This window comes from Scyliorhinus torazame, chromosome 6, assembly GCF_047496885.1.
Source record: "Scyliorhinus torazame isolate Kashiwa2021f chromosome 6, sScyTor2.1, whole genome shotgun sequence".
NCBI classification, from domain to species: domain Eukaryota; kingdom Metazoa; phylum Chordata; class Chondrichthyes; order Carcharhiniformes; family Scyliorhinidae; genus Scyliorhinus; species Scyliorhinus torazame.
This window is the reverse complement of record NC_092712.1, coordinates 200,319,376-200,463,554: the sequence shown is the minus strand read 5'-3', so window position 1 is coordinate 200,463,554 and position 144,179 is coordinate 200,319,376.

The following is a 144,179-nucleotide window of genomic DNA, read 5'->3' as shown; positions in this document are numbered from 1 at the left end:
TCATCTAATCAATAATATATAATCTGAATATCTGGGGTACTATAACTGGGCGTCATTCTCCGCCGGCGGGAGTCTCCGTTCTGCCGGCACCGGGGGGTTTCCCGACGGCGTGGGGCTGCCCCACAATGGGAAACCCCATTGACCGGCTGGTGTTACGGAGACTCCCCGCCGGCCGGTCGACGCAGAAATGTGGCGGGGCGGGTAGGAGAATTTCGCCCAGGATCTCTGCGGTACCCTATTAATCACTACCCCTAATCCCATGTGCTTTAAATTTACACACTAAACTGTTATGTGGGACTTCTGATCGTCCAAATAAACCACATCCACTGGTTCTCCTTCATCAACTCTATTAGTTACATCCTCTAAGATTTCCAGCAGGTTTGTCAGGCTTGATTTCCCTTTCATAAACCCATACTGAATCTGTCCAATCCTGCCAGTGTTTTCCAAGTGCTCAGCTATAAAATCTTTGATAATGGACTCTAGCATTTTCCCCACTACCGGTATGTCTATAATTCCTTGTTTTCTCTCTTCTTCCATTTTAAAATAGTGGTGTTACATTAATTTCCCTACAATCCATTGGAACTATTCTAGAGCCTATAGAATCTTGTAAGATGACCACCAATGCATCCACTATTTCTAGGGCCACTTCCTTAAGCACTCTGGATATAGATTTTCAGGCCCTGGAGATTTATCGGCCCTCGATCCCATCAATTGCCCCAAAACTATTTCCCTACCAATACTGATTTCCTTCAGTTCCTTCCTCTCACTTATCCCTGTATTCCCCAACATATCTGGAATGTTATTTGTGTCCTCCTTTGTGAAGACAGAACCAAAGCATGTATTTATTTGGTCAGCCATTTATTTTTGTAAATTCCTCTGTTTCTGACTGTAAGGGACCAATCCTTTCACATGCCTGCAGAAGATTATGTTCACCGCAAGCTTACAATCTTATTCTATTTTTTCTTTCTTAATCAATCCCTGCGTCCCTCCTTTGTTGAATTCTAAACTGAACGGTTGCCATTGCCTATCTGTCATTGTCCCTTTAAATAACATGCCCAAATCCATCATAGCCATCGCGTGCCTCATACCATCGTAGTTTCCTTTAGTTAGATTAGGATCCTCATCTCAGAATCAACTATCTCACCCTCCACCTTGACGAAGAATTCTATCATATTATGGTCAGAGGGGCCTGCAAGGGGCCTTGCACAGCTAGATTGACAATTATTCCTTTCTCATCACACAACACCCAGCCCAGGACAGCCTCTTCTCTAGTTGGCTCCTCAACATATTGATCCAGAAAATCATCCTGGCTACACTACAGGAGTTCCTCCTCTGCAGCATTGTTACTATTTTGATTTGTTCAATCTATATCCAGATGAATGTCATCCATATTTACAGATGTTCCTTCATTGCATGCCTCTATAATTTCCTGTTTAATGTCATTCCCAACATCCCCGCTACAGTTTTGGGGGTCTATGTACGACGCTCACTAATGTTTCTTCCCCCTTGGTGTTTCTCAGGTCGACCCATACAGATTACACACCCTCAGAGCTAATATCCTTCCTAACTGTGGCGTTAATTTCTTCTTTAACGAGCAGTGCAACCCCACTACCTATTCGTTTTTGTCTGTCCTTCCTAAATACTGGATACCCCTGTATGTTCAATTCCCATCCTTGGTCACCCATGTCGCCGTAATCCCAACTATATCATACCCATTTACATCTATTTTGGCGATTAATTCATCCATTTTATTTGAATGTGCCACACAGTAAGGCACAAAACATAAAGATTTGTCTTGTTAACATTCCTTGCCAGTTTCCATTATTTTTCACTGCAGCCCTGTTTGATTCTGGCCTTCATTTCTTTGCCGATCACTTTTCTTATTCCCTTTTCCGTCTTTTGTTGTTGTCCATGTTTCCTCCTCCTCTGACTCCTTCCACAGGTTCCCATCCTTCTGCCATTTTAGTTAAACCTTCACCAACCACTCTAGCAAACACTCCTCCCAGGACATCAGTCCCGGTCTTGCCCAGATGTCCAGTCAGTACTGGTCCCACCTTCCTCTGTATTGGTTCCAATGTCCCAGGAATCTGAAACCCTCCCTCTCGCACCATCTCTTCAGTAATTTATTAATCTGATATATCAGAGCTATTTCTGGTCTGACTAGCATGTGGCACTGGTAGTAATCCTGAGATCACTACATTTGAACTTTCTCAACTTACTTCCTAACTCTCGATATTCTGCTTCCAGGACATCATCCTTTTTAAAAATAGAAACTGTTCCATTTCAAATACAGTTGCAGTGGTCACCAGGTCAGCTTGCAAGTCTTGTTCCTGCATTTGCTCACAGCAATGTCCAGGGGTGCCAATCCCGGGAGACTCCTAGACAATCAGGAAACATTGGAAACCCTGGGCAGGATTCTCTCACCCCAGGGCCGGGACGGGTGCAAATCGTGCCACGCCACCCCGACGCCGGTCCGCCGATTCTCCAGACAGCGGAAAATCGGCGCCACTGGCACGGCACCGGTCGGGGGGCCACTCTACAGGGCCCCCCTCAGCGATTGTCCGCCCGGGATGGGCCGAGCGGCCACGCAAAAAAAAAAAAAGCCAAGTCCACCCGGCCCCGTTTACACCTGCTCTTACCCGGCGGCATCACAGTGTGGATGCAACCGGGGGCAGCCTGCTGGGGGGGGGGGGGGGGGTCCGACCCTGGGGAGTACCTCCGCTGTGTCCTGGTCCACGATCGGGGCCTACCAATCGGCAGGCCGGCCTCTCGTGCTGGGGGCCTCTTCTGTTCCACGCCGGCCTCTATAGCCCTACGCCATGTTGCGTCGGGGCCCGCGCGGAGAAGGGAGCCACTGCGCATTCGCGCATTGGCGCAGGTCCCACTGCGCATGCGCAGACCCGCGACGCCCATCTGACACTGGGGATCGGCAGCTGGAGCGGCGTGGGTCGCTCCAGTGCCGTGTTGGCCCCCTGTAGAAATCAGACTGGCTGCTCCTGAGGCCATGTTGACGCTGTCGAGAAACGCGACAGCGTTTACAATGGCGTAACATTTTGCCTCAGGATCAGAGAATCCCGCCCCCTATGTCAGCAGCATGCCAATGCTACCTTCTGGTCTTGCACAAGTGACAGTCGACACGTTCTCTGACAGCACAGAAGTTACATAACTATCATCATGGCTCTACATGGGTCTCATCCCCACAACGCAAAGATGTACAAGGTAGATGGATTGGCCACACTAAATTGTCCCTCAATAAAAAAAATTATCAGCATGGTAACATCAAAACTAATCTAAACGTGATCACTTTAGACAGGTTTAAAATGAAGCTTCTGGCTTTTAAGTCTGTCAAAAGATGCAGGAGCAACAGGGGCCGGGATTCTCCGAAATCCCGGCCAAGTGTTGCGCCAGTGTAAACACCGGAGTAGTGTACGCCGGCATCAACAGGACTCCTGGCCCAGCAATTCACCGGTGTTCAGGGGGCTAGCACGGCGCCGGAGTGCTGCGCGCTGCTCCAGCGCCGAAAGGCGGCCCTGCACGGCCGGCGCAGATACACACATGCACGCAGTGGCCGTTTCTGCGCGAGCGCATGCGTGTGGTTGCCGTCTCCGTACCGGCGCATGCGCAGGTGGCAGTAAAAAACAACCACATGACACTGCTACCTCGGGGAGTCTGGAGATAGTCGTCATAGTGGATAGTTGCATTTGTAGTGGTTCTTAAATAATTTTATAGTAGTAATCTTAGGTAGTAGATCCTAGTAGTTTTCATATTGTTATCTGACCCACATTATTGATTGACAATAAATATTCAACTAGTAATGAACTAGACGTTCTCTAGTGCACTAATTCCATTTGGCCAAGCACCAGAATGTAATAGGGAACACTTCCAAATCCTCATCAAAGAGGGGCATCCTCTACCCCAACACAGGATTAATAGGTCTCTCTCCCCCACCCCCAATACCGTGCAAATGGTTAGAAAAGTGGAAGTGAAAGTACTTAACATTTTTGAAGTGGCTAGCAACTATCAATCAGAACAAGGATGTTTATAAATATTGCAGTTAGGATCACTGGGGGAAACTTCAGATGGACTCGAGTGAAGGGAAAGATAAATAAACATACCTCCAGCCTGCTGCTGTGTTTAAGCCATTCAGCTGGAAATCAAAGGCTGGTTAAAGGTACAGCACTGTGAAATTGAATGGATGCTAAGCATTTCAAAGGATCTCACAAGATTTCAAGACTGTTCAAGTGTTGTGGGCTTCCTAGGAAGGCTCAGACACTTCAAAAAGCAACAGTTTTAAAATGCGCAGGGCTGAGGGAGCAGATGTGAGGAAAGGGAAAGCCCTCCCGCCTTGCATCTTCAATAAACTGTCTGCTCCACTCATCAGCTGTCAGGCAGAATAGTTCAGAGTGAGAAGGCCACTTCAAAATTTAAACAGGTCAGACAAGGATGATGATTTTGAACAGAGGGCTGCCTGAGATCACTGTGCCAACAGTGGTTGCCCAGGGGTGGAAGGGGCAATCCAGACACGGGACCCTCATCCTGGGGACGGGTCTGCTGCCCGGCACCAATATCGTTTTTGGACCGTTGTGATATTCACCGCCTGATCGGGATTCGAGAACATAGCAGCGGGGAGTGGAGAACTCCACCCATAGAATCATGCAGCTCAGAAGGAGGCCATGAGCCCCATCATGCCCATGCCACCTCTTTGAATGACCTGTCCATTAGTCCCACTCTTCTGTTCTTTCTCTAGCTGTTTTGTACCCTACATTTTCAGGTCATGCATCCTAGATCACAACAATTCCCCATGTAAAAATACATTTTCTTCATCTCTCCACTAGTTCTTTTGCTAATTATCTTAAATTGGTGTCCTCTGGTTGTTAATTCTACTGTGGGTGAAAACCATTTCACCTTTCTTCGCTCGAAGAAAACCATTCATAATTTTAAACATCTTTATTAAGTATCCGTTTATTCGGGAAGTTCACAAAAAATCTCAGCTTCAATCAGGGATATAAACGGGTTGAATGAAGAAGCAAGAATATGGTAGATTGAGCATAATGTGGGAAAGTGGAAGGTGACCCACTTTGGAAAGACAAATAGAAAACTGGAATATGTTTTTAAATGGTGAGGGACTGGGAAATGTTGTTATTCAGGGAGACCTGGGTGTCCTTGTGTACATGAATCATGGTCAAAGTGAGTGACAGCCCTCCATCTTGTACAATGATGGTTGGCGTCACGGTGGCCAACTCTGTGTAACCATCACCTGGTGTGGCTCAGGAATGTCAGTCTCTGCTGTATTGGCTGCAGAGGGGGACAATGGGGCTGAGAAGCTGCTAATTGGATGGTGATTTTCTCCATGCTCTCTTCTCAGCCAGATTTACATTTCCGCTCGCTTCTTCCAAAGCAATTTAATATAATAATATAACATAATAATCTTTTGAATTCATTTAAGGCAGTAGGAGACAGAGTTTTGATAGACAAGTGAGTCAATCGTTATGATGGAGGCAGATGGCAGAGTGGAGTTGAGACCACAACCAGATTGGCTCTAGTTGTTTTGTATTTCGGCAATGAGCTGCAATGAGGTCGTGCGCATGTATTGAATTGATATTCATGTCATTTTGAAGATCGTTGGCTGTAATGACCATTAGGTCTCTACGGAAGGTAAGCTGACCATTCAGGTCGACCTAGATTTTGCAGGCAATGGCAAACAAATGGTGCCAGCCTTTCGTTACACTTTACATTTGCCCACAAATTTACCGTAAGCTTTTTCACTGCGACGTACAGTGATGAGAAATCCAAACCGATGCAGCAGCATTTACAAAGGATGTGTACAAACAGAGCAAGCAATGGTGTGTCTGCTTAACCGATCAGATTGAAGACTCCTTACTGAGATACACCAAAGATCAACCGAATAAGACCTGGAAGTTAGTGCAAGGATCACTGTGTCTGCTTACCCTGTGCCTATTCATTATGTTGAAGGCAGTACAATAACTTTATGTTTTAATTAGTTTCAGCTAGGGCTACCCATTCATTTACTCCCAGGGGCTGTTTAGCACAGGGCTAAATCGTTGGCTTTGAAAGCAGACCAAGGCAGGCCAGCAGCACGGTTCAATTCCTGTAACAGCCTCCCCGAACAGGCAGCCGGAATGTGGCGACTAGGGGCTTTTCACAGTAACTTCATTTGATGCCTACTTGTGACAATAAGCGATTTTCATTTCATTTCATTTCAGTGGGGATTGTGAGTAGCTAGTTCTCACTCAAGTCAGCCGACATTTCTTAAAGGGGAAATGCATTGCAGCTGTAAGAAGTGCTGGGAGTCATTTGTGAGCTGAACCAGTGATCAGATACTTCCAGCAGTTGCTGATGAGTGTACAGCAAGATTTCCAGACAGTGGTCCAGATGGAAGAGCTGGTAAAGAGGAATGGCGCCATCTATCTACAGGGGGCAGAAGGCCCTCCAGCCAGATTACCAGGAGGCAGTCAGAGGTCAATTCCAAGAACATGGATGCAATGCAGGAACATTTTTAGCAATTTCACATTTGTTGTCAAAGTCAGTGAATTAATCTTCAAATGGCATTTCCTATTAACTGCATCACTAGCTTCAACGACTGTTCAATTCATTATTGACCATGTTGAAGATTAGATCTGACTGTGGAATGTATTTGAAAAGATATTACATTTGTAAAGCCAGTAAATATAGAAACTCTTGCAGGTGAAATTTCTCCTTAACTCTGCATCTGGTTAAAATGGCTAATGTTAAAGGTAAATTTCCAGGTTTGCTAAGTTTCCAGTATGATGAAAAGAAGTTCTATTATTTGGTTAATCAATTAATTAATCAATTATTAATTAATATAGCCTAATCAATATAATATTGTAATAATGCTGCAAAGTTCAAGATAGTTAATTTCAGTTTCAGTACATTGTTGTCTTTACTTTTCAGCATAAAACCCGAGAAAGCTGGATAAACTCAACAGGTCAGCCAGCAACTGTGGAAAGAGGGCGCAATTTAAAGGAAACAATTTTAAGTGTCACTTTGGGCACGATTGGCAGAGTGTTTCTCGACGGCCACGTTAGCGAGATCATGGCCCATTTTAACGGCCGAAAATGAATCCCCACGAACGTCTCACCATTACTGGCTGCCTGCCGTGTGATTCGCCAGACCCGTGCCTCAGCTTCTCGCCGCTAACAAGGGGGGCTGTTTTTAAATGGTCCCTCACTCCCGGTCAACACATAAGCATGGCAGAGCACAGACCTGTTCCTGGCTTTGGGGATGATGACCTGGCCAGGCTTCTCAACGCTGTGAATAAGAGACTGGGCTTCCTGGTCCCCAAGGGAGTGGAAGACCAGCAGCAGGACCACCAATACAGCCTGGGAGGCAGGGGCAGCATGATAAGGAGGACCAGTGTTCAATGTTGGATGAAGACCAACACCCTCCACTGAACTGCAAGGGTACGTTACCCCCTCTCTCCTGCGATCAGTTCCTCCTGCCACCCCTCAAATTCCCCCCCCGTCCAAAATCACTGGCTGACACCTCTCACCTACACACACAACCTGCTACAGACTTCCCTGATCCATTAAGCGCGCGGCTCACAATGCCCTGTCTTTGCCCACGCAGAAGGTAGACTGTAAAAAGTGGGAAAGGGCTAAGATGAGGGACAAAGTACCAGCGATCCGAGTCGTCAGCCTCTCTGAGGAACAGGTCCTGGAAATTGCGCGGCTGACCGAGGAGAGAGCAGTCACTGACAGTGAGGTTGGCCTGTGCCACGGAGGTGAGGAGCCACTGCCCCTTCACCCAGATGACCAGTCTCAAGTGAGTTGTTCATGTCGGAAAAAATGATCCATCCCTATCACTGACCACATGTCCATTCTCCCACAGGATTACCATTTAATGGGCCATGCAATTCGGCGGCGGCCCACCCACCACCAAGAGACCACCTTGGAGGAGAGCTCTGAGGCAACCACCATTGAGGCATCACAGCTATCACCCCCACCTTTCACCAGCGCAGAGACACTCACCTTGGTGGGTGACATTCGTGACCAGTCTTCTGGAGCACAGTCTAGTGAACATCACATAGTTGCTGATGCACATCAGGTGAAGGCAGGAACATCCAAGGGAGCCAGCAGTCAGAGGTCTGCTGGATCCCAGGACTCAGCTGAATCCCAGTCAGATGCCGAGCCTCTGGACAAGGTTCTCCCAGAGCCCAGCCAGGTGCTAGGATGTGGCTGTGAGATTCAGGAGGGGAAGTTAGAAGCATTCCAGCAAATGCATAACCGATTGGAGGTGTCCCAAAGCCTTTGGGCACAGGAGACGGTACCGACAATGCATGGCACCAAGGCCAACACTGCTAGGGTGACAACCTCAGTGGAAAGCCTGGAGCACGAGGTCAGCATCTTGAGTTGTGGTGTCCAAGGCATGGCTCAGTCTGTGACGACCATAGCTGAGGGCCTTGACATCATGTCCCAGTTGCTGAGAGATGTGGTCCAGATGCAGATGGATATTACTGGAGCGCTGCAGTCCATGGCCCAGACACTGAGGAGCATCGCTCAACGTATTAAAATAATGATGTAGATAACGGTGAGGTGCCAGGACTGGCAGAGCCAGATGATGAAGAGACCTCTGCAGCTCACTCCAGCTGTTCCCCCATGCCATGGAGACCTCCAGTTGAAAGGAATTCAGGACCGGCATGTTCCTGTGAGGAAGAAGGATAAATACGGCAATTTTCGGGAACCTTGGATAACGAGAGATATTGTAGGCCTCGTCAAAAAGAAAAAGGAGGCATTTGTCAGGGCTAAAAGGCTGGGAACAGACGAAGCCTGCGTGGAATATAAGGAAAGTAGGAAGGAACTTAAGCAAGGAGTCAGGAGGGCTAGAAGGGGTCACGAAAAGTCATTGGCAAATAGGGTTAAGGAAAATCCCAAGGCTTTTTACACGTACATAAAAAGCAAGAGGGTAGCCAGGGAAAGGGTTGGCCCACTGAAGGATAAGCAAGGGAATCTATGTGTGGAGCCAGAGGAAATGGGCGAGGTACTAAATGAATACTTTGCATCAGTATTCACCAAAGAGAAGAAATTGGTAGATGTTGAGTCTGGAGAAGGGTGTGTAGATAGCCTGGGTCACATTGAGATCCAAAAAGACGAGGTGTTGGGTGTCTTAAAAAATATTAAGGTAGATAAGTCCCCAGGGCCTGATGGGATCTACCCCAGAATACTGAAGGAGGCTGGAGAGGAAATTGCTGAGGCCTTGACAGAAATCTTTGGATCCTCACTGTCTTCAGGGGATGTCCCGGAGGACTGGAGAATAGCCAATGTTGTTCCTCTGTTTAAGAAGGGTAGCAAGGATAATCCAGGGAACTACAGGCCGGTGAGCCTTACTTCAGTGGTAGGGAAATTACTGGAGAGAATTCTTCGAGACAGGATCTACTCCCATTTGGAAGCAAATGGACGTATTAGTGAGAGGCAGCATGGCTTTGTGAAGGGGAGGTCGTGTCTCACTAACTTGATAGAGTTTTTTGAGGAGGTCACAAAGATGATTGATGCAGGTAGGGCAGTGGATGTTGTCTATATGGACTTCAGTAAGGCCTTTGACAAGGTCCCTCATGGTAGACTAGTACAAAAGGTGAAGTCACACGGGATCAGGGGTGAGCTGGCAAGGTGGATACAGAACTGGCTAGGTCATAGAAGGCAGAGAGTAGCAATGGAAAGATGCTTTTCTAATTGGAGGGCTGTGACCAGTGGTGTTCCACAGGGATCAGTGCTGGGACCTTTGCTCTTTGTAGTATATATAAATGATTTGGAGGAAAATGTAACTGGTCTGATTAGTAAGTTTGCAGACGACACAAAGGTTGGTAGAATTGCGGATAGTGATGAGGACTGTCAGAGGACACAGCAGGATTTAGATTGTTTGGAGACTTGGGCGGAGAGATGGTAGATGGAGTTTAATCCGGACAAATGTGAGGTAATGCATTTTGGAAGGTCTAATGCAGGTAGGGAATATACAGTGAATGGTAGAACCCTCAAGAGTATTGAAAGTCAAAGAGATCTAGGAGTACAGGTCCACAGGTCATTGAAAGGGGCAACACAGGTGGAGAAGGTAGTCAAGAAGGCATACGGCATGCTTGCCTTCATTGGCCGGGGCATTGAGTATAAGAATTGGCAAGTCATGTTGCAGCTGTATAGAACCTTAGTTAGGCCACACTTGGAGTATAGTGTTCAATTCTGGTCGCCACACTACCAGAAGGATGTGGAGTCTTTAGAGAGGGTGCAGAAGAGATTTACCAGAATGCTGCCTGGTATGGAGGGCATTAGCTATGAGGAGCGGTTGAATAAATTTGGTTTGTTCTCACTGGAACGAAGGAGGTTGAGGGGAGACCTGATAGAGGTCTACAAGATTATGAGGGGCATAGACAGAGTGGATAGTCAGAGGCTTGTCCCCAGGGTAGAGGGGTCAATTACTAGGGGGCATAGGTTTAAGGTGAGAGGGGCAAGGTTTAGAGTAGATGTACGAGGCAAGTTTTTTACGCAGAGGGTAGTGGGTGCCTGGAACTCGCTACCGGAGGAGGTGGTGGAAGCAGGGACGATAGTGACATTTAAGGGGCATCTTGACAAATACATGAATAGGATGGGAATAGAGGGATACGGACCCAGGAAGTGTAGAAGATTGTAGTTTAGTCAGGCAGCATGGTCGGCACGGGCTTGGAGGGCCGAAGGGCCTGTTCCTGTGCTGTACATTTCTTTGTTCTTTGTTCTTTGTTGTCCAGGGCCGTCTGGCCAACATCAGGGAGCAGGAAGCGCTGGAGGACAATCTGGGGCTGCCACCAAGGAGACGATGGCAGTCTCCAGTTTTCCAAATCCCCCCCTAGTGACACCGGCACATCTCAAGGGCAATGGGCAGAACAGGGTGGCATGGTAAAGCCAGTCACACCAGTATGTCAGTGGGGCTTCCGCTTCCAGGCACTCCAGAGGTCATCCGTCAAGGGCATCATACAAACATACATAGAAAATAGAAGCAGCAAGAGGCTGTTTGCCCCTTCAAGCTGCTCCACCATTCATTATGATCATGGCAGATCATCGCGTTCAATACCCTGATCCTGCCTCCCCCCCTCCCCATGTCTCTTAATTCCTTCTTGAAACTACACAACATTTTGACCTCAACTACTTTCTGTGGCAGTGACCTCCACAGATTCACCACTCTGGGTGAAGAAATTTCTCCTCACCTCAGTCATAAAAGGTTTACCCCTTATCCTCAAACTATTTTGCCTTGTTCTGGACTTCCCCACCATTGGGAAATACATTTCTGAATCTACCCTGTCTAATCCTGTTAAGATTTTATACGTTTCTATGGGACCCGCTTTCACTCTTCTATACTTCAATGAATATAATCCGAAGCAAGTTAGTCTCTCCTCATATGACAGTCCTGCCATCCTGGGAATCAACCTGGTAAACCGTTGCTGCACTGCATCCATAGCATCCTTCCCCAATAAGGACACCAAAATTGCGCGCATTAATCCAGGTGTGACTTCATCAATGCCCTGTACAATTGCAGTAAAACATCCCTATTCCTATACTCAAGTCCTCTTGCTATGAAGGCCAACATACCATTTGCCTTCTTTACTGCCTGCTGTACCTTACTTTCTGCAACTGATGCACGAGAACACCAAGTTCTTGCCTAGTTTCTACCTCTCTCAATTTACACCCATTCAAATAATAATCTGCCTTCCTATTTTTGCTACCAAAGTGGACAACCTCATATTTATCCACATTATAATGCTTCTGCCATGCATATGCCCACTCACTCAGCCTATCCAAATCACGCTGAAGCATCTCTGCATCCTCCTCACAGCTCACCCTCACCCACCTTTGTATCATCTGCAAATTTGGAGAGAATACATTGAGTTCACTCGTCCAAATCATTAATATATAATGTGAACAGTTGGGCTCCTAGCACAGGTCCCCACTAGTCACTGCTTGACAATTGTAAAGAGACCTATTTATTCCAAATTTTTGCTTCCTGTGTTCTAACCAGCTTTCTATCCATCTCAAGACACTACCCACAATCCCATGCGCTTTAACTTTACATAGTAATTTTCTATGTGAGACTTTGTCGAAAGTCTAAATCAACCACATGAGACCACCGATTCTCCCTGGTGAACTCTACTCGTTACATCTTCAAAGAATTCCAATAGATTTGTCAAGCATGATTTCCCTTTTGTAAATCATGCTGATTTTGTCTGATTATGCCACTGCTTTCCTAATGCTATGCTATGAAATCCTTGATAATGGACTCATTCGGCTCACTGGGCTATAGTTCCCTGTTTTCTCTCTACTTCCCCTTTTGAATAGTTATATTAGCTACCCTCCAATCTGTAGGAACCATACCAGAGTCCAAAGAATTTTGGAAAAAGTCTACCAATGGATCTATTATTTCTAGGGCCATTCCCTTACATACCCTGAGATGAAGATTATCAGACCCTGGAGATTTATCCACCTTCAATCCCATTAATTTCCCCAAAACCATTTCTGTACTAATACTAATTTCCTTCAGCTACTCACTAAAACTTGTGTTTCTCACAACTTCCGATACATTATTCATGTCTTCCTTTGTGAAGATAGAAGTGAAGTACAAATTTAGTTTCTCAGCCATTTCCTTGTTCCCTGTTATGAATTCCCCCATTTTTGACTGTGAGAGGCCTACATTCATTTGTATCGATCTTTTTCTCTTTTCATACCTATAGAATATTTTACAGTCAGGTTTTGTGTTCCCCGCTAGCTTACTTTCAAATTGTATTTTTCCTTCTTAATCAATCTCTTGGTCCACCTTTGCTGAATTTTAAACCGCTCCCAATCCTCAGGTCTATTGCTTTTTCTTGCAAATTTGTGTGCCTCTTCTTTCAATATAATATGATGTCTAATTATCCTTGTAAGCCATCATTTGTAATTCCCCTTGTAAGCACAGTTCCCTTTCTACTCTTGCGCCAAATAGGAATAAACAACTTTTGGAGTTCACCTATTCGTTCCTTGAATGCCTGTTATTTCCTGTCCACTGTCCTTTCTTTTAGTAATGTTTCCCAGTCCGTCATAGCCAGCTCATGCTTCATACCATCATAGTTACCTTTATTGAGGTTCAGGACCCTGGTTTCAGAATCAACTATCCCACTATCCACCTTGTTAAAGAATTCTATCATATTAAGATCACTCATCCCCAAGGGTTCTCTCACAACTAGATTGCCAATGAATCATTTTTTCTTGCGCAATACCCAGTCAAAGATGGCCTGTTGCCATTTTGGGCTCCTCAACATATTGGTCTAAAAAACCATCCCATTTACACTCCAGAAATTCCTGTGAAAAATTTGACTCACCCAATCTATATGCAGATTAAAGTTATCCATAAACACAGATGTTCTTTATTACTGCATCTCTGATTTCCTGTCTAATGTTATTCCCAACATTACCACTGCAGTTTGGTGGTCTGTATACCACCCCTGTGAATGTTTTATTGCTCCTTTGTGTTTCTTTACTCAACCCACACAGGTTCCACATCATCTGTGCTCATATCCTTCCTCAATATTGTATCAATATCGTCTTTAATTAACAATGCAACAGCAGCACCTTTTCCCTTCTGTCTGTCCTTCCTAAAAACTGAATGGCCCTCAATGTTCAGTTCCCATCCTTGGTCACCTTGGAGCCATGTCTCCGTAATCCCAACTACATCATACCTCTTCACATCTAACTGCACAGCCAATTCATCCATTTTATTTTGAATGCTGTGTGTGTTCAGGTACAAAACCTTAAGGCTGGTCCTTTTAACTTTCCTTGTCCCATCCCTACTATTTTTCACAGTGTCATTATCTGATACAGGCCCTTGATTTCTCTGCCGCTCACTTTTCTTATTCTCCTTTCTGCCTTTTTCACTTGTTCTTGATTCCCCCCCCCTCTGAATCCTTACATAAGTTCCCATCCCCTGCCATATTAGTGTTAACTCTCCCCAACCACTCAAGCAAGTAACACCCCCCCCCCCACGCAAGGACATCAGTCCTGATCCTGCCCAGGTGTAATCCATCCAGTTTGTACAGGTCTTACCTCCCCAAGAACTGGTCCCAATGCCCCAGGAATCTGAAACCCTCCCCCTCACACCATCTCTTCAGCCAGGTATTCAGCCAATATATCCTCCTATTTGTACTCTGATTAGCATGTGGCACTGGTAGTAATCCTCAGATTACTACCTTTGAGGTCCGACTTCTCAACTTTCTTCCTAACTCCCTATATTCTGCATTTAGGACCTCATCCCTTTTTTTAACCTGTGTAATTTGTACCAATGTGTACCACGACCACTGTCTGTTCACTCTCCCCCCTCCAGAATATCCTGTAACCGCTCTGAGACATCCGTGACCCTAGCACCAAGGAGGCAACATACCATCCTGGAGTCTTATTTGAGGCCACAGAAATGCCTAGCTATTCCCTTTACAATTGAATCCCCTATAATTATAGCATTCCCACACTTTTTACTCCTCCCCTCTGCAGCAAAGCCAACCGTTGTGCAGTGGATTTGGCTGTTGCTTCTTTCCCCTGAGAGGACATTCCCCTCAACAGCATTCAAAGGCAACAGGGCATGAAAATCAGCAGGCTGCCTTCTGATGTGTATTCTGGGGACAGGCCTACATGTAGCAGTAGGACACGTAAATTCAAGAAGATTGAGGATCACTATGTGGACTGTGGGAGGCACAGACATTATTTATAGATAGGTGTCGTGTTGGGTGTTCTGGTTCACAAACAAGCCAACAATGCTGGAAGTGGTGGAATACTATTTCATTAACTGTTCAACTATGCTAACATACTGTAAACGTGGGTATAACTGTGGACCCTTTCCTATCACTAACTATGGTGAGGCACTCAGCACATGGTGAATGTCTGTGATGCAGGCTGTGAGCTCTGTGCTCTGAGCTGGCTGCTGCTTGAATGAGCGGGAACTCTCCTGTCCCCTGTCTTTATAGTGCTTGTGCTCTCACTGGTGATTGGCTGCGGTGTTGTGTCTGCTGGTTGGTCCTACTGCATGTCCATCAGTGTGTGTATGTGATTGCACCATAATGTACTGATGTATATTATGACATCCCCCTTTTTTACAAAGAACATGTGCCTATGTGAGAATAAATAACGTGCAATGAGTGTATCTGACCATGTGTGTGCAGTATTTACATAACTATCTACATGAGGCTAGTCTATATACACGGGAAGGTGCCTGGTGCAGAGAAAAGAAAAACAAGGTGTTACACCAACAACAAAATAATAACGAATGCTATAAACAAACTAGTAAAATGCTGAAACAGGATGAAAGAACAAAGCATTGAGTCCAATATTGTAAGTCTCATAAATCAAGTCTCTGAGGTGGGCGACGAATTCGGTTGACCGCCTCAAGGGTGGGTCAGGAGTCACCGGCTGAGGATCAGGCTGGGCCATGGCCAAGGGAGGAGGATGCAGAGTATCCGGAAGCTCTACAAAGTCCAGGTCAGAGACAACAGGAGGGCGTGGCACCGGTGGAGGATCGCGTAGCGAGCGTGGAACCAGACGAAGGGCACGCCGATTGCGGCGGCGAATGGAGCCATCCGGCAGATGAACCAGGAATGAGCGGGAAGCCACCAGCTGAAGAACCACAGCAGTCACAGACCAGCCAACCTCCGGAAGATGGATTCGGACGTTGTCACCAGGCGCCAGAGCAGGAAGATCAGTCGCTCTAGCGTCATGCGCCGCCTTGTGCTGCGCGCGAGACTGTTGCATCCGCTGAAGGACCGGAGCATGGTCGAGGTCTGGGACGTGAATGGACGGTTCAGTGGTCCTGAGGGTGCAACCCATCAGCAGCTGGGCTGGTGACAGGCCCGTGGACAGTGGAGCCGAGCGATAGGCCAGCATGGCGAGGCAGAAGTCGGATCCTGCATCAGCAGCCTTGCAGAGGAGCCGCTTTACGATGTGGACGCCCTTTTCTGCTTTGCCATTTGACTGGGGGTGCAGGGGACTGGACGTCACGTGTACAAAGTTGTACCTGCTGGCGAAGTTAGACCATTTCTGGCTTGCGAAGCAGGGGCCATTGTTCGACATCACAGTGAGTGCGATGCCGTGACGAGCAAAGGTCTCTTTGCAGGCACGGATAACAGCCAATGACGTGATGTCGTGCAGGCGTACAAACTCGGGATAGCTGGAAAAATAATCAACTATGAGAACATAGTCCCTGCCGAGCACATGGAACAGGTCCACGCCTACCTTAGACCAAGGGGACGTGACCAACTCATGGGGCTGAAGGGTCTCCCGCGGTTGGGCCGGCTGGAACCGTTGACAGGTGGGGCAATTGAGCACAGGGTTGGCAATGTCCTCATTTATGCTAGGCAAGTAGACAGCCTCTCGGGCCCTCCATCGGCACTTCTCTACCCCGAGATGGCCCTCATGCAGCTGCTCTAAAACCAGGTGATGCATGCTGTGTGGGATCACGATGCGGTCCCGCTTCAGGAGGACGCCATCAATGACTGCCAGATCGTCTCGAATATTATAGAACTGTGGGCATTGTCCCTTGAGCCATCCGTCAGTCATGTGGCACATCACACGTTGTAGCAGGGGGTCAGCCGCAGTCTCACGGTGAATGTGGGTTTGGTGTTCATCCGTGGCCGGCAGATTGGCGGCCGTGAAGGCCACATGGGCGTCGACTTGGCAAACGAACCCCTCTGGGTCGGACGGAGTGGTGACTGCCCTGGACAGAGCGTCGGCTATGATCAGGTCCTTACCCGGTGTGTACACGAGCTGGAAATCGTATCTCCGGAGCTTGAGCAGAATGCGTTGTAGGCGAGGGGTCATGTCATTGAGGTCTTTTTGGATGATGCCGACCAGCGGGCGATGGTCGGTCTCCACAGTGAACTGGGGAAGGCCATACACGTAGTCATGGAACTTGTCGACACCGGTCAACAGGCCTAGGCATTCCTTCTCGATTTGCGCAGAGCGCTGCTCTGTGGGGGTCATGGCCCGTGACGCATAGGCAACAGGGCCCATGACGAGGCGTCATCTCGTTGCAGGAGCACCGCCCCTATGCCAGATTGGCTAGCGTCCGTTGATATTTTCGTCTCCCTTGCAGGATCGAAAAACGCCAATACCAGAGCGGTGGTCAGCCTGACCTTGAGCTCCTCCCATTCACGCTGGTGGGCGGGAAGCCACTTGAAGTCCATCGTCTTCCTAACTAGGTTGCGGAGAGCCGTGGTGTGGGAAGCGAGGTCAGGGATGAACCTTCCTAGGAAGTTGACCATTCCTAAGAACCAGAGCACCGCCTTCTTTTCCGCCGGCTTCTGCATGGCCGTGATGGCTGCCACCTTGTCCGCATCTGGCCGCACACCCAACCGGGAGATGTGGTCTCCTAAAAACTTGAGTTCGGTCTGGCCGAAAGAACATTTGGCTCTGTTAAGGCGCAGGCCTTGGTCCCGTATTCGCTTAAAAACACGTTGGAGGCGAATGATATGCTCCTGCGGGGTGGTGGGCCAGATGATGATGTCGTCCACATAGACGCACACACCCTCGATACCCTCCATCATCTGCTCCATGATGCGGTGGAACACTTCAGATGCTGATATGATTCCAAATGGCATTCTATTGTAGCAGTACCTGCCAAATGGGGTGTTGAAAGTACACAGCTTTCTGCTGGACTTGTCAAATTGAATCTGCCAGAAGCCCTTTGATGCATCCAGCTTGGTGAATATGTCGGCTCGAGCCATCTCGCACGTGATCTCCTCACGCTTGGGGATAGGGTAATGCTCCCGCATGATGTTGCGATTTAAATCCTTCGGGTTGATACTGATCCGGAGCTCGCCGGAAGGCTTCTTGACGCACACCATGGAACTGACCCAGTCGGTTGGTTCCGTCACTCTGGAAAGCACTCCTTGGTCCTGGAGGTCCTGCAGTTGCTGCTTGAGGCGGTCCTTGAGGGGTGCTGGGACTCTGCGAGGTGCATGAACCACAGGCGTGGCGTCCTGTTTGAGCAGGATTTTGTATGTGTAGGGAAGTGTGCCCATGCCTTCGAAGACATCTCGGTGATTGAGTGATAATGGCACTTAGTTGCGCCCTGAAGTCTGCATCTTGGAAGTCAGACGTGTCCTCTGGAGAGAGGGAATGTACGCGCTGCACGAGGTTGAGGAGCTTGCACGCCTGTGCGCCTAGCAGGGAGTCCTCTGAGGAGCCCGTGATCTCGAAGGGTTGGGTGACATTTCGCGAGTTGTGCCTCACCTCAAGTTGGCATGACCCGGTGGCGGGGATGACGTTACCATTATAGTCGACCAGTTGGCAATTGGATGGAAGAATTGTTGGTTTGACCCCCAGGGTTTGAAATGCTGACCATGCGAGGAGATTGGCGGAAGCACCAGTGTCCAGACGGAATGTGATCTGGGATCGGTTGACCATCAGGGTGGCACACCACTCGTCGTCCGGATCAATGCTGTGCACCAACAGCAGCTGGTGCTTTCGATTCGGGGACAGCCTGTTCTTGGTTATGACAGCGACTCGGAAAGGCTCCCTGTCCTCGGTGTCACTGGTCTGCAGGAAGTCAGGATCGGACTCAGTGAAGGTGGGTTGGATTGCCCGAACATTCCTGCGGGGCTGGTTAAATCATTGCTAGTTGGCAGGCTGGGCTGCTCGACAGCAGGCAGCATAGTGGCCAAGCCTGCCACAGCGTAGGCACTGTCGCGATTTTGCAGGGCATCGCCGCTTTAAGTGGGTGGAGCCACAGTTGCCGCACATCATGACATCAGTGCGTTCGTTGCGCCACCGCACATGCGCGGACGGTCTTGCTTTGTGTGGGCCTGTGCATCGTGTTCCTCCACATCACCGTCCCCTCGTTTGGCACGTACAAGCGCGGGACGCCTCACAAAGTGCGCAAAATGGCTGCCCTCCTCCAGACTGCGCCCGGGAGGTGATCGATCATTTGGACCCATTCTGCCTCATGGGGCCCTTGCCGCGACGTTTCAGCTGCCTGTATGTAGGAATACCGGCTGGTGGCATTCTCATGCAGGACACAGGTCTCGATGGCAGTCGCTAGGGTTAGTTGCTTAACTTTAAGGAGCTGCTGACGCAGGGTGTCCGACATGACCCCAAAAACAATCTGGTCGCGTATCATGGAGCCGGACGTGGGCCCGTAGCCGCAGGCTTGCGCAACGATGTGGAGGTGTGTTAAATAGGATTGGAAAGGCTCGTCCTTACCCTCCAAGCGCTGCTGGAACAGGTACCTTTCGAAGCTTTTGTTGACTTCAACACTGAAGTGTGTGTCGAATTTGAGGAGCACCATCTCGTACTTGGTCTTGTCCTCGTCGTCCGCGAATGTCAGGGAGTTAAAGATGTGGATGGCATGTTGCCCTGCCGTGGAGAGAAGAAGGGCTATCTTCCTGGTGTCCGATGCATTCTCCCTGTCCGCGGCCTCGAGGAAGAGCTGGAAGCGCTGTTTAAATATCTTCCAATTTACCCCGAGATTGCCAGCGATGCGGAGCGGCGGTGGCGGGTTGATGTTCTCCATGCTGTAGGAGGCCAGAATGCTGAGAAGTTGCAGGTAGGTCTCACAATTGCTAGATTGCGGCCACTCCTGGTACCATGTCGTGTTGGGTGTTCTGGTTCACAAACAAGCCAACAATGCTGGAAGTGGTGTAACGCTATTTTATTAACTGTTCAACTATGCTAACCTACTGTAAACGTGGGTAAAAGCAATACCAGCTGAACTGTGGACCCTTTCCTATCACTAGCTATGGTGAGGCACTCAGCACATGGTGAATGTCTGTGATGCAGGCTGTGAGCTCTGTGCTCTGAGCTGGCTGCTGCTCAAATGAGCGGGAACTCTCCTGTCCCCTGTCTTTATAGTGATTGTGCTCTCACTGGTGATTGGCTGCGGTGTTATGTATGCTGGTTGGTCCTGCTGCATGTCCATCAGTGTGTGTATGTGATTGCACCATAATGTACTGATGTATATTAAGACAGTCAGCTGCCCGGGCGTACAGGGCATCCATAACTTTACGGATGCACTTGTGGCCTGTAATTTGTGAAGTGTTAAAAGCAACACCCCCTTGTTAGCGGGGAGACGCTGAGGCATGTGACTGACGAATCAGATGGTGAGACAGCCAGTAATGGCTTGTACCTCATGGAGGCTCATTTCTGGCACTAAGTGCCATTAAATATGAACCACAATCTTGCCCATGTCGCCATCAAGAAACATTCTGCCAATTGTACCTAAAATGACACGTATACATTTTTCTGTTAAATCAAACCACGAATGAATGTTTGGACAAGCAACATGGAATAAACGTGCTACTTGTAGTGAAGCAATAAACACATCTATAAATAATTATATTACATTTCGCTACACCTAAAGTACAGAAGTCCTTGGAGAATTAACTCTTATGTGGAAACTGCAAGTTGACAAAAATGCTCAAGCCTGCTTGTGTCCAACTGTAATTACTTGTTTCATTAACAAAGACCATTTTGTTCACAGAGGCAAAATCGAGGTTTGTCATTGCTGATGGAAAGTCATCATAAATTTATAACACTGTTTGAAAGATGTCAATCAATGATAAATATGCTGCAGCCTTTGTTTCAGGTAATTTCATTATTTAGCTATTCAAAAATAAATATTAATTCAGTAATGTTGAAAATGCATAAAAGTATTACAAATCCAGTGTACTATTCTAAATGACATGAAACACAAGTGGAAGCATTCGATAATAGAAAGGCTAATGGCCTATCAAGACCAATAGCATTAATTTCTTATGACACCAACCATATGTGCTCTAAACATAAAACATAGAACACAAAACATACAGTGCAGAAGGAGGCCATTCGGCCCATCGAGTCTGCACTGACCCACTTAAGCCCTCACTTCCCCCCTATCCCCGGAACCCAACAACCCCTCCTAACCTTTTTGGTCACTGAGGGCAATTTATTATGGCCAATCCTCCTAACCTGCACGTCTTTGGACTGTGGGAGGAAACCGGAGCACCTGGAGGAAACCCACACAGACACGGGGAGAACGTGCAGACTCCGCACAGACAGTGACCCAGCGGGGAATCGAACCTGGGTCCCTGGCGCTGTGAAGCTGTGAAGCCACAGTGCTATTCACTTGTGTTACCGTGTTGCCAGATAGTTAAAAACTAAAGGCTGGAGTTCTCCGGCCAATGGGATTCTCTTTTCCTGCTGGCAGCGATCCCCCTACCCGTGGGTTTCCTGATGGCGTGGGGTGACTTCAATGGGAAATTCTATTGACAAACGGCAGGAGTAGAGATTCCCTCCGCCAGCAAACAGCGTGCTGCCGAGAAACACATGGCTAGGGGACTGGAGAATCACACCCAATATGTCTCATGGTAAAATAAACATTTACTTGGAACAGGGGTTTGATTCTTCGTCCCGCCGCACCACATTTTGGTTTCAGCCCGCCGGCGGATGCTCTATTACACCGGCTGGTCAATGGGGTTTCCCATTATGGGGCAGCCCCACACCGTCGGGAAACCCCTGGGCTGCCGGCAAAAAGGAGCATCCCACCGGCGGAGAATCCTGCCCCTGGTTCCTGGCTGCCGCAGCATGTAATAGGCACATACATATTCTTGTTCCATTCCTAGGGGATGATGCAGTGGGACATATTTGGCTTAATATTGCAGCTTACAGAGTAATATGGAAAGAAGAATTAATTACCTTGCACTTGGATTGGATTGGATTTTGTTTATTGTCACGTGTACCGAGGTACAGTGAAAAGTATTTTTCTGCGAGCAGCTCAACAGATCATTAAGTACATGAGAAGAAAAGGGAATAAAAGAAAATACATAATAGGGCAACACAACATATACAATGTAAATCAGCATATTATTGATTTCTTGGAGAACTATATAGGCTCTTCGAGGGTGAGATCCAGATTGCGATGTTTTGTGAGATCTCGTTAAATCGCGTGAGGCTTTCCAAGCGTCGCAAATCTCACGTGAGGTTAACGGCCTTGTCGTGTCACTGAGTCAGGTGCGACGAGGCCATTAGATTGCTCGCCACATGTCACAATATCATTTTGGATCTGCTGAGGTCATGAACTGCAATCTCTACGTTAAAAAACAGTCCCTGCTGAGGCTGTATGCAAGGTCATCAACCTGCTCATTTGAAACATAAATTGATTAAAATAAAACACAGTTCTGGGCTATTTTGTTACTTTTGAGAAACTGTCCTCTATACTGACACCATGAATAGTATCTTCTTTCTGATCTAAGAATTAGATCAACCAGAGTTGGAAAACATACACAAATGTTATCTTAAAGCAAAAATGGGATTACATAGTTGTGAACACAGGATAAGGGAAATTTTCTGAAGGAAATCCTTTGGTGTGCATGAGGAAAATGTCACGGAGGGTAACTGTTATCCTATTGCTATCCAATGACCCTTGCTGAAAGTGACTGGATGTAGATGTCAGGTATGGCCTGCATCGAGCTCAAAATGATATGTATAGGAGTCTACCTCAGTGAGGAGTCAATGCCCTCAGCATTGGGAAAGAGGAGAAAATCAGAGAGAGAAGAAAGAAGCAAAGACTTTGCCAGAGCTTGAAACAGGCTGCTGATTCACCATTGCTGATTTCACAATATCACCCAAAAAGAATTTATACCCGATTGAGTTTTAACCATGTGCAGTGAGTATGGAAGGACTATCCAAACTGGATTTGGAAAATACTTCCTCAAAATCAATGCTTAATGAATCACCCCAATAAGGAAATGGCAAAAATGTTGTGGGTAGGAGTGAGTGTTGTGAAGACTTAGAAATCAATAATTGGCAACTGGTATTGACTGCTAGCTCTGTAATCTTGATTTTTTTTTCCAAGTATTTGAAAGGTTAATGTAACCCTAATGTGATAACTGTGGGGAATTAAATATCTGTTGCTAGTTCAAGGATAACTGGAGGTGACAGTATTATTCCTCAAGCAACATCAGGGAAACAGATAATCTGGTTATTATTACATTACGTTTTATGGGAGCTTGCTGTCGACAAATTAGCTGCCACATTTCCTACATTCCAGCAAAGACCACACATCAAACGTATTTCATTGGCTGTAAAACACTTTGGGATATTCTGGTGTCATGGAAGGTGCTTTGCAAACACACACCTATCTTTCTTTGTAAACTCTTCCACAGTTGTGATAAATAATTACTTCTTAAAGCAGTATTTAAAAAAACAGAGAACAAATTAGAAACTGTACTATCCATCTAGTATCTCTCTTCCTTCCTGTTGTCACGTAACACTTTTTGATGTCAACATTAGCAGCCCTCCATGCAGTTGTTGACAGCCAGAGGTTTAAATGTTTCCACATGTCATATCCTTGCCGTTGTTGGTACTCTGAAAATCTTGTCTGGTCCTCAAAACTGTTGTGATTTATTTCCATTCTTCTCTCCAGGTCCATTGAAAATTGGTCACCCTGTTGGATTCCCCACTGCCAGATTCCAAGCTTCACACTGGCACTTTGTCAAAATAATAAAAATGGGTCTCAGCCACAAAAACGGTCCATGTCAACTCCTTCGGGAAAGCATAGTAAACACAGAACAAACTCCTCCCGCCTGCCTTTCAAAGCGAGCGGATGAATGGCAGTGAACTTCAGATCAGACATGATCTCACTGAATAACCTGCAGCAGAATAGGCTTGAGGGAATGTATGGCCTAGTCTTACTGCACCATTTTCAAGATGGCTTTGGAAAGATTTTTTTTACATCAAAGATATTAAAGCATGAGGGTCCCATATGTGGCTTTTCCTCACACTATTTAAAGTCAGCAATAAGGCAGCAGAGGCTGTGCATTTGATCTTTAATGTCTGGCTTCCCCGATAGCATTACTTCATTTGTTTTAGAAAGAGAGATTACCTCCCCCTCTTTCCACCCCTGCCACCACCACCCCAGACACCCTGCTACCATACAGCACTATTGGACAATGGATTATATGATTAGTCCCATCAGGATCAAAGACAAAGGGAAACTCTCACCACAGGAAACAGACTCACTGAACTACTGGATCAAAGAGCTATTTTTGATGAATTTATGAGTAAGAATTTATGAGTTTGCTTTATGGTAAGAGTCTGTTTAGATTGCTCAGCAGGTATGAACTAACAGTTAACAAAGAAAATGTTGTAAAATTTATCATAACATTAAGACACCAATAATTCTTGATCTATCCAATAAAAGACAACTGGAGTGAAGAGAAGGGTTTATGACCACAACATGTTTTCTCTAACTGCCAAGCGCATAAGAAGCCTTGGCTGCAACTTGTAGATGGTATAAATTGCAGCAATGGTACTCTGGTGGAGAGGTGCAGGTTTATGTTAGTGGGTGAGTTGTTGTTTAATGTTCTTACATCATTCTCAGATATCTAAATATATGTCACTGATATGGATGATTTGTCCCGATTTGTGTACTTTTAGGGAGAAGTAACTTGGTTAGAAATTACTGTAGTGTAGAAGAAGTATCAAGGGCTATAATAATAATAATCTTTATTGTCACAAGTAGGCCTACGTTAACACTGTAATGAAGTTACTGTGAAAGTAAAGGAGTAACATGGACCCCAACTAGTGCCACCCACATGATCATGTAAGAAGGCACATGATCTGGAGGTAGGGCCATCCAGAGATGAGTAGCAATGTGTAAGGACCTAGTATGGCATCCTCTCCATACCCACTGTAAATATGTACATAGAGGAGGAAGTGGCATAGTGGTATTGTCACTGGACTAGTAATCCAGAGATCCAGAGTATTGTTCTGGGGCCCAGGTTCCAATCCCGTCAGGGCAGTTGGTGAAATTTGAATTTTATAAAAATCTGGAATTATAAGTCTAATGATGACCATGAAACCATTGTCGATCGTTGTAAAAAAAAGCTATTTGGTTCACTAATGTCCTTTCAGGAAGGAAATCTGCCACCCTTACCTCTTTTGGCCCACATGTGACTCCAGACCCAGAGCAATGTGGTTCCCTCTTAACTGCCCCTCAAAGGGAAATTAGGGATGGGCAACAAATGTTGTCCCAGTCACTGAAGTCCATGTCCCATGAATGAATAAATAAAAAAGTTCAGTATTGTTAACAGAGACTTCCTTGTAACTTATACAAGATGGCGTCATGGGGCAGGAATATTTCCCCCCCCCCCCCCCCCCCCGGTGGCATAGGTGGCTCACCATTGGCCACCAGCGAGAACCTCCAGTCCTGCTGTTGTAGACGCTCTTTTTTGTGGCTCACCCATCCCACCGTCTGGAAATCCATCAATCCCATCAGCGAGAAGGGCCAGAAAATCCTGCCCATGGTGTCCAAGAAGTATCCTTCAAGCATAGCGATAACAAAACATATCATGGGAACAGCAATAGAATCCATCAAGTACACTTGACAGACCTTCACAAAATATCCTCAGAAATCAGATGGGGGTGGCTGTGTGGGGGAAGGATCCTATTTCTTGGAAGATAGTTATGTCTTCATAATCAGCTGTAAATATTGCCTGCTACAACAAACGATGGTCAAGCAGTTGGTTTTCACCCAAATCCAGACAGGTTCCTGATGTAATGCACACTGAACCTGCCTGAAGGTAACAATGACAGGACCACATGAAAGTTATCTACTGGTCTCATTTGTTAATTACCAACAATTGAAGTCACTGCCCCAGGAGATACAAAGGCCCAGATGTGCACTCCCATGTCCAGCGCGCAGAGTAAGGAGAATTCCCAGCTCCGCAAACATGACCTTTAAAAATGGATGCCTGGGCGTCTGTTTTTTGTTCCTCCTGTGGGTGGCGGTGGACTAGAATAGGAGAATGGATGGGTGACCCTGGAAGAAGCAATCGAGAAGTTGGCAAGTGGTGGCTGGCGGCTGAGTGCAAATTTAATATGGAGCATTCCTGTCTCTCCCATCAGGAAAATGAAAAAAATCAAAACTTGCCATTCTGGTGGTGGCCTTCCATGATCTCTTTAAGGAACATGGACTTGACTGCTAAAGTGTTGGGGAATACTCAGTTGTCCAGCATGGAGCATGCTGTCGTTTGCAAAATCCAATTGTACAAAGGGACCATCTTGCAGGTGCCATCAAACCAGTGTGAGGCCCCATTTTTTGCTAATGATAGGGCCTTAATGCCTGTTTTAGGTTTGCTTTACCAATATACCAGTGTATATTTCCAGTTATATAGCCAGATGAAAATTAAATGCCATATATCCGACCTACAGATGTGTTAATGGAGGCCGGACATCAGTATGATTCTAAATTACATGAGTTGCTGCAATATTTGGTAAGGCCTGAAAACGAGTGCAGGAATCATGATGCACGATGCTCTGTTCCTTCTAATGCAAGCAGCATACAAATTTCACACTGGTTATTTATTACGGTGACTGTAATGCAGCAAACACTAAACTCGCTGCTTCCTTGAGTAGGGGCTTATAAAAGCATGAGAATATAGTACCACTTGAAGCCGGCCTGCACCCCTTAAAGGGGAGAAGCATTTTGACCAGAGCAACTGGAATGTCTGGGACTGAATGTCCGGGCAGAAAGGACACTATAAAATGGTGCTGCAGGGCAGAAAGTGTTCTGTTACTGGAGGCAGACAGGAGGAGAGAAGCATTCTCCAGAACAATTAGCCCTCCAGACAGACAATACGTAGGCTGTGGGAGTAGATAGCCAAGGAGCTGAAAATAGCCCTGCATGATACTCTATGACCTCCCACAAGTGGTTAAATATATCTTTAAATTCTATATGCCTTCAAAGGGTCCATTAGAGCCCATACTGCTCCTTTCACCGCACCCCCATAACTCACCTAACAACAATCTTACAACCACAGCGCATACCTCACATTCATAGCTTCACCTCACCCTTCCCTTACGCACTTAATACTGCTGCAGACCCACACCCACATCTCACAGTGTGCACACATTGTCTGCTATTCAACCATGACAACCATATCAGCCAAACCCATTACACCACACTCACTGACAGATTTCTATCTCTCTTGCTGAACAAGATGACACACATTCCCAACTAGCAGCACCTAGTCGCCGGGGATTATTCAGAGCTGTGTGTCCTTAACTCTGATGGATGAGATGATGCGCCTCATTATTGGAGTGACCATGCTGAAAGCTGTGACCAGCAATAGGGCTGACGATTCAGAAAATTATAGCATGCCCATTTCTAATCCTTCTCCTCACATTCCACTTTTCCCTTCATACCAAAATCTCTTTGGATTTAAAAACTGCAGATGGTCTAAGCACGCATCTCCTACTTTCTCCTTGAACCTTGCCATTAATTTGTCCTTGTGTCTTTCTTCCTTCAGATACCCAAGATCTGTGACGTGGTTCAGCAGTCGTGCCGGAGCAAGAGGTGGCCAAGGAAAAAAAGACCAAATTTGAAAAAACAGTAATTGAGTCTCACACTTGAAGCCACCAGCTCAGATACTGACAATGCATGTTCTTGGAGGATTGCACTGAGCAGGGCAAGGCAAAAGAGCAGTGTAGGTGCCAGCTCATTGGAGGATGAGGTCGCACACAAAGTCTGTGGCGAAAGACTTATCGAGAACAATGGGTCTACGGAAAAAGACCAATGGATATCCACACAGAAATGCTTGATGCACTGGAAAGCCTGTTATTTGCTGTCTCCTCCAGTGAAAGCCAGCAGCCTTCCACCAACCACTCTTAAGGCACTAGGGTAACACTGCACAGGAGAACTAGGACAGTGAAAGGCACCTTGGAGATAGGCTCTACAAAATGCAGATGTGAGACCCATTGATTTCTGGATAGAATATTGGGTGCTTTGGTGGATAAAATTGATTTGGAATTTTATTTTTTGAATGCTTTTATTTCAGCATTGTGGCCAAAATGACACTGTGATTATCAGTGAAAGTGGAAAGGTAAATAGTGGGACTGTTGTTGAGTGAGGAATTGGTGTTGTGTCACTGGCACCAAAGTTTTATGAGAAAATCCTGAATAATCTGACCAGAAAAGGGATGCACTTGCTGCCTCCTCCATTCTTCAACCTCCTTCTCCCCCTCAGCTGATTTCTCTACCCCTGGTGGCAAAAACTAGTCCTCATCAAGGCAAGGTTATGCAGAATACAGCAGACTACGACAAATTATGACACGTATCCTGGAGAGTATGCAGGGTTATAGAACATAGAACAATACAGCGCAGTACAGGCCCTTCGGCCCACGATGTTGCACCGAAACAAAAGCCATCTAACCTACACTATGCCATTATCATCCATATGTTTATCCAATAAGCTTTTAAATGCCCTCAATGTTGGCGAGTTCACTACTGTAGCAGGTAGGGCATTCCATGGCCTCACCACTCTTTGCGTAAAGAACCTACCTCTGACCTCTGTCCTATATCTATTACCCCTCAGTTTAAAGTTATGTCCCCTCGTGCCAGCCATATCCATCCGCGGGAGAAGGCTCTCACTGTCCACCCTATCCAACCCCCTGATCATTTTGTATGCCTCTATTAAGTCTCCTCTTAACCTTCTTCTCTCCAACGAAAACAACCTCAAGTCCATCAGCCTTTCCTCATAAGATTTTCCCTCCATACCAGGCAACATCCTGGTAAATCTCCTCTGCACCCGCTCCAAAGCCTCCACGTCCTTCCTATAATGCGGTGACCAGAACTGTACGCAATACTCCAAATGCGGCCGTACCAGAGTTCTGTACAGCTGCAACATGACCTCCCGACTCCGGAACTCAATCCCTCTACCAATAAAGGCCAACACTCCATAGGCCTTCTTCACAACCCTATCAACCTGGGTGGCAACTTTCAGGGATCTATGTACATGGACACCTAGATCCCTCTGCTCATCCACACTTTCAAGAACTTTACCATTAGCCAAATATTCCGCATTCCTGTTATTCCTTCCAAATTGAATCACCTCACACTTCTCGACATTAAACTCCATTTGCCACCTCTCAGCCCAGCTCTGCAGCTTATCTATATCCCTCTGTAACCTGCTACATCCTTCCACACTATCGACAACACCACCGACTTTAGTATCGTCTGCAAATTTACTCACCCACCCTTCTGCGCCTTCCTCTAGGTCATTGATAAAAATGACAAACAGCAACGGCCCCAGAACAGATCCTTGTGGTACTCCACTTGTGACTGTACTCCATTCTGAACATATCCCATCAACCACCACCCTCTGTCTTCTTTCAGCTAGCCAATTTCTGATCCACATCTCTAAATCACCCTCAATCTCCAGCCTCCGTATTTTTTGCAATAGCCTACCGTGGGGAACCTTATCAAACGCTTTGCTGAAATCCATATACACCACATCAACTGCTCTACCATCGTCTACCTGTTCAGTCACCTTCTCAAAGAACTCAATAAGGTTTGTGAGGCATGACCTACCCTTCACAAAGCCATGCTGACTATCCCTGATCATATTATCCCTATCTAGATGATTATAAATCTTGTCTCTTATAATCCCCTCCAAGACTTTACCCACTACAGACGTGAGGCTCACCGGTCTATAGTTGCCGGGGTTGTCTCTGCTCCCCTTTTTGAACAAAGGGACCACATTTGCTGTCCTCCAGTCCTCTGGCACTATTCCTGTAGCCAATGATGACATAAAAATCAAAGCCAAAAGTCCAGCAATCTCTTCCCTGGCCTCCCAGAGAATCCTAGGATAAATCCCATCAGGTCCCGGGGACTTATCTATTTTCAGCCTGTCCAGAATTGCCAACACCTCTTCCCTACGTACCTCAATGCCATCTATTCTATTAGCCTGGGGCTCAGCATTCTCCTCCACAACATTATCTTTTTCCTGAGTGAATACTGACAAAAAATATTCATTTAGTATCTCGCCTATCTCTTCAGACTCCACACACAATTTCCCATCCCTGTCCTTGACTGGTCCTACTCTTTCCCTAGTCATTCGCTTATTCCTGACATACCTATAGAAAGCTTTTGGGTTTTCCTTGATCCTTCCTGCCAAATACTTCACATGTCCCCTCCTTGCTCGTCTTAGCTCTCTCTTTAGATCCTTCCTCGCTACCTTGTAACTATCCATCGCCCCAACCGAAACTTCACACTTCATCTTCACATAGGCCTCCTTCTTCCTCTTAACAAGAGATTCCACTTCCTTGGTAAACCACGGTTCCCTCGCTCGACGCCTTCCTCCCTGTCTGACCGGTACATACTTATCAAGAACACGCAGTAGCTGATCCTTGAACAAGCCCCACTTATCCAGTGTGCCCAACACTTGCAGCCTCCTTCTCCATCTTATCCCCCCCAAGTCACGTCTAATGGCACCATAATTGCCCTTCCCCCAGCTATAACTCTTGCCCTGCTGTGTATACTTATCCCTTTCCATCATTAACGTAAACGTCACCGAATTGTGGTCACTGTCCCCAAAGTGCTCTCCTATCTCCAAATCCAACACCTGGCCTGGTTCATTACCCAAAACCAAATCCAACGTGGCCTCGCCTCTTGTTGGCCTGTCAACATATTGTTTCAGGAAACCCTCCTGCACACACTGTACAAAAAACGACCCATCTATTGTACTCGAACTATATCTTTTCCAGTCAATATTTGGAAAGTTAAAGTCTCCCATAATAACTACCCTGTTACTTTCGCTCATATCCAGAATCATCTTCGCCATCCTTTCCTCTACATCCCTAGAACTATTAGGAGGCCTATAAAAAACTCCCAACAGGGTGACCTCTCCTTTCCTGTTTCTAACTTCAGCCCATACTACCTCGGAAGAAGAGTCCCCATCTAGCATCCTCTCCGCCACCGTAATATTGCTCTTGACTAGCAGCGCCACACCTCCCCCTCTTTTGCCTCCTTCTCTGAGCTTACTAAAACACCTAAACCCCGGAACCTGCAACATCCATTCCTGTCCCTGCTCTATCCATGTCTCCGAAATGGCCACAACATCGAAGTCCCAGGTACCAACCCATGCTGCCAGTTCCCCTACCTTGTTTCGTATACTCCTGGCATTGAAGTAGACACACTTCAAACCACCTACCTGAACACTGGCCCCCTCTTGCGACGTCAAATCTGTGCTCCTGACCTCTATACTCTCATTCTCCCTTACCCTAAAACTACAATCCAGGTTCCCATGCCCCTGCTGCATTAGTTTAAACCCCCCCAAAGAGCACTAACAAATCTCCCCCCAGGATATTTGTGCCCCTCAGGTTCAGTTGTAGACCATCCTGTCTGTAGAGGTCCCACCTTCCCCAGAAAGAGCCCCAGTTATCCAAAAATCTGAATCCCTCCCGCCTGCACCATCCCTGTAGCCATGTGTTTAAATGCTCTCTCTCCCTATTCCTCATCTCACTATCACGTGGCACGGGCAACAACCCAGAGATAACAACTCTGTTTGTTCTAGTTCTGAGCTTCCATCCTAGCTCCCTGAAAGCCTGCCTGACATCCTTGTCCCCTTTCCTACCTATGTCGTTAGTGCCAATGTGGACCACGACTTGGGGCTGCTCCCCCTCCCCCCGAAGGACCCGGAAAACACGATCCGAGACATCACGTACCCTTGCACCTGGGAGGCAACATACCAAACGCGAGTCTCTCGCGCTCCCACAAAATCTCCTATCTGTGCCCCTGACTATAGAGTCCCCAATTACTAATGCTCTGCTCCTCTCCCCCATTCCCTTCTGAGCAACAGGGACAGACTCCGTGCCAGAGGCCCGTACCCCATAGCTTACCCCTGGTAAGTCGTCCCCCCCACAAGTATCCAAAGCGGTATACTTGTTTCTCAGGGGAACGACCGCAGGGGATCCCTGCACTGACTGCTTTTTCCCAGTCCCTCTTACAGTTACCCACCTATCTCCAATCTTTGGTGTAACTAATTCCCTGAAGCTGCTATCTATGACCCCTTCTGCCTCCCGAATGATCCGAAGTTCTTCCAACTCCAGCTCCAGTTCCCTAACTCGGTCTTGGAGGAGCTGGAGATGGCAGCACTTCCTGCAGGTAAAATCAGCAGGGACACTAACTGCATCCCTCACCTCAAACATCCTGCAGGAGGAACATTGCACTCCCTTCCCTGCCATTCCTCTAACTTTCTACCAAGATCTGGCTAACAACTAAATTAAATTTTTATAAAAAATAATAATAATATAATAAAATATGGTACTTACCTCAGACCAATGGATTTTATTATTAGGTTAGATGAGGAGGGCGGGTGGGAGACACTACACGTGTAGTGTCTCGGGTTTCCTCTCCACCAGAATTTATTGGTGAGGGTCTTCCCAGACGTCCGCGGGTCGACTTCCTGTTCCCGCCTAAAAAACTAATTTTTAAAAAAAAAGAAGAAAAATTCTCAGCTCCTGCTGAAATTGACTAACCAGCCAGCTCCACTCCCGCCGAAATCGACTGGCCTGCCCCTGCAAAGACAAGTGCTTTTAAAGGTTGACTTACCTCCCAGGAACCTCCTTCCGCAATGCTCCCGCTGAAACTGACTCACCAGCTGTTCTCACGCCGAAATCGACTGGCCTGCCCCTGCAAAGACAAGTGCTTTTAAAGGTTGACTTACCTCCCAGCAACCTCCTTCCGCAATGCTCCCGCTGAAACTGACTCACCAGCTGTTCTCACGCCGAAATCGACTGGCCTGCCCCTGCAAAGACAAGTGCTTTTAAAGGTTGACTTACCTCCCAGCAACCTCCTTCCGCAATGCTCCCGCTGAAACTGACTCACCAGCTGTTCTCACGCCGAAATCGACTGGCCTGCCCCTGCAAAGACTAGTGCTTTTAAAGGTTGACTTACCTCCCAGCAACCTCCTTCCGCAATGCTCCCGCTGAAACTGACTCACCAGCTGTTCTCACGCCGAAATCGACTGGTCTGCCCCTGCAAAGACAAGTGCTTTTAAAGGTTGACTTACCTCCCAGCAACCTCCTTCCGCAATGCTCCCGCTGAAACTGACTCACCAGCTGTTCTCACGCCGAAATCGACTCTTACCCAGGAAGGTTCCAGGCAGCCAACATGTTACTTGTGTACGCCTATGGTCTACTCAATGACGTTCCATGTGGCAGCATGGCTTTCATTACATGCATACTGCCTGTGTGTGTGTGTGTGTGTGAGTGGGTTGTGCACGAAGCTGCGAGCCAGCTTTCCAGTGGAACAACCTTGTTGTCCAGTAAAATGCTGGTGGTGTAGTGGATTGACAAAGAAATAAGTCATTGACCTGCATGACGCATTGAACATTGTCACATTCCAGCTGGACATTGCGGGAGTAGAATCATTTGCAGTTGTAAAACATCTCAGAATTTATATGTGGTGCCTGCAGGGTGATGTGTGTGCAGTCAATACCACCCGGCACCATGAAGAAGCTACTATCCTCACAGCGTTATATACTCCCTCTGCCTGCTTCTCTCAGGAAATAGAGAAATCACTGTATTCCCCTCTCTATGCATGTAGATGGTCAGTGACCACACACAACAGTGAATGGTAAACTGTGCGATGATGGAAATGTTGCTTGCTCCAGCCTATCTGGAATCAGATGCGATGGCTATCTTGGCCATAGTTATCTCTACAGCCAGTGCAATGCTATCCTCACATTGCTCTGAGGAAGCAGATCTGTCTGCAACTGGTGACAGATTTCAGTGTGCACCTTTTTAGTTGGTGTTTCACATTGTTCCTCATTCAGGCTGAGATCAGAAAATTGCTCCCTGAAGACTCTGGGTGGATCCGGCCTCCAATTGAGAGCATTTCTTATCCCGCTCCTCCTCCCTCTTCAAGCACCTTGTCCTCCATTGAGTCACCTACTTTCATTAACCCTGTCATGCTGCAGACCAAGGGGTATGGAAACTAAAGCTTCCTGACTAAATGTAAGTGATCTGAGTGGAACTCTTAAAGGGTGAATCAAGGCCTTCACCATGTTTCATACCAATCCTTGTTGACTTTAGCAAGATTAAGTAGCAATACAAACCAATAAACATTTCTACTGTTATGGGTCAGGGTTTAGAGAATCCCAAAGTGTATCATGGAGTTCACCTGACCCACAACTTTGAATAGATTGTGGTATGGGGAGCATACGGCTCACTCTACACATATGGTACAGCAGAAATGGATGAGTATTTTTAAAAACAAAACAATGTTTATTCTATGAACTCAAGTTAACCTTTCTAAAACAAACAGTGAACATCTTAGCAACCAGTAAATCCAATACACCCCACAAAGAATACAACATTAAGTAATCTGTATGCTGTTCTTTTAACATCCAAAAGACTTAACAAACCTCCAAACAGGAGCACATCAGGGTTTACATTCAAGACTGAAAACATTTATACTTCTTCTGAATTCACCAAATGATCCATAGATAGTTGAGGGGAGATAGATATAAGACAGATGTCCGCGGTGGGTTCTTTACTCAGAGAGTAGTAAGGGCATGGAATGCCCTGCCTGCAACAGTAGTGGACTCGCCAACACTAAGGGCATTCAAATGGTCATTGGATAGACATATGGACGATAAGGGAATAGTGTAGATGGACTTTAGAGTGGTTTCACAGGTCGGCGCAACATCGAGGGCCGAAGGGCCTGTACTGCGCTGTAATGTTCTATATGTTCTATATCTTTCTGTTGTAACTCCGCCAATTTTCCTGAACTAAAAATATCCGCCTCATCCTCCACCTTTTCTTGTTCTTTTTCAACCACCTGATCAAAAATCATTTCTGATAATTGCACTTCAACTTCATCTTCACTCTTTGATTTCTCCTCTTGTCTTAACCTGTGACTTTGCTACCTTGTTACGACACAATCCAGAAAAATCCCAGGATATTCGCCCTTCAACACTTCAGTTGTTTGATTTTCCACTGGTTTATCAACCACAGTAGGCATCACTCCCACCTGCGATCAGCGATATCATGACCCAAGATAAACTGTATTCCTGGACAAGATAGTTTCTCTATTACTCCTACTACCACTTGACCACTCTTCACTGGACTTTCCAGCCTTACCTTATATAATTGAACACGACTCCTCTCACCCTGAATTCCACATATCACCACCTTTTCTGGCAACATTCTTCCCAAACTACATAACTCCTCATCTCTCACCATTAAAGATTGACTAGCTCCCGTATCTCTTAAAATTGTGACTTCTTTATCTGCTCCTCCTGATACACATGAGTAAACTTTACCCACACAAGTAAATTCTTTAAAGACATCTGGCACCTTCTTATCAATCACCTCTTGATCATTCTGGACAATCTTTTGCACGTCCTTCACCTCCCTTGGGCTTTCCTTTACCACTCTAACAAACCCCACTGTCTTATCCTGTTTTACCACATCAGCCTTCCCAGTGCTTTTCTTCAACCACCAACACTGTGACTTTACATGGTCTAGTTTATTACAGTGAAAACATTTGAAAGTTTTCATGTCGCTTCCACACTCCTGGATTTTGTTTTTAATCTGAGGTACACTCTCCTTATTATCTCCCATCAGATCATCTTTACCTTTACCACTTGAGTATTTCTCATGTCCCCAGTTTCTATCCCTCACAGGCTGATGTCGGAAACCAAGCTTTGATTTATGAACATCTTATCAGTGAACATCTTAGCAACCAGTAATCCAATACACCCCACAAAGAATACAACATTAAGTAATCTGTATGCTGTTCTTTTAACATCCAAAAGACTTAACAAACCTCCAAACAGGAGCACATCAGGGTTTACATTCAAGACTGAAAACATTTATACTTCTTCTGAATTCACCAAATGATCCATAGATAGTTTTTCGATGGCAGCGATCAACAGCAGTGCAGCTCACAGACACACCCAAGCTTTTCTCAAACTGAAACTAAAAAGCAGAAGTGGAGCTCAGCTCCACCCATACTCTGACATCACTCCAGTAGCATGAGCAGCTCCATTTCTTAAAGGTACATTTCTTTAACACCCATTTCTTAAAGGGTACTCTCACATGACACTACCAACACAGCAGCAGCCAGTAGAAATCAGTCAACAGCTATCATGAAAATGGTTGATGATCGCTTTAAATAATGCTGGTGCTTCCTGCTGTTGATTGCATGTTCAGCTGTGCAAGGCTAAGACGAGGCATTACCTGGAGTAGAAGTCAAAAATGTATTTCTAGAGCTAAATCAACATTATACATTGAATGACAACACAATCGACTTATTCTGCATACTTCTGATGCAAGCTCCAAGCACTCACACTAATAACCTTCCCAAAATGCTCTCAGTTACAGCTCATACTGAAAGTGTGCATGTGTGGAGTTGATGCCATTTTGAACCCAAAATAACACCCTTAGCATTGAAAGTAGGGCTGCTACATAAACACATTTTACAGCAAGACTGTCTCTTATGAAAGGTGGTGTGAATACAAAATACCTTGAACATTCTTGGACTGCAATCCAGCAGAACACCTGAATGAGCAAAGCATCTGAAATGGATGTTGAAGATGCCAGCACTCCTATTGTACTGCACTAAACAAGTAGATCAAAGTGATTACAAATATGTTCTACTGGTGTTTTTGTGTTTTAGAATTGATTTCTTAAATCTTCAGGCCACATCCACTGCGCACGAGAAAGAATAATTTCAAAACAGCCTCCTTGGAGAGTAAGCCAATCAAGCCAATGTCAATGTCATCAAACTATTTCTGTACACGTAGAATGAGCTCAAATATATGCCATCACAACATTCGATGCCAGATTGACAATGCCACTGCTGATCCTTTACTTGTCATCACATTGTCTCTCAAAATAAAAACAACTTCATTTCCTGAAAGCACATTGAAGGATCTTTGTGAACAGACAATTACTCTTCATGCATCAAATATTTTCCAGGGCATGAAAAGCATATTTATTTTCCTTTGACTGGGACCGTATATTTACCAGTTGTCTGATTCTCTGTTGTCTAGCTAGCAGATTTAGATGGAAAAGAAGCAGCTAAAGGCTAAGAATATGATCCGGAGAAAGTTAAAGTAATCATGAACTTGACAATGCCTGGCTTCTGCTTGTAGGGATCTTCAGATTCTGTGTTTGATATCTTATGCACCTGCAGCTGTTTGTTTAGCAAGACAATATTGATACAAAACCTCTGTCCCCGTGAAGTAAGAGATATCACCTTGGGATAAAAAGTACACCCTCTGGCAAAGAACTCATCTTCTGGATCCACTCTAACAGTAACTTCAGGGTCGAAGCGCTGACAATTAATTACATGTATGTGCACAGTCATGTCCTTTGTGCAGACAGAAAATTGCAAGTGAACTAAATATGAGGAAAGATATTTTAAAATATTGCAAACGCATCATTTGCGCAGGAATAACTACTGACATAGCAACAACAAAACTGGGGCGGCATTCTGCGTCCCGCTGCACCCGTTTTCTGGTGCGGTGTGTCCATGCCAGCAGTGACATCCTCCATCCCAACAGCCAGCCAATGGTGTTTCCCATTGTGGGCATCCCCACGCTGTCAAGAAATCAACGGGCGTGAGTGCGCTGCTGACGAAGCAGAGGACCCCGATAACGGAGAATCCAGCTGCTCGTAATTATATAGTGCCAAAAATGTCATGAAACATCCCAAGGTGCTTCCAAGCAGCATTATAAAAGAGAATTTGATGTCAAATCATATAAGATGATACTCGGGCAGATGGCCAGAATCTTGGCCTACAATGTAAACTTTAAGAACTTCTTAATGAAGGAAAGAGAGACAGAATGTTATGGAGAGGGAATTCCAGAGCTTTGGGCCTTGGCCGGTGATGGCACAGCTGCCAATGGTGGATCGATTAAAATCAGGGATTCTCAACCAACAGGAATTAGATAAGTGCAGATGTCTCGGAGGGTTTTGAGGTTGGAATTACAGAGATAGGGAGGGGGAAGACCTTGGAGGACATTTGAAAACAAGGATGAAAATGTTAAAATCAAGGCAATGCTTAATAAAGAGCCAATTGCGGTCAACACCACAGGGGTGAGAGGTCTTGTGATACTCATTTAAATGGGTGTGCTTATGTTTTCTGTATACATAGAGGGGAAATGATGCAATGTACCATGTGATTCAGACTCAGCCTTATTTGGGAAGCCAAACAGATCAGGCATATGATTAAGTTATCCAAATTTGTAATATTGTTACCAACTTTTCAACTCCTCAGTGGTTGAACCTAGATATTTGTATGTTAAGCGATCCCTTATGTATGGTTGGCATCTTTGATGTTTATTTGTTAGTAAGCACAAGGAGAAGAAAATCACAAGAGGGAATGAATAGGGCTTCATCGGTGCAAGTTAGGACATAGAGAGCTGATGTGTGGACACCTCAACTTCAAAGGGGTAGAATCCTGGAGGTTAAACAGAAGTGCAGTGGAATAGTCAGGTCAAGAGGTAACAATGGAAGGATGAGAGCTTCAGCAGTAGATGGGCAGAGGGCAGGAAGGGAGTCAGGAAGTGGAAAAAGTCAGACTTGTTGATTGAGTGAAGCTCATTGAAGGATCAAATATGTGTCATAATATACACCAGTATATTATGGTGCAGACACACACACACACACACACACACACTGATGGACATGCAGAACCCAACTTTGCCTCCCATACCACAGCTCTCCGGAACCTGGTCAGGAAGATGACAGACTTCCAATGGCTTCCCGCCCACGAGCGCGAATGGGAGGAGCATAAGACCAAGCTTACCACGGCCCCGGTATTGGCATTTTTTGATCCCACGAAGAAAACAAAAATTTCAACGGATGCTAGCCAATCCGGCATTGGGGCGGTGCTCCTGCAACGCGATGAGGCCTCATCATGGGCCCCCGTTGCATACGCATCACGTGCTATGACGCCCATGGAACAGCACTACGCGCAGATCGAAAAGGAGTGCCTGGGCCTGTTGACTGGGGTCGACAAATTTCATGTTTACGTGTACGGCCTCCCCCAATTCACTGTCAAGACTGACCATCGCCTGCTGGTCAACATTATATAAAAAGACCTGAATGATATGACCCCTCGCCTCCAGCGCATTCTGCTTAAACTCCAGTGGTACGATTTCCAGCTCCTATACACCCCGGGCAAGGACCTGATCATAGTCGACGCTCTGTCCAGGGCAGTCAACACCCCATGTGACCCAGAGGGGTTCGTCTGCCAGGTTGACGCCCATGTGGCCTTCACGGCCTCCAATCTGCCGGCCACGGATGAACGCCTTATCCACATTCGCTGCGAGACTGCGACTGACCCCCGACTACAGCGTGTCATGCGTCACATGATGGACGGGTGACTCAAGGGCCAATGCCCACAGTTCTACAATATCAGGGATGATCTGGCAGTAGTCAATGGTGTCGACTACTGCCAGATCATTTTGGAACAGCTACACAAGGGCCATCTTGGCATGGAGAAGTGCCAACGGAAGGCCCGAGAGGCTGTGTACTGGCCCGGCATCAATGAGGACATCGCCAACACAGTGCTCAACTGCCCCACCTGTCAGCACGTGACACTGTTACCTCAGGGAGTTGGGAGAGGTCTTTGTAGTGGATAGTCACAATTTGACGTAGCTCGTAATTAATTTATTATATTTAGTAGTTTTTGATAATGTTCTTTTAATTATCGAATTCATGCAATTCTTCAACAATAAAACTTTAATTAGTCTAGAACTAGATGTTCTTTAGTGCATTTCTTCCAACCGGCCAAGCACCAGAACGTAATATGGTACCAGGATGTAAGATCTAACAAAAAAATAAGATTCTTTGAAGATCCAAACAGCTAAAGATAACTGTGAGAAGACCAAAAACATTTTCTACTAACTTCGTGAACCAATGATATATTTTACTAAATGCACTGCTGGTCTTCGAAATCCAGGATGGAAGGTCTGAAGGCACCACACCAGCTTCGAGTCACTGGTAATGTAGATGAGAATTGGCACATTTTTAAACAGCAATTCACTCTCTACATTGCAGCCATTGGTCTGCAGGCACAGCCTGATGATAGGCGCATAGCGTTGCTGCTCATTGTAGTAGGTCCACAAGTGATAGAAATATTTAATGTTTGTTTTTGATAGCGAAGCGGATCGCAAAAACTTTGATGAAGTTGTAAAGCAATTCGATCGGCATTGCACACCGAAGAAAAATGAGACGTTAGAGCGCGATATTTTTCACACACGCACCCAGAAGTTAGGTGAATCATTTGATAGTTTTTTGACCGACTTGCGATTGAAGGCTCAGTTATGTAATTTTTCTACCTTGCAAGTGTCGATGATACGTGATCAAATCGTGTTTAGGATTTGTAACAACAAGGTACGAGAGAGACTGTAAGGGAAAATTATCTTCAGTTTGATGATGCTATTAAGATTCGCCATGCCAGCGAGCGAGCTAGCTGTGCAGCAGATTAGCACTCTAAACATGAAGAATTTTGGCACGAAGCTCAGAGAGGCAGCTGATGCCATTAATGGTATGACGCACATGAAGGCAAAACATGGCCCCAACAGCCGCGGCCATTTTAAGCGAGGAAACAAAACCACCATTTTATGCAAGCGATGCGGCAACAAACATTTGCCGAGACAATATCCAGCATATGGAAAGATCTGTTCCAGGTGCAAAGGCAAAAATCACTTTGCCAATGTTTTTCTAATAAAAAATCAGAAATACCAAAGTCAATCAACGTGATTGATGAAATAAAGCTTGAAGACAATTTTTTCATAGATATGGGGCAGGATGCTCCATCCCGCTGCACCACATTTCTGCCCCACCACGCCGGCGGGATGCTCCATTACGCCGGCCAGTCAATGGGGATTCCCATTGTGGGGCATCCCCATGCCGTGGGAAAACCTAGGCGCTGGCAAAATGGAGCATCCCGCCACTGGAGAATCCTACCTCTGATATCTAGTGAAAATACGCATTGTGACAGCATGCAAGTTAAACAGGCATCAAAGCAAATTTGCAGTTACAGAAATGCAGATGTAAGTGTTCAAAGAGATAACTGGACAGTTCTCTGTTGATTAATAGAACATTAATCAACATCAAACTTGACACGGGAGTGAGAGCCAATTTAATCAGTTTATCTGATTTACAAGAAATGAAGATTAAGCCACACATTTTAAATACCACAACACTATTAAAAGATTAGAATGGCAAAAGAATTAATACTCTGGTGGTCTGTGAACTAGAGATCTGTGTAAAGAACAAAGTGCACTCAGTAAAGTTCTCAATCATAGATGCTGAGCGCGAATCTTTATTGGGTGTGGAGGCATGTGAAGCACCCGAGCTAGTGAAAAGAGTCTACACTGCAGACTGTAATATAACTACACAACAGACATCAATGGATGCAATTCCTGAAATCTTTCAAGGATTTCCCTGCATTGAAGAACCAACAGATTGAGTGAACTCCATGGTCTGCATGAAGAAACGTAATAATGACCTACGTATCTGAATGGATCCAAAGGATCTCAGTTTAAACATTAAAAGAGAGCACTATTCCGAAAAGAGAAGAAATCAGATGTGAGATGTTCGGAGCGACATGTTTTACCAAACAAGGTGCATCTCTAGTTAAATGAGGAGAGCACAAATTTGTGCACCTTCAATCCTCCACTGGGGCGATACTGTTTTCTCAGAATGCCATTTGGTATTATTGTAGCACTTGACATTTTCCATCGGGCAATGGAACACACCGTAGAAGGCTTTCCAGGCGTCAGAGTAGATGTTGACGACATTATTGTATGGGGCTCAACAAGAGAAGAGCACAACTAAAGATGAAATCTTGCAGGGCATAATAAAATATCTCACAGAGAGATGGCCGAAAGGATCCTGCTCTAACTATAAGACCATAAGACCATAAGACATAGGAGCGGAAGTAAGGTCATTCGGCCCATCGAGTCCACTCCACCATTCAATCATGGCTGATTTCAACTCCATTTGCCCACTCTCTCTCCATAGCCCTTAATTCCTCGAGAAATCAAGAATTTATCAACTTCTGTCTTAAAGACACTCAACGTCCCGGCCTCCACCGCCCTCTGTGGCAATGAATTCCACAGACCCACCACTCTCTGGCTGAAGAAATTTCTCCTCATCTCTGTTCTAAAGTGACTCCCTTTTATTCTAAGGCTGTGCCCCCGGGTCCTAGTCTCCCCATCTAATGGAAACAACTTCCCTATGTCCACCCTATCTAAGCCATTCATTATCTTGTAAGTTTCTATTAGATCTCCCTTCAACCTCCTAAAGTCCGATGAATATAATCCCAGGAACCACAGACGTTCATCGTATGTTAGGCCTACCATTCCTGGGATCAGCCGTGTGAATCTCCGCTGGACCCTCTCCAGTGCCAGTATGTCCTTCCTGAGGTGTGGGGCCCAAAATTGCTCACAGTATTCTAGATGGGGCCTAACTAATGCTTTATAAAGCTTCAGAAGTACATCCCTGCTTTTATATTCCAAGCCTCTTGAGATAAATGACAACATTACATTTGCTTTCTTAATTACGGACTCAACCTGCAAGTTTACCTTTAGAGAATCCTGGACTAGGACTCCCAAGTCCCTTTGCACTTCAGCATTATGAATTTTGTCACTGTTTAGAAAATAGTCCATGCCTCTATTGTTTTTTCCAAAGTGCAAGCCCTCGCACTTGCCCACGTTGGATTTCATCAGCCATTTCTTGGACCACTCTCCTAAACTGTCTAAATCTTTCTGCAGCCTCCCCACCTCCTCCATACTACCTGCCCCTCCACCTATCTTTGTATCATCGGCAAACTTAGCCAGAATGCCCCCAGTCCCGTCATCTAGATCGTTAATATATAAAGAGAACAGCTGTGGCCCCAACACTGAACCCTGCGGGACACCACTCGTCACCGGTTGCCATTCCGAAAAAGAACCTTTTATCCCAACTCTCTGCCTTCTGCCTGACAGCCAATCGTCAATCCATGTTAGTACCTTGCCTCGAATATCATGGGCCCTTATTTTACTCAGCAGTCTCCCGTGAGGCACCTTATCAAAGGCCTTTTGGAAGTCAAGATAGATAACATCCATTGGCTCTCCTTGGTCTAACCTATTTGTTATCTCTTCAAAGAACTCTAACAGGTTTGTCAGGCACGACCCCCCCTTACTAAATTCATGCTGACTTGTCCTAATCCGACCCTGCACTTCCAAAAATTTAGAAATCTCATTCTTAACAATGGATTCTAGAATCTTGCCAACAACCGAGGTTAGGCTAATTGGCCTATAATTTTCCATCTTTTTCCTTGTTCCCTTCTTGAACAGGGGGGTTACAACTGCGATTTTTCAATCCTCTGGGACTTTCCCTGACTCAAGTGACTTTTGAAAGATCATATCTAACGCCTCCACTATTTCTTCAGCTATCTCCTTTAGAACTCTAGGATGTAGTCCATCTGGGCCCGGAGATTTATCAATTTTTAGACCTCTTAGTTTCTCTAGCACTGTCTCCTTTGTGATGGCTACCATATTCAACCTTGCCCCCTGACTCTCCTGAATTGTTGGGATATTACTCATGTCTTCTACTGTGAAGATTGACGGAAAGTACTTATTTAGTTCCTCGGCTATTTCCTTGTCTCCCATCACTAGATTACCAGCGTCATTTTGGAGCGGCCCAATGTCTACTTTTGCCTCCCGTTTGTTTTTAATGTATTTAAAGAAACTTTAACTATCATTCCTAATGTTACTGGCTAGCCTACCTTCATATTTGATCCTCTCTTTCCTTATTTCTCTCTTTGTTATCCTCTGTTTGTTTTTGTAGCCTTCCCAATCTTCTGACTTCCCACTACTCTTTGCCACATTACAGGCTTTCTCTTTTGCTTTGATGCATTCCCTAACTTCCTTTGTCAGCCATGGCTGCCTAATCCCCCCTCTGATAACCTTTCTTTTCTTTGGGATGAACCTCTGTACTGTGTTCTCAATTACTCCCAGAAACTCCTCCATTGCTGTTCTACTGTCTTTCCCACTAGGCTCTACTCCCAGTCAATTTTAGTCAGTTCCTCCCTCATGCCCCTGTAGTTACCTTTATTTAACTGTAACACCTTTACATCTGATTCTACCTTCTTTCTTTCAAATTGGAGATTGAATTCTACCATATTATGATCACTGCCTCCTAAGTGCTCCCTTACTTTAAGATCTTTAATCAAGTCTGGCTCATTACATAACACTAAGTTCAGAATGGCCTGTCCCCTCGTGGGCTCCATCACAAGCTGTTCCAAAAAGCCCTCCTGTAAACATTCAATGAATTCCCTTTCCTTGGGTCCACTGGCAGCATTATTTACCCAGTCCACCTGCATATTGAAGTCCCCCATGATCACTGTGACCTTGCCTTTCTGACATGCACTTTCTATTTCATGGTGCATTTTGTGCCCCTGGTCCTGACCACTGTTAGGAGGCCTGTACATAACTCCCATTATGTTTTTTTTGCCTTTGCGGTTCCTCAACTCTATCCACACAGACTCCACATCATCTGACCCTATGTCGTTTAGTGCTATTGATTTAATTTCATTCTTAATTAACAAGGCAACCCGCCCCCTCTGCCCACCTCTCTGTCTTTTCGATAGGTTGTGAATCCCTGGATGTTTAAATGCCAGTCCTGAACCCCCTGCAACCACGTCTCTGTGATGCCTACTACATCACACCTGCCAGTCACAATCTGGGCCATAAGCTCATCTACCTTGTTCCGTACACTGCAGGCATTTAAATATAGCACCTTTAATTCTCTATTGACCATCCCTTTTTGTTTTCTTAGTGTGGTGGACCTTGGTTTACTGAGCCTTTCCATACACTGTGTCATATTTTGTGGGATGGGAACTATCGTAACCTCTCCTGAGTTCTGTCTTTTCGTGCTTTTTTGTATTCCTAAGCATCTATGCTTCCCACTGATTACTTCACCTCTTGGTTCCCTGACTTTCCCTTCCCCCCCAATCTCTAGTTTAAAGTCCTATTGACCACCCTATTTACTCTTTTCGCCAGAACACTGGTCCCAGCTCGGTTCAGGTGGAGACCATCCCAACGGTATAGGTCCCCCCTGTCCCAAAACTGATGCCAGTGTCCCATGAAAAGGAACCCCTCTTTCCCACACCACTCTTTCAGCCACGTGTTAACTTCCCTTATTCTTGCCTCCCTATGCAAATTTGCACGTGGCTCGGGCAGTAATCCAGAGATTATGACCCTTGAGGACCTGTTTTTTAATTTGAATCCTAGCTCTTTATAATCTCTAAACAGGTCCTCTTTTCTAGACTTGCCTATGTTGTTGGTACCGACATGGACCACAACAACTGGATCCTCCCCCTCCCTCTCCAGTATCCTTTCAAGCCGGTCAGAGATGTCCCGCACCCTAGCACCGGGCAGGCAACATACCATGCGGGACTCTTTATCCTGCTCATAAAGGATACTATCTATCCCCCTGATAATAGAATCCCCTACAACTACAACGTGCCTATTTACTCCCTCCCCTTGAATGGCCTGCTGAACCATGGTGCCTTGGTCAGCTGACTCATCCTTCCTGCAGCCCTGCAACTACTATAATATTAGAGCAGAGCTAAGTGCAGCTAATGTTTTTTTGCTGAAGCAAAATAGAATAGTAATTCCAAAATCGTTACGACCAATGACTCTGAAAAAGATTCATGAAGGACACTTAGGCATAGAAAAATGTAAAAGACAACATAGGGAGACAGTATACTGGCCAGGTATTAATCAAGGTATTCTAGTCATGAGCGAAAATTGTGCAACCTGTCAAAAATTTCAATGTAGACAGCTTAGAACAAACTTACCATGCATTCCATTGGAACAAACACAATCAAAAACATGTGAAGAAGCTCACATTTCAAAAAAGGAGGCAGAACAGGTATTATGACAAAACAACAAGATTGTTGCAACCACTAGAAAAAGATGGGATAGTCAGGGTAGAAGATCCTGATGGAAATGGATGATTGAAGTGTGCTAAGGTACTACAATCATCAGATTCTCAATCATCATTACTGAAGACGGGCAGGTTCTAAGATGAAACAGAGAGCCTTGCTGAAGGGCAGCAAGGTAGCACAAGTGGATAGCACTGTGGCTTCACAGCGCCAGGGTCCCAGGTTCGATTCCCCACTGGGTCACTGTCTGTGCGGAGTCTGCATGTTCTCCCATGTCTGTGTGGGTTTCCTCCAGGTGCTCCGGTTTCCTCCCACAGTCCAAAGACGTGCAGGTTAGGAGGATTGGCCATGCTAAATTGCCCTTAGTGTCCAAAAAGGTTAGGAGGGGTTATTGGGTGACGGGGATAGGGTGGAAGTGAGGGCTTAAGGGGGTCGGTGCTGACTCAATGGGCCAAATGGCCTCCTTCTGCACTGTACGTTCTATGTTCATCAACCTTTTGTTATGGAACCACAAGGTGGTATTGTAAACAACTCAAGGACAACAGAACTAGAGATACCTCAGCATACAGAACCAGAACAAGATCAAAATGTATAAAGCCAAGAAAGACAGCAAGAATCATCTTCAACAATAAGTGAAAATCAAGTAAACTCGCACGTTCAACCAGTACTCAGGTGGTCGACAAGTCACAGGAGAAAGCCGGGCAGATTGAACTTGTGATGAGCTGTAAATATGTAAATAATGAATACTTTATGCATATCGTGCATATTATATAGTAAATTGAGATAATATACGTAAAACATTACATTTCCAAAGGAAAGGAGATATGATGATATGCATAAACAGTCATGTATATAGTGATAGACAAGACCTCCAACCAGCAGATAGCAGTAGAGAACAATCATGTGACACTGTTACCTCACAGAGTTGGGAGAGGGTCTTCGTAGTGGATAGTCACAATTTGTAGTAGCTTGTAATTAATTTATTATAGTTAGTAGTTTTTGATAATATTCTTACAGTTAACTAACCCACACAATTGCTCCAGAATAATACTTTAATTAGTCTCGAACTAAACATTCTTTATTCCAACCGGCCAAGCATCAGAATGCAACAGATGGGACCTTTGATAGTGGTGTAGCATCCAGGAACAAAACCGATTTGATAACACTGTGCGCTGTGACAGTGCTTTGTCCATGTCTACCAGCTTTCTGATCAGGAGATGAACAGAAACACTGAATATTCAATCTGTGGGGGTGGAAGATTGAGAGTGCTTGACCTGGCAAAACAAAGTACTGCGAACTACTGCCAGCCCAAACTTACCCTGCCTCAGCACCATATCCCCTCCTCACCCTCTGCTCTAAATTCCCGGTGCACCTACCTGTGAGTTCTGCGATTAGCACAGCAAACTTTTATTGGCTGCGTCAACACGTCTGGAGCCTAAATCATATTCAATTGAGGCCCGAGCCTCAAAATCTCAAAGGTATTTTCACTGCTGGAACATACAATCTTCTTAACACTCTACTGGCCAGTCAGCCAACAATGAAAATCTACCAAGGGTGCGGAATTTGCGTAGTCTGCTCTCATCAGCAAAACAAGCTATATAATTCATTGTTTTCTATTATGTGTTCTTTTACATTGCACAAGTGAGTCGTTTATTTTTGCTTCTATAGTTCCAGTAGGAATTGTTACAAATACAGGGGCACATTAATTCTATAATTGTTACATTGAGCTGCACCTTACCTCCAGAAATGCCAAATCGCTATTCTGAAAATCCCCTTTTGGGAAGTGTTCTTAAATTGTTCCATTGGAATGTATGGTAGGGTTGTTCCCATCCTTAATTACTACTGTTTTATTTTTGTTTTCTTCTCCCCTGTTCATTTAGGCAAAGGATGCCCTGGTGGGATATTTTCCACTTTTAGCACCAATAAAACAAGCTCAATTCAGATGCAGCTCAGATACAGTATGATATTCCTTTTATTTTGTGTTGATAACCAGATTGTTACGAGCCCCTGGGCCAGTGCGTGGTCAATTCCAGCATCACTTGAGGAAGAGTCAAGTGGAGTCACAACACAAGTGAGTTAACCAATATTTCATCGAAAAATACCTGAAGTCTTTGGCCCTTGGCTGCCCAATAAATACAGTCACCAGGTTTGTAACTTTAAACACAATGACGTTTTATTTATAACTAAAACTATAATGAAATATGTAGCAAATGCAATGGATTAACTATCAACTAATTCCTAATCCCCCACTTTAACTTGCCCCCACCCTATACACACACACACAAGACAAACAAACTGTGGGGGAAGAGAGGGGTGAATAATAAGTGAAAGAAAAGAAAGAGTCTTTGTTTCAGATGGTTCAAACTCCTTCAAACCAGGCTTTCCGGTTGTTATTTCTGATTTCTGGCCTGTAATGGTTTTCACTGTAGATTCATTCAGGTCTCTGCAGTTTCAGAATTGCAGTAACTCACAGTATTTCTGGCGAAACACGAGATAGAGAGCAGGTTATTTTCTCTGTGTCTCCAGGTCTCAACTCTGCTTTCCTTAGGTCTCTGGAGATCATTGCACTCAGGCAGGGTCCAATCACAATCTGTTGCCAAGCAGAATACTGACTTTTGGCCAATTCATTGGGCACTAGCCTACCAATCGAGCCAAGTCCCATCCCATGTTTTCGGTGCCAAAATGTCTGTCCAAAGCTAGCAACACCATACATTATGTTGCAACTGGGCAGCACGGTAGCATTGTGGATAACACAATTGCTTCACAGCTCCAGGGTCCCAGGTTCGATTCCGGCTTGGGTCACTGTCTGTGCGGAGTCTGCACATCCTCCCCGTATGTGCGTGGGTTTCCTCCGGGTGCTCCGGTTTCCTCCCACAGTCCAAAGATATGCAGGTTAGGTGGATTGGCCATGATAAATTGCCCTCAGTGTCCAAAATTGCCCTTAGTGTTGGGTGTGGTTACTGGGTTATGGGGGATAGGGTGGAGGTGTTGATCTTGGGTAGGGTGCTCTTTCCAAGAGCCGGTGCAGACTCGATGGGCCAAATGGCCTCCTTCTGCACTGTAAATTCTATCAAAACTGCTTGAATTTCTCATTCTCTCTGCTGCTTTAAAGATACTGCTTCATTAAGCATCCATGGATCAAAAATAATATCTGAAAAAATAAAGAAAATGGAAATAAGGGAATCAAAAGAAAGGACCCTTACATTGTTCTCACTGGGGGTTAAGGATTGGAAGGGCAATGAGTTTGACATTGGTCTTTCTGGGGCCTGGGTTCAAATTAAGCATTGACTAAAGGCTAGACTACCAATTGCCTTTGCAGAATAGCCTCAAACAGCTGGAGTCTAGCATAAAATCACCCTCGAATATTTATCCATGGTGTCATACCGTGAAAGTATGTATTGACTAACACAGCTTATCAGAAAGTAGAGTTTCCACTTGAGGTGCAACCCAAGTAGAAATTCATAGTTTTTTTTGTTCAGATTTAGAACCCTAGTATCAGGATGGCTACAATTATTTATTATTATTTATTATGGTCACTATTTTCCAATGGTTCATTTACAGCAAGTTTATTGATTCGCCTTTGCTCATCACATAGGGACAGCACTCTAATCTTGCACTTACACCAAGGCACAGGTATACTCTGCCAATCAGTGCACTGATAATTGTTTAATTTCCAATCTTATCTACAGCATGGTTCGTTATTAAATCATCATCCAAAAGCATGATTTGCTATCTCCTCAACATTCAATGGGGGTGATTTTGAGTCCCCACTAGCTGTCTGTCGGAACTGGGGACATGGGCAGAAAATCCCACAGGAATCGCGAAATGTGATTCTCATCAGAACGATCTATTTTCCCCATTTTGCCCGCCTCTCACCGATAACATTACGAGATTAGTGGCCACAAAGAATGTGAACCTCATTTTAATACATCAGCATTGATATAAATATTGAGGTTTACAATAGGGTTGGCCAGCATTGAGGCAATCGAGGGGATCCCATCTGGGGCAGGGAGGAAAGTATAGCACGCGGGGATTTGAGGGACATGCCTGGCACTGCCCCAGCATAGGTTGGTATTGCCAGGTTGGCACAGTGCTAATCTAGTGGAAAGCCCATGGGGAGGGTTGCATTGATGCATGGTCCAGGGTGAGTGCTGGCGCTACTTCCACAGTGTGTGTGGAGGGATTCAGGTCGGCGGTAGGTGTGACGGGGGTGGGGGGGGGGGGGGGGTGCGAGGGGAAGCGGAATGCTCGCAAGGATTGTGGGGGAGGGGGAAACAGAGCCCCGATACCTCTGTGATGGTGGCAGGGAGCTGTTTGGCAGCAGTTCTGATTGGGGTACCCTTTAAAGATGGTGCCCCGATCTCTTTGGAGTCGGTTGCTGGCTCTGAGGCCCCGCCCTGCCAGGGTGATGTCATAAACTGCACCTACTCATTTTGTTTTTGACTAAGAGGCTTAACAATTGGCAAGAAAACTGGTCTGTGTAACTGGCTAGTTCCACCCAAGTTTCCTGTCTGGGCCTGGCACTTTGCTAAATTCTGGTAAGATTCCACTCCATGTCTGTCCTTCTAACAGTAAACATCCAAAGCCTTGCTGGAGAGTTCTTGCTGATCTTGGGTACTTGATGGTGTGTACGTTCATCAGGCAACTTATGCTACTGACATGGAACTTTAGGATGTGTAAAGTTCACTGGGATATAAGCATTTGATTAGGCCGCGCATGTGATTTTACTAAATCTATTTATTTCCCCAGCTATTTGGTCTACCTGTTTAAAAGAAAACAAAGAACACAAGATCCATTCGGCTCGGAGGCAAATAAGTTAATTTGCTTTAGATATATTTGTCAATTTAAATATAAAAATTCATAAACTCCTATACATACATTTCCATTCAGCAAACTAGATGTATGGTGAGCTAAGCTGTGAAGTGGAAACTGTTAAACCTCCTTCAAAGTGGCAGAACAATAGTTTCCAATTGGGTACAACTGAAATCACCACCTCACCTTTTTTCAAAAAGCTAAGATCAAAGATAATGCTCGATCAATAACTCCTGAGACGAGATTGGAGACAATTGAAGGCTTTATTGCCTTCCCCCAGCAGCGCAGGTACAGAATGCAGCTGCTGGGGAGACACAGGCTCTTATACTCCGCCTTACTGGGCGGAACCAGCAGACAGGCTTCACCAATGAAAATAGCAGTCTCAGGTACCTCCCACACCAATGGTCTTACAGCATTATTCAGGGTACCGTAATACCCCTATTACCGACTACCACATTCACTCCCTGTTAAAAAAAAGAGTCCGGTGTGGGTGGTGGTCTCGCGTTATACAGTGGTAGTGGTGCAGGTTATGGTAGTACCCGGTATACATTAGCACAGTGTTTTGCCTCGTTACATGTCGCAACTATTAACAGTAATTATTTACAGTCAGAGTGAAGCAATTAGTCGATTGGGGGCCCTGGTCGTCCTCTGCGATCGTCGTAGCTTTGGTGGTGATTCAGGTGCCGGCTCGGGCATCCGTGGCTCCGGGAGCATGGCTTCGGCTTCTTCCGCAGCTTCATCACCCCTAGATGGGACCAGTGGAAGGACCGATCCACCTGGGAAGGAGGCGGCTGTGGGGTACGCCGGTGGGAGGGAAGATGGGGTCGGTAGTGGATGTCATAAGATACACCAATATATCATGGTGCAGCCACACACTGATGGACACACAGTGGGACCAATCGACACACACAATCACGAGTTAGAGCACACGCACTATAAAGACAGGGGGGCATCAGAGTTCCCACTCATTCGAGCTGCAGCTAGCTAGTAGGACAGAGCTCACAGCCTGCAGCACAGATCCAGACGATGAGTGGTGTGCCACCCTGATGGTCAACCGGTCCCAAATACGATTCCACCTGGACACTGGTGCCTCCACCAATCTCATTGCGCGGTCTGACCTCCAAAGCCTTTGTGTCAAACCAGCCATCCTTCCATCAACCTGCCAGCTATTGGATTACTATGGCAATGCCATTGCTGCCAGTGGCTCGTGCCAACTTGAAGTGACGCACAGGTCACGCAAAGCCATTCTTCCTTTTGAATTCGTGGGCTCCTCGAAAGCCTCCCTGCTTGGCGCAAGCTGTTGAACCTAGTTCAGAGAGTTCACTCTTTCTCTCCTGATGACACGTCTGCATTTCAGGACACTGACTTCAGGGCGCAACTCAATGCCATCATCAACCAGCACCACAACGTCTTCGGAGGCATGGGCACGCTCCCATATACCTACAAGATCTTATTGAAACAGAATGCCACGCCTGTGGTGCACGCACCTCGCACGGTCCCAGCACCCCTTAAGGACCGCCTCAAGCAGCAGCTGCAGGACCTCCAGGACAAAGGAGTGATCTCCAGAGTCACGGAACCAACCGACTGGGTCAGTTCCATGGCATGTGTAAAAAAACCTTCCGGCAAATTGAGAATTTGCATTGATCCGAAGGATCTAAATCGCAATATCATGAGGGAGCATTATCCAATTCACAAGCGCGAAGAGATCACATGCGAGATGGCTCGCACCAAGCTCTTCACCAAGCTCGACGTCTCAAAAGGATTCTGGCAAATCCAGCTCGACAAATCCAGCAGGAAACTGTGTAAATTCAATACCCCCTTTGGCAGATATTGTTACAACAGGCTGCCGTTTGGGATCATATCTGCTTCAGAAGTGTTCCATAGGATTATGGAACAAATGATGGAAGGCATTGTAGGTGTTCGCGTCTATGTCGACGACATAATTATCATAGAATTTACAGTGCAGAAGGAGGCCATTTGGCCCATCGAGTCTGCACCGGCTCTTGGAAAGAGCACCCTACCCAAGGTCAACACCTCCACCCTATCCCCATAACCCATAAACCCCACCCAACACTGAGGGCAATTTTGGACACTAAGAGCAATTTATCATGGCCAATCCACCTAACCTGCACATCTTTGAACTGTGGGAGGAAACCGGAGCACCCGGAGGAAACCCACGCACACACGGGGAGGATGTGCAGACTCCGGACACAGACAGTGACCCAAGCTGGAATTGAACCTGGGACCCTGGAGCTGTGAAGCAATTGTGCTATCCACAATGCCACCGTGCTGCCTAATCATTTGGTCCACCACCCTGCAGGAGCTGTGAAGCAATTGTGCTATCCACAATGCTACCATGCTGCCTAATCATTTGGTCCACCACCCTGCAGGAGCATGTCAGTCGCCTCCAGCGCGTATTCAGACACATACGTGAGCAGGGACTACGCCTCAATAGGGCCAAATACTCTTTTGGTCAGACGGAACTGAAGTTCCTCGTGGACCACATCTCCCAGTTGGGTGTGTGGCCGGATGCAGACAAGATGGCTGCTATCACAGCCATGAAAACGCCAGAGGACAAGAAGGCAGTTCTCCAATTTCTGGGAATGGCCAACTTTTTAGGGAAGTTGATCCCTAACCTTGCCTCTCATACCACGGCTCTCAGGAACCTGGTCAGGAAGACGACAGACTTCCAATGGCTCCCTGCCCACGAGCGCGAATGGAGAGAACTCAAAACCAAACTCACCACGGCCCCGGTCTTAGCTTTCTTTGATCCAGCAAAAGAGACCAAAATTTCGACCGATGCCAGCCAATCCGGCATTAGGGAGAGCTCCTGCAACGCGATGAGGCCTCATCATGGGCCCCCGTTGCATATGCGTCACGCGCCATGACCCCCACGGAACAGCGCTATGCGCAGATAGAAAAGGAGTGCCTGGGCCTTCTGACCAGTGTGGTTAAGTTTCACGATTATGTGTACGGACTTCCTCAATTCACCGTTGAGACAGACCATCGCCCGCTGGTCAATGTAATACAGAAAGACTTGAACGACATGACACCTCGCCTCCAGCATATTCTTTTCAAGCTCCGGCGATACGACTTCCAGCTGGTGTACACCCCAGGCAATGACCTCATCATTGTCGACGCTCTCTCCAGGGCAGTCAACACTCCGTGTGACTCAGCAGGATTCGTCTACCTGCCACGGATGAACGCCTCGTCCAAATTCACCGCGAGACGGCGGCTGACACTTTGCTACACCGTGTCATGCACCACCTAACAGACGGGTGGCTCAAGGCCCAATGCCCTCAGTTCTATAACTTCAGAGATGATCTGGCAGTAGTAGACGGGGTTCTTCTGAAACTGGATCTGCATTGTCATTCCACATAGCATGCGCCAGCTCGTCCTGGAACAGCTACACGAGGGCCATCTTGGCGTGGAAAAGTGCCGCCGACGGGCCCGAGAGGCAGTGTACTGGCCCGGCATTAATGACGACATAGCCAACACAGTGCTCAACTGCCCCACTTGTCAGCGTTTCCAGCCGGCCCAACCACGTGAGACCCTGCAGCCCCATGTGTTGGTCACGTCACCATGGACCAAGGTGGGCATCGACCTGTTCCACACGCTGGGTAGAGACTATGTCCTGATTGTGGAGTACTTTTCAAATTACCCGGAGGTGATACGGTTGCACGATATCACATCGTCTGCAGTCATCCCTGCCTGTAAGGACACCTTTGCTCGACACGGCATCCCGCTCACGGTTATGGCGGACAATGGCCCCTGCTTCGCAAGCCAGGAATGGTCCAACTTTGCCAGGCGGTACAATTCTACACATGTGACATCCTGTCCCCTGTACCCCCAATCCAACGGCAAAGCGGAGAAGGGCGCCCACATAGTCAAACGGCTCCTCTGCAAGGCTGCCGATGCTGGGTCCGATTTCTACCTCGCCTTGCTGGCCTATCGCTCCGCCCCTCTGTCCCTGGCCTGTCGCCAGCCCAGTTGCTCATGGGTCGCACCCTGAGGACGATGGTGCCGTCCATTCATGTTCCAGACCTCGACCACGTTCCGGTCCTTCGACGGATCCAGCTGTCTCGTGCACAGCACAAGGCGGCTCATGACTCCCGTGCAGCTGATCTCCCTGCTCTGGCTCCAGGTGACAATGTCCGCATCCATTTTCCGGATGGTGGCTGGTCTGCAACCGCTGTGGTCCTTCGGCAGGTGGCCCCCCGCTCGTTCCTGGTTCATCTACCGGATGGTTCCATTCTACGCAGCAATCGACGGGCCCTTCGCCTCGTTCTGCGCTCACTCCATGATCCTCCACTGTTGCCTCTCCCTCCTGCCGACCCTGCCACGGACTATGCAGAAATCCCAGTCACTCTGCATCATCCTCACTCTGACGCAGTCCAGCCCACTCCTCAGCTGGCGACTCCCGACCCACCCTTGAGGTGATCAACCAGAATTCGTCACCCACCTCAGAGACTTAATTTGTGAACTTTGTGAACTTATGGACTTTCTGATTTGTTCTGTTCTTCCGTTTGATCGTTTACATGGTTTGTATATAGTGTTCATCTCGTTATTCTTGTGACATCCTGTTTTTCTGCACCAGGCACCTTCCCATGTAAATCGCTTAGTTCTCATGTACATAGTCCTGTAAATATTTCCCACACACATAGTCAGGGACATTCTCACCTTACACTATTTATTGCCACACAACAACATTCTTTTATAAAAGGGGGGATGTCATAATATACACCAGTATATCATGGTGCAGACTCACACTGATAGACACACAGTGGGACCAATCTCCACACACAACACCGCAGCCAATCACCAGTTAGAGCACACGCACTATAAAGACAGGGACATCAGAGTTCCCGCTCATTTGAGCTGCAGCTAGCTAGTAGGACAGAGCTCACAGCCTGCAGCACAGACATTCACCATGTGCTAAGTGCATCGACTGGTTAGGACAAGGCAAAGGTCTTTAGTTAAAGCTAGTATCGTGTTAACCCACAGTTAGAGTATGTTAAACAGTTAATGGTTCAATAAAATAGTGTTGCACTATTTCAAGTGTTGGTGACCTGTATGTGTTCCACAGATCCAGAGCGCCCAACACAACAGTGGAGGTGTGGGTGGGGAACAAGCGGGCGCCAGGTCCCGTAGGGAGACCGTATCCTGTCGGCCGTCGGGGTACGCCACGTAGGCGTATTGGGGGTTAGCATGCAGGAGGTGGACCCTCTCGACCAATGGGTCCGACTTTGTGCGCCCGCACGTGTTTGCGGAGCAAGATGGGTCCAGGAGCTGCCAGCCAGGTTGGGAGCGAGGTCCCGGAGGAGGACTTCCTAGGGAAGACAAGGAGATGTTCGTGAGGGGTTTGGTTGGTCGTGGTATACAGCAGTGATCGGATGGAGTGGAGAGCATCCGGGAGGACCTCCTGCCAGCGGGAGACTGGGAGATTCCTGGACCGTAGGGCCAGTAGGACGGTCTTCCAGACCGTTCCATTCTCCCTCTCCACTGCCCATTTCCCCGGGGGTTCTAACTGGTCGTCCTGCTCGAGGCAATGCTCTTGCTGAACAGGAATTGATGCAGTTCGTCGCTCGTGAAGGAGGACCCCCTATCACTGTGCATGTAGGCGGGGAAACCAAACAGTGTGAAGATACTGTGGAGGGCTTTTATGACGGTGGCTGCGGTCATGTCGGGGCAGGGGATGGCGAATGGCAACCGGGAGTACTCGTCAATTACGTTCAGGAAGTACGTGTTGCGGTCGGTGGAGGGGAGGGGCCCTTTGAAGTCCATACTGAGATGTTCAAAGGGACTGGAAGCCTTTATCAGGTGCGCTTTCTCTGGCCTGTAGAAGTACGGCTTGCACTCCGCGCAGATTTGGCAATTCCTGGTGGCGGTCCTGATCTCCTCGATGGAGTAGGGCAGGTTACGGGTCTTAATGAAATGGAAGAATCGAGTGACCCCCGGGTGGCAGAGGTCCTCGTGGAGGGCCCAGAGGCGGTCCACTTGTGCGTTGGCACATGTGCCGCGGGATACAGCATCAGGAGGCTCGTTTAGGTTCCCGGGACGATACAAGATCTCATAGTTGTAGGTGGAGAGCTCGATCGTCCACCGTAAGTTCTTATCGTTCTTTATCTTGCCCCGCTGTGCATTATCGAACATGAAACCAACCGACCGTTGGTCAGTGAGGAGAGTGAATCTCCTGCCGGCCAGGTAATGCCTCCAGTGCCGCACAGCTTCTACTATGGCCTGGGCCTCCTTTTCAACTGAGGAATGGCAAATTTCTGAAGCATGGAGGGTGCGTGAGAAGAAGGCCACGGGTCTGCCTGCTTGGTTGAAGGTGGCCGCCAGAGCAATGTCGGATGCGTCGCTCTCGACTTGGAAGGGGAGGGATTAGGCGGTTGCGTGGTATCGTGGCCTTTGCGATGTCCGCTTTGATGCGGCTGAAGTCCTGGCGGGTCTCTGCCGATGGGAAAAACCGTGGATTGAATTAGTGGCGGGCCTTGTCTGCATAGTTGGGGACCCACTGGGCATAATACGAAAAAAATCCCAGGCAGCGTTTCAGGCCCTTGGAGCAGTGGGGGAGGGGGAACTCCGTGAGGGGGCGCATACGTTCGGGATCTGGGCCTATAACTCCATCATCCACTATGTAGCCGAGGATGGCTAGACAGTCGGTGCTGAACACACATTTGTCCTTGTTATATATTAGATTAAGGATCCTTGCAGTGTGGAGGAATTTTCGGAGGTTGGTGTCATGGTCCTGCTGGTTGTGGCCGCAGATGGTGACGTTGTCGAAGTACGGAAACGTGGCCCGCAAACCATACCAGTCAACCATTCGGTCCATCTCCCGTTGGAAGACCAAGACTCCATTTGTGACACCGAAGGGACGCCTTAGGAAGTGGTAGAGCCGCCCATCTGCTTCCAATGCAGTGTATTTGCGGTCGCTAGGGCGGATGGGGAGCTGGTGGTAGGCGGATTTTAGATCCACCGTGGAAAAGACCTTGTATTGTGCAATCTGATTGACCAGATCAGATATGCGGGGGAGAGGTTACGCATCGAGCTGCGTATAGCTGTTGATGGTCTGACTATAATCGATGACCATCCTACGCTTCTCCCCGGTCTTTACAACCACTACTTGAGCTCTCCAGGGACTGTTGCTAGCCTCAATAATACCTTCCTTCAGCAACTGCTGGACTTCCGATCTAATGAAGGTCCGGTCCTGGGCACTGTACCGTCTGATCCTGGTGACGATGGGTTTGCAATCCGGGGTGAGGTTCGCAAACAGGGAAGGCGGATCGACTTTGAGGGTCGCGAGTCTACAGCCAGTGAGGGGGGGTATAGGGCCGCCAAATTTAAAAGTTAAGCTCTGGAGGTTACATTGGAAGTCCAACCCCAGGAGCGTGGCAGCGCAGAGGTGAGGAAAGACGTAGAGCTGGTAATTTTTAAACTCCCTTCCCTGGACCGTGAGGTTCGCTACGCAGAACCCCTTGATCTCTACACAGTGAGACCCAGAGGCCAGGGAGATTTTTTGGTTAACTGGGTGGATGGGAAGAGAACAGCCCCTTACCGTGTTGGGGTGTATGAAGCTCTCTGTACTCCCGGAGTCGATCAGGCAGGATGTTTTATGCCTGTTGATGAGCACGGTCGTCGTCGCAGGCGAGAGTGTTCCGGCCCGAGACTGGTCCAGGGTCACCGAGGCAAGTCATGGCAGAATTTGGATGTTTTCCTCGGACGGTGTTTGGTCACCCGAGTCAGGGTCCTGAGAGTCCAGCCAAGATGGCGGCGCCCACTGGTCGCACATGGCTGGAGGTGTACAAGATGGCAGCGCACATCCGTCGCGCGTGGTCCCGGGGGACAAGATGGCGGCGCCCGGAGGCCGCACGTGGCCCTGGAGAAGGAAGATGGCGGTGCCCGCTGGCCGCACATGGCTCGTGGTGAGAGTTGTGGTGGTGGTCTCTGTTCGCCCCCAGAGACCGCGGCGACCGCCCGGGCCTGGCATACTGCCACGAAATAGCCCTTTTTGCTGCACCCTTTCCAGATGGATGAGTGAGCCGGGCAGCGCTGCCGGGGGTGCTTGGCTTGCCCGCAAATATAGCAGCGGGGCCCCCCGGGTTTGCCTGGCAGTCTCACAGCATGAGCTTGTGGAGGGATGGGGGATGCATCGGAGTCAGCTGCGGGGGAGGGGGTTCCACGCTGCCCAAGGGGCTGCCGCGCGGTTAGGGACGTAAGCGCGGGGGTTTCATTAGGCCACATCATAGTAAGGGCTAGTAAGGGCCCGTGCCTCCTTGAGGCCTAGTGTCTCTTTCTCCAGCAATCGCTGGCGGATTTGGGAGGACAGCATACCTGCAACGAAAGCGTCCCGGATCAAATGTTCTGTGTGGTCGCTGGCCGAAACGTGCGGGCAGTCACAGTTGCTCCATGACACCAGGAGCGCACGGTAGAACTCCTCCAGCGATTCCCCAGGGATTTGTCGCCTCATCGCTAGCAGATGTTGGGTGTAGACCTGGTTTACAGGGCGAATATAATGTCCTTTCAGCAGGGTCATTGTGGCCTTGAAATCGTCCGCATCCTCGATGAGGGTGTAGATCTCTGGGCTCACCCTCGAGTGGAGAACATGTAGCTTCTGGTCCTCTTTATGTTCAGTCGTGGCCATCCTGAGGTACTCTTTGAAGCACACCAGCCAGTGTTTGAAAGTTGCTGCTGCGTTTGCCACATGGGGCTGAGTTGCAGACACTCCGGCTTGATTCGGAGCTCCATTCTTTAAAATCTAGTGCAATAAATTGATGCTATATCAATAACTCCTGAGACGAGATTGGAGACAATTGAAGGCTTTATTGCACTAGATGTTTCCCCCAGCAACGCAGGTACGGAATGCGGCTGCTGGGTAGACACAGGCTCTTATACTCCGCCTTACTGGGCAGAACCAGCAGGCAGGCTTCACCAATAAAAATAGCAGTCTCAGGTACCTCCCACACCAATGGTCTTACAGCATTATTCAGGGTACCGCAAGACCCCTAATACCGACTACCACAAAAGAACCATATGGTTACTCTTTAATCAAAGAAACACTTTAAACTGCTCTTCCAAATTCCAAGCTTTTTGTTGACAGTCTGAACTAAGAGTACCCGGGATTATCCCAAGTACAAACTGTCTATTTTCAGAGTGCAATTTATATTTTCTGATCTTAAAAATGTCACTTTTTCTTTGCGCTTTATCTTCAATGTAAAGTTCCAAAATGGTGATAAATATATATACTCGAGCAGTGATTGTGACCAGCAACCGTGGTTTAAGATTAGATTATTTAAAACATTTACCATTATCTTTTTTAACTCGGTGTCAAAAACTACGATCAAAGAAAAATCACAATTCAGAAAAAAATAAAACCTGAAACATGCAAACAAAAATCCACACAAATTCTTTATTACACACACACAGACACACACAATTACTTTAACAACTTAAACACCCATTCTCTATCACTTTACCATAACTTATCCTTCTCACTTTAACTAATTTAAGAGACAATTACAGACACATTAAACAATCAACAACTTTAAAACAGCTAACAGAACCAGACCACATTGGGTTAACTAATTTAATTCATTTTCTTTAACCCTAAATTTTCTTTTATAAATTTCACCTTCTCAATGTACATAAAAAATAATTACAGTTGAACAACTGATCAGTTTAGACGCTTGGTCGACCTTTAACTGTTTTTGCTCTACTCTGCTGTGAATGAATGCCAAAACACCCTCAGACAGAACTCTCACCTTGGAGTCTGAACAGATAATACATACACTCAGTAATTCCTTGATTCATTCAAATTTACACATTCTGTCCAGATTTTCCAGCCGGGATTTTGCGCCCGCATTTGGTATGGGGGAAAATGGTGACGTTGGTGTAAAATTACACAAGACTGTAAAAATCCGAATCTCACCGGCAAGATCCCATGGCGTGATTGTCCCCCCCCCCCCCGCCCCCCCCCCCCCCCCCCACTCCGCCTCACCCCATTCATGGACATAATGCGCTTCACAACTAAAATTACTGGAACCTCATTTAAATAAACAAGATTTTTTTTCCTAATTAAGGGGCAATTTAGCGTGCCCAATTCACCTACCCTGCACTTCTTTCGGTTGTAGGGTGAGACCCACGCAGACACAGGGAGAATGTGCAAACTCCACACAGACATAGACCCGGGGCCAGGATCGAATGTGGATCCTCAGTGCTTTGAGGCAGCAGTGCTAACCACTGTGCCACCGTGCCGCCCTAAATGAACAATAATAACATTAAAGCGCTTCCCTGTTATATTGTCTTACCACATTGAATCATCATAGAATCCGTACAGTGCAGAAGGAGGCCAATCGCGTCTGCACCAGCCCTTGCTCCGATAGAGCACCCTATCTAGGCCCAATCCCCCGCTCGTTTCCCCATAACCCCACCAAACATTTTGGGCAATATTAGCTTAGCCAGGTAACCTAACCTGAACATCTCTGTACTGGGGATCTCCCCCCTTGCCGAACTGACGTCATGTCGGCGTGGTTTACAATACGTTTTCTAAAAACGGGAACTAGGCAAAGGAAACCCGCCGGGGGTGCACAGGTAAGTTCAGCCCCCAGGGGGAGAGGAGCATGCCTGCTCCTGGCACTACCCCGGAACCCTGGCATTGCATCCCGGCACTACACACTGGTAAGGGTAATGTCAGGAGGCAGTGGCAAAGTGACAAGAGGCATTGCCAGGGGGTTCTTTGGGGAGACCCATGGGGGAGGGGGTGTCTATTTTGTTTTGGGTCGGTTGCTGGATTATCTGGCGAGAATGGTGGTTGTGCTGCCGATGAGCTGGAACCTGTCTATATCCTTCTGCAGTCTCTTCACATCCTCCTCAATATTTACTTTTCTAACTTTACATCATCAGCTGCCTTGGAGATGTTACACGCAGTCCCCTCATCAAAGACACTAATGGAGATTGTAAAATGCTGATCCTTGCAATGCCCAACTCCAGTCAGCCTACTCAAAAATGTCACATTAATTCCTACTCTCTGTCATCTGTTAATTTACCAACCCTCAAACCATTCCAACATATTATTCCCAATCCCATGAGTCCTGATTTTGTGTAATATCGTCATGGGTGATACCTTACCAAATGCTTTTTGAAAATCCAAATGCAAAACCTTCACTGCCCATGGTATTAGGTACATCCTCAAAACCTAACACAGATTTGTCAAATATGATATCCCTTTCGTAAATCTGTGTTGACTCTGCTTAATCATATTTTCAAAGTTTCCAGTTATCATCTCCTTAAAAATAGATTATAGCATTTTGCCAACGACTGATGTTTGGTGAACAGGCCAATAGTTTCCTATTTTCTCTCTTGCTTGCTAGTGGACACGCTGTCAGGGGTTCATCTGCATCAGCTGACATTAAAATACATTTTGTCTTTCTTATGCATTTGAAATGTCTTAAACAGGGCAATAGTTGACCTACATAACAGGCCCAACAGGAAATATCAGGAAAAGGGAAGTAACTAAGCAACAAAACAAAATGAACAAAGTCGTTGAAATTTCTCATTTAAACTAACATGGCCCACAGATATAACAATATGTGGACTGGTGGTAAAATTAATTCAATTCAATTTAATTCAATTTCACTTTATTGTCCAGACCAAAATTAATTCCAGGTGCATTTCTCGCTCATTAAAAAAATATATAAAAGAATTATAACAGTAAAAGAAATAAAATTATTCTATCACAAAAGTCTAACTTTAATTGAAAATTGTGATGATGATGTGGTGATGATGTGATGAGGGCAGCACGGTAGCACAAGTGGATAGCACTGTGGCTTCACAGCGCCAGGGTCCCAGGTTCAATTCCCTGCTGGGTCACTGTCTGTGTGGAGTCTGCACGTTCTCCCCGTGTGTGCGTGGGTTTCCTCCGGGTACTCCGGTTTCCTCCCACTGTCCAAAGACGTGCAGGTTAGGTGGATTGGCCATGATAAATTGCCCTTAGTGATCAAAACGGTTAGGAAGGGTTGTTGCGTTACGGGGATAGGGTGGAAGTGAGGGCTTAAGTGGGTCGGTGCAGACTCGATGGGCCGAATGGCCTCCTTCTGCACTGTATGTTCTATGTTCTATGTTCTATGTGACTTGTGCATTACTGATATTAATCTGTAATTACATTAACTGATCGAACATATATTGAACTATTCTTGAAAAGACTTTTAAAAGCAAGAAAAGACACTGACTAAAGATGGCTGGCACAAGTCATCCGGGGCGGGATTCTCCAATAATGGGGCTGTGACCCCACTCCAGCGTGAAAACGCAGGCAAATCACTCTGAAATTTCCTGAAGAAAGTCAAGAGTAATTCTTCTACCTGGAGGGGGCTAGCAGGGCCCCGGAGTCGTCCTTGCAGCTCCGGCTGCCAATACGGGGCCCTGCACTTAGGTCAGGGGTCTGCGCATGCGCACGGCGTTGGCCGCCCCGCGTGACATGGCGGATCCACTCTGCGGACCGGCTCCAAAATGATAACCACCCACCTCCCCCCACCCCATGATCGTGCGCGCCCGCGGATGGGTGGCCCCTGATCAATAGCCTGACCGTCTTTGAGGTCCCACCCAGTGAAGGATCCCACCGCCCCCCACCAGGGCGGCCATGGACTGAGTCCGCAGCCGCCACGACAAGGTCCTGATGTGTGGGACCATGAGAGACCCACGCCGTCGGGAACTCAGACCAGTTACACCTGGAGAATTGCCACGGGGGCCTCTGTCAATGGCCCCATACCCGCGCCACGTAGACCGCGCGTGTGCGATATGTGCCGATTCTCCGGGGACTGGAGAAACGCGGGAGCTGTGTCGCACCGGATTTTGGCATCAACACCCATTCTCCGCCCCCGGGCTGATCGCGATTTTGGCGTGAAGACTCAGAGAATCCCGTCCCCGATGTCTGGTATTGCAAATGGACCAGTTTTCTGGGAGGTTCCAATGTGGAGTTCAATTAAGTCATGCCCAAACATCCTGCAGTGGAATTTTACAGTTGCCACTATTTAAAAAAAACATTTTTAAAAAATAAATTTAGAGTACCCAATTCATTTTTTTTTTCAATTAAGGGGCAATTTAGTGTGGCCACCTACCCTGCACATCTTTGGGTTGTGGGGGCGAAACTCACGCAAACACGGAGATAATGTGCAAACCCCACGCGGACAGTGACCCAGAGCCGGGATCGAACCTGGGACTTCAGCGCTGTGAGGCAGCAAGGCTAACCCACTGTGCCACCGTGCTGCCCTACAGTTGCCAATATTAACAACTACTTAAAACATTCACTGAAACTGTACTGGACCTCAAATTGGCATTTCTGTAAAGCTACCTTTCAAGTAGAAAGTCTATAGCTATATGGAAATGTGTTCATCCTATCTCATCAAGATTAATAACAGTTCATTCAGGTGTTAATGGTTGGAACATTACAGAATCTAATCACATCAGCCATGAAACCAATGAAAGTGGGCAGCACGGTAGCATTGTGGATAGCACAATTGCTTCACAGCTCCAGGGTGCCAGGTTCGATTCCCGGCTTGGGTCACTGTCTGTGCGGAGTCTGCACGTTCTCCCGTGTGTGCGTGGGTTTCCTCCGGGTGCTCCGGTTTCCTCCCACAGTCCAAAGATGTGCAGGTTAGGTGGATTGGCCATGCTAAATTTCCCTTAGTGTCCAAAATTGCCCTTAGTGTTCGGTGGGGTTACTGGGCTATGGGGACAGGGTGGAGGTATGGGCTTGGGTAGGGTGCTCTTTCCAAGAGCTAGTGCACTCGATGGGCTGAATGGCCTTCTTCTGCACTGTAAATTCGATGATTCTATGAAACAAAATTGTTCAGATATGAGCTAACCAAATATCTTCTGAAATCATTATGGGGAGAGAGGTCATGTGACTAAGTGTGGTTACAAAAAACAACCATTTTTAAAATCACTTTTATTACAACCTGCAAGCTACTAGCGAGGAGTCTGGCAGAAACTAGCAAAGAGGGCAATAATATTCTCCCTCTCCCCTTCTCTCACAAGTATCTTTGTTATGGTTCAAAATCCGGCAAAGAGATAGAGGATTTCCATTGACAGGAACCTCAGGTGCAAAAATTATTGACGTTTGGAAAGGACAGATTACATTTTTTTTTTAAAAAGAGACTGTCATAGTAATTGCACTGAACATGAGCTTCAAATCCGTGCAGTTTTCCAGACCACTGTATAAAAAGAGTTCTGTTTCAGCCACAGATTCCCACAAAGAATTCATAAACAGTGAACTCTATTCTTTCTTCTTTTTATATTGAACTTTAATTTGGCTGAGAAAGTAACTACCTACTCTGTAACTTGAAATTCTGCATCCTTGTGTATGTGGATGTTTGCATTGTGAAGGGCGAATACATGCTTACCTTTTAAAATATTTTTATATCTTAACTGGGTGGAATTTTAGCTCAATAAAAACTAACCCTTTTTTTGCTTTAAATTCAGGAAAGTGATGCACTGTCAATTACGACGAGACGAGAGTAGAATGTAATCAAGGCTTTATTACAGAGATGTGTGGCCTCCTACAGCAGCTTACGAAATGGCTGCTATTCGGAGAGCACACGCATTTATACTCCGCCTCATGGGCGGAGCCAGCAGGCAGGGATCCAACCCCGTACCTGTAGTACAGGGGCCTTACCGCAATACCCATCTATACAATCTAATACAACAGTGGTGACGACCACAGAAAGCATGCCGGATTAGTTTATTTGCAATCAGCATATAAATCGTTAAGCACAGGCATTAAGTAAATATGTTTGTCCTCACTAAGTTCACAAAACAAAATCATGTTATGGTCAGACTGGAAGTGAGGTAATAGGGGAGTCATATTTACATACCCTCGCATGGCCATAACAGTGGGCTGTAAATTCTGAGTTCCAGGGCAGGAACTGGAGGGTACCTCAAAAATGTGATGGGGAACATTCCACACCTCCCCCTGAAATTCTCAGTTAGGTTTGCGTGGCAATTGCCTGAGAAGTGGAAACTTCCCTTCGGCAATTGCTCTTTATTGGGAACCATCTGAAAATGCTATTTAAATCACAAACTTCAAACGGTTCCAACTATGTTGCATAAATATTTATCCAGAAAAAGTTACAAGGAGTAAAACCACTTCTAGCTTTTGTGTGACTATTGTGCAGATCCGTACCAATCTCCCCACAAGACTGCCCCACACTCCTGAACTTCTGTAGGACTTTCCATCGAACTCCTGTTAAAAGTTCCTACAGAGAAGGGCACAAATGAGTTCAGGAACTAATTTGTCCTGCACCTGAGAGATTGTCGCCCTTCCCTTGAGTGCAGCCCACAGTAACACTGAAATAACACGTGATTCTCATTTTCACAAGAGTCTTCGTCAAAATTCTTTGAGCGCAGATTTCATCAAGAAAGATATGCTCATCAAGTATCCTTCCTGCCCTGTTCAGTAATCTCTGTACCCTTAAAGTGGCTACTTTCCTGAGACAACAGTGTCATGTGAGATATTAAAAAAGGATAGCACTCTCAACTGCAGCCGTCTCAAAGAGTTTAATGGTTGTAGGATCTGCTTCAAAGGAGTTTAATTTTCTGAGGTAGTATGATTGTGTATGTCCCTTGCCCAGCACGTCAGTATTCCAATTCAACTTATCTACTTTCAAATGCAGATACTTGTAGTTAGTAACTATTTCAATGTCCACATCATGAATCTTCACAGGAACAATATCATTAACTGGCTTTTTCCAAATGTTTACAACTAATTCTTTGGCTTGTAAGAGAATTATTACCGCACCATTTTACAAACTTCTCCTCCAAGTCCCTAAAGTTTTTTTGGGTTAGTCCTTATGAGACCACATGTACCATATCATCAGGATACTTCAGGATCATTATGTCATCGTACTCTGATCAGCAATCATTCATAGCGAGTATGAAAAGTAAAGTTGACAGCACACAGTCCTGAGGAGATTCGGTGTTCGTTAATGTGGGCTCCTAGTAAATCCCAGAAGCAATACCCATTGGGTCCCCTTGTGAAGGAAATCATCGATCCAATGTAGGAGAATAGGATTGGCATCAAGGTTTCTCAATTTCTCAGTAAGCTTAAGTTGTTTCCATGCATGAAAAGCTGAAGAGAAATCAACAAAGGTAGTGTGAGAATAGTTGCCTAATCAATGTGCGCTGTTGGATCAAATGGAACAAGGTCAGAACAGCATCGTTCACTGAATTATGTGGTTGATGGGCAAACTCTAACTGATCAATACATGGAACAAGAGGATTTAAAAGACGATTTGACACATTCTTGAAACACTTGATGACTATTGATGTAAGAGCAACTGGTCGGTAATCATGCAAGCTGGCAGGCTGCGACTTCTGAGCAACTGGGACATTGATGGCTGATTTCCAACAGCAAGGAACAGTGTCCCTGTCAAACGATTTATGAAAGACCAGAAAGAACTCTTTGTTTTTTTTTCTTTTCTTTTTAGATCAATGACAGGTCCAAACTTCCAGAGACATGGACGGTTATTTGAAATCTTTATTTTCCAGCTCAAACTTTGAAATAACCTTTGCACTGTATCTTATTATACAAACTGTGAATGTACTGAAAAATAATGCAATCAAAACTTTAAAAGCATCCATAAATAACTGAAGTACAAGCTAAAAAGGTTAATGCACTTTATAAGGTCAACAGCTAATTTACTAGCTCTTGCAGCATGAGAGTGTTTCCAACTGATATTCAATTGTAACAATGCTCCAGAGACAAATAATATTTCAATACATGGAATTAAGAATTTATATCCAGCCTAAATTTAGAAAAGTGGAAAGGTTAATACATCATGAGTTACTTATCATAGGAATTGGCAACAAATATGGAAATCAAACACTTTGCCACACCCCAAACATTTTGTATTTATAAAATTAATTGAGCTGTTAAAATCCAATAATGGGCTTTAGCGGTGTAATCACGTAATTCTATCCATTAAATGTCAAACTTGGTACAATTTATGACATGCATAATAAAAGTTAAATAAAACAAGGCTGCTGTAAAATATCTCAGTGCCAGCCATCAGCAACCGGGAGTTCCTCAGGGCAACATTCTTGGTCTCATTATCTTCAGCTGATTCACTAAGGTCAGGATGGGAATGTTCGCTGATGATTACAAAATGACCAATTCTATTTTCAATTCTTAACATTTAGAGAGCGATCTACCAAATGGGAACAGAATCCCATAGTGATGGCATTTAGCCGGGTGTTTCCGAGCACCCGGAGCACCGAGAAACTCCACGTTTTTGAACGTCCATTCGGGAATGCTCTGATGAGGCTGTCCGTTTTCTGCATGTAGGAGCTCTGTTTACCAGAACTCCTCAGAGCAGAAGGAGATCAGGATGCCATTTTGAAATGGCAACACTGGGCACCCCCAGGGCCAATCCCCATCGTGGGAAAATTATCAGCTTGGCACCTTTGGGATGTCCCCTGGGCTGTTCTTGGCTTGCATGCAGGTGGAATAGCCAGGATAATCCAGGGAACTACAGGCCGGTGAGCCTTACTTCAGTGGTAGGGAAATTACTGGAGAGAATTCTTCGAGACAGGATCTACTCCCATTTGGAAGCAAATGGACGTATTAGTGAGAGGCAGCATGGTTTTGTGAAGGGGAGGTCGTGGCTCACTAACTTGATAGAGTTTTTCGAGGAGGTCACTAAGATGACTGATGCAGGTAGGGCAGTGGATGTTGTCTATATGGACTTCAGTAAGGCCTTTGACAAGGTCCCTCATGGTAGACTAGTACAAAAGGTGAAGTCACACGGGATCAGGGGTGAGCTGGCAAGATGGATACAGAACTGGCTAGGTCATAGAAGGCAAAGAATAGCAATGGAAGGACGCTTTTCTAATTGGAGGGCTGTGACCAGTGGTGTTCCACAGGGATCAGTGCTGGGACCTTTGCTGTTTGTAGTATATATAAATGATTTGGAGGAAAATGTAACTGGTCTGATTAGTAAGTTTGCAGACGACACAAAGGTTGGTGGAATTGCGGATAGCGATGAGGACTGTCAGAGGATACAGCAGGATTTAGATTGTTTGGAGACTTGGGCGGAGAGATGGCAGATGGAGTTTAATCCAGACAAATGTGAGGTAATGCATTTTGGAAGGTCTAATGCAGGTAGGGAATATACAGTGAATGGTAGTACCCTCAAGAGTATTGAAAGTCAAAGAGATCTAGGAGTACAGGTCCACAGGTCACTGAAAGGGGCAACACAGGTGGAGAAGGTAGTAAAGAAGGCATACGGCATGCTTGCCTTCATTGGCCGGGGCATTGAGTATAAGAATTGGCAAGTCATGTTGCAGCTGTATAGAACCTTAGTTAGGCCACACTTGGAGTATAGTGTTCAATTCTGCTCGCCACACTACCAGAGGATGTGGAGGCTTTAGAGAGGGTGCAGAAGAGATTCACCAGAATGTTGCCTGGTATGGAGGGCATTAGCTATGAGGAGCGGTTGAATAAATCGGTTTGTTCCCACTGGAACGAAGGAGGTTGAGGGGCGGCCTGATAGAGGGCTACAAAATTATGAGGGGCATAGACAGAGTGGATAGTCAGAGGCTTTTCCCCGGGGTAGAGGGGTCAATTGCTAGGGGGCATAGGTTTAAGGTGAGAGGGGCAAGGTTTAGAGTAGATGTACGAGGCAAGTTTTTTACACAGAGGGTAGTGGGTGCCTGGAACTCGCTACTGGAGGAGGTGGTGGAAGCAGGGACGATAGTGACATTTAAGGGGCATCTTGACAAATACATGAATAGGATGGGAATAGAGGGATACGGACCCAGGAAGTGTGAAAGATTGTAGTTTAGTCGGGCAGCATGGTCGGCACGGGCTTGGAGGGCCGAAGGGCCTGTTCCTGTGCTGTACATTTCTTTGTTCTTTTTCTTTGTTGGAACTATCAGGATTCCAAGTTGGCAGTGCCATGGTGGCATCAGTGCCAGTGTGCCAGCAGCTCAGGGGGCAAAAATCTGGGGGCTTCTGTTCCCCTGGGAGATCCCCACGAGTGCCGTTCCACCTGTCCCTGTTTGTGGCGATCAGCGCTCGCCCGAGATCTCCAAGGCAAGGGATTTAGATCCCAAACTTTGGGTAAATCGTGGGATTGCATATTAGACTAAGACTAGTTGTCTCACTCTAATATGCAAATTCCCGTACCAGCCTCCCCGAACAGTCGGCGGAATGTGGCGACTAGGGGCTTTTCACAGTAACTTCATTTGAAGCCTACTTGTGACAATAAGCGATTTTCATTCATTTTTTCATTTTCAAATTTGCGAAAAAGTTACCTTGCCTGTTATGACTCCTTCGGGGGCCAAGGATTATTATTTTTTTAAATAATTTAGAGTACCTAATTATTTTTTCCAATTAAGGGGCAATTTAGTGTGGCCTGCCCATCTTTGGGTTGTGGGGGCGAAGCCCATGCATACACGGAGAGAATGTGCAAACTCCACACAGACAGTGACCCAGAGCCGGGATCGAACCTGGGACCTCAGCGCCGTGAGACAGTAATGCTAATCATTGTGCCACCGTGCTGCCATGGGGGCCAAGAATCATGCTCAATAAAGATTCTCCACCTTTACCAGAGAGTATGATCTCCCCGGTAATTGAGGGAGGGGTTTCCCCTTAACAAGGGGGAACTTCTCAGTATAAAAACCCCAACCTGGGTGCAGGTCGGGGAGGGTGGCCCTTCTGGGAGAGGAGTTGTGTATACCGGAATAAACCTTTGTTCCTTCTTATTCTACTGTGCTTCCTTGTGTCTCTTCCGTTGGACTCTACCCGGCTCACATTGGGCGAGATTCACACTGTGACATGCCACGAGATCGTGTCAGATCTCGTGAGGCGTGGCGAGCTGTGTCGACCCTGGAAGGTGGATCTCCTGGCATCTAATGGCCACACTGCGCTGCCTTCCGGGTGCGACGTGGCCGGTAGATCACGCCCAATTGAACAGTTTGTGCCAAAGCTATGGAAAATATCCAGCTTAGGCTGCGAGGTTGTATGTAACTGTCGTGCCACACAAGTGGCGAGCAATGAACAACTCCAATGAGAGATAAACGGATCATCTGCCTTTAATGTTAAACAGCAATAGCATTGGTGAATTCCCCACCATCAAAATCATGGGGAGACAATTGATCAGAAACTGAACTGTACCAGCCATATACATATTGTGGCAAAAAGAGCAGGCCAGAGACTGGGAATTCTGCAGTGAGTAACTCACCTCGTGTCTCCTCAAAGCGTGTCCATCATTGACAAGGCACGAGTCAAGACCATGATGGAATATTCTCAGATTCCCTGTGACCTCACCTGAGTACAATTTACCCAGATGAGGATGCCTTGACATAAATATCCCAGCCCGGGTGTGGGCAGACAGGGGAGATCCTTTGGGGAGTAGAAGGTGTAAATGGTGAGGAGAATAAGTCAAAACCTTTCTCTAGTCATTGCTTCTGCATAGTCGCTTGCCTGAGACTTTACAAATGATTGGTTTGATTGGCACCCCTACCACCCTTTTAAACAGTGGTCCTGGAATTTGCCAGGTTTTTGATGATGAACTGTCACCATTATCTGTTATCACTTCTTTGAATTTGACTGCAACTTCTGGATTTAGCACAGGCCTAGATTTAAAAATCCAGAGCCTGCCATCTGTCATTTATTGCTCCACCACAGGCAGCACTGTTAGCAACCACCTACCACTACCACACCACCCAGCTCATGCCCACCCGACAGCATCACCCAATCACCCATCCAAGTCCGCAATAAGTGAAATGAATTAATCTGGTGAGAACTTCCCCTTTTTCGACTCTAAATATTCCACATTGGGATTTTGTTAAATTTCTCCGTTATGTTTATTTGCTGGACTCACAATTACATTTTATCATGTTTGTTCAGGATATGCTATGTGTGGATGTCTTCATATTTATTCTGCTCTCCATGGCTGAATCTTCCAGTATCAGAAGCGGTGATGCCCAGAAGCTAAGCTGCTGGTGCTTGTCAGGTAACTGAGGATGTCCTATGTGTGCACGGGAACTGCAATTGTCCAGGAAGCTAACTGTCTAATGGGCTGATTTGCATTGTATTACGATCCGTAGGAACTGATAACTTTTAAAAGGGTATTTGAACACAAAACTTTAAGTTTATGAAGTTTACAAAGTTTGCTGCTATAAGCAAACTAAAATCAACATTGACACACATTATATTTTATAGGAAGATAACTTTAAATTACAGAATGATCCCCGTACCATTTTTAACATGACCAACAAGTACTTTACACTGTCCCTGAAGCGGACACTTGATTTCCGTGGAACCAGTCCAAAGCAATTTGTCACTCCAGATGGTCTGCTTCTTCTTCCCATTCCCAGCCGGTGAGTTCTAACCCCAGAATGACTTTCATGGTGAGGGTTACTCTTGAGATTCCTCCCTCTAGCCAAAGCATAGTGAATTTTCCAGCCTTGTTTAAATCCTCTTGGACTTGGCCTCTTCAATCTGAGCATGAGTTCTCATCCACCTCTTGCATGGTAAATAATGAAAGACAGCACTTTCTCTGCTTCAGGGCAGGTTGGGCTGCTCGATCGCTGTGCTCTTCTCTTTCTCTCAGATTCTTGCACACTGGCCTATCCCTGAACTTCAGGTATATCTGAAGAAACTAATGTCATAATAACTTTCTGTTGGCTTTTTCTTCTGAAAACCCATCCCTATGGCAAGGTGAGTCACCTGAAACTTGTTTCCAGGTATAAATATTAATTATCTGTCTTCAAGGCCACCAAACTCCATTCTATCTTCAAATTAAATAGGCCGTTTAAAGTTATAACTGATTCTGATATTTCTAACATCACTCTGCGAGACCTGGGGACTAATATCTACTCAAAGACAACACAGATGTGTTGTCTACAGGTGTGAACAGCTTGCACCTTCTCAGCAGTAAGACCGTCGTGGTCATCCTTTAACAACCAACGCAGAATTCAGAGCAGGTCCCATGTCCCCTTCACTATTCCATTTTACCTCAAACTAATCAGGCAGTCATGAAACCTAACAATTTTATAAACGTTGCATTTTGTAACAGCTGCCTGAGTGTCACGAGTGTCTTTTACACTGTTAGCTACACCTTACTTACCTGGATACTCGCCCTAGAATTGTTGTACTGTTTAATCTCCAGTGTAACTCAGGATAACAGTCCAACCCAGCACACCAGCCTCACACTCCCAACCAACTACTTGACTTGACTACCCACCCCGACCTGAACCCTAACCCGATTACCCCCCCAACCTGATGAATCTCCCAGCCCTACTAGCCCCAAAGCTCCTGACCCAACTATCCATCACTGATCCAACTGCCCCCCGCCCCAATCTTACTATCAGTTTTCATTGCACCATCCACTCTCCAATCCACCCATCCACCCACTCACCTACCCAACTGAAAATGCTGGGACATTTGAAAACCTATCTGAATAGACATCTGATGTGATTTAAAAAAAGGGGGCTTTCATCCTGCTCCACTTCTCTAGTCTTCCCTGTGGATGGCTGCACCATGTATTAGTTGTTCCACCTGATGTGTTGGGTAGGCTGGGTCGATGTGGACTGCACCTGATGCAGTGTAGCGAGAGACAGACCTCCAACACTTGATAAGATGCAACATGATTTTATTTAACATCTAAACTAGTATACATGTTCAATTGTGGGTTGACACTATGCTGACTTGACTGGAGACCTGATACTAGCCTAACCAGACTTACTAGCTACCACATGGTGTTTGCACTGGCCAGCTCACTAACTCTGACTGTCTTAGAGGCTGGGTCTCGAGAGAGCGGGAAAACTAGTGCCCTCTGGCTTTATAGTGGTCGTGTCTGCTGATTGGCTGCTCTGTTCTGTGTGCTTACTGGTCATCCTGTGTGTCAATCACTGCCTGTCTGCACTCCATATTACGACATCTTCCCCCCCCCCCTTTTTTTGTTCTGTATTGTGTGTGTTGAGATAATAAATATTAAGGTGCGTGTGCGTGTGGATGTGTATATGTGTGTGACTATATACAGAATGTGCTAAAATGACCTTATGTACACAGGAAGGTGTCATGAGTGCAGATATAGGGCAGATGAAATGGTAAAAACGATATTTATAGAGGTTAAAACGATAAGGTAATACAGTTGTGCAAAAGTTCAGTCTATAAGTTTAGTCTCTGCGTCGGGCACCGAATTCTGGTTGACCGCTTCAAGGGTGGATCAGGGGTCACCTGTACTTGGATAGGCGGGACCGCCGCCAATGTGGTGGTGGCAGAGGTCGGCAGGATTGCTGGTAGATCGGTGGCCTCGTGGTAGGGCACGTCCGAAGGATGCATTGTGTGAGGCGGGACATCATGGTTAGGTGGCGGGCATGGAACTCTGCGCAGCGCCCATCTGTTGCGTCGTAGGAAGGAGCCATCAGCCATGCGGACGAGGAACGATCTCGGGGCCACTTGCTTGACCATCACAGCTGTGGCGGACCAGCCGCCGTCAGGCAACTGCACACGAACATGATCAGTTGGGACCAGCTTGGGGAGATCCATGGCATGAGCGTCGTATGCTGATTTCTGTTGGGCCCAAGACTGCTGCATCTTTTGTGTGACCGTGAGGTGGTCAAGGTCTGGAACATGGATGGCTGGAACCGTGGTTTGCAGAGTGCGATTCATGAGCATCTGCGCGGGAGACAACCCAGTGGACAGCGGGGATGCTCTGTATGCCAGCAGCGCCAGGTTGAAGTCGGAGCCTGAGTCTGCAGCCTTGCATAGTAATCTCTTGACGATATGGACCCCTTTTCCGGCCTACCCGTTTGACTGTGGGTAGTGGGGGCTGGAGGTTACGTGATGAAAGTTGTATAACCGGGCTAAATTATTCCTGGCTGTAAAAACAGGGAACGTTGTCACTCATCACCGTGAGTGGTATCCCATGCCTGGCAAATGTTTCTTTGCATACTTTAATCACCGCCTTCGACGTGAGGCCGGATAGTTTCACCACTTCGGGGTAATTGGAGGAGTAGTCGACCAGGAGAACATAGTCACGCCCCTTGGCGTGGAAAAGATCGACACTGACTTTGGACCATGGGGAGGTCACTATCTCATGTTGCTGCAGAGTTTCTTTGGGTTGAGCTGGCTGAAATTTCTGACACGTGGGGCAGTTGAGGACCATGTTGGCAATGTCCTGGCTGATGCCTGGCCAATTGACTGTCTCTCGAGCTCTGCGTCGACATTTCTCAACCCCCAGGTGACCCTCATGGAGTTGGCCGAGCACCGTAACACGCATGCTCTGCGGAATCACAATCCTATCGAGCTTCATGAGCATGCTGTCTACCACCGTCAGGTCGGCCTTGACGTTGTAAAACTGGGGATACTGTCCCTTTTGCCAGCCATTCGTGAGGTGCTGCAACACACGCTGTAGCAGAGGATCCTTGGCCGTTTCCTCACGAATTTGGATGACCCTCTCATCGGTGGGCAGATGGTTGGAGGCACACAATTGCACCTGCGCATCGATTTGGCAGACAAAGTCAGTTTGTTCACAGGGTGTGGTGATACACCTGGAAGGCATCTGCAACAATAAGTTCTTTGCCTGGCGTGTAGACAAGTCCAAAGTCATGGCGGTGTAGCTTGAGAAGGATTTGTTGTAACCGAGGCGTCATGTCATTCAAATCCTTCTGGATTATGTGGACTAGTGGCCTGTGGTCCGTCTCAACCGTGAATTTTGGGAGGCCATACACATAGTCGTGAAATTTGTCGATTCCCATTAGGAGGCCCAGGCATTTCTTCTCGATCTGAGCGTACCGTTGCTCAGTGGGCGTCATGGCTCTGGAAGCATACGCAACTGGGGCCCACAAGGAGGAGTCATCCCGTTGGAGGAGCACCGCCCCAATACCGTCCTGGCTTGCGTCAGTGGATATTTTGCTCTCTTTGGTAGGGTGGAAGAATGCCAGAACCGGGGCTGTGGTGAGTTTTTCCCTCAGCTCACGCCATTCGTTCTCATGAGCGGGCAGCCACTGGAATTCTGTCGACTTTTTGACGAGATGGCGGAGGGCTGTGGTGTGTGCCGCCATGTTGGGAATGAACTTCCCAAGGAAGTTGACCATCCCTAGAAAGCGGAGGACCGCCTTCTTGTCCTCTGGGGTCTTCATGGCGTTGATCGCCGAGACCTTGTCAGCATCTGGCCGCACGCCTTGCTGCGAGATGTGGATTTTGTGGAATACCTGCTTGAAGCAATCGATATGTTCTTGAGGAGTTGTGGACCAGATTATGACATCGTCAACATACACGCGCACCCCCTCGATACCCTCCATCATCTGTTCCATGATGCGGTGAAATACCTCTGAGGCAGAGATGATGCCAAAAGGCATCCGGTTATAGCAGTAGTGACCAAACGGGTTATTGAATGTGCACAGCTTGCGACTGGATGCATCCAGCTGTATTTGCCAGAACCCCTTGGAGGCGCCCAGATTCGTAAAGAGTTTGGAATGAGCCATCTCGCTGGTCAACTCCTCTTGTTTTGGTATCGGGTAATGTTCCCTCATGATGTTGCGGTTTAAATTCTTGGGGTCGATACAAATTCGAAGCTCCCCTAATGGCTTCTTGACGTAGACCATGGAGCTGACCCAGTCCGTGGGTTCTGTGACCTTTGATATGATGCCCTGGTCCTGGAGGTCCTGTAACTGCTGTCAGAATATACACCAGTATATCATGGTGCCGACACACACACTGATGGACACACAGCAAGACCAATCAACACACACAACACCGCAGCCAATCACCAGTTAGAGCACACTCACTATATAGACAGAGGGCATCAGGTTTCCCGCTCATTCGGGATGCAGCCTCTCAGAAGGACAGAGCTTACAGCTTACAGCACAGATCTTCACCATGTGCTGGGTGCATAGACTGGTTAGGACAGGCATAGGTCTTTAGTTTAATCTAACATCGTGTTAACCCACAGTGAAAGTATGTTCAACAGTTTCTAACTTAATAAAATAGTGTTGCACTATTTTAAGTGTTGGTGGCTTGTATGTGTTCCACGGATCCAGAGCACCCAACATATCATGATACCAGTAGTTGAGGGATGTTAGAACTTCTTAGACCTACCTGCAAGTGATCTGCCTTCCACCAGCATACAGCCATCCTGCAAAATGGACAGCGTCCGCCCGCCGCCGCCGCTCCGCATCACCGGTAACCTAGGGGCCAACTGGAAGATATTCAAACAACGCTTCCAGCTCTACCTGGAAGCCACAGACCGGGAAGCTGCCCCAGACACCAGGAAAATCGCTCTCTTCCTATCCACGGCCGGGGAACATGCCATCCACATTTTCAATTCTCTCACCTTTGCTGATGGTGAAGATAAATCAAAATTCAAGACAGTCCTCCTTAAGTTTGACAGTCACTGCGACATCGGGGTGAATTAAAGTTTTGAGCGGTATGTATTCCAACAGCGTTTGCAGGGTAAGGATGAACCTTTCCAGTCCTTTCTCACCCACCTCCGCATCCTTACGCAGTCCTGTAATTACGAACCCACCTCCGACTCCATGATACGTGACCAGATCGTTTTCGGTGTTCAGTCGGACCCCCTACGCTAGCAGCTCCTCAAGGTAAAGCCGCTCACCGTAGCAACCGCCATCGAGACCTGCGTGCTACACGAACACGCCACTAGTCGGTATTCCCACATCCAAGCGGCTGAAACGGCGCAGCAAGGTCCCCACGAGGCAGAATGGGTCCAAGCAATCGAGCAATCCCAGGGCCTCAGCCTGGATGAGGGCGGCCATTTCACGCGCTTTTCGCGGACTCCCGCGCTTGTGCGCACCGAACGAGGGGTATGCGACGTCGACGAAGGTACTGCGCAGACGTGTACCACGTACGGCCACACCGCGCATGCGCGGTGGCGCAGAAAACGTACTGACGCTACAACGTGCGGCAACTGTGGCTCCGCCCACTTAAAGCGGCAATGTCCTGCCAAATCCCGACCATGCCTGAGATGTGGCAAACTTGGCCACTATGCTGCTTTATGCAGATCAGCTCAGCCTGCCAACTCACGCCGCTCCAGCCAGCCTCGCAGGAATGTACGAGCCATTCAACCCACGGTCACCGAGCCCGATTCGGACCTGCTACCCGATATTGACACCGAGGACCCGAAGGCGCCTTTCCGAGTCGGTATCATTACAAATAACAGGGTGTCCCCGAAGCAAAGAATCCAGCCTCTATCGGTATACAGCATCGATCCAGACGATGAGTGGTGTGCCACCCTTACGGTCAACCAGAAATCGTCGCCCACCTCAGAGACTAAATTTATGAACTTTTCGAATTTATGGACTCTCTGAATTGTTTTGTTGCTTTGTTTGATCGTTTCCCTGGTTTGTATATAGTGTTGATCTCGTTACTCTTGTTGCATACTGCTTCTCTGCTCCAGGCACCTTCCCATGTAAATAGTTTAGTTTTCATGTACGTAGTCCTGTAAATATGTCTTCGCTCCCCACACGTCGTGAGGAACATTCTCACCACACGTTATTTATTGCCACACACATACATTTTTTTATAAAAGTGGAGATGTCATAATATGCACCAGTATATCATGGTGCAGACACACACACTGATGGATACACAGCAAGACCAATCAACACACACAACACCGCAGCCAATCACCAGTTAGAGCACACTCACTATATAGACAGAGGCATCAGGTTTCCCGCTCATTCGGGATGCAGCCTCTCAGAAGGACAGAGCTTACAGCTTACAGCACAGATCTTCACCATGTGCTGAGTGCATAGACTGGTTTGGACAGGCATAGGTCTTTAGTTTAATCTAACATCGTGTTAACCCACAGTGAAAGTATGTTCAACAGTTTCTAACTTAATAAAATAGTGTTGCACTATTTTAAGTGTTGGTGGCCTGTATGTGTTCCACGGATCCAGAGCACCCAACACATCAACTGCTGCTTGAGGCGGTCCTTGAGGGGTGTCGGCACCCGACGTGGTGCGTGGATCACAGGGGTGGTGTTTGGTTTGAGCAGGATTTTGTATCGGTATGGGAGTGTGCCCAATCCGTCGAACACGCTGTGGTACTGCGTGATGATGTCATCAATTTCAGGCTGGAAGTTCACATCAGGTGAGGCCGTCGCCTGTGAGGATGACATGGTGTGGATTCACTGAACCAAGTTCAGGAGTTTGCAGGCCCGAGCACCGAGCAGGGATGCTGTCAGGTCCCACGATCTCAAATCGCAGTGTCGCTTTAAATAACTTATTGGAAACTCCGAGTTGGCATAAGCCACTGGCAGCTATGGCATTGCCATTGTAGTCAAGGAGCTGGCAGGCCGATGGAAGAATGCTTGGTCTGACGCGGATGGTGTCGAGATCGGATTTGGAGTTGAGGTTAGCCGATGCGCCGGTGTCCAGTATGAACCAGATGCGAGCCTTGTTGACTGTGAGGACAGCACACCAGCGTCGTCGGGATCCACGCTGAAGATCGGGAGGTGCTTCGCTGTCTTGGAGAAAGGCAGCGCATGCTTCGTAATGATGCCCACACGGTATTGAGATTTGAGGCACGCAGCATCAGGATCTGTTGGGCTGTCGGGGTCGGAGTCTGGCATGGCCTGCTGTATTGAACGGACGCTTCTGCGCCGTGGTGGGATCGCTGGATGCTGGGCAGTGGAGCAGGTCTGCAAAGGGCTGCATAGTGGCCAAGCTTGCCACACTGTAGACACTGTCATGATTTTGCCGGACATTGTCGCTTTAAATGGGCGTAGCCACAATTCGGACACATCATTATGCCAACGTCAGCGCGTTCCATGCGCCATCACGCATGCGCAGTGCGGTCGAACGACGTACGCACCTGTGCAGTCTGGTCGTCGGTCTCGCCGTTCCCTCGGTCGTGGCGCGCATGCGCAGGGGCCTGGGAAAAGCGCCGGATGGCCACTCTCGTTGATACTTAGGCCCTGAATTTGTGCAATGGCCTGCACCCGTTCCGGAGGTTAGCTTTGCCGTTTCTGCCGCCTGATGGGGGAGTACCGATTGTTAGCATGTTCGTGGAGAATGCACGTTCCGATGGCGATGGTGAGGGTGAGCTGCTTGACTTTCAGGAGCTGCTGGCGAAGGGAATCGGAGTGGACCCCGAAAAGAATCTGATCCCGGATCATGGAATCAGTGGTCGAGTCATAGTTACATGACTGCGCGAGGATGCGGAGATGGGTCAGAAAGGATTGAAAAGGTTCATCCTTACCCTGAAGCCTCTGCTGGAAAATGCACCATTCAAAGCTCTCAATCACCTCAATGTTGCAGTGGCTGTTGAACTTCATTAGGACTGTTTTAAATTTTGTCTTGTCTTCGCCTTCAGCGAATGTAAGGGAGTTGTAGATGTGGATGGCGTGGTCCCCAGCTGTGGAGAGGAATAGTGCAATCTTCCTGGAGTCCGATGCGGCCTCGAGGTCGGTGGCTTCTAGATAGGTTGGAACTTTTGTTTGAAGATCTTCCAATTTGCACCGAGGTTGCCGGAGATGTGGAGCTGCGGAGGAGGGCGGACGTATTCCATGTTACCGGATGGCTGTTTGCTGGTCAATGCTGATTCACTCAAAGTAGGTCCATCTATTTGCTGGTCAACGCTGATTCAATCAAGGTAGGTCCGTCAATTTTCAGCATCACTCACTGGTACCATGATGTGTTGGGTAGGCTGGGTCAATGTGGACTGCAATTGATGCAGTGTAGCGAGAGACAGACCTCCAACACTTGTTAAGATGCAACACGATTTTATTTAACATCTAAACTATTATACATGTTCAACTGTGGGTTGACACTATGCTGACTTGACTGGAGACCTGGTACTAGCCTAACCAGACTTACTAGCAACCACATGGTGTTTGCACTGGCCAGCTCACTAACTCTGACTGTCTCAGAGGCTGGGTCCCAAGAGAGCGGGAAAACTGGTGCCCTCTGGCTTTATAGTAGTCGTGTCCTGTCTGGTGATTGGCTGCTCTGTTCTGTGTGCTTACTGGTCATCCTGTGTGTCAATACTGCCTGTCTGTACTCCATTGTATACATAGATGTATATTATGACACCACCTGGGATTGGATGTCCCAGCTGAAAGTACGTAAGATTTAAGCATGCGGCACTATCCACAGTCAGCAACAATGCATGTAGCTTCGTCACTGATCAGAGGAATGGTTGGTTATTAGTGCTTTTCATTTCCTGTTTGTGAAAATTCTTTATAATAATCTTTTATTAGTATCACATTAACACTGCAATGAAGTTACTGTGAAAATCCCCTAGTTGCCACATTCCAGCGCCTGTTCGGGTACATTGAGGGAAAATTCAGAATGTCCAATCATTCTGCCTAACAACACGTCTTTTGGGACTTGTGTGTAGGAAACCGGAGCACCTGGATGAAACCCACAGGGACACGGGGTGAACTTGCAGACTCCGCACAGACAGTGACCCAAGCCAGGAATTGAACCTGTGTCCCTGGCACTGGGACGCAACAGTGCTAACCACTGTGCTACCGTGCTGCCCTTACAGTGATTGGCTTCTTGGAGAGCTTGATGACATAACTTTAGCTCCGCAATGAGAATCCCTCTTAAGGAACACGACAACCGGGTGCATGTTGAGAGAGTTAAAGCTCTTGCCACCAAAATTCCTAGATCTGTCGGCACAACTTTCTTCAAGGTCAATGGCACTTCCACTGCTGATCACTAGTTTCAAGCCATTCCCTGCCTCCAGCACTTGTTTTCCATGGCTTCAGGGTGTACCATTTACAAGATATTCTTCAGCAACTCACCTTGTGACCTTCTACCTGCCATTCCCAAAATGGTGATCTCCATCCCAACAAAGACAATGGTGACAGACATATGGGAATACCATGACGTGGAATTATATCTGTCTTCCTTCATTGTTGTTGGATCAAATTCCTGGAGCAACCTCCCGAACAAGTACATTCAAGTGGAAGTGCGTTAACAACACAGACTGCAGTCGCTCAAGAAGTAGTTTCAGCCGCACCTGCTCCGGAGTAACTAATGTTGGACAATAATTGCTGGCCTTGCCAGCGAAGCCCACATCTCATGAATGGATAAGTAAAAGAAGTCACATGGATGTACAATTCAATTTCACAGCAGCATTGACCTTTCAAATAAATGATTCCAAGGAGGTGCTATTAATCATTCATTTCATTCTCTCTGAGCACAAAGCAGATCCATTTCAACAAGCTCATGGACAACTGGTCAAGCAGTAAGAAATAGATTTAAGAAAGTAAAGATCATTGTTACATTAGTCAGCACATTGTTAATCAGTGCATGCCGTACTACCAGATGATACATGTCCAGCATCAAGAAAAAGGATCTGTATAGTGCTCTCTATATTGAAGAAGACAGCTCAAAATGCCTCACATTAAGGAGAATAAACAGGAAAGTCTGGGATGAAGAGAAAAGTAGTTCTTAAAAATCCAGCAGCTTAAATATACTCAATCTAAGAATATGATAGGCATTCAGTACTGTACAGGAATATAGGGCACCAGCAAGGAGAATATTTGCTAAATTTGCCAATTTTCTAAAATTCATCTTTTGAGCATGATCTGCAGTAAAGATAATGCAGTTTTACCATCTGTAGCCTTTATTTATCACCTACGTGCAAATTTACTCTCCAGTCCACATCATTGTAAAAGTCGTATTAAGATACTAGCGAAAGTCATCAGACCCACCACTGAGCTACAGGCCAAGTGCTGGGAAATGGGCGTAGAATGGATAGGGGTTTGATGGCCGGTGCAGACCTGATGGGCTGAAGGGCCTCTTTCTGTGTGGAAGAACTCTATGAATCTATGACAAAGCAGAAAACCAAGATGGTAGAAGGAGCCAGAAAGGTTGTATCCATTCGGTAATTGTCTTTACAGCACTGCTTCTGGGCCAGGAGAGCTGGAGTATATTCTCCAGGTTCAACAAACTACCCAGTATACCCCACAATCTGGCTGCTCCCTGTTTCCCACCCACTATCTAATTCCCCTACTAGTCCAATATCTGCTACCCTTAAGCACCAAAAACCCCGAAGCACCAGAGCTCTGACCACAATGGTACCTTCTACCCCTAACCATGATTGAATGTGCCTGTCTGCCACACACCCCCAACCACCATCAGCACCCCAACACCAGAATGATGGAATATCTTCCCTAACTCTCACCACCTCCCTCGACCACCATCGCACAACACCACTCACACCCTACAATCAGACCCTGCGTGACCACCATACACACCTCAGCCATCGCCAGGCTGCCAAGCACCATTGGACATCATCCTCCTTCTCCTGCACTCTCCGTGATCAGAACCTCCCCCCATTATCGGGAACAGGGAGAAGAGATTTCTCCCATTCCTCCACCTCCCCACTTAACCAACTTGCTCTTCTCAACTACGATCTCATGCTGCAGGCTTCCCTGCCCCAATCACTAGCCTGCCAATCAGACTGCCAATAGAATTATAGACGTTTGCAGCACAGTCGAGGGCTTTCCAGCTCATTGTGTACATGCCAGCTGACAAGTAGCTATCTACAGTACACTTGGTTTTGTTTTGTTATGTTCTTGACGTAGCATAAGCTGCTTCCTTGATGTGCACTCTGACAAAGGAAGGTTCAGGCTTGGAGACAGCTTCAACACGTTTATTGAACTATTAACAATTCTCCTACTTGGATTTGATGCTACTGTTAATCCTGCTATAGCTACTCAGACTGACGAACCAGTCTGCTACAATCCACGTGGTGGGAGTGATATGTCTCAAATCAACCCTGTGTACACACTGAGTGTCTTCACTGGAAAGAGACTGAGCATGTGTGATGTGTCCTTTTATATGGGTTGGTGTAATGCCCTCCTGTGGTAGTGTCACCTCTATGTGTATCGTGAATGCCCATTGGTCATGTCCTATCTTACTGGCCTATTGGTTGACTGTCTGTGTGTCATGTCTCTGGTGTTCCCTCTAGTGTTTAGCTAGGTGTAGTGTGTATACATTAACCCTTTGTGTACTTACAGTGATGTATATCACCACATCCCCCCTTTGTTCGTGTTACATATTTTCTGTACAGTGTTAAAGAAAATTGAACAAACTAGGTAGATGAGTGATGCTATGTACAAGTTATGATAACAGTAATCATTAAACAATAAGTCCAAATCATATGCATGAGTCCAAAGTTCATTAATTATTATGATTGAGTGGCTTTCTTGTTTGGTTGGTGAGTTGGTGATGTTGATGGTGGCATTGCAATGTAAACGCCATCAGTGTCCCTGTGCTGAAGGAACCAAGAAGTGGTCAAATCGCTTCGTTGTCGGATTTGGACTCTTTTTATTTTCTTTCGATGCTTGTGGTGGTAATTCTTGATGGCATCTGTCCTGAAAGCCAGGTTGCCTGTTGGTAGTGCAGCAAACGTGAATTAGTAAGATGCATCGTCCTGCCATTGCATGTCATTGTACTGAGCTGAGCAGTAACAGTGTCCCTCATGGGCAGAGTTGTACCATGTCGAACCAGTCGTAGCTCCATTGGTGTTGTTTTTGCTGTGCTCGTTGTCGACGTTGTTGCCTTTGGTACGCTTCTTGCTATTGTTTTTGATGTTGTTGTTGTGGTGGTTGGGTTTGTTGTCGTGTTTGTTGCGCTCAAGGACCACAATCTGTGGATAATTCGAGTCCTTCACACAGTTACTCGTGTCAGCGTGCTTTGTGGCATCTGCTGTTTTCTTGAGCGTGCCGTCACCGGGCCCGGAGGTGGAAAGGGTGAACAGGTCCCTAAGGCAGAAGCTGAGAGTGTGGGAGCTGCCATGGGCAGTGATTTTGGGGCTCCATAAACTTGTGGAGGAGAAGATCCTGCGATGGGCCAGGGAGAAGTAGAACTGTGAATGGGAGGGTAATAGTGTCCGAATCTATCAAGTTATTGGAGCGGAGCTGGCAAAGAGGCGCGTTGGGTTCAACAAGTCCAAACTGGTTTTATACCGAAGGCAGATCCAGTTTGGCATACTGTACCCAGCAGAACATGTGGGTGAACTTTGAACTGGAGTACTATTTTGAAACCCCAATGACTTCCTCAGAGGCAATAAACTGGGGGAGAACTGAATGTTGATGTGATACGGAGGAGCTGGAACAACAGAGATCGGAAGATGCAGTTACTGTGGCAGCTGAAGGGTGGAGGGGCTTTTTCTTGGGTGGGGTGATTTTGCCATTGTGATTATTTGTTAAGGGGCAACTGCCCCCTCTCCACCACCCCCGCCCCACCGCCATTTGTGGTGGGGTTTTTTTGGAGGAGAAGACCTGTGGTTTTGGAGCTGTCTTTGTTTGTGTGGGTGAGCCATTTGCATAGACCAAGGAGGGAAAGGCAGGGGGAGGGTTGGAGGCAAAGATAGGAGCAGCTTTCGGGCAAGAGCTGCCACGCTGGCAGATAATGTTGGTGAGCAGAAGTGAAGTGGGGGCAGGCTGCGGGGATTGGCCAAGTGGGGCCGGGGGGGCAAGGGTCCGGGGAGGAGGAGTGGGGGTGGGGGGGGGAACGCGACGTGGCAGTGTTAGAGAATGAGCAGGATCATGGGCGGAGAAGGGGGCCACCTTGGTTGGGATCGGTTCAGGACAAAATCAAAGGGGGTAGAATCGGAAGGGGATGATGGCAGGTGATAGAGGGGAGTGGAGGGACAAGCCTCCGGTAAGGTTCGTAACATGGAATGTACGGGGACTGAACAGGCCGGTAAAGAGGTCTTGGGTCTTCGTGCACTTGAGGAGCTTGAAGGCGGGGGTGGTCTTTCTGCAGGTGACGCATCTCCAGGTGAAGAATCAGGTTAGGTTGAGAAAGGGTTGGTTGGGCCAGGTATTCCACTCGGGGTTAGATTCAAAGTCGTGGAGGAGGTGGCCATCTTGCTGAGCAAAAGGACGGGGTTTGCCGAGGCCAAGGAAGTGCGGGACCCGGGTGGGAGGTATGTGATAGGAGTGTAGGACAGGAAGCCGGTAGTGCGAGTGAATGTAAATGTGCCAAATTGGGACGACGTGGAGTTTGTGAAGGGGTTTCTGGGAATGATTCCAGACCTAGACACGCATCAGTTGATTGTGGGGGTTGATTTTAATTGCGTGCTGGAACCAAGGGTCGATAGGTCGAGACCTTAGTCAATGGGAAAGCTGAAGATGGCGAAGGAGCTTGGAGGGTTTATGGAAAGGATGGGAATGGTGGATCCGTGGAGGTTTAGAAACCCGGGGGAGAGGAAGTCCTCTGGAATTGGCTTTTTCATAGTGAACCGAGCGGTGTTGGTGGAGGGTGGGGGTGTTGAGGGTGGTGTATGCAGGAATCGTGATCTTAGCCTATGCACCTTACTGGCTGGAGATCAGGCTTAGGTCGAGGCAGGAGCAGAGGCCGGGATGGAAGTTGGATTTGGGGCTTTTGGCAGGTACGCGGTTCTGTGCGGTTGGTGATCAGAGATGATGTGGAGCTGTATCAGAATGGAGGGGATTGGCAGTCACATTTTGGGAAGCGTTGAAGCCGGTGGTTTGCGGGGAGGTTTTCTTGTTCAAGGCTACTGAGATAGGAGGAAGAAGGAGAGTATGGATGGTTGTTGGATGAGATAGTCGAGGTGGACAGGAAACATTCGAGTGCCCCCACCAAGGAAGGGTTGGCGGAGAGGAAGAGGTTACGGGGACAGTATGATAGGTAGACGATGGGGAAGGCAGTGGGACAGAGGACGAGAGGGGTGCAGTATGAATATGTAGAGAAGGCGAGCCTTATGTTAGCTCATCAGATAGTGAGGCAGGCCACGTCTAGGGAAATTCTGAGGTTGCGGACAGGGAACGGGGAGCCAGTGTCTTAACTGGAGAAGATTAACAAAGTCTTCAGGGAGCATCACAAGAAGTTATATAGGGTCGAGCTGGGTGGTGAGGAAGGGGATTTGGGGCCATTTTTGGATGAGCTGGAATTCCCAAGGCTGAATGAAAAGAGGAGGCAGGCGCTGGAAAAACCGCTGGGGCTGGTGCTGACCCTGGAGAAGGGGAAGCTACCGGAGACACTGACCCAGGCATCAATCATGCTAATCCCAAAGAAGGGGAAGGACCTATTGGAGTGTGGGTCATATGGGCCTATTTCACTGCTAAGCACAGATGTGAAAGGGTTGGCCAAGTTTGTGGCGGGAGGATGTAAGGGTACGTTACGGGGATGGTCGCAGAGGACCAAACGGGTTTTGTAAAGGGCAGGCAGCTTTCAAGTAACATTAGGCAGTTATTAAACGTAATCATGACCCCGTCAAAGGAACGGGTACCGGAAGTAGTGGTCTCTATGGACGGGAAGAAGGCTTTTGACCGGGTGGAGTGGCGGTACCTGTTGACTTTCTGGGAAGGTTGGGTTTGGCCAGAAGTTTGTGGTGTGAGTGCGTCTGTTATATTTGGCCCCGGTTGTGGTGATCTTTGTGAGGGGTTTCCAGGACAGTAGACGTAGTGATCACAAAGATACATGAAGCTCTTTTTAGAGAACTAAACTAACTTTATTTTAACACTACTAAATGTGAGTTCAACACTTATTCCAAATAGCAGACATACATATGAGAATTAAACTACACTCAGTAACACTATATTTATCTATTAACTATAACAATTATATTTTAACTAACTCTGCAATACACTATGAATCTAATCGCCTCGAGATCCAACCTAATCTGACCCAGAAGTCCAAGAGCCTGTGCAATATGTAGCACTGTCCCTTAGCTCCCTCTGGTGGCTAGGCATAACATAACATTAACTCTTTACATGCTGTACATTTGTATAATGGCACACCAGTGGCGAGTTTACGGACAACCGAGATGAGATCACAGAGCTCGGGTTGCACAGGGTAACAAGACAGGGGTGTCTACTGTTGCCACTGCTGTTCACGCTGGCGATAGAGCCCTTGCCGATGGCACGTAGGGGGTCAATAGAGTGGCAGGGGATTGTGAGGGGGAGTCGGGAACACAGGGTGTCACTGTACGCAGACGACATGCTGCTGTTCGTGTTGGACCCATTCGAGAGTATGGGGAGAATTATAAACATACTGGAGAGATTTGGGGCCTTCTCAGGCTGTAAGCTGAATGTCGGAAAGAGTGCGATTTTCTGGTGAATACGGCAATCTTGCGGCATTGCCATTTAGGGTAACCAGGGACAGGTTCAGGCATTTGAGGTTTCAGGTGACAGGGGAGTGGGTGACGATTCACAAACAGAACCTGACAAAGTTGGTGGAGGAGGTGAGGAGGGATTTTAGGCGATGGGATACGCTATATCTGATATTGGCGGGGAGAGTCCAGGTGGTTAAAATGAACGTTCTGCCAAGATTCCTGTTTGTATTCCGGACCTCCCGATATTCATCCTTAAGGTCTTTTTCCAGAAAAAGGATGCAACGATTTCAGAGTTTATATGGGCGGGGAGGTACAGAGGGGGAAGAGGGCTACAAAGGTGGAGGCAAAAAGGAGGTTTGGGCTACCAAACCTGTTGCCTTACTATTGGGCGGCGAATGCGGAAAAGGTGAGGCAGTGGTGGGAAGGAGAGGGTTTAGAGTGGGTTAGGATGGAGGAGGAGTCTTGTAGAGCATCCAGCCTGAGGGCTGCCTGCCTCCCATGGAAGGGGAGGGCAGGATTGGTGATATATATTGGTGTCTGGGGAGCACGGGGAGAGCACAGGTGGTCAGGATTAAGGAGACATGGGAGGAGAAGCTGGAGGTGGGGCAGAGATAGGATGGGGAGTGTGGAGTGAGACGATCCATAGGGTGAACTCGACCTCCTCGTGCGCAAGGATGAGTTTGATTCAGTTTAAGGTGATGCATGGGATACATACAACTCGGGCAAGGATGAGTGGATTTTTCTAGATGAGTGTAAGAAGTGTACATGAGGACCAGTAAATCACGCGCGTATGTTCTGGGTCTGCGAGATGCTGTAGAGATACTGGGGGGTGGGGGGTGTTTGGGACACTATCAAAGATTGTGGGGGTAGAGGCCGGGCCAGACACGATGGTGGCGATTTTGGGAGTATTGGAAATGCCGGAGCTGATGGAGGGGAAGAGGACCGACGTTGTGGCCTTTGCCTTTCTTGCGTGGGTTTCCTCCGGGTGCTCCGGTTTCCTCCCACTCCAAAGATGTGCAGTTTAGGTGGATTGGCCATGATAAATTGCCCTTAGTGTCCAAAATTGCCCTTAATGTTGGGTGGGGTTGCTGGGTTATGGAGATAGGGTGGAGGTGTTGACCTTGGGTAGGGTGCTCTTTCAAAGAGCCGGTGCAAACTTGATGGGCCAAATGGCCTCCTTCAGCACTGTAAATTCTACGATTCTTTATTGCCCGGGGAAGGATTCTTTAGAATGGTGGTTGACAACGCCATCGGGGTGACGGCATGGCAAGGGGACCTGTACAACTTTCTCCGCTGGAAAAGATCAAGTTCAAATTGAGGAGATCAGCAGAGGGCTTTGAGACACGGTGGGGACTGTTCTTGACCATGTTTGAGGAATTGTTTGTCGTTGGGGGGGGGGGGGGGGAGCTAGGTGGAAGTAGGAGGGGTGAAATAAGGAAAACCCTGCACAAATGTGAACTGTGAGGTGTGGAGAATTGTTAAAAATTTATTTGTGTTTTCGTACTTTTGTATATGTTTGGAATAAAATACATTTTTTTTAAAATGACTAAAATTCTCCAGTCTCAGCAACAGCCTCACAAATCCTCTTGTACCCTCTCTAGTACAAGATCTTTCCTACTGTTGACCTGAACTGGACATGGTACTCTAGCTGTGGTTAAATCAGTGTTTCATATAATTCCAACACAACCCTACTGTTATATCCTATGCCTTTTCTATTCCTGTGAGCAGGAAGAAAAATTCAAGAAGTACACCATTCAAGAAATCCTCTTTTCTAGGTTTTCCAAAATCAAAACAGCCTCTCCACGCTGCACATCATTCTGTCTAAAATGCAGGCATCTGTCTGTTGGGAGATATTCAGAGCTTCGCCACAAGTAATGTTAAACTGGTTGGTACCCAATTGTCTGATTAGTGCACAATTATCTATTTAGGGACTCTACTTCTTCTTATGAACATACACGCATATGAACTAGGAGCAGAAGCAGGCCATTCAGCCCCTCAAGCCTGTTCCACCATTCAATAAGATCATGGCTGATTTTCTTTCTGTTGAGTTAAATCATGGAGCGGTGTTTGTAATTATTCCAATCCAAAGGTGCAAGTCCTGAGTCCAGAAAGTGGAGCCGGCTCAAACAAAAAAACGAATTCTCGTGTAAAATATAAAAGCCAAAGCTTAATAATACCTCAAACATTATAGCACAAAGACAGTGGTTAGCACTGCTGCATCACAGTGCCAGGGACCAGGATTCGATTCTGGCCTTGGGTGACTGTGTGGAGTTTGCACATTCTCCTCATGTCTGCGTGGCTTTCCTCCGGGTGCTCCGGTTTCCTCCCCCAGTCTAAAGATGTTCAGGTTATGTGGATTAGCCATGGTAAATTGTCCCTTAGTCATAGAGTCATATAGCACAGAAAGTAATCTTTGGCCCATCGAACCTGTGCCAGTCATAAAATAACCACCTAACTATTTTAATCCCATTTCCCAGCACTTGACCCACAGTCTTATATGCCTTGGGATTACAAGTGCACATCTAAATATTTATTTTATGTTATGAGGGTCTCTGCCTCCAACCCTTTCAGGCAGCAAGTTCCAAACACCCACCACCCTCTGGTTAAAAAAGCTCTTCCTCACATCCCCTCGTAACTTCCTACCCCTTACTTTAAATCTATGCCTCCTGGTCATTGATCCCTCCACCAAGGGGAAAAATTGTTTCTTAATTCCCTCATAATTTTATACACCTCAATCATGTCCCCCCTCAGTCTCCTCTGCTCCATAGAAAACAATCCAAGTCTATCCAATCTCTCTTCATAACTAAAATTCTCCAGCCCAGGCAAAATCCTGGTAAATCTCCTCTGCACCCTTTTCAGTGTGGTCACATCCCTCCTATAATGTGGAATTCAGAACTGCATACAATCCAGGGATCGTCCAGGACTGTCCAGCGATGTGCAGATTAGGTTACAGGGCATGGGTTAAGTGGGCAGGGGAGTGAGCCTAGGTAGAGTGTTCTTTCAGAGGGTTGGTGCAGACTCGATGGGCTGAATGGCCCCCTTCTGCACTCTAGGAACTCTACAATACAAGGAAACAATAAAAGGCAACTAACAATTCAATACAGAAGGAATGCTAAACAGAGATTGAAGGAACAAAATCAAATAAACTGAAGCAAACTAGAAAAAAAATAATTAGAGCAGTGTTGTCAAACTCCGAAAAGTTCTTTATGGAAATTATCTTTTCTTACAATTATTTTCGAACTGGATTGACAATATATGGTAATGGTGACATAATCAGATTGGCCCAAGGATCACTCATTAGGAATGGCAGACACTGAGCTTGATTTGGAAACGTGATCCATTTGATATATATCATTCTTAATATACAGCTCATCTCCAAATGGCTTTATTATCAGTGTTATTTTGGAAGAGAGTAAATGTCACCCTTCATGTTTTCCTACTGCTGACAGCTCTGACAATGATAATTATTGTAAAAGCAAAATGGCCCGGACTTTTTAGCTGAAGCATACTTATTTTATTTAACATAATTGTGCATGTAAGACACATTACTGATGATGTGAAACATTTTACTGTCACAAAACTTACTGGTGATTAGCAATGTTATGATTGTGTGTCTATGTGCGTGTGTGATAGAGAGATAGGGAGATAGAGAAAGAGAGAGAGAGAGAGAGAAACGGAGAAAATAAATAGAGATAAAGTATAAGTTTAGCACTAGAAATAATTAAATGACCTGATCTCCACACTATATTGTTTTTTAAAAATTCATTTACGAAATGTGGGCGTCGCTGGTTCTGCCAGCGTTTATTGCCCATCCCTAGTTGCCCTTCAGAAGGTGGTGGTGAGTTGCCTTCTTGAACCGCTGCAGTCCATGAGGTGTTGTAAGTACACCCACTGTGCTGTTGGGAAGGGAGTTCCAGGACATTGCCCATGGACAATGAAGGAACAGCGATATATTTCCAAGTCAGGGTGGTGAGTGATTTGGAGGGTAACCTCCAGGTGGTGGGCTTCCCAGGTATCTGCTGCTCTTGTCCTTCTAGGTGGTAGTGGTCACGGGTTTGGAAGGTGTTGTCTAAGGAACCTTGGTGAGTTATTGCAATGCATCTTGTAGATGGTGCACACGGCTGCCATTGTTCGTCGGTGGTGGAGTGTTTGAAAGTTTATGGAAGGGGGTGCAATCAAGTGAGCTGCTTTGGCCTGGATGGTGTTGAGCTTCTTAAGTGTTGTTAGAGCTGCACTCATCTAGGCAAGTGGAGAGTATTCTGTTACACTCATGACTTGTGCCTTGTAGATGGTGGACAGGCTTTGGGGGTCAGGAGGAGAGTTACTCGCTGTAGGATTCCTCGTCTTTAACCTGCCCTGGTAGCCATAGTATTAACGTGGCTAGTCCAGTTCAGTTTGTGATCAATGGTAACCCCCAGGATGTTGATTATGGGGGATTCAGCGATGGTAATGCCATTGAATGTCAAGGGTTGGTATGTGGTGGTATGCCGGTAAATGATATCATAGATGGATGGTGTGCAACTTCCAACCAGCAGGTGGCAGTGCAGACATGCCATGCAGTCTCAAGACCATGGTCATGTGACCAGGGACTCCCTTGTAAGTGGAAACACACCCGGCCATCACCAGATGGTTGTAGGAGATGGTAGTAAGACATACAGGTGAACAGTCATGCTAGGTGTAGTTTGTAAGTTTTTTGGGCAACTCAGGCTTTTCTCTGAGCTGGGAGAGGATTGAAATCAAGGAACTGTGAAAGTTGGCCATGTTTGGCTGCAAAACCTGACCAAATCTCCCAGTAGGCTCAGCATGCCGGTAGGTGGGTGTGTGTGTGAGAAACCCCAGCCTTTGAATTGACAAACTGCAAGATGCCAGACAGCCACTGATTAGTTCAACCAACAGAGCAATGGAGTGAATGATGTCACCAGACTCAACCAGCAGGAGGTCAGAGCACAGAAACTGGACTTCAATACAGGTGCTAATGGCCTTATCTCAGGGTAAGGAGATACCCATTACCAGGATGGGGAAGTAAGTTCAGAATCTCCGGAGAAACAAGGAACAGCTGTTAAGAAGTCCTTTTATCTTGCAGATAAAGAGATAGTAGCTTTTGCCATAGGAACCTTGCCTGTTGGAGAGTGGGCGGAGACTGCGGGAGCTTTGAAATCATATTATAAAGTAAGGGGCCAGGACAGCCATTTTTGAGTTGAATCAAGTGGTTCCAGTGACTCAAGTTCAGCAGTTCAGCTAGGTAACTCAAGTTCAGTGGAGCTAACAGTCCAGTTCTAAATGCTCCTGATTCTACGCTCCTGCCGTTTTTGTGTCTACAGTCTGCTGAGAAATCGGACCTTTTAAACTGTGAGTACCTCAAGCAGCTTGCGAAGTTTCCCGAGAGATTCATAGGTGTTGAGAATCTGGGGAAAGGGGGTTTGACTTGTTTATTAATTGTTTTGAAACATTGCTAAGAAACTGTGTAACAGTAAGCTTTTACGTTGTGTCCGTTATAGCAATTTCTTGATAGACATAGTTTTGGTAGAGTTTAAGGTTTTTATTGTATTTTCTTCTGTTTGGTGATTTTGACCTGGGTTTTTCAGTAAACCTCGATTTATTTGTAATTGGAGTCCGTTTCAATTCTTCGATCTCTCACCAACAATCTCTGACCAAGTCACTTTTAAAATACTCCTCACCCTAATTCCGGGGTTGAGAATCTGGGGTCACCTTGGAACGATTCGAACCCGTTCACTCAGGACAGGCTGCTGGTTAGGTGATAAACAGCAGTGTCCTATTCTCTCTCTTGGGAAAGCTACTCCAGCGAAGTAGGAACCGGGTGGGTGTTGTACCACCGGCAAGAGAGAGAATCACCTGGGCATTGGTGGGGGTCTGGATATCTGTGTGATATAAGCCTCAGGCTTCCGGTTAGGGATAAACGGCAGGCTTGATTCGGTGCTTTCTCCCACGGAGGTGTCCCAGTGCGGCATCCCCTGGTCTCTGAAGTTTCAGTGCCAGCTGGAGAGAGACACACACAGATATACAAACCCCAGATATTGGCCCAGTAGTGGAGTAAAGCAAGAATGGAACCCGCTACACTGGCGACCGCGGCAAGACCTCGGTGGTTTGGAGTATGTGACTTGGTAGATTGGGTGAGGGAACAAAGTAAAATGGAGGAGAGAATCTCCTCGTATATGTGGCAAAAGGTCAACCTTACCAAACCTTGGGTCTCAGAGTTAATCAATGCGGAGCAACCCGTAATGGCGGCGGCCACATGGACAGAAAGTAAGGCACACAAAAAGCATTTGGAGAAGGCAGTGTGGCTGGTCTGCTTGTCCCAGCAGGTAGCCAAAACAGAGCGAAGGGTTGAATAATTAGAGCAGGAGTTGGGAGAAGTTAGGGCCAGCGCAGGGGACAGCGCTAGCGCAGCTGAACGACTGCGGGAGGAATTAGCAGAAGTGAAACAGGGCAGCCTACAGGACAGCGAGTCTAACCGGTATGAGAAGGAGTATCTCCATTGCCAGATAGTGGAAGGTAAGGAAAAGGAACGGAGGTTCCAGGAACTCTATATTCGGAGTACAGAGCAGTATAGGAAGCTGGAGGGGAATTTCCGGGACATCCAGGCAGCGTACCGGGTGGCTCGCGAGGAGGTAGGGGACTGTGATCACTGGTCGTGCCAGGCACGGATAACGGAGTTGGAGGAGACATTGTCCAAGGTCAGGGGACAGGTACACCTGGTAGGTTCAGGGGGGTTCCCTAGAGGCAAGGTGCTCCTTGCAGCGGATGATTCCCCAAAGGCCAAGGGGAATAGACCTCCTCCTGAGGCACCGGGATTGTGTCCGGGTCGGCAGGCAGGGAACGGGACGTCCGGGGAGGGACGGGCCCAAGGGGGAGCCGAGAGGGATTCCCAGGTAACAGCATCTCCTGTGTGGGTAGTTAACCCAGGGGTGGTAGGGCCAAACGACACAGGAGAAGAAGAGTCAGACAGTGAGGAGGAGGAACAGGAACCCCAGGTAGGGCAGATGTGCCCTGTAAGGCAGAGAAGGCATGGTCCCCCGGCGGGGCTGGTGAATAGGGGACCGGTTGAGGGCGACATTATTATTCCTCATGGGGCATCCGCGCTCAGGGGGATGGTGGCCCACGTTCCCAGGCTAACTCCAAAAGGGGATCCGTCACTTCATTTTATGGAGGTGGAGCAGGCAGCCAGCATTAATGACTGCGACGAGGGGGAGCAGGTAAGGATGCTCCTGATGACCCTAGATTCACAACTATGTAGGTCAGTGACCTCCGGGAATGGGGGAAGACCTGACACATGGGCGGCAGCAGGGACTGCTGTTCTGGAGGCAATGGGCTTGAATCTGGGTAGCCCTTTTCATGAGGGTGGGGGAAACCAAGCAGCAACCAGGGGAATCTCCAACTATGTTCGCAGACAGGCTGTGGACTGTCTATGTGGAGGCGTGCGGGACTCCCGCGGATAGGCAGAATTTAGGTGAGAGGACAGCCCACTGGCTAAAGACCGTAGTAGCCAACTGTCTCCCTAACGTTAGGGCAAAAGCTGAACACTGGTTCGACCCGCAGACCCCGGCCCTTAATGAGGCAGAGGTCCTTAGAAAACTCACCCTTGCATATCGCAACGGGGAGAGGAGTGAGGAAAAGCCCCATAAGGGTAAGGTACATGAAATCGCGCCAGCACCCCCCAAGAGAGAGTGGAAGCATGTGGGCACCCGGACCTCCGACAAGAAACCGATATGCTACGGGCGTGGTAAGACCGGGCATTTCAAGAGAGAGTGTAAGAACCCTAGCAAGGAGGAGAGGGCCCTCGCAGTAGAAAGTCAGACCCCGGCGGCAGGAGCAGCTGCCTCAGAAACCATCAACTTGAAAAAGCTTTTAGCCTTTTTGCAGAGCCCAGAACATGGGTCGGGACAGGTGGCAATGGCGACAGGCCAGGGCCAGCCCGCACCTGCACCCAGGGAAGCCTCCGTATGACTAGCCCCAAAACAGCCCACCTTTCTATGCCCGTTGGAGTATGGCCCGTGCGGGAGACCCTGGGTCAAGATGGAGGTCCAGGATGTGGTCGGGAGTTACCTGCTGGACACAGGTGCTTCCAGTACCATTGTCCACACGGACAATCCCCGAGCATCCCCTCCATCCAGCGGGGCGCCCTACAGTCTCATCGGCTTCACTGGGAACGAGAAGATTGTTTTTTTCTCTGTTCCCCTGTCTATCAGGTTAGGGACACTCCAGGCGCACTGGAAATGCGTCCTGATGAGATGGGAACAGGAGGGGAAGGGGATCCTAGGTGCTGATTTTATAGTGGCTCACCAGATCCTTGTGGACCTGAGAAACCACTGTTTGTGGGTATAGCAACGGAAGGGAGTGAAAGGGAGGTGAGGGTAATTGATAGAGCACAGGAGAAAGGAGCTTTGTGTGTGGTACAGCCAAAGGAAGGGTATGATTTAGAAGCCCTGGAGAGGAATATCACGGAGGAGTTCAGGGAGTATGTCCGTAGGAATCTGGCTGCTTTTGCCACACACAAGCATGATTGTGGGAGGGTTACTGGGACAGAGGTCAGGGTAGATGGGGACCCCATGTTCCAACCCCAGAAACAGTACCGCTTTCCCCGGGAAGCAGAAGCAGACTTGGAGGTGGCCCTAAATTCACTGGTGCGGCAAGGGGTGTTGAGGACAATTGCCACCCATGTGAACTCACCGCTTTGGCTGGTGAGGAAGCCGGACAACTCCTGGAGGGCCACCCGTGGACTACAGAGTCCTGAATAAAAACCTCCCGGCCTGCGCCCCAACGGTGGCGGCCGTGGCAGACTTGCTAGGGGAAATTCCAGCATCCACCTCAGTTTTTACGGTGCTGGATATTTCCAATGGGTTTTGGTCCGTCCCGGTCAGACGGGAGGACCAATATAAGTTTGCCTTCACCTTTAAGGGACAACAGTACACCTGGACGTGTCTCCCGCAGGGATTCCATAATAGCCCGAGCATTTTTCATCAATGCATGGCTGAATGCTTAAAGGGGTTCAGTGAGCCACACAGGCTGTTGCAGTATGTGGACGACATTCTATTGTTCACCGGTAATAGTGAGGAACATGGGCCCCTGGTGGACGAGTTGTTAGGGTTATTGCATAGAGGAGGGTTGAAAATTAACCCTAAAAAGGCACAGATCGGGGTCGGAGAGGTGAAGTTCCTGGGGTTGACCCTTAGAGCCGGAGAGAGAGGTATTGACACTGCCAGGAGACAGGCAGTGCAGGAGCTCCCAGTCCCCGTAGATGTAAAGGGGATACGGTACTTTTTGGGAATCACCGGCTACTGCAGGGATTTCATTGAAGACTATGCCACCACAGCAGCGCCTCTGCTTAGGCTCCACTTAGGTGGAGTGGGAGTGGGACAGTAAGTGTGAGTCGGCGTTCGTCCGACTCAAGGAGGACTTACAGAAGGCCCCAGCCCTGGAAGCCATTGATCCCCGGGAAGAGTTTTTTCTGGAGGTGGCAGCAGGCAGTGATGGCCTGAGCGCTGTACTCCTCCAGACCCGGCATGGCAAGTTGAGGCCGGTGGTCTACTCTTCTCGGGTCCTCACAGACGTGGAGCGGGCACACTCCAACTGTGAGAGGCATCTGCTTGCCACACACTGGGCGGTGAAGCGGATGCAAGTATTTGTCAGAATGGGCCCCATCACCCTCTTGACACATCACACCCCGACCCAAATGCTGCTGGACGGCAGGATTAAGGACGGCACGGTCAGCAGCGCCAGGATCACCAGGTGGACCCTCCTGCTGTCCCAAATGGCACTACAGGTAAAGGGGCTGAGTGAGACACAGCTCGCAGCCAATCTGATATACCCCGGGGAGCCACACCACTGTTCCGTAGAAGGGGTATGGGAGGTAGGGTTCGGACTCCGGGCAGGGCTGCATCCCACAGGGAGGGAGATCTATGTAGATGGGTCCAGTACTGTAATCAGAGGGCGTCAGATTCACTGGTTGTGGGATCTGGGACCCCAATGCAGAGATAGCCCTGGCCCTTAAACTTCCCCATACACTCAGCGCCCAGCAGGCAGAGCTGGCTGCAGTGATGTATGTGGTGACCCACCCCAACCGTTTTCCCACGCCGTATACCATCTGCTCAGATAGCATGTTTACATGCAACTCCTGCACGGAGTACCTGCCTATCTGGTCCCGCCGAGGATACACCTCCTCGGATGGAAAGGCCCTTGCCACAAAACCCCTCCTCGAGAAGATCGTGGCAGCAGTTGGGCAGGGGGAGGACAGGTATATCCTTAAAGTCAAAGCCCACTCCAAAACGGAGCAACGGGGTGAGGGGAACCAGAAAGCAGACGGCCTGGCTCGAGAGGGGGCTAGGACTGGGATAGCTTGGGACCCTTACGGAGAGGGACAGGTAGCGGCGGTTACAAGACAGCCCCGGAGGGGGGATGGAACGAGTTTGGCCCCGACCTAGCCACTGCCCAGGGACAGGACCCCGAGTTAAAGAAGGTTATAACAGCCCTGGGTAGGCAGGAAAAGATAGAGGGACCCTACGGGGGAAAGGACATCACCCTGAAGGAGGGCATGCTCTTCAGGGGGGGATCAGTGGATAGTGCCTTCCCAGCACCATAGAGAATTTATTGAGATGGCCCATGAGAGCCCCGGAGCGGGACACCCCGGTCCTGAGACCACCTGGCAATGGGTGGAAAGGGTGGGATGGTGGCCTAGCCTCTGGGAGGATACTCGCGATTTCTGCGCGAGTTGTTTGGTTTGTGCTACCAATAACCCGGACCCCAAGAAAAGAAAGGTCTCGTTGTGGCACATCCGCAGGGTGGAGGGGCCCTGGCAGTCGATACAGATAGACTATATTGGATCCCTTCCCACAGCTGCAGGGGGTTACAGGTACTGTTTGGTGCTGGTGGACGTATTTTCAAAGTGGGTAGAAGCCTTCCCCTGCCGAACAGCCACCGCTGCGGGCACCGCTCGGATATTGGTCAGGGAGGTATTTTCTAGGTGGGGACTCCCACAGTTTGTGGAGTCAGATCAGGGGAGTCACTTCACGGGGCAGGTTATGCAGGCGACCCTAAAGATCCTGGGGATCAAGGCGAAGTGGCATGTGGCCTATAACCCCCAATCCTCAGGCCGTGTGGAAAGATTAAACAGGACCATAAAGGAGAGGATAAGGAAGGAGACAGGCAACTCTCCCAACCGGTGGGTAGAAATCTTACCCCTAGTATTAATGGGGATCCGAGCAAGCCAGTCCAGAAGCACAGGGTACTCCCCGCACGAGCTCATGACAGGGAGGGTTATGAGAACCCCGATTCATGTCATGGTACCTTCCCTGACAGAGGGTCAGCTTAGGGAGGTGAACAGGGACAGGTTTGCTAGGAATCTGATGGAGCAGCTAAAGGCAATAAAATGGCAGGCAGCTTTTAACATGGGAACACAACACCGGAGGAACAAGCTGCTGCTAGAGCCCCATACTACCCAGGAATGGGCCATAGGGGACCAAGTAATTGTCCGCAATTTTGCACGGGTAGGAGCCTTCGAGCCACTGTACGCGGGACCGTACAGTATAGTGGACAAGGCCAGCCCCATGGTTTACGCGGTGCAGCTCCCCCGGAAGGTTAAATGGTTCCATGTGAACCAATGCAAGCTCTTCGACCCCACCAGGGCCGGTAAGAGCAAGTTGGGGGGGAAGACTGGGGGTGGTAGTGGAGAAAACCCCCGTAGACTTAAGGACGGTGGGGAAGGTCCCTGACTCCACGGTCACACAACCGGTGGCAAGGTGCTGTCCCGAAGGGGCAGTCCCAAAGAAACCGACAGTGCTGCAAGCACCCAGCCCAGGGACAGTAACAATCCCCAAGCCCCTGCCTGTGGGTCAGGTTGCCTGCCTTAGTATAGAGGCTAGGGAGGCAGAGGAGATGGAGGTATCACCTCTGGCTTGGGAACCATCCAGGGGACGAAGCAGCAATTGGGTCTCCAAGCCCCCGGTAAGATGGTCCCCATCACACATCCCTAGAACCCGGTCCTGCAGTAAGAGGGCCCGGGTAGAAGGGAACGGTGAGAAGTGTAGGACACTGCCCAGTGCTGCCACAAGTCGCCCAGTCTCCGGAGGGAGCAGAGAGGGATCCCTGTACCCCTTTGGGGAAGGAGAGGCAAGGGGCAGTCCGGACCCCCGGGCGGGGGAGGTCTGTACAGAGTGGTCGGGCCAAATGGATGACTGGCCCCAGCCAAGTGGGGACCAGTTTTGAGATGGCCACCCTGGGGGGGTGGCTATGTAAGTTAAGGTTTAAGGTGTAAAGTATAGTTGTAGTGTAGGTTTAGAATTCCGTTAAGTTCTTGGTAAGGTGTATTAGTTAAATATGGTAAGAGTTTGGGATAACAGCAGGAAACCCTTTGAATCACTGCAGGATACAGTGTATAAGGCATTGCTCCGTGCACTCCACGCATCGACCCAATCAGAGGGTGGATGACAATTGCAGAGGACAGGAGGCCTTGTTTTTTTATCTTACAGATGGATCGTCCTGCCTTATACTTGCTGGTGATCTTGGCGATGTTGGGACCGGGAGAACTCCGCAGAGGCGAGACGGAACAGTCCTTTGTTTATGGGTGCTCTGGCGGCAGAGCTCCTCTTGTCACTACCGGACAGGGAGACCAGGTGGCCACGGAGCAGACCCGCTACTCCCACCTGGGGAGGTGGCCTGGATGGCTGGGGTCGAACTCGACCAGGTACTCCAGCCACCAGAGCTTCACCTATGGAGAGGACTCTGTACTCTGCGAGGAGATACAAGTGGCGACTGACCGGGTTAGGGTGACTGAGGGCAGGCGGGTGTGTTTAACCTGTAAGGGGGACGTTCCTTTGGGGAGATGGTGGTGGCTCAGGAAGGTGAGCCTGGACATGAGGGATCGGTCCTCGGACTGGGAACGCCTGGACAATGACACCTACCGGACCATCATGGGGTCACCGGGTGGGATCACTGTTTGTTGGGATAAGTGGTGGTCTTCTGACCAGGGAATTTATTTGTGTTTATGGGGGTCTGCCAAGGCATGTCCACAAGGGGCATCGATCACTTTTGTAAGGTGGTGGCAGAACCCAGGGAAACGGGATGAATTGGGACCGCAGTGGGAAGGGATGTGTAACTCCCAGGGAAGGGATGACTGTAAAAGCTACCGAACTGCTGGTTCAGGTAAAGAGACCCCTGCCCACAGCCCAACCAATCGACCCTCACAACTGTCCGATCACCACCAGGGGGCCTGAGAATGGTTTAGTGTTTGTCCCCACAAAGAAAATGTTGTACCTGGGGTACATTATGCTGTCGCCTCAGTTGTACTGAATCTAACGGAAGTAAGGTTACCAACTTGGTGCCCTCGCGGGACAGAACTGTTGTATCAGGCATTGTTGAAGGACATGTTCCAGAAATTCCACAATTTGGATTTTGGGGACATTGATGTGGAGGAATTGTATCGTGGGGAAGGGGAATTTAATGTGGATTCCAGCCGGCAGCGTAGATGGCTGGTCAATGATGGTTTCACTGCTTTTAATACGGGGACATCTATTGTTAACAGTGTGGATACTGTAGAGCTGGCCTTGCAAATCAATCAGTTAAAGGCCAGCTGAGGAAAGTACTGGGTGATGAAAATTCAGTAGTTGGGTCTGGGTTGCACGAAGAAGTGGCAATGACTCTCCATCTAAAAGAAATAATCGCGCAATTGGAAGATCACGCGAAAACGATTAATGCGCTGATTAGAGAAGATAGGAACGCATCCGATCAGGCTGCCCAGAATGAAGTGTGTGGGTTGTATGGTTGCTGGGGGAGGGGAGGAATAACCTGGAGGACCTGAGACAGGGTCAGGTCCCCTCATGGATTAGTAACCAGCACTTAGCAGCGCTGCACCCATTCAACAGCATTTTGAGTCCTTGCCAGCTCCGTGCAGCCTCAGAGGCTTATCCAGTGCCAGTAGATTGTGGAAAATCGAACCACACAATCTTGGGGGTAGTTGTGAGGATCCCAGTCATGGGGAGTTCGGCACAACCAGTACCCCTGTACCGAGTGGAGAATGTGGGGGTCATTCGCGGGGGGGTGCATATTCGCTATGGGAAGGTCCCGCCTTATGTCACAGTGCGGGAGCAAGCTGTGGCAGGCATTGACCTCTCGGGTTGTCGGAGCCGGGGAGCGCAGGTGATCCTGTGTCCCCACCCAGTATATGGGCACTGAGGCGCGGCCTCAGTGCGGGTTCAGGACTGCTGGGGCAGAACCTATAAATTGCACCACGGAGGCGATGGCAGCGAGCCATGTCCAGCCTCAGGTGGTATATATAGGAAGTGGGACATACTGTGTCACCACTGGAGCCCAGCAGTATCGACATGGAACACAGCAGTGGTGTCCGATACTGCACAGCAGCTTCTGTTTTAAACCGAAGGCAGAGGTCCATGTGGCACAGCAGCGGATATTACCCATCCCAGAACCCTCCTCAGTCCACCTCTCGGTACACAAAATTGATATTGATTTACAAAGGTATGTGGCCCGGTTTGGATACGATATTCCCCCAGTTAAAGAAGATTTAAAAGTCCTATTGGAAGCAGTAGAATTGTCCCAAAGGCACTTCTTCTCCCTGGAACAAAAGACCCAAGAGATTGATAGTGAGATAGCTAACATCAAAGGTCCCGACTGGTGGAATCTGGGCTCATGGATTGTAATCCCGGCCTGGATCCGGATAGCTTCCCATTTGTTAGTTGTATGTCAAGTGTTTGTGGTTTTGGATTTGTGTTGCTTCAGTTGCAGGTTCCGAAGAGCGGCAAAACTCCGAAGGGCTTTGAAGAGGACCAGGATCTACACTCAAGACAGAAGAACCGCGGTGTAGTGACAGTAAATCAGTCACGATAGTAATAAAGGGGTTTGTTCCCCAATGTGTTTTCCCCAATGCTGTACAGTTAGAATGTGTTTTACATAATGTAAATATTTTGGTAATCCCTACGTTTGGGAGCCATGGTTGTGATATGTTACGGATGCGGTAACTCTTACGTTTGGGGGGCCGCTGGTTGCACTGATGTTTAATTGTCCTTTTAATGTATCGTTGTTTATCGCTAGAGTTAGGATAAGGGGTAAGTTTAGATTAAGGGAACCCTCTCGGGACATATAGCTTCATGAGTTGTTGAAGAGAGTGCCCACAGTCACCAAGGATGAGAAGTGTTGCCCTCAACGTTTATGTCGATACGGTCCAAGCAAGGTTGGATGTATCGAAGGGGCATCTGTAAGTTTTTCGGGCAACCCCGGCTTTTCTCTGAGCTGGGAGAGGATTGAAATCAAGGAACTGTGAAAGTTGGCCACGTTTGGCTGCAAAACCTGACCAAATCTCCCAGTAGGCTCAGCATGCCGTGTGTGTGTGTGTGTGTGTGTGTGTGTGTGTGTGTGTGAGAAACCCCAGCCTTTGAATTGACAAACTGCAAGATGCCAGACAGCCACTGATTAGTTCAACCAACAGAGCAATGGAGTGAATGATGTCTCCAGACTCAACCAGCAGGAGGTCAGAGCACAGAAACTGGACTTCAATACAGGTGATAATGGCCCTGGACCCAACCAGCAGGAGGTCAGAGCACAGAAACTGGACTTCAATACAGGTGCTAATGGCCTTATCTCAGGGTAAGGAGATACCCATTACCAGGATGGGGAAGTAAGTTCAGAATCTCCGGAGAAACAAGGAACAGCTGTTAAGAAGTCCTTTTATCTTGCAGATAAAGAGATAGTAGCTTTTGCCATAGGAACCTTGCCTGTTGGAGAGTGGGCGGAGACTGCGGGAGCTTTGAAATCATATTATAAAGTAAGGGGCCAGGACAGCCATTTTTGAGTTGAATCAAGTGGTTCCAGTGACTCAAGTTCAGCTAAGTAACTCAAGTTCAGTTGAGCTAACAGTTCAGTTCTAAATGCTCCTGATTCTACGCTCCTGCCGTTTTTGTGTCTACAGTCTGCTGAGAAATCGGACCTTTAAAACTGTGAGTACCTCAAGCAGCTTGCGAAGTTTCCCGAGAGATTCATAGGTGTTGAGAATCTGGGGAAAGGGGGTTTGACTTGTTTATTAATTGTTTTGAAACATTGCTAAGAAACTGTGTAACAGTAAGCTTTTACGTTGTGTCCGTTATAGCAATTTCTTGATAGACATAGTTTTGGTAGAGTTTAAGGTTTTTATTGTATTTTCTTCTGTTTGGTGATTTTGACCTGGGTTTTTCAATAAACCTCGATTTATTCGTAATTGGAGTCCGTTTCAATTCTTCGATCTCTCACCAACAATCTCTGACCAAGTCACTTTTAAAATACTCCTCACCCTAATTCCGGGGTTGAGAATCTGGGGTCATCTTGGAACGATTCGAACCCGTTCACTCAGGACAAGCTGCTGGTTAGGTGATAAACAGCAGTGTCCTATTCTCTCCCTTGGGAAAGCTACTCCAGCGAAGTAGGAACCGGGTGGGTGTTTCACCACCGGCAAGAGAGAGAATCACCTGGGCATTGGTGGGGGTCTGGATATCTGTGTGATATAAGCCTCAGGCTTCCGGTTAGGGATAAACGGCAGGCTTGATTCAGTGCTCTCCCCCGTGGAGGTGTCCCAGTGCAGCATCCCCTGGTCTCTGAAGTTTCAGTGCCAGCTGGAGAGAGACACACACAGATATACAAACCCCAGATATCGGCCCAGTAGTGGAGTAAAGCAAGAATGGAACCCGCTACAAGTTCCAGAGGAGCGCAAAGAAACTCAATGATAACTTGCTCTGTAACATATTGCAATCTTACCTACCACCTTTGATTCAACAAAGATTTTGATTTGGACAAGTCTATGTGTTTGGTGGATTACGTAGCAAGGCACAGAAGACCAAACACAACATGGTACCATGAGTGCTGAAGATTAAAGATAACAACGGTAGTGACAATGTCAGCCATTTGACTGGAAGACCGATTTGGTGAACTGCAGTCTGAGGTGATTCAACACGCTAGAAGATGCTGAAGCTCAAGATGGATGACTGGAAACCCCCCACCAGCTTCAGATGTCTGGTAATGTAGATGAGAACTGGCGGCTGGTTTTTACTCTGCTCATGTGAAATGCATTTTTCTATTGCAATTTTTATAGTTGAATATTTCTAGTGTAATAATGCTTCCCTTTGGCTTTCATCATTTAGTCCATAAACCATTTGATCTCTGATTAAAGAGTTGTGTAAATCAGCAAAATTACAAGTCTGCGCTCGAAGTTTTAGGTCAGTGACAAAGCTACTGATCAATTTGCCGTTTTTCTGTAACCGCTTGTGAAGCCTGAAACGCTCCAGTATTTTGCAATGATCATGAAATTGTGCAACAATCACTCCGAATTTACTTTTGCCTCCGCCTTCGGAATATATGAATGAATTATATATTTCTATAGCTTGCTGACCTGCCATTTACAGAAACAAAGCTATCCATCTAGCTTCGGAGGCTGTATTTAAGTCATGAACTTCCAAATAGAGCTGGAATTGCTGTTTAAATAACTTCCAATTAAGATGTAACTTACCGATAGTTTTCAGCTGTCTTAGAACCTGCACGCGGTCCATCAAATCGATTTGCTGTCGAGGATCCATTTGCTGCGAGAACTACCACAGTCGAACAGTCAGTATCAGAACTTTTTCTTTTCTTTCCTAATATATACTCTAGCTGCACTACACACACGCTAACCTACAGAAAGAGCGGGAAACTCTTTATATAGGTCTTGTTAATGGGCATGTTGTAGAGATAAATTGGGAAATACTAAAATGGCTACACATGATGTAGATGTGGGAAATGCTGTTCCTATCAAATAACATCCATATAGACTTAATCCTTTAAAATTGGCACAGGTTAACAAAGAGATTGAAAGTATGCTTACAAATAGCATAATTGAAGTGGGTTGCAGCCAATGGAGCTCACCCATAGTGATGGTACCTAAACCAGATGGTACCCAACGGTTGTGTGTGGACTATCGAAAGGTGAATGCAGTTACAAGAACGGACTCTTATCCTATCCCAGCATTGAAGGATTGCATTGAGAAAGTGGGACAATCTGCTTTTATTTCCAACTTCCAGACATTGAAAGAACATTTAAAACATCGTATGGAGTTCTTCGGTCGACCTCAGGAGGCGGGTTTGGTGATGAACCTAGCCGAAAGTGAATTTGGAGAAGCCCGAATCACTTTCCTTGTGGAGTTTCCGTTATCCTCAAGACAAAGGGAAATAATGAGATTTCTTAGCATGAATGAATTTGATCGAACCTTTGTGCAAAGGTTTAGTGCCGTAATTACTCCACTGATGGAATTGCTGAAGAAACGTAAAAAAATTCAATGGACAGCGGACTTTCAACAGGCATTTGACTGCCTGAAAGCTGTGATCACCAATGTTCCTGTATTGGAGAATTGCAAGGGACTCTGTGGCCAGATTGAACTAAAGTGTCTGATTCTAAAGAGAAATGCCAAGGAGTAGAGGAATGGATGGATAGTGCAGAGACTTTGTTCAAAGAGACTGTCAATTGAGAAGGCTTTCGGTTGGAGGAAGAAGAACAAAGAAAAATGGACTATATTATTATACCTGTTTTCTTGTGTTATTTTTAAAAATGAAAAGGTATATTTACTGTGTACATTTCTTAATTGATGGTGCAAAGGTGAAAAATGAAACCATCTTGAAGTTGATGGGTTTTTCTTTTCTTGGGGGCAGGTGTCACATGAGGGTGCCTTTAAGAACTGGATGTTTAAGCAATGTACCAATGTACCTTTAAGAAAACAGTGATGTCATAGAGCGGGTGGAACTCAGCTCAGGTCAGCCATTTTGCAGGTTTTTAGTTGCAGTTTAAAAAGCTGTGTGTGTGTCTGTGTGTTTCCAGAAAGCTGCAAGTTTTGCAGTTGGAGAAAGCAGGTTGTGCGTGTCTGTGTGTGTCCAGAGAGCTGCAGGAAAAAAACAAGGTGCTGGAGCTGAAATCAACCAAGCTAATATATCTCTGCCCTTCTACAGAAAAAATATATATCCTTTAACCTGATGTGATACTGTTTAAAAGTGTTAAGTCTCTTGGAAGTTTGAAGGAACATTTTCAGGAATTATTTACTGTTTCAATATTTTCTGAGTTACCTTTGAAGTAAGAGGTGTTAAGAGATCCAATGATTATTTAAGATGTTAAGTTGAGTTCATGGAATAAACAGTGTTTTGTGTTTAAAAACCCACGTGTCCATAATTGTAACCCCACACCTAGGGAACAGCCATGTGGTAGGAAAAGCAACAAATCATTAAAGGGAAGAGGTTGGTTGAACTCCATGATACATTTTGGGGTTCTGAAAACGCCTTGCCCATAACAATTGTGGGCTCGAGGGGGATAAAAGTCCATCTATTGGATTGACTTTTGTGAACTTAAAGACAATGAAGGATTGTTGCTTTTCCGGTGTGGTATTTTAGTTTAAGTGGGGAGAGTGTTGTGAACAATGGCTCTTTCAGAGGCTCGGAAGTTTTTGGGGGTGGAGATTGTCATACGTAGTACTTTACGGACAGAAACGTAAAGCAGACTGTTAGATTTGGCAAGAACATTGCAGTTAACATTACCTGACAAAATGCGAAAAGATGAGATAATTATGGCGGTGGTTAAGTATTTAAAGTTGCCTGAGATAGAGTTTGACTCATTGGAAATGGCAAAAATTCAGTTGCAAATTAAACAAATGGAACATGAGAAAGAATTAAAGTGGCTGGAATACGAGAGCGAGAGAGAGGAAAAAGAAAGAGAAAGCGAGAGAGAGGAAAAAGAAAGAGAAAGAGAGAGCAAGGAAAAGGAAAGAGAAAGAGAGAAAGAGGACAAAGAAAAGGAGAGAGAAGAAAGGAGAAAAGAAAGAATAGCCCGAACAGTACAAAGAGAAAAAGAAAGGGAGATACAGATCTGGGAAAAAGATAAAGAGAGGGAGTTTGAACTTCAGAAAATAGCCATGAAATATGACAATCAGTTAAAATTGGCAGACTTAAAGGGAAACGTACAGTTGGATGATAGTGATGAGGATAGTGAGAAAGAGCGTCATAGTCGAAGGCTTGGTGGGAATCTATTTAAATATGTCCAAGCATTGCCAAGGTTTGACGAGAAGGAAGTGGAAGCCTTTTTCATTTCATTTGAGAAGGTAGCTAAACAAATGAAATGACCACAGGACATGTGGGTGTTACTGATTCAAACAAAGCTGGTAGGTAGAGCTAGTGAAGTGTTTGCATCACTACCGTAGGAGGTATCTGGAATGTATGAGGAGGTGAAGAAATCCATCTTAAGGACATATGAGCTAGTGCCTGAAGCTTACAGACAAAGGTTTAGAAATTTAAGGAAAGAATTTGGTCAAACATACATGGAGTTTGAAAGGCTCAAACAGAGTAATTTTGATCGGTGGATAAGGGCGTTGAAAATAGACCAAACGTATGAAGCTCTCAGAGAAATTATACTTTTGGAGGAGTTTAAAAATTCAATTCCTGATGTAGTGAGAACTCATGTGGAAGAACAGAGGGTTAAAACTGCGAAATTAGCAGTGGAAATGGCAGATGATTATGAATTAGTTCATAAATCAAAGATTGGTTTCCGACATCAGTTTCAGCCGGTGAGGGATAGAAACTGGGGACATGAGAAATACTCAAGTGGTAAAGGTAAAGGTGATCTGATGGGAGACAATAAAGAGAGTGTACCTCAGATTAAAAAAGAAATCCAGGAGAGTGAAAAAGAAATGAAAAGTTTCAGATGTTTTCAGTAATAAACTAGGCCATGTAAAGTCACAATGTTGGTGGTTGAAGAAAAGCACTGGGAAGGCTGATGTGGTAAAACAGGATAACTCAGTGGGATTTGTTAGAGTGGTAAAGGAAGGCCCAAGGGAAGCGAAGGAGGTGCAAACGATTGTACAGCCTATTCAAGAAGTAATTGTTAAGAAGGTGCCAGATGTCTTTCAAGAATTTACTTGTGTGGGTAAAGTTTACTCATGGTTATCAGGAGGAGCAGGTAAAGAAGTCACAATTTTAAGAGATACAGAGGCTAGTCAATCTTTAATGGTAAGAGATGAGGAATTATGTAGTTTGGGAAGAATGTTGCCAGAAAAGGTGATGATATGTGGAATTCAGGGTGAGAGGAGTAGCGTTCCATTATATAAGGTAATGTCGGAAAGTCCAGTGAAGAGTGGTGAAGTGGTAGTAGAAGTAATAGATAAACTGTATTCCTGGACAAGATAGTTTATCTTGGGTAATGATATAACTGGATCGCAGGTGGGAGTGATGCCTACTGTGGTTGATAAGCCAGTGGAAAATCAGACAACTGAAGGGTTGAAGGACGAATATCCTGGGACTTTTCCAGATTGTGTAGTAACAAGGTCGCAAAGTCACAGGTTAAAACAAGAGGAGAAATCAAAGAGTGAAGATAAAGTTGAAGTGCAATTATCAGAAACGATTTTTGATCAGATGGTTGAAAAAGAACAAGAACAGGTGGAGGATGAGGCGGATATTTTTAGTTCAGGAAAATTGGTGGAGTTACAAAAGAAAGATGTAGAAATAAAACGGATATATCAAAAAGCATATACGGAAGAGGAATCTGAGAGTATACCAGAGTGTTATTACCGTAAAAATTATGTCTTGATGAGAAAATGGAGACTTGTACATATGCAAGCGGATGAAAAGTGGGCAGAAGTTCATCAAGTAGTATTGCCGGTAGGGTATAAAAAGGAGGTGTTGCGAGTTGCACATGAGGTACCAGTGGGAGGTCATTTGTGAATAAGGAAAACTCAAGCTAAAATCCAGAAACATTTTTATTGGCCTGGACGACATAAAGATGTAGTTAAATTTTGTCAAACATGTCACACATGTCATGTGATAGGGAAACCTCAGGCAGTGATAAAACCAGCGCCCTTAATACCCATTCCAGCATTTGAGGAACCTTTTACAAGGGTCCTAATCGATGGTGTAGGACCGCTTCCTAAAACAAAAAGTGGGAATCAATATCTTTTGACTGTAATGGATGTGTCTACTAGGTTTCCAGAGGCCATTCCAGTATGTAATATTACAGATAAATGGATTGTGGAGGAGTTACTTAAATTCTTTACTAGATATGGACTACCCACAGAAATTCAATCGGATCAAGGATCAAATTTTAATTCAAAGTTATTCAAAGAAGTTATAGATAGCTTAGGAATAAAACAATTTAAATCAACTGCGTACCATCCAGAATCGCAGGGAGCGTTAGAAAGGTGGCATCAGACATTAAAGACAATGTTGAGGGTGTATTGTCAAGATTATCCAGAGGATTGGGATAAAGGAATCCCATTAGTATTGTTTGCAATTAGGGATGCACCTAATGAGTCTACCAAATTTAGTTCTTTTGAACTAATTTTTGGTCATGAGGTAAGAGGAGCACTCAAATTGATTAAGGGAAAATTGGTGGGTGAGAAATCGGAAATTACACGATTGGATTACTTGTCAAATTTTAGGGAATGATTAAATAGAGCAGGTGAATTGGCTAGACAACATTTGAAAGTTGCACAAAATGTGATGAAACGGGTAGCAGATAAGAAATCCAAAGTTCGTAGTTCTGCCAGTGGGGATAAAGTTTTAGTGTTGTTACCAGTGGTAGGGAAGCCTTTAAAAGCTAGGTTTTGTGGACCGTATCAGATTGAAAGGAAATTAAGTGAGGTGAATTATGTGGTAAAAACACCAGATAGAAGGAAGACTCACCGAGTGTGTCATGTGAATCTGCTTTAAAGGTACTTTGAAAGGGAAGGAGAGAAAAAGGATGTTTTAATGATTCTAACTCAAAGTGACGAACCAAATCCAGATGACTGTGAATCTGACATACCTCAATTAAATTGGAAAATGAGGATGGTCTGAAAAATTGGGATGAATTGTTAAGTTACCTTCCAGAGGAAAACAAACTGACCTGAAAGAGTTATTGATATCACATGGGCAAGTTTGTAGAGATAAATTGGGAAGTACTAAAATGGCTACACATGATGCAGATGTGGGAAATGCTGTTCCTATCAAATAACATCCATATAGACTTAATCCTTTAAAATTGGCGCAGGTTAACAAAGAGATTGAAAGTATGCTTACAAATGGCATAATTGAAGTGCGTTGCAGCCAATGGAGCTCACCCATATTGATGGTACCTAAACCAGATGGTACCCAACGGTTGTGTGTGGACTATCGAAAGGTGAATGCAGTCACAAGAACGGACTCTTATCCTATCCCAGCATTGAAGGATTGCACTGAGAAAGTGGGACAATCTGCTTTTATTTCCAACTTCCAGACATTGAAAGAACATTTAAAACATCGTATGGAGTTCTTCGGTCGACTTCAGGAGGCGGGTTTGGTGATGAACCTAGCCGAAAGTGAATTTGGAGAAGCCCGAATCACTTTCCTTGCGGAGTTTCCGTTATCCTCAAGACGAAGGGAAATATTGCGATTTCTTAGCATGAATGAATTTGATCGAACCTTTGAGCAAAAGTTTAGTGCCGTAATTATTCCACTGATGGAATTGCTGAAGAAACGTAAAAAAATTCAATGGACAGCGGACTTTCAACAGGCATTTGACTGCCTGAAAGCTGTGATCACCAATGCTCCTGTATTGGAGAATTGCAAGGGACTCTGTGGCCAGATTGAACTAAAGTGTCTGATTCTAAAGAGAAATGCCAAGGAGTAGAGGAACAGATGGATCGTGCAGAGACTTTGTTCAAAGTGACTGTCAATTGAGAAGGACTTCGGTTGGAGGAAAAAACAAAGAAAAATGGACTATATTATTATACCTGTTTTCTTGTGTTTTTTTTTTAAAACGAAAAGTTATATTTACTGTGTACATTTCTGAATTGATGGTGCAAAGGTGAAAAATGAAACCATCTTGAAGTTGATGGGGGGGGGGGTTCTTGGGGGGAGGTGTCATACGAGAGTGCCTTTAAGAACTGGATGTTTAAGCAATGTACCTTTAAGAAAACAGTGATGTCATAGAGTGAGTAAAACTCAGCTCAGGTCAGCCATTTTGCAGGTTTTTAGTTGCAGTTTAAAAAGCAGTGTGTGTGTCTGTGTGTTTCCAGAGAGCTGCAAGTTTTGCAGTTTAGTTTTGCAGTTGGAGAAAGCAGGTTGTGCGTGTCTGTGTGTGCAGAGAGCTGCAGGAAAAAAACAAGGTGCTGGAGCTGAAATCAACCAAGCTAATATATCTCTGCCCTTCTACAGAAAATATATATATCCTTTAACCTGATGTGATACTGTTTAAAAGTGTTAAGTCTCTTGGAAGTGTGAAAAACATTTTAAGGAATTATTTACTGTTTCAATATTTTCTGAGTTATCTTTGAAGTAAGGGGTGTTAAGAGATCCAATGTTTATTTAAGATGTTAAGTCGAGTTCATGGAATAAACATTGTTTTGTGTTTAAAAACCCACGTGTCCATAATTGTAACCCCACACCTAGGGAAAAAAAGCCATGTGCTAGGAAAAGCAACAAATCCATTAAAGGGAGAGGTTGGTTGAACTCCATGATACATTTTAGGGTTCTGAAAACGCCTCGCCCATAACACAAGGCATAGAAGACAAAACACAACATGGTGGTTAGATTCTTTCTTGTACGAGATGGTCATTGCCTGGCACTTGTGTGGCGCGAATGGAACTTGCCACTTATCAGCCCAAGCCTGGATATTGTCCAGGTTTTGCTGCATTTGGACATGGACTGCTTCATTATCTGAGGAGTTGTGAATGGTGCTGCACATTGTGCAGTCATCCGCAAACATCCTCACTTCTGACCTTATGGTGGAAGGGAGGTTATTGGAGCAGCTGAAGATGGTTGGGCGTAGGACACTACCCTGAGGAACTGCTGCAGTGATGTCCTGGAGCTGAGATGATTGACTCCAGCGACCACAACCATCTTCCTTTGTGCCAGGTATGACTCCAACCAGCAGAGAGTTTTTCCTCTGATTCCCATTGACTTCAGTTTAGCTGGGGCTCCCTGATGCCATGAGGTGGCACGGAAATCCCATTGTTCATGAAAACAAGCAAGGGTTGCATGCGACTGCCTGTATACCCTGTTTGCTCAGTTGTTGCCCTCTATGAATGTCACCCCTTTGCTGCTCCTTTCTGTGTTCTTCCTCTCTCTGTTCAGCAGCTGCACGTTTCTCCAGAGTAGCTTGTTGATGCTAGTTAGGTTGCCTTGTTCCTTGTACGATCAAAGGCAACAAAGGTATCGCTCATCCTGATTTGAGCTTCTATACCTCTTAGTGCAGGGGCTGCCCTCTCACACATTATCAGCAAACATTTTTTCTAGTGGTAGGTAAGAAAGCAGCTGTTAGCATTGGCTGGTTTAGCTCACTCGGCTAAATTTCAGGCTTTTAAAGCAGACCAAGGCAGGCCAGCAGCACGGTTCGATTCCTGTATCAGCCTCCCCGAACAGGTGCCGGAATGTGGCGACTAGGGGCTTTTCACAGTAACTTCATTGAAGCCTACTTGTGGCAATAAGCGATTTTCATTTCATTTCTGCTGTGTTTGTCTATCTTTTTAATGAGCTCCGTAGCTCATGTGGCATCATTGTACTCTTGCCTTAGTTTCAATGCAGAGTTTTAAGAAGCCCATAAAACTCATGGATACACTTTTAAATTCAAATGTAAGTTGAAGTATAATTACAAGTGAGCGATTAGCTTATTTAAATTTGTAACCTGCCTCTTGTAAGGGGATAAGACACAATTTGCTGAGCGTGCTCAAGTTAAACCTAGAAGTCAGCACATTGGAATCTGCTTTTAGATGCAATCACATTTTCATCCACTTGAACCTCCAACCGTACCTAAACCATCCACCATTCTAGGTTAAAATTCCCTGCAATTGTGCCAAGTTTGATTTGTACTTTCTATTGGATAGACTGAGCATCTATTCCATCTGCCAATAATGTCCATCAGAAGCCTGATGTTGTTTTTGTGATTCGACTTTATTGATATGCAAGGGGCAAGCTGCCAGTGCTGCTTGTACTCAATTCCCTACTTGGGGATGGTGAGAAATCTGGTGGGCCATTCTGCAGCCCATAAAGAGGGTATTCATTTTTCCGTGGTGGTTGTTATGACAACAACAGATGTTAACTGCTGAGCAAACTAAATCCTCGGGGGAAAGGGGGAAAATTGGCTTTTGGCCATACCATTTTTTCTGTTCTGCAAATGAGAATAAAACATACTGATTTCAGCAGAAGTCGAGTAACACTTCACGGGTTTTAAAAATTGTAATTACAAGACTTTTTAACGAGAAGAAAAGAAAACTTGAGCACAAAGGTTTACAGTTACAAAGTTAAAAATGGTCTCACAAAATATTGCCCCCATTAGTCCCCCTTCTTGGTCAGACCCACAAATAAACACCTTCCAGACAACACTCCCTGATAGATGTTTAACGATAAAAATCTAGCAATATTACCCAAAGCAAAACTGCTGTCACTTTAATAAAGATAAACCACTTGACCTCTCAAACTCACTTCCACTCTGCTGTGGAAATCCAAGAAACGTCAGACCAAGAGTGCTTTTTGCAGCCCAACGCTTTTCTGGCTTGACTGGATGGCTGATGCAAACGTCACCTTCTCCCAGCCCTGAGCAGTTTTGAGGAGGTCTTTTCCACACAACCAACCTCAAATCATCTTAATATCTTTTCTTATGTATCCTTTTTCACTTTCATCTTCAATTCTATTGTTATCATCACTTCTTAGAAATTAACTTTTCCATAATATATTCTTTCATGTCTTTCCTATTGCCCTTTTGGGAATGACCGTCCCTTGTTTACTTAGAAAATATTTGCAAGTTGTATACACATTTTCCTCCCTTTTGAAAGTTAACAGCTAATAAAGGAAGTCTCTCTCTCTACCTCCTAATGGAAATTTATAAAATTTACTTATAAAATATAATCACTTGACCATAGCTTCATTACAAATGCATGCATTTAGCACCTTCAGTCCTTTCAACATTCAACACTTCCAGCCAAATGGTCTCCATTAACCTTTCCCCAGCTTAATGAAATCATTGACACACGCACACACACTAACACAATAATGGCCCCAAATAAATCCAGGTACGGCTGGGAGGTTAAAATGTCGATAGCAAATTTGTGAGGGAATGACTGGAAGTTATTGTGCTCCAAATGCACAATAGCTAGGAGACCTTCCTTCCTTCAGATGGGTGATAATGCGCCATCAAATTAGCCAAAAATGGGGAGTGGTGGCTGGAAAAGTCAAATACTGCAGCATAGATCCTACGAGCTAGTCAGAAGAAATTCAGCGACCTTATCAGGATTGAAAAAGTACTCCTCTTCACTGGCTGGATTTTCAGTTTCCAAGGGGGGCAAGATTGAATTATTGGATGATGCATTGGAAATTGGGAAGAGCAAACAATCTGACACATGTTCATGCACAACTGTTGGGAGAATATCCAGCAACCATTATTGGTTGTGGCTGCTGATGAAAAATCGTGTATCGAGAAAAATAGTCAAACTGAGGTGCTCATGAAGTGGCACAAAGTTGGCAACCCTTAAACAGAACAGCCTGAATACTGAGGTGTATTTGTGTGAACCATAAAACTGCTCTCCATCCTGCCCCAATCCTCACAAACAAGTCCAATCAAGACTGGCATTTGCCTTTTTAAATTGCCCACCATCACAAGGTCCTAATTCCAGCATGCTCCCAATGCCGTTAATTGGATGCTGAACTCACCTCTTAACGAATTAGAACTTCTGCCTTTGGAAATCATGTGACTTCATTGACACTAATGAAGTGCAGATTTGGGAGCCAGAAATAATCTGAGCCCAGATTGAAAATTTTACCCTAAATGTCTCTTATTCTACATACAGTCCTTCAACACAAAACCTGTCCCTACATTTGAGAGAGAAAGTCAGTAAACGGACATCTCCACAATCTCTCCTCCAATCAGGACACTTCAGTGCATTTACTTGCATTCACATATTTAACATAGGTGTTCCTGCCCTAACAAAAACCTCCTTCTCCTCATGGGCACAGCCACCACTCTTCCACTTAATCTTCACACATCTTCAGAGCTCATTCTTCTTCCAGGACAAACTGCCTCTCAATCAGCAGGTGAATTGAAGAGCAGGAAGGACCTCCCTCCGTGATTCAAACTGTGACTCCAGTGGATGACATTGTCATTGACAGTGAGGACTGAAAACAATGGATTCCTTAGAGGAGTCTAGACAATGCAGGGGGGTACTTGAAAAATAAATCAGGAGAGTGAAGAGGGGGCATGATGAAACACTGGTGGGGAAAATAAAGGAGAAACCCAAGGTGTTTTATAAGTGTATTAGGGCAAGAGGGTAACCAGCGAAGGAATAGGGCTCATTAGGGACCAAAGTGGCAACCTATGTGTGGAGCCGAAATACTTAGGTGAGGTACTAAATGAGCATTTTGGATATGTGTTCACTGTGGAGAAGGACAATGTCGGTATAGAAAGTAGGGAGGGGAACTGTGATATAGTTAAATAGATTAGCATTGGGAGGGATGAGGTGTTGGCGGTTTTGTGGGCTTGAGAGTGGATAAATCTGCAGGCCTAGATGAAATATACCCCTGCCCACTGCGTGAGGAAGTGAGGAGATTACAGGGACTCTGACGCTAATTTTCATATCCTCTCTGGCCACAGGTAAAGTACGAAGTCTTACAACACCAGGTTAAAGTCCAAGTCCAAGTACGAAGTCTTACAACACCAGGTTAAAGTCCAAGTGAGGCGCCGAGCAGAAACTTATAGCCAAGTTCCGCACACATGAGTACGGCCTCAACCGGGACCTGGGATTCATGTCGCATTACATTCATCCCCCACCATCTGGCCTGCAAAATCCTACCAACTGTCCTGGCTTGATACAATTTACACCTCTTTAACCTGGGGTTACCCCATCTCTGGATCTGTGAAGATTTAATCACCTGCTAACGCTCGCATTCCGAGCATTGTTTGGCATCTTTGAATTTGTCTATATATGTGTTTCTGGAACAGACCTCTGCATTCACCTAAGGAAGGAGCAGCGCTCCGAAAGCGAGTGACATCGAAACAAACCTGTTGGACTTTAACCTGGTGTTGTAAGACTTCGTACTGTGCTCAACCCAGTCCAACGCCGGCATCTCCACATCACAGGTAAAGTGCCAGAGGACCGGAGGACAGCGAATGTGGTACCATTATTCAATAAGGGAAATTGGGAAAAATCAGGTCATTACAGGCCAATGAGTCTCACATCAGTGGTAGGGAAATTATTGGAAAAAGTTCTGAGGGACAGAATTAATCTCCACTTAGAGAGGTAAGGACTAATCAAAGATAATCAGCATGGCTTTGTCAAAGGGAGATCATTTCCAATAAATTTGATTGAATTCTTTTCAGAGATGACTTAGGTGTGTAGATGAGGGCAATGTAGTCTACATAGACTTCAGTAAGACTTCTGGCAAGGTTCCACATGGGATACTGATCACAGGATCCAGGGAAATTTGACAAATTGGATCTAAAATTGACTTAGTGGCAGAGACAGCGGGTAATGGTAGAAGATTGTTTTTGCAACTGGTAGCCAGTGTCCAGTGGTATACTGCAGGGATTGGGGCTGGGTTCCTTGCTGTTTGTAGTGTACATTAATGTGGGGAGTATGATCAGTAAGTTTGCCGATGATACAAAATGTGTTGCTGTGGTAAATAGTGAGGAAGAATACCTCAGATTATATGGTGAAATAGATGGGCTGGTCAGATGGGCAGAACATTAGCAAATAGAATTTAACCCAGAACTGTGTGAGGTGATGCATTTTTGGAGGACTAACAAGGCAAGGCAATACACAATGAATGGTAGGACACTAGGAAGTACAAAGGACCAGGTAGATTTTGGGATGCATGTTCATAGGTCCCTGAAGGCAGGGTACATAGATAAGGTGGTCAAGAAGGCATATGGGATGATGCGCAATCAATTACACTCAAGACAAAATGATTTCATAACTGAAGGCTTTAATCTACTAGAACCTTTTCCCCAGCAGCTTCGATACAGAAAGTGAAGGCTGCTGGGACGGCACCATCTCTTATACCCCGCCTTTAGGGCGGAGCTACGTAATGCAGCCAATGGTAGACTCCTGGGTCTAACCCATGGTCATCAGCCTCTCAGGTACCGCAATACCTGGTACTACCACATTCACCCACTGTTAAAAAAGAGCCCGGCGGGGGTGGTGGCAGCGTTAATAGTCGCCTTCAGCATGGTATGACCAGGTATGGAGGTACCGTGATGTCGAGGATATTTACAAAGTGTTCATAGTGCAGCAATCAGTCGATCGTGTGGCCTGGTCGTCCTTCTGGAGCGTCTGGGCCTCGGCGGTGATTCTGATAGGGGTCCCGGCGGTTGCGACTCCGGGAGCGTGGTGTCGTTCTCCCTGGCAGCTTCGTCACCCCTAGGCGGCGCTGTAGGGACAAAAGGTTGACAGGGAGGGGGGGCGCCTGTAGGGGGCGTTGGTGGGTGGTCGGGCCTCGGCAGGAGCAGCGGGAGTACTGACCCTCCAGTGAGATGCTGGGGGTGAGGGGGGGGTGGGGGCAATGGTTCGGGTGCGCGTGGGGTTCCGGCGGGTGCCAGGACCTGAAGGGAGACTGTGTCTTGCCGGCCACCAGGGAACGCCACGTAGGCGTACTGGGGGTTAGCGTGCAGCAGGTGGACCCTCTCGACCAACGGGTCCGACTTGTGCGCCCGCACGTGCTTCCGAAGCAGGATGGGTCCGGGTGTCGCTAGCCAGGTTGGGAGCGAGGTCCCGGAGGAGGACTTCCTGGGGAAAACAAGGAGACGTTCATGAAGCGTCTGATTTGTGGTTGTACAGAGCAACAACTGGATGGCGTGGAGGGCCATCGGGAGGACCTCTTGCCAGCGGGAGACTGGGAGATTCCTGGACCGTAGGGCCAGTTGAACGGTCTTCCAGACCGTTCCGTTCTCCCTCTCTACCTGCCCATTTCCCCGGGGGTTGTAACTGGTCGTCCTGCTCGAGGCGATGCCCCTGCTGAGCAGGAATTGACGCAGTTCGTCGCTCATAAAGGAGGACCCCCTATCACTGTGTATGTACGCGGGGAAACCGAACAGTGTAAAGATACCCTGGAGGGCCTTGATGACGGTAGTTGTGGTCATGACTGGGCAGGGGATGGTGAATGGGAACTGGGAGTACTTATCAATCACGTTCAGGAAATACGTGTTGCGGTCGGTGGAGGGGAGGGGGCCTTTGAAGTCCATGCTGAGGTGTTCAAAGGGATGGGAAGCCTTTATCAGGTGCACCCTCTCTGGCCGGTAGAAGTGCGGTTTGTACTCCGCGCAGATTTGGCAGTCCCTGGTGACTGTCCTGACCTCCTCGATGGAGTAGCGCAGGTTGCGGGTCTTGACAAAATGGAAAATACGAGTGACCCCCGGGTGGCAGAGGTCCTCGTGGAGGGATCGGAGGCAGTCCACTTGTGCAGTGGCACAAGTGCCCCGGGACAGGGCATCAGGAGGCTTCCCGGGACGATACAAGATCTCGTAGTTGAAGGTGGAGAATTCTATCCTCCACCGCAAGATCTTGTAATTTTTTATCTTGCCCTGCTGTGCATTATCAAACATGAAGGCAACCGATCGTTCGTCCGTGAGGAGAGTGAATCTCCTGCCAGCCAGGTAATGCCTCCAATGTCTCACAGCTTCAACTATGGCTTGTGCCTCTTTTTCGACCGAGGAATGGCGAATTTCAGAAGCATGGAGGGTAGGGAGAAGAAAGCCACGTGCCTGCCCGCTTGGTTGAGGGTGGCGGCCAGAGCTACGTCAGACGCATCGCTCGCGACCTGGAAGGGGAGGGACTCGTCGATGGCGCGCATCGTGGCCTTTGCAATGTCTGCTTTGATGCGGCTGAAGGCCTGGCGGGCCTCCGTCGACAGGGGTAAGGTTGAGGACTGGATCAGGGGTCGGGCTTTGTCTGCGTAATTGGGGACCCACTGTGCATAATTGCTGAAGAACCCGAGGCAGCGCTTCAGGGCCTTGGGGCAGTGAGGGATGGGGAACTCCATGAGGGGGCGCATGCGCTCAGGGCCGGGGCCTATGACTCCACTTCGCACTACGTAGCCTAGAATGGCTATACGGTCGGTGCTAAACACGCATTTATCCTTATTGTATGTCAGATTAAGGATTTTCGCTGTCTGGAGGAATTTGCGGAGGTTGGTGTCGTGTTCCTGCTGGTCATGGCCGCAGATGGTGACGTTATCCAGATACGGGAACATTGCACGTAAGCCGTACCGGTCAACCATTCGGTCCATCTCTCGCTGGAAGACCGAGACCCCATTAGTGACACCAAAGGGAACTCTTAAAAATTGATAGAGCCGCCCATCTGCTTCGAAGGCAGTGTACTTGCGGTCACTAGTGCGGAGGGGTAGCTGGTGGTAGGCGGACTTGTGGTCCACCGTGGAGAAGACCTTGCATTGTGCGATCCTGTTCACCAGGTCGGATATGCGGGGGAGAGGGTATGCATCCAGCTGCGTAAACCTGTTGATGGTCTGACTGTAGTCAATGACCATCCTATGCTTCTCCCCGGTCTTTACCACCACTACTTGAGCTCTCCAGGGACTGTTGCTCCCTTCGATGACCCCTTCCCCCAGCAGCCTTTGGACCTCTGACATGATGAAGGTCCGGTCCTGGGAACTGTACCGTCTGCTCCTGGTGGCGACGGGTTTGCAATCTGGGGTGAGGTTCGCAAACAGGGAAGGCGGGTCAACCTTAAGGGTCGCGAGGCCGCAAACAGTAAGGGAGGTATAGGGCCGCCGAATTTAAAAGTCAGGCTTTGCAAATGGCATTGGAAGTCCAGCCCCAGGAGGGTAGCCACGCAGAGGTGCGGCAGGACATACAGGTGGAAATTGTTGAATTTCCTGCATTGGACAGTGAGGTTCGCTAGGCAGAACCCCTGTATCTCCACCGAGTGTGACCCGGAGGCCAGGGAGATCCTTTGATTTACAGGGTGGGTTACAAGTGAACAGTGCCTTACCGTGTCGGGGTGAACAAAGCTTTCCGTGCTCCCAGAGTCAATCAGGCACGACGTCTCGTGGCCGTTGATGGGACTGTCGTTGTAGCCGTTGCGAGTGTCCGGGATCGACTTTGGTCCAGTGTCACCGAGGCCAGATGAAGCAACTGCGAGTTCTGGTCGGGCAGCGTGTAGTCGGCCGTGCTGGGGCCCCATCCAAGATGGCGTCACCCATGGGTCGCACATGGTGTCCAGGGATGAACAAGATGGCGACGGCGATGGACAAAATGGCGGCGCCCACCCATCCAGCGTGGAGTCCGGGGGGCAAGATGGCCACGCCTGTGGGTCGCACGTGGCCCTAGGATATGGGGGTGGCGGTGAGCGCTGGTCGGTCGGGGCCTGAAGGGGGGGCTTGCCGCGGCGGTCCATAGTCGCTGGAGGCCGCGGCCACGGCGCGGGCCTGGCAGACCCCCACAAAGTGGCCCTTCTTGCCGCACCATTTGCAGGTGGCGGTGCGGGCCATGTTTCGGCCCAGGACCAGTAGCGCCCGGTAGAAATCTTCCAACGTTTCCTCGGGGCTTTGCCGCCTAGTCGCAAGCAGGTGACGAGCGTAGACCTGGTTTACAGGGCGGATGTAATGTCCTTCTAGAATTTTGATAGCGGCAGCATAGTTCTCCGCCTCCTCGATAAGGGGGTAGATCCCAGGGCTGACCCGGGAGCGCAGGAGATGCATCTTCTGTCCTTCCGTGGGGGTGCCTACGGCCGTGTCGAGGTAGCCCTTAAAGCACGCAAGCCAGTGTTTAAAAATAGCAGCAGAGTTCCTCCGCGTGACGGCTGAGCTGGAGGCACTCCGGTTTGATTCGGAGATCCATCCTTCCAACTTAAGTTGTAGTAGATTAAATTGATGCGCAATCAATTACACTCAAGACAAAGTGATTTCATAACTGAAGGCTTTAATCTACTAGAACCTTTTCCCCAGCAGCTTTGATACAGAAAGTGAAGGCTGCTGGGACGGCACCATCTCTTATACCCCGCCTCAGGAGCTACGTAATACAGCCAATGGTAGACTCCTGGGTCTAACCAATGGTCATCAGCCTCTCAGGTACCGCAATACCTGGTACTACCACATGGGATACTTGCCTTTATTAGCTGAGGCATACAAGATAAGAGCAAGGAGGTTATGATGGAGTTGTATAAAACGCTTGTTAGGCCACAGCTAGAGTACTGTGTGCAATTCTGGTCGCCACACTATAGGAAGGATGCGATTGCATTAGAGAGGGTGAAAAGGAGATTCACCAGGGTGTTGCCTGGGCTGTAGCATTTCAGCTTGAAGAGAGGATGTTTAGGCTGAGGTTGTTTTCCTTAGAGCAGAGAAGGCTGAAGGAATATCTTTTTAAAAATTTTTTTTAAAAAATCCAATCAAGGGGCAATTCAGTGTAGCCAATCTACCTACCTTGTGCATAGAATCACAGAATTTACAGTGTAGAAGGAGGCCATCGAGTCTGCACCAGCCCTTGGAAAGAGCATCCCACTTAAGCACACACTTCCACCCTAACCCCATAACCCAGTAACCCCACTGAACCTTTTTTGGACACTGAGGGCAATTTAGCATGGCCAATCCACCTAACCTTCACATCTTTGGACAGTGGGAGGAAACCGGGGCATCAGGAGGAAACCCAAGCAGACATGGGGAGAAAGTGCGGACCCCACACGAACAGTGAACCAGGGCCGGGATTGAACATGGATTCTCGCGCCATGAGGCAGCAGTGCTAACCACTGCACCACCGTGTCACCCCAGGCTGAAGGGATACCTGATTGAACATAGAACATACAGTGCAGAAGAAGGCCATTCGGCCCATCGAGTCTGCACCGACCCACTTAAGCCCTCACTTCCATCCTATCCCCGTAACCCAATAACCCCTCCTATTCTTTTTGGACACTAAGGGCAATTTAGCATGGCCAATCCACCTAACCTGCACGTCTTTGGACTGTGAGAGGAAACCGGAGCACCCGGAGGAAACCCACGCAGACACGGGGAGAACGTGCAGACTCCAAACAGACAGTGCCCCAGCGGGGAATCGAACCTGGGACCCTGGACAGTGCAAACCACTTGTGCTACCGTGCTGACCGTGATTGACGTGTACAACATTATGAAGGACATAGATAGAATAGATAAAGAGACCCTTTTACCCTTAGTTGATGGGTTAATAACTTTGGGGCATAGATTTCAGGTAATGGGCAGGAGATTTAGAGGGCTTTTGAGGAGAACTTTTTTCACCCAGAGGGTGGTGGTAATCTGGAACTCACTGCCTAAAAGGATGGTAGAGACGGGATCCCTCACTACACTTAAGAAGACTGAGAAGAGCATTTGTAAACTTGATGGAGATTGGAAGGCCGTTTTTATGTACCGCTGTCATGTGAGTACGTTTGGGCAAGTAACTGTGGTAGCACTGAATGGAACAAAATCATTTTGGAGTCTTTGCTGCATCATTCGACCCATGCTTGAATATAGTAATGAAACCACTGCCTGCTTCTGGAAGATGCAGCATTCACCTTAAGTGAAGGACCAGACAAAACTCAGAATTGTGGATGTCCTGCAATATTTCCACAGTTTTCCCCTCATCTTTTTGTCCTGCTACTTCCCCTTTTACAGGCATAAGTAGGTAAGTGACAGGATGAAAATTTGCCTCAGTAACTGCCTCTCTGTTTCTGACATCAGTCATACTCTTTTCACTGTCTCACATTGACATATCAATTAACACTGATCTTCTCTACTTGTCAACAAAACATTAGTGAGATCAATAGTTGCCTTGAATATTCAACTGCTTTTAGAAAATTGCACGAACAGTAGGTGGTTAGGGCCTGAAAACTGTTCAAATGACATGGGGCATCAGAAGAATCACATATGTAGGTGCGAAGAGACTGGGAAAAGGGAGAAAAAGAGTCAAGATAGGAAGAAATGAGCTTAAGTTCAGTGGGTCATGAACAGGCTGAATCGATAGGTCTACAAGGCAGTCTTGTTCATGGCTTTTGGGAAGGAGGTAGAAACAGACTGCATGGGACTGGAAAACCATGAGGTTGGAAGTTGTGGAGGGAAGATGACCAGAGGAGATGAGGCCAATGACAGTCTTAGAAACAATGGCTTGATGTTTAATGGTGGAGTCATGGTCCAGGGTGAGGTACGAAGAAATGTCAGAGTTGGTGCTCAGTCTCTGCAAGGCGGATGTCGATATCTCAGACAACAACACCACCATTGCCAGCAGATTTAACAACAATGTTGGGATTACACCTGAGGGAATGGAGTGAAAGCAAGTTCAGAGGGACACAAGTTACAGTGGGTGATGGGAGCAGAGAAATTAACATAGCTGACAGTTCTCTATAAAAAGACCAAGAGCAGTTAAGAAACCAGAGTCAGGGGTCCAGGTGGAGGGAAAATACTGGGGCTGGTGAAAGCATTTACTGATCAAGAATACGACTCCCGCCCAAAAAGGTGAGGCGGAGGTGCCAAAAGCAGAATTCAACGTCGTGTCGAGCCCAAAATTCATTTGAGGTGGGGCATAAGGAGATAAAATGGAGCCCTTTTTTCAGCATTAGAGAGGCAGGGGCTGGTCAGAGGAAATAATGAACATATGGCAAGAGTTGGCATTAGAAGGAGGAATGAGGTCAGAGGAAAGGGAAAGGGAAGAAGTATCCGGAAGTATGTCGGTACCCATCGGTTGTTGGAGCTTACATTCCTTAACTGCATGTTGGATATTGTGAGTTTAAAGAAAGACAACAATAAAGAAGAAACTTAGATGTTTTGATACTATCTGGCCTCTAGTTTGAAAAAAGATCAAGTGATAAAAAAGAAAGAAGGCAAATTCCACAGAATGAGGCAGTTTGAATTGACAATATATATTTTGACAGGCAAGGCACTGAGATAATCTGGGGCCTACACGTTCCAATCATCCAAAGAACCAAGAGAAATAACTACAAATGGTCAACTCTCCATCACTGAGGCCTCTTATTGATTGAGGTTAAGCTACAAGCGATGCAATTGGACAGAATGGGATTCTCTCCTCATTCTTGCTCACACACCGAACTAGCAAGAAGCATACGAATGGGACTTTGTGGCATGTCCAGCATAATAGTGGACGAGAACCTAAAGAATCTTGGTCAAATAGGGACATGCCCCAGAAGAGGACTGAAGTGCCACACAAGAGTTGATCACTCTGCAATCTTGCTGTTAATACCTTTATTTAAGTGTTAAATGCATTGCCCTGATATGTAAACTTTTTTAATACTGTGCACAATGTTAAGTTGCCAGGTGATAACCATTTCAGCAATAGAGAATCTAACCACCTCCTCTTGACGTTCAACGTCGCTGAATCCCCTGCCATCAACATCCTGGGATGGTCACCATTGACAGGAAACTTAACTGACCAGCCATACAAATACTGTGGCCACAAGAGCAGGTTAGAAACTGGGAAGTTTGTGGTGAGTGACCCATCTCCTCACTCACAAAAACTTGGCCATCATCTACAAGGCACCAGTCAAGAGTATGTTAGAATACTTTCCACTTGCCTGGATGAGTGCAGCTCTCACACCATTCAAGAAGCTCAACACTATCAAGAACAAAGCAGCTTACTTGACTGACGCCCATCCATCACCTTTAATCTTCCACCAACAATGTACAGCATCAAGATACACTGCAGCAACTCGTTAAGGTTTCTTCAGCTGCACCTTCCAACCTACAGCCTTTACTGTCTCGAAGGGCAGCAGATGCATGTGAACACCACCACCTGCAAATTCCTCTCCAAGTCACACACCATCCTGACGTGGAACTATATCACCATTCCTTCGCCGTCGCTGGGTCAAAATCCTAACAGCACTGTGGGTGTATCTACATCATATGGACACAACAGCTGTAGGCAGCTCACCATCATCTTCTGAAGTAATTAGGGATGGATAATAAATGCTGGCCAAGCTATCAATACTCAAATCCAATGGGCAAACCGAAGAAAACAATCCTGTCCTGAATTCCCTGACTTCTCATCCAATATTGAAAATGTTCAACACTGTTAGCAAGTACCCTGATTGTAGTTGACCTAGAGATGCTGAAGGCTAGGCCCATGAAGAACATTAAAGAGATACAGCGACAATAGCTGAGAGTCTTTTTACCTTTTACAGTCTAAATAAAACCATTGATTCTCACAGCTAACAATCACATTCTAATCCTAAGGTTCTAAATCAGCACATTACCTGTTTCTACCCTGTTCTGGGGGCAGCGCGGTACCACAAGTGGCTAGCACTGTGGCTTCACAGCACCAGGGCCTCAGGTTCAATTCCCCGCTGGGACACTGTCTGTGCGGAGTCTGCACGTTCTCCCCGTGTCTGCTACGGTTTCCTCCCACAGTCCAAAGACGTGCAGGTTAGGTGGATTGGCCATGCTAAATTGCCCTTAGTGTCAAAACGGTTAGGATGGGTTATTGGGTTACAGGGATAGGGTGGAAGTGAGGGCTTAAGGGGGTCGGTGCAGACTCGATGGGCCGAATGGCCTCCTTCTGCACTGTATGTTCTATGTTCTAATACGTATTCTGTGTGTTACGTGAGGACTGGGATTTGAAATGTAGTTAAATGACTGCTGACAATATTACGAGTCTCTTGGAATGAAGATGACCTTTTCTTCATGGCTCAGAAGTTCTGGGATTGACAGAGGACAAGGTGACTCTTTGTCCTGGGTTTCTTGGCAGCCTGGTCCTGCAAAAATTATGGGTGGGATTCTCCGAAGGTTGATGCCGGAATTGGGAAATGCAATTGGGCAGAGAATCAGTTCCGAGGTGAAATTGCGGCCGGTGCCTATGTCACGCCAAATCGCAGTTCTACGTCGCCTCAACAACGGCATCAATGCGTTCCAGAACGCATGAACAGTAAATCGTCGGCATATCATTAGCGGGCCCAATCCGGTATTCTCCGGGGCCTCCGTGATTCTCCTTCTCCAATGGGCTGAATTCCCGGCGGCAAGGTTCTTTTGAAATCGTGAAACAGGCGCCGTGACTGCTGAGGGAGAGTCATGAAGAGTGGGAGGGGCATATTAATGCTTGGGGTTAAGAGCCAGGTTGTGCCTATCCTTCAACCAGTTAGATGAAGCAGAGGATAAGGTTGGATTGCAGGCGGAGTTGCAGATGTGGGGCGAAATTCTCCCCCAACGGCGCGATGTCCGCCGACTGGCGCCAAAAACGGCGCCAATCAGACGGGCATCGCGCCGGCCCAAAGGTGCGGAATGCTCCCCATCTTTGGGGGCTGAGCCCCAACATTGAGGGGCTAGGCCGACGCCGGAGGGATTTCCGCCCCGCCAGCTGGCGGAAATGGCGTTTGTTGCCCCGCCAGCTGGCGCGGAAATGCGGTGCATGCGCGGGAGCGTCAGCGGCCGCCGACAGTTTCCCGCGCATGCGCAGTGGGGAGAGTCACTTCCTCCTCCGCCATGGTGGAGGCCATGGTGGAGGCCGTGGCGGAGGCGGAAGGGAAAGAGTGCCCCCACGGCACAGGCCCGCCCGCGGGTCGGTGGGCCCCGATCGCGGGCCAGGCCACCGTGGGGGCACCCCCCCGGGGTCAGATCGCCCCGCGCCCCCCCAGGAACCCGGAGTCCGCCCACGCCGCCTGGTCCCGCCGGTAAATACCAGCTTTGATTTACGCCGGCGGGACAGGCAATTTCTGGGCGGGACTTCGGCCCGTCCGGGCCGGAGAATTGAGCGGGGGGTCCCACCAACCGGCGCGGCCCGATTCCCGCCCTCGCCCAATCTCCGGTACCGGAGACTTCGGCGGGGGCGGGGGCGGGATTCACGGCGGCCAACGGCCATTTTCTGACCCGGCGGGGAGTCGGAGAATGACGCCCGTGGAGTTTGTCACTACGGGTGGGCCTGATGTGAGTGTGGGAATGGCAATTCAACAAAGAAAGCTACAGTTAAAGCCTGAAATTCAGGATAATAGCAACCCCAGGTTGAGAAATGTTGAGGCCGAGTGCACACTGGGCAACAAAATGCTGTGAGTAGGATTGGGTTGAGAAAAGACTGATGTGTCATTAAATGTTTGTTGTGGTGCTGGATCTGGATTTGCTGTTAATAACTTCCTTTGATCTGGTTAGCCAAATGACCAAAATATCGAGCACGATCTACCTGGCCTCATCACGCTCTTGCTTGAGCGTAGCGTGGCCGTTAGATCGTGGGAGAGGCCAAAATCAGGAACTGCAACGGGCACCGATTGGTTTGGAATCTAACTGCCCACTCACATTGGCGAAATCAGGAACCCGCCACGGCGTGGCGAGAAACCAATATTCACAATTAAAGCCAATATCCATACAATCAATGGGAATTACCTCCTTTCTAACAACCTCCGGGATCTCATTGCCTCCCCAGCAAGAGGTCACATGGGTGCCGTTTAATACACCTCCTTAAAATTGTGAGGCTGACAGAGTAGCTGCTGTGGGGTTCCGAGGAGCCGAGTAGCCGGCTTCAAAGTCGGGCAATCAGTCCGGGGACACTGGGGCTGGTGACCCAGTGCGTGGATCGGGGGCGCGGGGGGGGGGGAGAAACCACTAGAAGGCCTCAATGGGGAGGGGGGAGTAGACCACCATCGATGGTGGGGGGGTTGCCCCTGAGCTAAGGGGTAGGTGCCCCAACACCTGCGGGGCCACCATGCCACCCCCTAAATCGTCATAACGGGGGCAATTCCGGTTACTGCCTAATGTTCCACCAACCATCCACTGACCAACGACCCACTGACCATGATGGCATCCGGCCACATAGCTGAAGGCCATTGCTAATGGGGAGAATTGGCAATTGTAGTAATGTGAGCAGTTCACAGGCCCGAAATGGATTTGCATGGGTACAAGTGCCATGTTGCAGGTGAGAGTTACTGCCTCACAGCCCAACCAGACTGTGAGGCCTGGACACCAGAGGCTTCAACACCACAGAGGCAGAAAGCAACATCCAAACACCCAAGAGCTGGCCCGCTACCAGAGTGTGGGTTTATGCACCGGGGAGGGAACCAGCACCCAGTCCAGGTATCATTGGCAGGGGTCCTCTGGCATACAGGCTCTGATGCCCGGGGGGCTCCTGCTGCGGCCGGGGGGGTGTGTGCAGGGTGTGTTGGACGGCACCCTGAGGGATGTCAGGGAATGAGGGTGGGGTGGGGTGGTAGGGGGAGAGCCACGGGAGACTGGAGGGTACCGGACTGGAGGCCATCGCTGATTGACTGTGCCTCGCCCTTGTCAATTCCTTACAGATATTACATGGGATGGATGATATCCTGGACCACGCGGAATCCGCCCCCGCGGAGCTGCTGGCAGGGCAGGCAGCCAGACGTCAGAGAAGGCAGTGGCAGCAGCATTTACAGAGGCTTAAAGTGGCAGCCCATGTGCAGGACCCTGCCCCACACACTGAGCATCCGGCTGTCCATCAGGCTGGGAGAGACCCAGAGAGGGAGGCTGGCAACTGCCCAAGATGTACAAGCGTCGTTGGTCGCCCGAAGAGATGACAGACCGTGTAGGCCACAGGAGGCTCCGCCACAACAAGGGGCACCTGTGCCATGTCCTTGCAGACTTGGCACCACGTGGAGGAGGATACCCGCTCCCAGTAGCCATCAAGGTCACTGCAATCCTGTTTACGCCTCGGGATCATTGCAGGGCTCAAGCAGGGACGTGGGTGGCATCTCCCAACCAACAGCCCACAAGTGCATCCATGAAGTCATGGGTCTGTTTGCCCAGGCAGTTAACTATATAAACTTTGACCTGGACTAAGCCCAACAGGATGCCCGGGAAGCAGGATTCTCCGCCATTGCCAGGATGCCCCAGGTCCACGGGGTAATAGATGGCACGCATCCCAATGCACTGGGTCCTCAGGGAGCACTCTACATCAACAGGAAGGGGTTCCATTCCCTGAACTTCCAGCTAGTGTACTACCACCACATGAAGATCATGCACATGTGTGCACGCTTCCCAGGGGGTGTACACAACAGCTACATCCTGGGACACTTGGAGACTCCAAGCATTGAAGGACATCATAGGGTAACCGGATGGCACTTGGGGAATAAGGGGTACCCTCTGAGGACCTGGCTAATGACGCCAATCTGGAGGCTGGTGACCAATGAGGAGACCCGATATAATGAGGCCCATGAAGCCACCCGGGTTGCAATTAAGGGGTGCATCGGACTGCTCAAAATACGGTTTCCGATGCCTCGACCACTCTGGTGGTGCACTTCAGTACTTCCCCCAGAGGGTGGCCCACTTTGTGGTGGTTTGCTGTGCCCTCCACAACCTGGCACAGCATCGGGACAACGTTCTGGAGGTGGAGGCGTCGGACCAAGAGGGTCTGGAGGACGAGCCCAGGGATGACACTCAGGACCAGTCGAAGGATGGAGGACATACGGCAGCGCGAGGGCCCGGCATGCTCAAAATATCAGGGGGGGGCCTCATCCTCGCCCACTTCACATAGGACTTGGCTAAGTCCACCATCACAACTGCTCCCCTCCCTTCCACCCACTATCCTGCCACATCCTTTCCCCTATGCCCCACCCAGCCCGCCTCACCACCACCCCCCTTTGCCAATCCTCCAATCGCCCTGTTCCACCCTCCAGGGTCTGTGTTACATCAATCCAGGGTGATGGGCCTGTGTCGGCACTGTCAACAGGTGCCTGTTGAGGGCAGGAGAGTGATGATAACCTGCTGTGAGCTGAGCACTCCTCACTCTGCCGTAGTCTGACTCCTGTCTACCTGCCAAGTGCATGCTGACGCCCATCAGCTGCATGTGGTATGCCTTGGGTTTGGGTGGTGGGGGGGGTGCGAGGAATGGATCCAGGAGCACATTGGCCAGAGGGCTGGGGCAAGGGCTTGGAGGTCAGTCAGCATTGCGGAATAATGTGCCAGAGGCTTCACATGTCACGGGTGCAACAAGCTTTATTGCTGTACACTAGTGACACCAACTGCTCTTAACTCCTGATGGTGTCGCCCCTCTTCAACCCTTCCCAACCACTTTCCAGCACATTCACTGACAGAACATTCACTGCCGTGCTACCTTGCTCTGGATGCTGACTCTGAGACGTGTGGTTGTCAGGGATGGTGAGTTTGAGGGTGCTGGTGGCCGCTGTCGCCACCCCGTAGGGAGGCTCCAGGTTGGCCCCCAGCGCCCCTCCCAGTTGGTGCGCGTAGGACTCTGGGGTCGCTTCAGGATGGAGGAGAAGTTGGACTGAGCTCTGGATGCTGCTGAGTCATCTGGCTTTGCCAGGCCTGGCGGCTTCCCAATGTCTGAAACATGATGTTGTCGCCCTCAGCGATGCCCCTCTGTGACCAGGCCATGCTCTACAGTGCCCCGCCAATGTCAACCTGCGCCTGGGACACATTCCCCAACAACTAGGACATGCTCTGAAATACCTCAGCAATGTCCACCTGAGACTGGGACATGCAGTCGAGGTGCTCAGCCATGGCCATCACTGACTGAGCCACGCCTTGGACATGACCACACATGGTGCTGACATCGTGCTCCAGACTCCCCACTGCGGTTGCCACCCTTGAAGTGTTGTCACTGGTTCCACGCATTGCCGGCATTACCTCCTGTGTCCTCAACCTTGGGGACTCCTCCAATCGGCTGTGGACCTGCTGGATTGTCGCTGACACCCCCCTTGGAATCTCGCGGCTGCACCGTATTGTCTGCATCAGCTCCGGGTAAACCTGGTCCAGAGGCTCAGCATCAGACTGGGACCCAGCTGGGTCCTGGGATCCAGCGGACCTCTGACTGCTGTCTAACCTGGGTGTTCCAGCCTCCACCTGATGTACGTAGATGACTTACGTAGAACATACAGTGCAGAAGGAGGCCATTCGGCCCATCGAGTCTGCACCGACCCACTTAAGCCCTCACTTCCACCCTATCTCCATAACCCAATAACCCCTCCTAACCTTTTTGGACACTAAGGGCAATTTAGAATGGCCAATCCACCTAACCTGCACGTCTTTGGACTGTGGGAGGAAACCGGAGCACCCGGAAGAAACCCATGCAGACATGGGGAGAACGTGCAGACTCCACACAGTCAGTGACCCAAGCCGGGAATCGAACCTGGGACCCTGGCGCTGTGAAGCCACAGTGCTATCCACTTGTGCTACCGTGCTGCCCATAAATCAGCAACTGAGGCGGGGAGAGGTTACGGGGGTGACTGGCGGGACCGGTGACCGGGGCCGATCCCAACTCACCCATGTGGCCCGGACGAGGTCGTTTAGCTTTTTACAACACTGTGTAGCGGTCCTCCGGGTCACACTCCCCGCGCTGACCACCGCTGCCTCTTCCACCCCGGTGGCACAGGCTGCCCTGTGGTTGGCCTGCCAAGCCCCTCGGGGGAACGGGTTTTCCTGTTGTGACTCCATCACGTCCAGTGGGCGGGCCAGGACAGCATCCCGAATCTTGGAGCCGATATCCTTGGTGGCATGGCTGCATGCACTGTATGGTTACGTTTGCAGGATCGGTTAAAGCGCTGCTCCCCTACATTCGCTGGGCGGCGGCAGCCTGCAAGACAGTCATTTGTGGCGTGAAGCCTGTGGGGCCTCGTTAAGTGGACCAATTAACATTTGGTACCGGGGACGGCCTCGCCGGGTCGACCGTCGGGAATCTCGCGACAGCTTCCGTTTGCTACCACGCTTAGAAACTGTTCCGTTAAATCGCGCCCATCATATGTTTTCCAAAGGTCTGCCAACTTGAACAAAGAAGTCAGACAGGCACAGAGACACGAGGAGGAAGGAGCAGAATTCACATTATACTGAGATAGGATTTTGGAAATTGATAAAGATAAATGCAGCATTGCAGGAAGTATCAATCACAGTGTATAACAAGTTGCATTCTATCAGTTGAGCGATATTTTGAGTAAAGTTACGTTATAGATATTTGTCCATGCTGCAGTTTCATCAATTGTTTTTGGTTTTGTGTTTTCCTTGACTTAATTCAAATTTCAGCATGTTTTACTTCCTGAGCCAGATGACATTTCATCTTCATTCAAGTAAAGTATTGAACGGTCACAGCAAGGACAGTGAGGGAATATCTTTTTTTGCATGCACAGACGTAGAAGGCTTTGTCAGTGAGCCAGTCAGCACAAATAGAATGCCTCCAGTTGGTGGAAGTGACAGCTCACAGCAGATATGACCTTTCAGTAAAAAGCTCTGTGTCTCTCATGGACACCCGATTAGAGTTTCATTCGTAGAAAATGTATCATGAAGAAGTAGAAAAGGCTAATAATGTAAAAGTGTTACATTTTAACATTCAGTATTTGGAAAAATGGTATTTCAACAATATTTATCAAATGTAATTTTATAAATTCCTCAAGGAAGATAGGATACCATGGAAGTACAGTTTCAAATGACATTGGGCGTGATCTATTGGCCACATTGCGTCCAAATGGGAGCGCGGCGAGGCCGGTAGATGCCAGGAGAGGCCTCCCAAAGGCTTCCCAACAGCCAGTGTGCCTACGAGATCTACCCAGGTTCCTGTGCACAATGGGCAGAACCAAGCTGCACACTGTAGGTTTAAAACCCGTTTAGGCATGCTGACCCAGGATCTATCGGGCTCCGGGCATTTACCAGCCTCTCGAGAGAGTCCCCAGCCAGGCACCATTCAGTATTAGTCCACACAAACATTGACCAGGCGGAACAGCACCCAGGAGGTGGGGTATCCTGAGCTATCAAAAGCCCCTGGGTAGTCAGGGACAGGGAAGGTCGGCCCCCTGGCCCTCTGCCTTGAATGTGGGCACCTTGGCACTGCCAAGGTGCCAGGGTGACACTGCCAAGGGGTGGATCCTGAAGAGACCAATTCCCATGAAAAGAGGATGGAGGGGTTATGAAGGGTGTGTGTGGGGGGGGGGGGGGGGGGGGGGGGGGCAGGGCAGGTAGGAAGGGGCCTTCGGAAGGCTGAGAGGTGGGTGTACGGTGGATGTCCCAGAAGGGGAGGCCCCCAAAAGGGGACGTGGGAAGACCTGAAAGGCGGGTGGAGGCCTCAGCAACCCCATTGTGGGGTGACGTTACTTGAGGGGATTGTGGGGTAATGCCCATGTGTGTGGGGAGTGTGGGGGTTGTGGGGACCCACAAGCCCATGTAGAGATTGTCGTACCCTTTCAAAATGGTGGCCTGATCTCTGAGGAGCTGGTCTGGACTGCGAGTTCAGCTCCCCAGTGATGAAAATAATTCTGACGCCGCGATTTAACTAAATGGGAACAAAGTCCCATAGTAAGCGCATTTAGCCACGTGTTTCCAGATGCTCGCAGTGCCGAGAAATACAACATTATTAAACAGCACTTGGGTTTAATAGGGAGCCTCAGCGGGGAAGGCGTGGCCATGCCCACGGATATAGTCCCGTTTTCTGCACTGAGGAGCTCTGCTCGCTGGAACTCTTCAGTATAGCGAGGGATTGGGACACCATTTGTAAATGGCATCCCAATATCTGGAGCCCAAAACGCAACCCCTGACACCCCCAAGTCCCAACGCACTGAGAGGGTCCCGAGCCCCCTCCGAACCCCCAACACCCATGCAGGGCATCCCAGCCCTGTCACCACTGCACAGAAAATAGCCTAGCTTGGCAGTGCCAACCTGACACCTTGGCAGTGTCGCTGCCAGCACCACCTGAACAGTGTCAGGCTGGCACCCAGGTGGGGGGGTGGGGGAGTGGAGGACCCCCTCAGGGGGTGGGCTAGGTCGGGGGCCTGAAGCATTCCAGGTCGTGGGTCTCCCCTGGGCTGAGTGAGGAGTCGGGTGGGGTGAGAGGCTGTTCATCTGTGAGACCTCCAAGCTTTCTTTAAATATTATGGAGACCCATAACAAGGGCAAGCTGCAGCCTGCCTGTCCCACCAAACATTTCCAGGACAGAGCCTTGCTGTGCCTTCAATGCTGAAAGTTAGCACTTTGCAGCTGCAGGTTGTGTTTGCTTCTTGATCCTGCTGGTGGCTGTAGATGCCTGGAGGCTGCTGATGCTGTTTCCTTCCTTTTCTGTAGCCGCAAAGAAGGACAATTTGTTCTGAGATACCTGGGTCCTGAGAGATGTAAGAGTCCAGAGGGCAATCCGGTTTGAAGCTGGAAGATGCTTTGGGACCTGCTGCACGACATTGATCCAAATGGGCCTCCTATTGATGCCGTTGAAGAAATACTTTTGCAGATTGTTGATGCTTTTGTTGCTGGTGTGGTGAGTGCTGCACGTAACGGGAAGTCAAGGATGTTCAACTGCACCTTGAGTGCTGGTGGAATACTTGGATGCCAGGATTTGGTTCCGATGAGATTGCGCAGTGTGGGAGGGCCTGCACAGCTGTGGCTCCTGGATAGAGAATGGCACTGATATGAAGAGCAATAACACATTGATGAACAGATCATTTCTACGACGATGTTCTGAACTGGATAACACATTCTCAGGCTTATCCTCCATTTCTGTTGAGGAACCTGCGAGGGCCGTTACCCTGTGTTTGTTTTGTTGTGAAAATGAGCTGATATAGCTTTGTATTGGTACCAATATGGAACAGCGACATTTCCTTGTTGTTTAATGGTGAGTGTGATATGTGGAATGTTGCGTAGTTGATTTTCAAATTTTTGGTACAGTTGACTGTTTAACAAACAAAATATTCTGAACTCTCTGGTGCCTATTCCAGGGTACCCATACCATGTCCCAGGGGATGATTATTGCTCAGCATCTCAACGAAACTTTGAAACCTGAACAATTTGCCTGACCTCTAGGAGTGTTAGCACCATAGAGGCAGCTGTAAACAATCAAACTCTAAAGAACAGGGCTTCAGCACTGGGGATCCTCTCGTGACTAAATGGTAAGTGTGTGCGTCAGGGGAGAGCAGCCGAGCATGCCCTCCCTAATGTTCCAGGACGAGGCCTGGGATCTGCGCACTAGGGGCTCCTGATGTGTCCGAGGGTCAGTGTGCAGAGCAAATGGCTTGCTGGACAGCACTCTGAGAGAAAGTCGGGTGGGATGGGGGGTGGTTCTTGTGGGCTTTGAGAGTCCCGGGATGAAATCCATAATTGATTGTCAGTCTCTATCTAGCCTTCTCCAATTCTTTCCAGATTAAAAAATGTTTGCTGCCGTGGATTCCGTAGAAGCTGCCCCATGTTGCTGATGGTAGCCAAGGCGGGCAGACACTGGACAGCAGCGATGACGCAGGCTGGAGGTGGCACCCCCTGTGCAGGGGGCTGCTGCATACCCTGAAGACACAGCCTATCAAGCCGAGAGGGAACCCAGAGTGGGGGAGGCTGTGATGCCCCAAGGTGTACAGGCATCATTGGTCTTGCAATGAAATGATGGATAACGTGTGCCTCAGAAGACTCTGTCTTAACAAAGAGACAGTGAGGCACCAATGCCACATCCTTGCAGGCATGGCACCCACTCCCGGTGGACCTGAAGGTCACCACAGCCCTGATCTTTTATGAAACCGGCTCATTCCTGGGCTCGAGTGAGGACCTGTGCGTCATTTCTCAAGCTACAGCCCACAGATGCATCTAGGAGGTCACAGATGCCTTGTATGCCGGGCATCCAACTACATCACCTCCGACCTGGACCAAGCCAACCAAGATACCAGGGCTGCAAGATTTTCTGCCATCGTTGGGATGCCCCAGGTCCAGGGGGCAATAGATGGCACACATGTCACCCTCTGCACACTGGAGTATCAGGGAATGCCCTTTATTAACAGAAAAGGGTTCAGATTGTGTGCAACCACCGCTTCCGTATCATGCACATGTGTGCACGCTTCCCAGGGAGGTTGCACGACAGTTACATCCTGGAACACTCGGGGATCCCTGGCTTCTTTGAGGATCACCCCAGGTTGATGGATTGGCTCTTGGGAGACCTGCTGGCGTCCTGGCTGATGGCATCGGTGCGGAGGCCTGAGGCCGGGACGGAGACCCGATATAATGAGACCCAGGCTGCCACCTGTGCTGTCATTGAGCGGTACATTGGACTGCTCCAAATGAGGTTCCAATGCCTGGACCACACTGGTGGTGCCTTGCAGAACATCCCCCAGAGGGTCTCCCGCTTTGTGGTGCTCCACAATCTGGCACAGCAGTGGGGCGACATGCTGGAGGAGGAGGAGGAGGGACTTGCGACTACGGTAGCACAGTGGTTAGCACTGTTGATTTACAGCGCCAGGATCCCAGGTTCGATTCCCGGCTTATGTCAATGTCTGTGAGGAGTCTGCACGTTCTCCCTGTGTCTGCGTGAGTTTTCTCCGGGTGCTCCGGTTTCCTCTCACAAGTCCCGAAAGACGTGCTTTTAGGTAATTTGGACATTCTGAAATCTCCCTCTGTGTACCTAAACAGGCGACGGAGTGTGGCGACAGGGCATTTTCACAGTAACTTCATTGCAGTGTTAATGAAAGCCTACTTGTGACAATGATAAAGATTATTATTATTATCTGAGGAGGAGGAGATGGAACAGGAGGGGCTGGAGGACGAGCCAGGGAGAAGTCACATTGGAGTTGGAGGATGTAGGAAATGTGGCACCAAGGGTCAGGCATACCCGTAGGACCAGGGAGGCCCTCATCAACACCAGATTCACACAGGAGGAGGCTGTGTCTGTTAACTCAACCCCTCCCCCCCATTTCCCTTACCCCCCCCCCCCCCACCAATCCTCTCCTTCCCCCAGTCCTCCCCAATTCTCCCTCTTCCATTTCTGTCCTTCCCCCTACCTATCACATCACCCCCCTCCCCATTCCATCCTCCAAGGGTTTGTGCAACATCACCCTAGGCTTGACAGGTCACAGGGGTCTATAGCAGGTGGCATGTGTTCTCACATCACCTGAACATAAAGGAGTTGATGGTGGGCAGTGGGAGCTGTTGAGGAAGAAGCAGGAAGATCGGTGTGGGGAGCGTGCAAAGTGTCAGTCAGTGATCTACGTGGGGCTTTGAGGAGCAATAGATGGAACTCATGCCAGGAGAGAGGTGCTAACTTACCCTTGCAGCTCAGTGGAGGTAGATGGTCTTCTTCTGACGTTGGACAGTGGACCTACTGGTCATGCTTCCCGCACTGACAGCTGCTGCCACTGCCTCCCAGGCGCCATTGCTGATCCTGCTGGACCTCCAACCCCCTTGGGAGAACAGGATGTCCCATCTCGCATCCACAGCGTTGTAAAGCCTGGCCGGTGAGGCATCGCCAAATTGAGGAGCAGGTCTGCATGCTGCCATGCTTCCCTGTTGACTAGGAGTGAGTGGCAAGGGAGCATTTAAAAGCAGCTCCCCCTTGTTAGCGGTGAGACGGTGAGGCGCGAGTCTGGCGAATCAGACGGCGAAACAGTCAGTAATGACAAGACTCACGCCCCCCCCCGCGTTATTTTACGCACGAAGTGCCATTGAATATGGCCCGTGACCTCACCAACGCGGCACTCAAAGAACACCCCGCCAAATGCGTCCAAAATGACACTTAGAAATGTTTCCATTGAATCGCGCCCATCATCTCTCACATTGTCAGATGCTGCACTGTGGCAGTCTCTACAAGTTTATTTATACAAGAGCTTATTGTGAGGTTTATTGACTCATGCAATATAGATTCTAAAAGCTCGCACTGAAATGGAGTGCTTCCATTCCCATTAAATTTCAAAACAATTTCCTCATCTTTTGGTGGAGGTCTTTATACTTTGATATCTGAATACATGTGGCATTGTAGATATCAATCTTTAATGTGCCAATCTTACTGTGAAGAAGGAGCAAGCTAACCTTTATCTTCACACGGTGGGTTCTTATTTTAGGTTTGCAAGATGCTAATAAGCTTAGAGATTCATATGCACAGGCACTCAGCATGACACCTAACTTTAATAAATATGAATCTTAATTTCTTCAGAACGGTAGAGGACACTAGTACCATTCCAATAGAACAGGTAATTCAGAGGTAATAGAAAGGGAGGAACTTATAACAATCATCATTCATAGGGAAAAAGTATTAAACAAACTATTGGGATTGGAGACAGACAGGTCCCCAGGGTCAGATGGCCTACATCCTATGGTCTTAAAGGAAGTGGCAGCAGAGATAGTGGATCCTTTGGTTATATTATTCCAAAATTTCCTGAATACGGGAAAGGTTCCAATGGATTGGAAAAATGCTAATGTTATGCCCTTATTCAAAAGGGAAGGAGGCATATATTAGGAAGCTCTAGACCAATTATACTTCCTCAGGAAACTAACGAAATTCAGCATGTCCACATTAACTCTTACTAACTTTTACAGATGCACCATAGAAAGCATCCTGTCTGGCTGCATCATAGCCTGGTATGGCAACTGCTCGGCCCAGGACCGCAAGAAACGTCAGAGAGTCGTGAACACAGCGCAGTCCATCACACAAACCTGCCTCCCATCCATTGGCTCCATCTACACCTCCCGCTGCCTGTGGAAAGTGGGCAGCAAAATCAAAGATGCCTCCCACCCGGCTTACTCACTCTTCCAACTTCTTCCATTGAGCAGAAGATACAAAAGTCTGAGAACACGCACGAACAGACTCAAAAATAGCTTTTTCCTCGCTGTTACCAGACTCCGAAACGACCCTGTAAAGGACTGACCTGATTAATACTACACCCCTGTACGCTTCACCCGAGGCCGGTGTTTATGTAGTTACATTGTGTACCTTGCATTGCCCTATTGTGTATTTCCTTTTCTTTTCATGTACTTAATGATCTGTTGAGCTGCTCACAGAAAAATACTTTTCACTGAACCTCGGTACACATGACAATAAACAAATTCAATCCAATTAGTTTAACATCTGTCGTTGGGAAATTGTTAGAATCCATTATTAAGGAAGTAATAACAGTACATTTAGAAAGTCAAAATGCAATCCATCAGAGTCGGCATCGTTTTACGAAGGGTAAATCATGTTTGACTAATTTGCCAGAGTTCTTCGAATATGTAACAAGACAAGTGGATAATGGACATCCTGTAGATGTAGAATATCAGGACTTCCAGAAAGCATTTGACAAGGTGCCGCACAAAAGATTAAAACACATTGCATGGCATTAGGGGTAATTTATTAGTAATTTTGAATAGAAGACTGGCTACCCGACAGAAGGCAGAGAGTCAGGATAAATGGGTCTTTTTCTGGTTGGCAAGATTTAACAAGTGGGGTGCTTCAGTGTTCAGTCCTCGGGGCCAACTATTTACAATATATATTAGTGGCTTGGATGTAGGGATAGAAGGTACCATAGCCAGATTTGCAGATGATACTGAAATAGGTGGGAGAGTAAGTTGCAACAAGAAATTTACAAATGGATACAGATAGGTTAGGTGAGTGGGCCAAAAATTGGCAGATGGAGTTTAACATGGATAAGTGTGAGGTTATCAATTTTAGTCAGAAAAATAGACAGGTGTTGCCAATCGGCACCAGAGTAATGTCGCCAATTAATAATGATGCTCTTTAGAGTCGCCAGGTATCCAATGATACCACCACAAGGTTTTACCAGATATCGATCAAAGACCAAACAACCAGTTAGTTAGTTCAAGTTCAATGATAGTTTATTTACACACAAGAATTCCTTCGACATGCAACATAAAACACTACAAGCTAAATTACACCTAACACTACAACAACCTGTACTTAACTTCAGGCACCCGGCTTTATGCAGAGGAACAAGGCCTTTGTTCGGCTCTTGCGTGGCTGGGTCTGGAGAAGTGACTTTGTTTCTACTGGGCTCATCCATCTGATAGCAATCGTTGGTCTTGAACTTGCTTCTGGTCGTAATGCTACACTTGGTTTTAGGCGTAAGCCGGGGCCGAGAGAGACTGAACACCTGGCAGTGTCGCTTTTTATCCTTCGGGGGTTTTGCGCTCTTTTGGGCGGTCCTTAGCTTTGGACCCAATAATTTGGCTGGCTTTGATTACTGCCTTCGATTTTAGCCAATAAAGGGGCGGGTGCCTTGATGGCTGGGCGTGTCCTGAGCGGTCATTGGCCATGGCTGTTTGGGCTTCCTGGGTGAAGAGAGTGGCGCCGATGAGTCTGTATCTGTATCTGATACCTGAGAATAAGTCTTTTGTTCTGGGGAAATGGGCCATTAGAATGCAAATTGGCTGGGGGTTTTGATCGTGTCTGGTTATCTAGTGGCAAATATACACTTAAGCTCTGAGTTCTTCTGGATCCTGCATTGGCCATATTTCCCATGATTCTTTGCAAGTGGCCATATTTCCCTTTGTGAGTGGCCATCCCAGATGGCTACACAGGCAACTTATTATCTAAATGGAAAGAAACTAAAGTGTTTCGGTGCAGAGGGATTTGGGTGTCCTCGTGTTTGAATCTCAGAAAACAAGTATGCAGGTTCAGCAGGTAATAAGGAAGGCAAATGGAATTTTGGCATTTATAGCTAATGGGATAGAGTATAAAAGTATGGAAGTGTTGCTGCAAGTGTACAAGGCATTGGTGAGACAGCACCTGGAGTACTGTGTACAGTTTTGGTCCCCTTATTTGAGGGGAAATGTAGTTACAAGAGGCAGTTCAGAGGAGGTTCATTAGATTGATTCCATAAATGAGGGGTTTGTCTTATGAAGAGAGATTGAGCAGCTTAGGCCAAAAGTTCTCAAGTTTAGAAGAATGAAAGGAGATATAATTGAGGTATATTAGATGATTTTTAGAAGTATTGACAAGGTAGATGTAGAGCCGATGCTTCCTCTTGTGGGAACATCTATAACAAGAGATCATTGTTTTAGGGTAAGTGGTAGCAGATTTAAATCAGAGATGAGGAGAAATTTCTTCTCTCAAAGGGTCGTGAATCTGTGGAATTCACTACCCCAGAGTGCAGTTGGTGCCGGGACCTTGAGTAAATTTAAGGAGGAGATAGGTAGGTTTTTAATTAGTAATGGTTTGAAGGGTTATGGAGGACCGGCAGGAATGTAGAATTGAGGCTGAGATGAGATTAGCCATGTTTGCATTGAATGACAGAGCGGGCTCGCGGTGTTGAATTGCCCACTCCTGCTCCCAGTTCTTAACCTATGATATGGTTGTGATCTAAGCTTGTAATTAGCAGGAAAAGGAAAACAAGGGCTGAGGTTGTAGGTTTCATTACAAGAAACAGCACATACTTTGTATACAAATGTATTCCCAGATGTCTTAAATGCATGTTTGTATGAGTATGATGATGATTATGAAATCCAGTGTTACGAAACAGTAATGGACAACTAAGGAACAATACCCCCTGCCCATCACCCCCCCTCCCCCATCACCCCCCCCCCCCCATCCCTCCCCCCCCCCTCCCCCTCAGGGTGGAAAAGGGTGCATCTCCCCATATCTGCGTGGGTTTCGCCCCCACAACCCAAAGATGTGCAGGGTAGGTGGATTGGCCACGCTAAATTGCCCCTTAATTGGAAAAAATGAATTGGATTCCCTAAATTTATTTTTTAAAAAGGATGGAAAAGGGTGATATCAGAGTTACTTGCTTTTGACCTCCAATGATAAGGTCAAAGAAGTATAGTTTTGAGTTTCTGTGGTCAGAATCGTGGCCTTAGAAGTTGAACTGAAGTTATGGGGTTTCTCCCCATTTCCATGCTGATATCATCTTGTAGAAGTTTCTTATTGCCACGCCGCTACATTTATCTAGAAGGTCAGGACAATATGCCAATAATGGTGTCACTTATCATAATGCTCTCATTTTAAATCCCTAAAGTAGAAGCATCACACCGCAGTAAGTTGCTGGCATCTAGTGGCTTGGTTGAAAACAAATACATTTGTCCTTCCTAAGTATAAGCAGGAACACTCAAATCACTAAAACTATTGAAGCACATGACCCATACCTGTCATTATTAAACATTGTTAAGTTACTCTGTTTTAGACTTTACCCATGGCCATGGGAAATATTTACTGACTGTTGGCGATAATTATGGAGACCTGAATTTCAGAAAATTGGCAATCTTCGTCAAACTGCCACTCTCGGCGGACTTCCTTTCACTGCGATTCCAAAGCCTCTCTCTTGCCCAATCTTCCTCACTTAGGCTAGATGAGACAAGAGCCCCGGCGGCATCATCGTGGAGTAACTGGGGCGCAGAGAGGAAAGTAATGTGAGTGTTTAAATAGTCACTCTGGAGTTAGAAGTATTTTATCCCCTAACTCATTCAGACTAACTATCGGTGTAAAAATGGCAGAATCATCCGACATTAGCGATTTGAATCACTTCTCTCTGATGGTTCCCAGCCCAGCGCAATTGTCCAGACGAAGTTAGCACTTCTGAACAATTGCCAGGTAAATCCTTACATGGAAACCTCTTAAAGAGATTCCCCAGCAAATCATTGGGTGACCCCAAATTGCGACGTTGTGGAATCCGGAATTTATGGGCCTCCCTAGAGTCAATTTTATTTCTGATTTGCATGTTAATGTGCACTTCTGTAAGGTGCCTCAAGGAACTATTTTTGCCATTTTGTTTTGGTACCATTTTCTACTAATGGAAATATCTTCACTTCTATTTCCAGCATTTATGCACTAGTGTGAACTTTGCATTCTCCAAATTGGGGAAAATGCTTGTGAAATTAGAAAGTAATTTTTACAGGGAATATTTATTTTCCCCTCAACAACTCTCAAATCTCTAAAAAGATCAAGACAATCTAAATCCTGAAGACTATTTTCACATTTTAAAATGTTCTTCTGAGATCCCTCATGCACTTGTGGATGGAGTAGAAGCGAAAGCTCACTCAATCCCTATTCTACATTTTTCTCTCCAATGCAGCTGTTCTTTGTCTGTCTCTGCTGATAGCTCTAAAGTCAGCACAGCTCTGAAATGTCCTCTCTTGCTCCTTTTATAGCTCGAGAACATGCTATTTCCCCTCCTCAAACCATCCACTTCAAATTCAGATGCATCACACAGGTTCCTATTCTACTTCATATTTCCCCAGAACCTGCAAAATTCCTTTCTTCAGTTTCCTTCTTCTTGTTACTATCTTCGGGTTTTTAGCAAGCGAACACATCAGCCCCTTAATTGCTGCCTCCTGATTTTCCGCATCTGTTTTTAAAAAAATTCTTTTCAAACTTTATGCTGTCCTCCACAATGGGCCTTGGTTCTGGTTCTCTGTTTCAGAATCACTATTGCTAAAGAAAAAACAGACTTGTGCCATGGTAGATTTGAAATGCAACATCAACACATTTATAAAATCAAACTCAGCCCAAGCATATCCTATCAATATTCAGCACTTCATGGCATCGCTAGAAACCACAACAGTAGAAAATGAATCTAAAAATTGCTGCATGACATTTCACAGTCAAATACTCTTGCAGCCAGCCCAGACAACGATGGGAGCTGTCTCACTTCTATTTCCAGCATTTATGCACTAGTATAATCCCACTCAGAAATGGTCAGATTTTTCTTCCTGCCATTTAAAGTAATGAGAAAGTTAATCAGTTGAGCTACAATGATGATTGTACAATTATCCTACCCAATGGGCAGAGTTCTCCCTGGGAGGGGCGGGGCTAGAAAATGTGGCCAGGTGCTCGGAAGCCCATTGGCTGTCAGATCAGAAGGACATGCTGATGGGAGAGGCCATAGAATTCGGACCAGTGTTCCTCTCTGACTTGTTCCTGAGTGGTGCTTTGTTCCCAAGCCTCATGGACGAAAGTGTACCCGCAATCTCCACCAATCAAAGCCGTAAATTGGAGAAAGCCTCCAGAGTAAAAATAAAAATAAAATTTCTTCGAAAATCACTGATTGCTCCATTTGTTGCTCCTAT